Source organism: Trachypithecus francoisi, unplaced genomic scaffold (assembly GCF_009764315.1).
Source record: "Trachypithecus francoisi isolate TF-2019V2 unplaced genomic scaffold, Tfra_2.0 Lachesis_group17, whole genome shotgun sequence".
NCBI classification, from domain to species: Eukaryota; Metazoa; Chordata; class Mammalia; order Primates; family Cercopithecidae; genus Trachypithecus; species Trachypithecus francoisi.
In genome coordinates this window covers 76,754,704-76,898,882 of record NW_022681462.1, presented here as the reverse complement: position 1 = coordinate 76,898,882, position 144,179 = coordinate 76,754,704, and the positions used below count along the sequence as shown (strand labels likewise).

Genomic DNA, 144,179 nt, shown 5'->3' with positions numbered 1-144,179 from the left:
TCTGGGGCCTGGGAGGCCTCTGATCCATGGGGCTTTGGCAAAAAAAAAAAAAAAAAGCTGGAAGCAGAGAAGCAGAGGCATCGCTGGAGCCTGTAAGGCCCTGGAAGAAAATTACATAGGAGGCCTGTTAATTCTACTCTGAATGAGACTCAACTAAGGCCTGTTGTGTTTTTCGTTGTAGCTGAGACATCTCATAAAATAGAAAGCTGAAAATCTTATTGCCACCACGTGGGAGAGTTGTGTTTTCTTCTCCAATGGCTTTCTCAAGACTCTAATGGCCAGCCCCTTCCTTGCTTTCTCAACACCCTAAGGAATGGCCTGGGTTTGCTCAGGGCAGAGCAACCCCTGGAGAGGGGCTGGGGCTCAAACGGAAGTCTCAACCCGAGGTAGCAGGCTGGGGTCAAATTCTACTCCATTGCTAGTGTGTACGCGTGAGCATGTGCATGTGTGTGTGCGTGTGAGTGTGTGAAAGAGAGAGAGGGAGTGAGTCTGTACAATAGGAAGCCATAGAAGTATGTAGAAAAAGGTGTGAACCATGGAGAAGCTTGCAGCTCAGTGTCACCTGAGCAGGGAGCACACCTGCGCGTTTTCAGAATACAAGATGACTTCAGAATCCTACTTCGGAGAGTCTATTGTGCTCCCAGAGGAACCCGTCCCAAAAGTGTTGTGATACACATGACATGACATTGGTTAAACCATTGCCGCTCCAGTCTTGAATTATGTGTGCAGAATCTCATCTGTGCATTCCCCGTGGGTAGAATATGTGTGTCTAGAAAGCTCCACTTACCATCACTCTCAGTGACCTTCTTGGGGAGCTCTTGCTTCCATTTCTGAAGCACTGAGCTCTGTGTGTTTAGAAGTCCTAGTTCTCTAAAGGGGATGTCCTCCCAGAGATCACAGAGAGTCCCATTGAATTCTAAGTTGCAGCTGCCACCAGGGCACTTTGGGTTTTTTGTGCCAAGGGACAGAAATCAAGAAGTGACTCACTACCCTGGCAGGGGTAAGTGACCCTAATTAGCAGGGAGGAGGTAGAGCTGCTGTCAGTCAGGGGCAGGGAGGAGTATCTTTGGCACCAGGTAATTCACTTGGGTGTCCCTTGGTACCCATTTAATCAATTTTGACAGTAAATGGAAAATGAAGCAATCATGGGGAGAAGCTGCTTCCAGAACCCATAAGAAGTGGATTTGAGTGGCACAAAAGATGAACCATTGTAGATTCTATGATGAGCTGCCCAGATCCCCCTTCAGGACTGAAGGACTTATCCTCTCAGCTACTGCAAGTGCTGCGCACTGATAGCCCTTTTGTTGTTGTTTTTAATCTTATTTCCATAGGGTTTTGGGGACAGGTGGTATTTGGTTACATGAGTAAGTTCTTTAGTAGTAATTTGTGAGATTTTGGTGCACCCCTTAGCCAAGCAGTATATATTGAAACCAATTTGTAGTCTTTTATCCCTCACCCCTTTTCTATCTTTTCCCCCGTGAGTCCCCAAAGTCCATTGTGTCATTCTCATGCCTTCACATCCTTATAGCTTAGCTCCCACCATTTACGAGTGAAAACATATGATGTTCGGTTTTCCATTCCTGAGTTACTTCACTTAGAGTAATAGTCTCCAATCCTATCCAGGTTGCTGCACATACCATTATTGCATTCCTTTTTATGGCTGAGTAGTATTCCATCATATACATACACATACACACACATCATATATATACATCATATACATACACACACATATATATGTGTATGTATACATATATGTATATGTGTGTGTATATATACACCACAGTTTCTTTATCCACTCATTGATTGATGTGATACATATATATACACATATATAACATACATATATATGCACCACAGTTTCTTTAACCACTCATTGATTGATGGGAATTTGGATTAGTTCCATGTTTTTGCAATTGTGAATTGTGCTGCCAAAAACATGCTTGTGCAAATACCTTTTTTATATAACAACTATCTCTGAGTATGTAGCCAGTAGTGGGATTGCTGGATCAAATGGTAGTTCTACTTTTAGTTCTTTAAGGAATCGCCACTGTTTTCCATAGTGTTTGTACTAGTTTACATTCCCACCAGCAGTATGGAAGTGTTCCCTTTTCACCACATCCACACCAATATCTATTATTTTTTGATTTTTTTATTATGGCCATTCTTGCAGGGGTGAGGTGGTATCACATTGTGGTTTTGATTTGCATTTCCCTGATTATTAGTGATGTTGAGTATTTTTTCTTATGCTTATTGACCATTTGCATATCTTTTTTTGAGAATTGTCCTTTAGCCAACTTTTTGATGGGATTTTTTTGTTTTCTTGCTAATTTGTTGAGTTCCCTGTAGATTCTGGATATTAGTCCTTTGTCAGATGTATAGATTGTGAAGATTTCCTCCCACTCTATGGGTTGTCTGTTTACTTTGATGACTGTTCCTTTTGCAATGCAAAAGCTCTTTAGTTTAATTAAATTCCGCCTATTTATCTTTGTTTTTATTGCATTTGCTTTTAGGCTCTTGGTCATAAATCCTTGCCTAAGCAGGTGTCTAGAAGGGTTTTCCAATGTGATCTTCTAGAATTTATAAAACTATAACGTTTCAGGTCTTAGATTTAAGCTTTGTTCCATCTTGAGTTGATTTTTGTATGAAGTAAGAGATGAGGAACTAGTTTCATTCTCCTACATGTGGCTAGCAAATTATTCCAGCACCATTTGTTGAATAGGGTGTCCTTTCCCCACTTTAAGTTTTTTTGTCTGTTTTGTTGAAGATCAGTTGGCTGTAAGTGTTTGGGTTTATTTCTGTGTTCTCAATTCTGTTCCATTGGTCCATGTGCTTATTTTCATATCAGTACCATGCTGTTTTGGTGACTATGGCCTTATACTTTGAAATCAGGTAATGTGATGCCTCCAGATTTGTTCTTTTTGTTTACTCTTGCTGTGGCTATTCAGGCTCTTTTTTGTTTCATACAAATTTTAGGATTGTTCTTTCTAGTTCTGTGAAGAATGATGGTGGTACTTTGATGGGAATTGCATTGAATTTGTAGATTGCTTTTGGCAGTATGGTCATTTTCACAATATTGATTCTACCCATTCAAGAGCATGGGATGTGTTTCCATTTGCTTGTGTCATCTATTATTTCCTTCAACAGTGTTTTGTAGTTTTCCTTGTAGAGGTCTTTCACCTCCTTGGTTAGGTATATTCCTAAGTTTTTTTTTTCAGCTATTGTAAAAGGGGTTCAGTTCTTGATTTGATTCTCAGCATGGTTTCTGTTGGTGTATAGAAGAGTTACTGATTTGGGTACATTAATTTTGTATCCTGAAACTTTGCTGAATTCACTTATCAGTTCTAGAAGCTTTTTGGAGGGGTCTTTAGGGTTTTCTAGGTATACAATCATATTATCAGCAAACAGCAACAGTTTGACTTCCTCCTTCCTGATTTGGATACCTTTTATTTCTTTCTCTTGTCTGATTGCTCTGGCTAGGACTTCCAATACTATGTTCAATAGAAGTGGTGAGAGTGGGCATCCTTGTCATGTTCCAGTTCTGAGAGGGAATGCTTTCAACTTTTCCCCATTTAGTATTATGTTGGCTGTGGGTTTGTCATAGATGGCTTTTATTACATTAAGGTACGTCCCTTGTATGCCAATTTTGCTGAGAGTTTCAATCATAAAGGGTTGCTGGATTTTGTCAAATGCTTTTTATGTGGCTATTGAGATAATCATGAGATTTTTGTTTTTAATTCTGTTTAGGTGATGTATCACATTTATTGACTTACGTATGTTAAAGCATCTCTGGTATGAAACCCACTTGATCATGGTGGATTATCTTTTTGATATGTTGTTGGATTCATTAGCTAATATTTTGTTAAGGATTTTTGCATCTATGTTCATCAGGAGTATTGGTCTGTAATTTTCTTTTTTTGTTATGTCCCTTCCTGGTTTTGGTATTAGGGTGATACTGGCTTCATAGAATGATTTAGGGAGGATTCCCTCTTTATCTTGTGGAATAGCATCAATAGGATTGGTACCAATTCTTCTTTGAATCTCTGGTAGAATTCAACTGAGAATCAGTCTGGTCCTGGACTTTTTTGTTGGTGATTTTTTAAATTACATTTCAATCTTGCTGCTTTTTGTTGGTCTGCTCAGGATATCTAATTCTTACTGATGTAAGCTAGGAAGGTTGTATCTTCCCAGGAATTTATCCATTTCCTCTAGGTTTTCTAGTTTATGCATGTAAAGGTGTTCATAGTAGCCTGGAATGATCTTTTGTATTTCTGTGGTATCAGTTATAGTATCTCCCCTTTTGAGCTTATTTGGATTTTCTCTCTTCTTTTCTTGGTTAATCTTGTTAATGGTCTGTCAATTTTATTTATCTTTTCAAAGAATCATCTTTTTTTTTTTCCATTTGTCTTTTGTATTTTTTTTGTTTGTTTCCATTTCATTTAGTTTTGCTCTGACCTTGGTTATTTCCTTTCTTCTTTTGGGTTTGGGTTTGGTTTGTTCTTGTTTCCCTAGTTCCTCGAGGTGTGACCTCAGATTGTCTATTCATGCTCTTTCAGACTTTTTAAGGTAGGCATTTAGGGCTATGAACTTTTCTCTTAGCACTGCCTTTGCTGTATCCCAGAGGTTTTGATAAATTGTGTCACTATTATTGTTTAGTTTGAAGAATTTAAAAATTTCTATCTTGATTTCATTGTTGACCTAATGATTATTCAGGAGCAGGTTATTTAATTTCTGTGTATTTGCATGGTTTTGAATGTTCCTTTAGAGTTGATTTCCAGTTTTATTCCACTGTGGTCTAAGAGAGTACTTGATATAATTTCTATTTTCTTAAATTTATTAAGACTTGTTTTGTGGCCTATCATATGGTCTATCTTGGAGAAAGTTCCATGAGCTGGTGAATAGAATGTACTATCAGCGGTTGTTCAGTAGAATATTTTGTAAATGTCTGTTAAGTCCATTTGTTCCAGGGTATAGTTTAAATTCATTGTTTCCGTGTTGACTTTCTGTTTTGTTGACTGTTCTAGTGCTGTCAGTGGAGTATTGCAGTCCCTCACTATTATTATGTTGCTGTCTATCTCAACTCTTAGATCTAGTAGTAATTTCATAAATCTGAGTGCTCCAGTGTTAGGTGCATATACATCTAGGGTTGGGATATTTTCCTGTTGGACAAGGCCTTTTATCATTATATAATGTCCTTCTTTGTCTTTTTTAACTATTGTTCCTTTAAAGTTTGTTTTGCCTGATGTAAGAATAGCTATTCCTGCTCACTTTCGGTGTCCACTTGCATAGGATGTCTTTTTCCATCCCTTTATCTCAAGTTTATGTGCGTCTGTATGTGTTAGGTGAGTCTCCTGAAGGCAGCAGAGAGTTGGTTGGAATTCTTAACCATTCTGCAATTCTGTATCTTTTAAGTGAAGCATTTAGTCCATTTACATTCAGCATTAGAACTGAGATGCGAGGTACCATTCCATTCATCATGCTATTTGTTGCCTGTATACCTTGTTTTTTTTTTAATTGTTCTTTTTTTTTTTTGTATTTTGTTTTATAGGTCCTGTGTGATTTATGCTTTAAAGAGATTCTGTTTTGATGTGTTTCCAGGATTTGTTTCAAGATTTATAACTCCTTTTAACAGTTCTTGTAGTGCTGGCTTGGTAGTGGTGAATTCTCTCAGCATTTGTTTATCTGAAAAAGATTGTATCTTTCCTTCATCTATGAAGCTTAGTTTTGCTGGATACAAAATTCTTGACTGCTAATTGTTTTGTTTAAGGAGGCTGAAGACAGGGCCCCAATCCCTTCTAGCTTGTAGGGTTTCTGGTGATAAATCTGCTGTTGATCTGACAGGTTTTCCTTTATAGGTTACCTGGTGCATTTGCCTCACAGCTTTTAAGATTCTTTCCTTTGTCTTGACTTTAGATAACGTGATGAAAATGTCCCTAGGTGATAATCTTGTTGTAATGAATTTCCCAGGTGTTACATGAGCTTCTTGTATTTGGATGTCTAGGTCTCTAGTAAGGCCAAATAAATTTTTCTCAATTATTTCCCCAAATATGTTTTCCAAACTTTTAGATTTCTCTTCTTCCTCAGGAATCTCCGTTATTCTTAAGTTTGGTTGCTTAACATAATCCCAGACTTCTTGGAGGGTTTGTTCATTTTTTTCTCATGCATTTTCTTTGTCTGTGTTTGGGTTAATTTGAAAATGTTGTTCAAGCTCCGAAGTTCTTTCTTCTTGTTTGATTCCATTGCTGAGGCTTTCCAGGACATTTTGCATTTCACTACGTGCATCCTTTATTTCCTGAAGTTGTGATTATTTTCTATTTATGCTATTTATTTCACTGAAGGTTTCTCCCCTCATTTCTTGTATCTTTTTTTTTTTTTTTTTTTTCAATTTCCTTAAATTGGACTTCACCTTTCTCTGGTGCATTTTTGATTAGCTTAAGACTGACCTTCTAAATTCTTTTTCAGGCAAATCGGGGATTTCTTCTTGGTTTGGATCCATTGTTGGTGAGCTAGTGTGATTTTGGCAGGGGTGGGGGGTGGCTGTTAGAGAACCTTGTTTTGTCACATTACCAGAATTGATTTCTGGTTCCTTCTCATTTGGGTGTGCTATGTCAGAAGGAAGATTTAGGGCTCAAGGCTGCTGTTCAGATTATTTTGTCCCACAGGGTGTTCCCTTGATGTAGTACTCTCCCCCTTTTCCTAGGGATGTGACTTTCTGGGAGCCGAGCTGTAGCGATTGTTATGTCTCTTCTGGATCTAGCCACCCAGCAAGTCTACCAGGCTTCAGGCTGGTACTACAGGTTGTCTGCACTGAGTCCTATGATGTGAACTGTCTTTGGGTCTCTCAGCTGTGGGTACCAGCACCTGCTCCGGTGGAGGTGGCAGGGGGGTGAATTGGACTCTGTGAGGGTCCATGGTTTTGGTTGTTTAATGCACTGTTTTTGTGCTGGTTGGCCTCCTGCCAGGAGGTGTTGCTTTCAAGAAAGCATCAGCTGTGGTAGTATAGAGAGGATCAGGTGGTGGGTGGGGGGCCTTTGAACACCCAAGAGTATATGCCCTTTGTCTTCAGCTACCAGGGTGGATAGGGCCATCAGGTGGGGGCAGGGCTCGACATGTCTGAGCTCAGACTCTCCTTGGGTGGGACTTGCTGCAGCTGCTGTGGGGGTTGGGGTGTGGTTCCAAGGTCATTAGAATTGTGTTTCCAGGAGGATTATGGCTACCTCTGCTGTGTCATGCAGGTCATCTAGGAAGTGGGAGAAATCCGAAAGTCACACTCCTCAACCAGCTTCCTCACCACCCAAAAGGCGGGTGTCACTCCCACCGTGCCCCACCCAGCCCTATCAGCAGCGGGTGAACAGGGCTGAGAACTTGCCCCAGGCTGCAAGCCTCCCAGCTGCAAAAGCAAGTAGGGCTTCCGGGCTTCCCCACCTGTGGATTCTGCACAACAGATTCATGCCCTCCCCTGAGTTCTGGCCAGGAAACTTTGTGTTTGGTTGGAATTTTTACAAAGTTCAGCTGGAGAGTTCCTTCTCCCTGTGGTCTTTTCTTAGTTCCTCCCCTCCCCAAGGACCCCTGTGAGACAAGTCTGAAATAGCTTCCCAGGGGACTCAGAGAGCCCACAGGGCTTTTGCCGCTGCTTTCTCTACCACGGTATTTTGCTCGGCTCTCTAAACTGACTTAGTTCCAGGTAAGATTAGAATCTTCTCCCATAATCTAGACCTTCAGGTTCCTCAGTGAGGGTACGTGTTTGGGGGCAGATGATCCCCCTTTCCCACCTCCACAGCTTGGGCACTCACAGTATTTGGGCTGTCTCCCGGGTTTTGCAGGGGCAATCCACTTCCTTCAGAGGGTCTGTGGGTTCTCTTGGCTTTCCTGGTTTATTTCTGCAGTAGTTCTGGAGTGGTTGGTTAACACTGCGGTTTAAAACCCTACACTTTCGCCAAAACTCAAGGAAAACACGGGCAGCTCCCTCCATCTCCTCCTTTCCTAGGAGAGAATAAGGAAAGGCATGTGGCCCAAAAGCAAGGGGAAGAAAGAGGGCCAGAAGGAGAGAGGAGACCAGCACGTGCCCAGGATTAAATTAGGTAAGTTCTCCACTTACAAGGGAAAGAATGACATTGTCAAATTACCTTTAGAGAAAGGACAGAGACAGAAGGGAGGTTTTTGTTGTTGCTGTGTTTGTCTGTTTGTTTGTTTGTTTGTTTTTTGAGATGGAATCTTGCTCTTTCTCCAGGCTTGAGTGCAGTGGCACTATCTCAGCTCACTGCAACCTCCGCCTCCCAGGTTCAAGCAATTCTCCTGCCTCAGCCTCCCGAGCAGCTGGGACTACAGGCACGTGCCACCATGCCCAGTTAATTTTTGTGTTTTTAGTAGAAACAGGGTTTCACCATGTTGGCCAGGATGGTCTCAATCTCTTGACCTTGTGATCTGCCTGCCTCGGCCTCTCAAAGTGCTGGGATTACAGGCGTGAGCCACCATGCCCAGTCGAGAGAAGGGAGTTTTAAATGTTCTTCAGTGTTTCCAAAGGGCCTTCTCCATGACCATTGCTGCTGTAAGCTTTCATCTATAACCAGGAGGTCTGGCTACCCATGGCCCCAAATCCCAAGGCTCAGTGGGTAGAAGAGCTGAGGCTTCTCTGGTGAGAAGTGAGGTGCTGGGCTTGCATCTCAGTTTTTGAGCACCCTAACCCAGTTACCTCCCTCTTTCCTTCTCTCTCCACTTGTCACACAGCCCTGTTTTCTAGGTGTGAACCACTGACAAAGCATTTTTCATGCACCTTGCTTTGGTGAAGATGTAGCCCACATCTACATAGGCTCCATCTACTGCCAGCTGGTGGAATGACTTAAGGTCTAGAAGAAGTCATATGGATAGATCATATGGATAGAGTCATATCGCTATCCCTGGTGATTACTGCAAGTGCGGTAATCAGCTCAGACACCACTGTGTGTGTGTGCTTAGTCAGCTGAGTGTCTGGATGGTGTGTGTTATTTGAGAAGAGCACAGATATTTTAGTAGTTTAGACTAGATTCAAGCTCTGACTCAGCTACTCACCCACCCAATACATGACTTGAGTGAATTAGTTAACTTCTCTATTTCCTTATCTGGAAAATAGAGTTAATGCTGATATCATAGGATCACTGTGAACTAAAGTGATTAATTAAAAACAAAAGCATTTGTGAGGTATGAAAGTCTGCAGTGATATGGGATACCATAAAGGTGAAGAACGTAGTGTCTGAAGTTGAACCCTGCACTTGGGTTCCAGCTACACTGGCCACTAGTGCGGGGACCTTGAACAGATGCTGACGTTTTTATTTTTAATATAGACTTTTTATTTTTCAGACAGGGTCTCCTTCTATCACCCAGGCTGGAGTGCAGTGGCATGAACATGGCTCACTGCAGCCTTGACCTCCTGAGCTCAAGCAGTCCTCCTACCTCAGCCTCCTGAGTAGCTGGGAACACAGGCACATGCCACTATGCCTAGCTAATCTTTCAGTTTTGTAGAGACAGGGTCTTGCTATGTTGTCCAGGCCAGTCTCAAATTCCTGGGCTCAAGCAATCCTCCCACCTCAGCCTCCCAAAGTGCTGGGGTTACAGGCATGAGCGACTGTGCCCGGCTAGACTTTAATTTTTAGAGCAGTATTAGGTTCACAAAAAAATTGAGTTGGAAGTACAGAGATTTCCCATGTACTACCCCCAGCCCCAGCTTCCTCCACTGTCAACATCCCACATTGAAGTGGTGCATTAGTTACAACTGATGAACCTACACGGACCCATCATTATCACCTAAAGTTCATACTTTCCATTAGTGTTCACTCTTGGTGTACATTCTACAGGTTTGGACAAATGTATAATGACAGGCATCCACCATTATAGCATCATGCTGAGTAGTTCCACTGCCCTAAAAATCCTCTGTTCTTCACCTGTTCATCCTTTGCTGCCCCCAGTCCCCTGATAACCACTGATCCTTCTACTGTCTCCATAGTTTTGCCTTTTTCATAATGCCGTGTAGTTGGAATTATACAATATGTAGCCTTTTCAGATTGGCTGTTTCACTTAGTGACATGCATTTAAGCTTCCTCCATGCCTTTTCATGGTTTGATAGCTCATTTTCTTTCAGTAATGAATAATACTCCATTGTCTGGATGTACCAGTTTATTTATCCATTCACCTACTGAAGGAAATCTTGGTTGCTTCCAAGTTTTGGCAATTACAAATACAACTGCTGTAAACATCCATGTGCAGGTCTTTGTGTGGATCTAAGTCTTCAACTCAATTGGGCAAATACCCAGGAGCATGACTGCTATATCATATTCACTTTTCTGAGCCTCATTTTCTTCACTGGTAAAGTGGAGACAACAGTAGTCCCATAGGATGATTGTGAAGTTTAATTGAGATAATGCACATGAAGCCCTTAGCAATGCAACCAGCACATAAGCAGTACTTAACTAACAGTAGCCCATCCTTGTTATCCTATTCAAAAGTAATGACAATACAAATGTGAGAGATGGAAATTCAAGTACTGACTGAGGGATATGACATATGGAGGTATCACAGTCATGCGTCATCTGTCCATGCTCCAAGAGGGCACAGGGCAACAAGAAATACTAGAAGGCAGTCAGGGCACCACTGCTGCCATTGAGGTGGGATCTGGTCATCTCCTAGGGCCTGTGACCCTGAATCCTGCAGTCTTGAGCAGCCAGGGTAGGGGAGGTGGAGATGAACTCATTATCCCAGAGTGAAGTTTGTCCCAGGTTTAGCAAACCGAGGTATCTTCCCACCGTGCATTCCTCTCCTCTCCAAGCCTGCTCCTCCAGCAGCTCCCTTCCTCCCTCCTTTTGACTCATCTGAGCCAAGCCCTTTCCCTAACTAGAAACTCAGAGGTGATGAAAACAAAGTTTTTTCCTCTCTTCACTTACTTCCTGTGAACTCGTTTAATTGTTCCCAGAATTACTAGGTCACCAGGAGGCTTTGGTACCTTGTTTGTTTGTTTGTTTTGTTTTTCTTCTTCTTCCTTATGCTTTCTGGAGACAATTGTCACTTGGGGTCCAGCCTTGTGTGGCAAGGGTATGCTGATGGGATTTCTCTGGAATCCATTTCTGTGGTGTTTCTTGAGTGAGGGGATGGACTGAATGGCCTGGGTGGTGTGTGGCTTTCAGAAAGCAATGCATTCTTTTCTGCAGAAGTAACTAAAGACACGTTCTCTGAGCCTCCAGTGATAGGCCATGTTAGCTGGAAACAATGGTGGTTGTATTTCTGTTGTTTCTATCTCAGCCTTTCTTTTTCAGGCTGCCATGGAATTATTAAATGGTTTGAGTCAGAATCAGGCCTGAGCCTTCCAGAAGCCTTTCCTTAGACAAACATCACTAGTAATGCTTTAGTTCAGCCTTCTGAGAAGTGGGTCTCATTACTCCACCCATGTGGCCTTCCCCTCTGCTCCCATCCCCCTTCTCAGATAAAAGCGTGGGGAGGAGTGAGAACTGCTTTGCCCTGTGCTCTTGGAGAAGGGCCTTTCTCTTAGGATACAAAGCCCTTGGGGAAGCAGGCGTTTCTGCCCATGATGCTTCTGATGCGTTGGGTGGGAAAGGTTGCCACCCGAGAGCCTGGTGTAGGCACCACTCCAGCAACAATCAGCAGTCAGCTGAGTGTCCCCCAGCATGTCACCTCCACAGTGAGGGAGTTGGACCTGATGATCTATTCTAGATACGTTTTTAAACATTTCTCCAAGTGACTTTAGCACTATCCAGTAGAGGTTTCTACGATGATTGGAATGTTTACTAAAGGCTACCCTGTCCAACAATGGCAGCCACTGGTCATGTGTCACCTTTGAGCACTTGAAATGTGAATGGTACAGTGCAGAAATACTTATTTCATTTAATTTTAATTAATTTAAATTTAAGGAGCCACAAGGGACTAACGGCTACCATGTTAGACAACACAGGCCTAGGCTGCTGGATTCTGTATGTTTAAAACTGTGTGTTCCATAGAAAACAAATCATCAATTTGTTTTCTATGGGTGATATGGTTCACCCTACAATATGCAGGCAAGCAGATTGGCATCAATACAAACTGTGGCCTACACATTCCCAATAACTAAAACTTAAGGCATGCAGCTTGCTGTTCAAATATAAATAACCTCAAAGCCAAAGCAGATGTGTGTATATGTAATCCCTTCAAAATCTGCATGAGATTGATATTTCATCATAGTAAGCATCTTCATTTCCCACATGAAATTGTAAAGGCAGTGGGTAGGACAGTGGTGCCAGCATTGACATTTAAACAGCCCTGAGCCAGGCTCTGAGCAGAGCTATTGTCATTTTTCCCTTTTTTTTTTTTTTTTGATTTTGCTTTGGGAAGAAAAAGATATCTTCCCCTGGCACCCTAGGCCCACCTCCTTCAGGCAGAATTGCCAGTTTCCTCTGGCCCCTGCCTCACCCACTTCCAGAGTTCTCTCCACTTAACTCCACCCTCAGGCTCCACCCTGAAAGGGCACAGCCCAGCTGTACTGAGTTGAGGTTTTTCTGACCCTCAGAAATAAGCAGTTAGCAGCATCCCCAGCGCCTATCTTCTTTCTGCTCTTCCCAGGGGGCCCTTGACTCACCACCTACCCACAGGAGAAACCACAGAGCATGGCAGCCCAGCGCCGCTGCACCTCCCTGGAAAAGTTCCTGGAGGTTCAAGAATGACTCCTGTATGTTGACTCCCTGTCTCATCTCAGGTGCCATGCTGGACTTTTATATATGGGGTCTTAACCCCCCACCATAGCACAAGCCAGCAAGGTGGGGCTTCATGCAAATGAGGGGTCTGAGGGTCAAAGCAGTGTGGTGGCCACCCCTCACCAAACAGCCTGTTTCCAATAACGACTCCCTTTACTGTCCCATGCTGGAGGCCAACGCCCAGCCAGCTCCTCTCTGTGCTTCTTTTTTTTTTTTTTTTGGTTTTTATTTCATCCAATCCCATTTATGCGAATGTGCACAAAAACAGCAAGATCTTCCTGGTTTGGAACTATGCCATATTTAATGTTTAAAAATATTGAGGATTATTTATACATAGTGAAATGCATAGCTCTTAAGTGAACCATTCAATGAGCTCTTGGGTGCAGCTGGACCAATTTAATGACAAAGCAGTACACAGGGGTTTAGCTAAGAGGCCGGGATGAAGAAACTAGGAAAGGGGCCACTTACCCTCACAGCTGTACCACCCCAAGTTCCCCTTCGCATTCCCGCTGAGGGCCTGCTGACATCCTGTTTGACATGACCGTCAAAACAACTCTTGTTATGCTATCTCAGCCATGTTTATGATAGCAAAACCACTTGGGAGCAAGCCAAATGTCCATTAAATAAACTATGGTGCCATCCATACAATAGAAAATACCATTAAGAAAGAACATGAATAGACATGGAAAGCTGTCTCTTAAAGGCACCTCACAAAACACCAGTGTTAACAGCTGTTCTGAGTGTCCGGATTATGGGCAATTATTATATTCTTCCTCTGATTTGTTAGTACTTTGTGCAACAAATATGTAATAGTAAATAAATTTTATTTGTTGAAGGTGCTTGGCTCTACATTGTTACATCTGGAGGAACAGGGTGTACACAGGAAGTGTAGAAATGCTACCACAGCAATCTCCTTGGCAGAATTGAGATGAGCAGCAGGGAACGCCTACATGCCCTAGGACAGGAATCTGTGGCTGCCTTTCTCTGGTTCAGAAGGTCTTACTCTGTGCAAAGAGCTTGCACACATATCTCATCATTTGGAGGAAACTAGCTGGGTAGCACCCCAGGCAAGGCTGGCTGTTCCCACTGCCCCATCCATGTGGTTTACTGCCTGTATGGTTTTGTTCTTCCCACTCCCTCTTGCTGAAGAGCCCTCTGGCATGGCTCAGCAGATGTAAAGTCTACCCATCCTTAGTAGGCAGGATAATGGCCCCTCAAAGATGCCCTAATCCCTGTGTCTTGTAAATATGTCATGTTGCATTGCAAAAGGGACTTGGCAAATGTAATTAATGTTACAGAACTTAAAATAGCCAGAGTACAGACAGGCACAGTGGCTCACTCCTATAATCCTAGTACTTTGGGAGGCTGAGGCAGGTGGATCACTTGAGGTCAGGAGTTTGAGATCAACCTGGACAACATGGCAAAACCCTGTCTCTCTACTGAAAATACAAAAATTAGCCAGGCATGATGGTACACACCTGTAATCCCAGCTACATACAGGGAGGCTGAGGCACGAGAACTGCTTGCACCCAGGAGGTGGAGGTTACAGTGAGCTGAGATTGTGTCACTGTACTCCAGCCTCGGTGGCAGAGTGAGACTCTGTCTCAAAAAACAAACAAATAAACAAACAAAAAAAATAGCCAAAGTAGCCCAGATCATCCAGGTGCACCCAGTCTAATCACACGAGCCCTTAAAAGCACAGAACTTTCTCCCGCTGGAGTCAGAAGAGAAGTGGTAGAAGTCAACAGAAAGATTGGAAGCATGAGAGGGACTTGACCCCCATTGCTGAAGCCTACGTGCAAAGCATGAGGAGAAGGTGGGAAGCCCCCAGCTAACAACCAGCAAGGAAGTGAGGGCCTTAGTCCTACAACTGTAAAGAACTGAATCCAGCCAATGTCAAAGAGCTTAGAAGAAGATTCATCCCCAGAACCTCCCAAAAGGAGCATGGCCCTGCCAAAACCTTGATTTTGACCTTGTGGAACTCCACGCAGAGGACTGAGTAGGGCGACATGTACCCACACTTCTCATGTACAGAACTATGGAACGATAAAAATAGGTGTCATTTTAATCCGTTAAGTTTGCGGTAATCTGTTATGGCAGCAATAGAAAACAACACACTGTCCTTCAGAATCAATGCCAATGCCACTTCTGTGAAACTTCCTCCAATTCCTCCCTCCATATACGTGAGCATTCCCTTCTCTGAATTCCCCAAACACTCTTCCCCAGGTCTCTTCATCCACCACTGTGGTCCACCTGGTCTTAGGGTTATTTATGCACATGTTGTATTTCCCCTGCTAGATAGACTGTGAGCTACTTGGGGCAGTATCTAAGGCTGGTTCCTCTTTATTTTCATTTTAGGGCATAGCACAGCACTTCATATATAGCCAGAGGTAGATTTTTGTTGGAAGGATGTCTTCCTACCTGGATGGATGTTTATTATTTAATAAAATGAATCTCTATGGCAATTAGGAATTAAAATATGGACTCCAGAAATATTTGCAAATATAGAAATGAATAGCCAATGATGGATACTGACAGCATAAGAAAAACTAGAATGTGCAAAAGTAGGATATCTAAATCTTTATGATGCTTGGAATCTGACTGCTCTAGCAGTTGGTCCTGAGATGTACCTTAATACAAAAAATAAATAGGATTACAAGTAGGATTCTAAAATACAACCTCTTAAAAGATTCAACTTCTGGCAACATGGAAGTTTAAGGAAATGAATGTTCCTCTCCTGCTTCAAATAGATAGAAATGTTGTAGAAACTGTAATATAATTTTTTAATACCCAGCTGAGCTCAAAAGAAAGAAAAGGAAACTCACATGTTCCAGAAAAGAGAAAACTCCAAGTCAGACTGTCAATAGCAATGGCTGAGCAGTTCAGTGGGCCTTGGAACAAGACATCGGTCCTCATGGCTTGGCTTAGGGATTTAACATGTGCAAGTGAAGATGAGATGTCCTCAGGCTGATGGAGGTAGAAAGCTGAACTTCTATATAAAATAGTACCTATGGCATAATAAGAAACTTCTATTTGGTCTTCATCACTGGTTCCTGGTAGAGAGTTCCTAAATTGCTTGGAACTTGCTAGGTGATAGGAGTATCTTTTGTTCTAATGAGGTGACTCTTGGTGAGCTTCTAGACAGCTTCAAAATGGTGGCTGGTTACCAAAAGGACCAAACCTTGATAAGAAGCCTAGAATTTTCAGCATCACTCTACCCTCCAACACCACCCCATTCTCCCCAGGAGGGAAGAGGGGCGGGAGGTTGAGTTAATAACAAAGTGTGCCTATGTGATCCAACCTCCATAAAAAAGCCTCTAAACGATGGGGTTCAGAGAGCTTCCGGGTGGAACACATCCACTCGGAAGATGGGGTGCACCTCAACTCCACGGAACAGAAGCTCCTGCACTTAGGACCCTTCAGACCTTTCCCTATGTTCCCTATATGCCTTCGTCTGGTTGCTCATTTGCATCCTTTATAATAAGCTGGTAAATGTAAGTAAAGTGCATTCCTGAGTTCTGTGAGCTATCCTGGCAAACTATCAAACATAAGGAGAGAGTCATGGGAACCCCTATTCATAGCTGGTTGACCAGAAGTACAGGAGGCCTGGCACTGAAGCAGGGGCAGTCTTATGAGACTGAGCCATTAGGCTGTGAGGTCTGTGATAACTCCAGGTAGTTAGTGTCAGAATTGATCTGAATTGTTGGACACTCTGGTGTCCAGAGAATCAGAGAATCAGTTGTAGTGTTGGAAAGCACCCTATGTAGAGTACCCTTCAAGAGGGGAGAGAAAAAACTATTCATTAGCCCATGGAAGCAGCAAGAAACCGTTGCATCTACTCAGAGTTCTTGGGAAGAAAATAAAACAAAAAGTTCATATGAAAAATCAAAATCCAGGTGTGGGGTCTATATTTACCTAGCACACATGGTAGAAGCTCACCTATGAACTGATAAAAAGGCAATAAAAGCACAGAAGACACATTTGCTCTATAGGGAATAGTTCCTCAACCCAAGGAGCACAAGTTCCCCATAGGAAACAGAACACTCATTGAGAATAAGCTTATAATGAAAAAAAATGAACTATGTGAATAAATATTCCACATTGAAGGAAAGAATTAGACTATGAGAACTTGTAAAATCTGTTAAAAATAAATGGTGCTTAAAATGTTAGAAAACACTTCTGTGAAGTTCTTACTACATGGCAAGCATTGTTCTAAGCATTTCACTTGTTTCAAAGAGATGAAAGAAGGGAGGGGGCGCCCAAGATGGCTGAATAGGAGCAGCACCAGCCTCCAGCTCCCAGCATGAGCGACTGGAAGATGGGTGATTTCTGCATTTTCAACTGAGGTACCAGGTTCATCTCACTGGGGCGTGTTGGAGAGTCTGTGCTGGTCAGTGGGTGCAGCTCAACCAGCGAGAGCTGAAGCAGGGCAGGACGAGGCATCGACTCACCTGGGAAGCACAAGGGGGAAGGGAATTCCTTTTCCTAGCCGGGGAAACTGAGACACACAACACCTGGAAAATCGGGTAACTCTTACCCTAATACTGCGCTTTACCATGGGTCTTAGCAAACAGCATACCAGGACATGATATGCCATGCCTGGCCCAGAGGGTCCCACACCCACAGAGCCTCTCTCATTGCTAGCACAGCAGTCTGAGATCTAACTGCAAGGCAGCAGTGAGGCTAGGGGAGGGGCGCCCGCCATTGCTGAGGCTTAAGGAGGTAGACAAAGCCGCCAGGAAGCTCAAACTGGGTGGAGCTCACTGCAGCTCAAGGAGGCCTGCCTGCATCTGTAGACTCCACCTCTGGGGACAGGGTATAACTAAACAAAAAGCAGCAGAAACCTCTGCAGGTGTAAATGTCCCTGTCTGACAGCTTTGAAGAGAGCAGTGGTTCTCCCAGCACAGAGCTTGAGATCTGAGAACGGACAGACTGCCTGCTCAAGTGGGTCCCTGACCCCTGAGTAGCCTAACTGAGAGACATCCCCCACTAGATGCAGACTGACACCTCACATCTCACATGGCTGGGTACACCTCTGAGACGAAGCTTCCAGAGGAAGAATCAGACAGCAACACTTGCTGTTCAGCAATATTCTATCTTCTGCAGCCTACGCTGCTGATACCCAGGCAAACTCGAGCGGACCTCAAGCAAACTCCAACAGACCTGCAGCTGAGAGTCCTGACTGTTAGAAAGACAACTAAAAAACAGAAAGGACACCCACACCAAAACCCCATCAGTACATCACCATCATCAAAGACCAAAGGCAGATAAAACCACAAAGATGGGGAAAAAGCAGTGCAGAAAAGCTGGAAATTCAAAAAATCAGAGTGCATCTCCCCCTCCAAAGGAACACAGCTCTTCGCCAGCAAAGGAACAAAGCTGGTTGGATAATGACTTTGACGAGTTGAGAGAAGAAGGCTTCAGTCAATCAAACTTCTCAGAGCTAAAGGAGAAACTTCGTACCCAGTGCAAAGAAACTAAAAACCTTGAAAAAAGAATGGAAGAATGGATAACCAGAATAACCAATTCAGAGAAGTCCATAAACAAACTGGTAGAGATGAAAACCATGACACGAGAACGACGTGACAAATGCACAACCAACTCGATCAACTGGAAGAAAGTATCATTGATTGAAGATCAAATGAATGAAATGAAGCGAAAAGAGAAGTTTAGAGAAAAAAGAGTAAAAAGAAATGAACAAAGCCTCCAAGAAATATGGGATTATGTGAAAAGACCAAATCTATGTCTGATTGGTGTGCCTGAAAGTGACAGGGAGAATGGAAATAAGCTGGAAAACACTCTGCAGGATATTATCCAGGAGAACTTCCCCAACCTAGCAAGGCAGGTCAACATTCAAATTCAGGAAATACAGAGAATGCTACAAAGATACTCCTCGAGAAGAGCAACTCCAAGACACATAATTGTCAGATTCACCAAAGTTGAAATGAAGGAAAAAAAGTTAAGGGCAGCCAGAGAGAAAGGTCAGGTTACCAACAAAGGGAAGCCCATCAGACTAATAGCAGGTCTCTTGGCAGAAACTCTACAAGCCAGAAGAGAGTGGGGGCCAATATTCAACATTCTTTTTTTTTTTTTTTTTTTTTGAGATGGAGTCTGGCTCTGTCACCCAGGCTGGAGTGCTGTGGCCAGATCTCAGCTCACTGCAAGCTCCGCCTCCCGGGTTCACGCCATTCTCCTGCCTCAGCCTCCCAGGTAGCTGGGACTACAGGCGCCCGCCACCACGCCCGGCTAGTTTTTTTTTTTTTTTGTAGTTTTTAGTAGAGACGGGGTTTCACCATGTTAGCCAGGATGGTCTCGATCTCCTGACCTCGTGATCCGCCCGTCTCGGCCTCCCAAAGTGCTGGGATTACAGGTCAACATTCTTAAAGAAAAGAATTTTCAACCCAGAATTTCATATCCAGCCAAACTAAATTTCATAAGTGAAGGAGAAATAAAATCCTTTACAGACAAGCAAATGCTTAGAGATTTTGTCACCACCAGGCCTGCCCTACAAGAGATCCTGAAGGAAGCACTAAACATGGAAAGGAACAACCGGTACCAGCCATTGCAAAAACATGCCAAAATGTAAAGACCATCAATGCTAGGAAGAAACTGCATCAACTAATGAGCAAAATAACCAGTTAATATCATAATGACAGGATCAAGTTCACACATAACAATATTAACCTTAAATGTCAATGGACTAAATGTTCCAATTAAAAGACACAGACTGGCAAATTGGATAAACAGTCACGATCCATCAGTTTGCTATATTCAGAAGACCCATCTTACATGCAGAGGCACACATAGGCTCAAAATAAAGGGATAGAGGAAGATCTACCAAGCAAATGGGAAACAAAAAAAGGCAGAGGTTGCAATCCTAGTCTCTGATAAAACAGACTTTTAACCAACAAAGATCAAAAGAGACAAAGAAGGACACTAAATAATGGTAAAGGGATCAATTCAACAAGAAGAGCTAACTATTCTAAATATATATGCACCCAATACAAGAGCACCCAGATACATAAAGCAAGTCCTTAGAGACTTACAAAGAGACTTAGACTCACATACAATAATAATGGGAGACTTTAACACCCCACTGTCAACATTATACAGATCAATGAGACAGAAAGTTAACAAGAATATCCAGGAACTGAACTCAGCTCTGCACCAAGCGGATGTAATAGACATCTACAGAACTCTCCACCCCAAATCAACAGAATATACATTCTTCTCAGCACCACATCGCACTTATTCCAAAATTGACCACATAGTTGGAAGTAAAGCACTCCTCAACAAATGTAAAAGAACAGAAATTATAACAAACTGTCTCTCAGACCACAATGCAATCAAACTAGAACTCAGGACTAAAAAACTCAATCAAAACCACTCAACTACATGGAAACTGAACAACCTGCTCCTGAATGACTACTGGGTACATAATAAAATGAAGGCAGAAATAAAGATGTTCTTTGAAACCAATGAGAACAAAGATACAACATACCAGAATCTCCGGGACACATTTAAAGAAGTGTGTAGAGGGAAATTTATAGCACTAAATGCTCACAAGAGAAAGCAGGAAAGATCTAAAATTGACACCCTAACATCACAATTAAAAGAACTAAAGAAGCAAGAGCAAACATGTTCAAAAGCTAGCAGAAGGCAAGACACAACTAAGATCAGAGTAGAACTGAAGGAGACAGAGACACAAAAATCCCTTCAAAAAATCAATGAATCCAGGAGCTGGTTTTTTGAAAAGATCAACAAAATTGATAGACCACTGGCAAGACTAGTAAAGAAGAAAAGAGAGAAGAATCAAATAGATGCAATAAAAACTGATAAAGGGGATATCACCACCGACCCCACAGAAATGCAAACTACCATCAGAGAATACTATAAACAACTCTATGCAAATAAACTAGAAAATGTAGAAGAAACGGATAAATTCCTGGACACATACACTCTCCCAAAACTAAACCAGGAAGAGGTTGAATCCCTGAATAGACCAAGAGCAGGCTCTGAAATTGAGGCAATAATTAATGCCCAGGACCAGACGGATTCACAGGTGAATTCTACCAGAGGTACAAGGAGGAGCTGGTACCATCCCTTCTGAAACTATTCCAATCAATAGAAAAAGAGGGAATCCTCCATAACTCATTTTATGAGGCCAACATCATCCTGATACCAAAGCCTGGCACAGACACAACAAAAAAAGAGAATTTTAGACCAATATCCCTGATGAACATTGATGCAAAAATCCTCAATAAAATACTGGCAAACCAAATCCAGCAGCACATCAAAAAGCTTATCCACCATGATCAAGTGGACTTCATCCCTGGGATGCAAGGCTGTTTCAATATACACAAATCAATAAACATAATCCAGCATATAAACAGAACCAAAGACAAAAACCACTTGATTGTTTCAATAGATGCAGAAAAGGCCTTTGACAAAATTCAATAACCCTTCATGCTAAAAACTCTCAATGAATTCGGTATTGATGGAATGTATCTCAAAATAATAAGAGCTATTTATGACAAACCCACAGCCAATATCATATTGAATGGGCAAAAACTGGAAGCATTCCCTTTGAAATCTGGCACAAGACAGGGATGCCCTCTCTCACCACTCCTATTCAACATAGTGTTGGAAGTTCTGGCTAGGGCAATCAGGCAAGAAAAAGAAATAACGGGTATTCAATTAGGAAAAGAAGAAGTCAAATTGTCCCTGTTTGCAGATGACATGATTGTATATTTAGAAAACTCCGTCCTCTCAGCCCAAAATCTCCTTAAGCTGATAAGCAAATTCAGCAAATTCTCAGGATACAAAATCAATGTGCAAAAATCACAAGCATTCCTATACACCAATAACAGACAAACAGAGAGCTAAATCACGAATGACCTCCCATTCACAATTGCTTCAAAGAGAATAAAATACCTAGGAATCCAACTTACAAGGGATGTGAAGGACCTCTTCAAGGAGAACTACAAACCATTGCTCAGTGAAATAAAAGAGGACACAAACAAATGGAAGAACATACCATGCTCATGGATAGGAAGAATCAATATTGTGAAAATGGCCATACTGCCCAAAGTAATTTATAGATTCAATGCCATCCCCATTAAGCTATCAATGACTTTCTTCACAGAATTGGAAAAACCTGCTTTAAAGTTCATATGGAACCAAAAAAGAGCCCGCATTGACAAGACAATCCTAATTCAAAAGAACAAAGCTGGAGGCATCATGCTACCTAACTTCAAACTATACTACAAGGCTACAGTAACCAAAACAGCATGGTACTGATACCAAAACAGAGATATAGACCAATGGAACAGAACAGAGTCCTCAGAAATAATACCACACATCTACAACCATCTGATCTTTGACAAACCTGACAAAAACAACAAATGGGGAAAGGATTCCCTATTTAATAAATGGTGCTGGGAAAATTGGCTAGCCATAAGTGAAAGCTGAAACTGGATCCTTTCCTTACTCCTTATATGAAAATGAATTCAAGATGGATTAGAGACTTAAATGTTAGACCTAAAACCCTAAAAACCCTAAAAGAAAACCTAGGTAATACCATTCAGGACACAGGCATGGTCAAGGACTTCACATCTAAAACACCAAAAGCAATGGCAACAAAAGCCAAAATTGACAAATGGGATCTAATTAAACCAAAGAGCTTCTGCACAGCAAAAGAAACCACCATCAGAGTGAACAGGCAACCTACAGAATGGGAGAAAATTTTTGCAATCTACTCATCTGACAAAGGACAAATATCCAGAACTGACAAAGAACTCAAACAAATTTACAAGAAAAAAACAACCCCATCAAAAAGTGGGCAAAGGATATGAACAGACATTTCTCAAAAGAAGACATTTATACAGCCAACAGACACATGAAAAAATGCTCATCATCACTCGCCATCAGAGAAATGCAAATCAAAATCACAATGAGATACCATCTCACACCAGTTAGAATGGCAATCATTAAAAAGTCAGGAAACAACAGGTGCTGGAGAGGATGTAGAGAAATTGGAACACTTTTACACTGTTGGTGGGACTCTAAACTAGTTCAACCATTGTGGAAAACAGTGTGGCGATTCCTCAAGGATCTAGAACCAGAAACACCATTTGACCCAGCCATCCCACTACTGGGTATATACCCAAAGGATTATAAATCATGCTGCTATAAAGACACATGCACACATATGTTTATTGTGGCACTTTTCACAATAGCAAAGACTTGGAATCAACCCAAATGTCCATCAGTGACAGACTGGATTAAGAAAATGTGGCACATATACACCATGGAATACTATGCAGCCATAAAAAAGGATGAGTTCGTGTCCTTTGTAGGGACATGGATACAGCTGGAAACCATCATTCTAAGCAAACTATTGCAAGAACAGAAAACCAAACACTGCATGTTCTCACTCATAGGTGGGAATTGAACAATGAGATCACTTGGACACAGAAAGGGGAACATCACACACCGGAGCCTATTGTGGGGAGCGGGGAGGGAGGAGGGATAGCATTAGGAGATATGCCTAATGTAAATGACGAGTTAATGGGTACAGCACACCAACATGGCACATGTATACATATGTAACAAACCTGCACGTTGTGCACATGTACCCTAGAACTTAAAGTATAATAAAAATAACATAAAATAAAATAAAAATAGAAAAAGTCATGCAATAGCCAGAGAGTAGGGAGGGAAGAATGATTTGTTAGTAAGTTATGCAAGTAGAAAATGGTATATATCCTGTCATAGGGTGGTTCCCAAGAGGCAAAGCCTTAAAAGGTGGTATAAACTCCCAGCTGAGGGGACTTCTGTTTTAGCTGAGGGCAATTCTCAAGATGATAGGCAGATGTGTACTGTCAGCAGCCAACATTTAGAGGAACTAGTAACTCCCAGCCAAGGAAGAGGATTTGCAATAGTGTCTACTACAAGTGTACAGTATAAATATGTTTGGACACTAAATTTACAAAATTGTTGTACATAGACTTGGAGGATCTTGGAACAGCAAGCAATTGACATTTATTGAGAACCTAACAACAGGTGTCAGATGCTGTGCTGTCTTTGTTTTATTTTCTTTCTTCCTTTTGAGACAGTCTCTCTCCGTTATCCAGGCTGAAGTGCAGTGGTCCGATTTGAGGTGCACTGCAGCCTCAAATATCTGGGCTCAAGAAATCCTCCCACTTCAGCCTCTGAAGTAGCTAGGACTACAGGTGCATGCCACCAAACATGGCTAATTTAATTTTTTTTTTTTTTTTTTTTTTTCTTTTGAGATGGAGTGTTGGTCTTTTGCCCAGGCTGGAGTGCAGTGGTGTGATCTCAGCTCACTGCAAGCTCCACCTCCTGGGTTCACGTCATTCTCCTGCCTCAGCCTCCCGAGTAGCTGGAACTACAGGTGCCCATCACTACACCTGGCTAACTTTTTGTATTTTTAGTACAGATGGGGTTTCACCCTGTTAACCAGGGTGGTCTTGATCTCCTGACGTTGTGATCCACCTGCCTTGGCCTCCCAAAGTGCTGGGATTACAGGCGTGAGTCACCGCACCTGGCATTAAAAACATTTTTTTTAGGGACGAGGGCTCACTATGTTGCCACAGCTGTGCTGGGTATCTTTCATTGACTACCCCATTTAACTTCACCACACTGACAACAGGTCTCCTCCACTTATAAATGAGGAAACTGAGGCTCAGAGGGTGAGTAATGTTCCCAAGGGAAGAGAACTTATTAAAATACTGGAGCCGAGTAGAGTGTTTGCTGGCAGCCCTTGCTCTTTCCACTTGAGCCCTGAGCTTTGCCCAGCAGCTGGGCTTTTTAAAGGAGCACGTGGCATATATAGTTGAGGAAGGAGAAAACCTGGTTTTGGGACTTAGGAACATGAATATCGAGTGCCTTGCAAGCCAATCTCCTCATCAGCTGAAGGCCACAAATTACCAACAACTTTCCTATAGCCACATCTGCCAGAGGGGCAGCACTCCTGGCCCCTAGGGGTGGGGATGGAGAATGGGGGGTGTTGCCAGATTAAAGTAGTGCATAGGAGAGCCCAGAGCTCCACGCTCCTCTAGAACCACCATGGGACCATTGTCACCAATCCACAAGGGCCTATAAAGTACATAGGGTCCTGGCAGGAAGCCCTTGGCCCACTCCAAGAGGACAAAGAATACTTTCACTTGATTTTCCTAAGACTGATCGCTCTCAGGAGGATAGAGAAAGGGTCCAAGACCCCACACGTTCTGCCATACATTCTGTACCCTGGGAAAGGCTCATCATTAAGCAACAATCAGGACTCCCTGGGGTGTGGAGGAAATGACCTTTGGGCCATTCTCAACAATGCCTCCCAAACCCCTCACCTTCTAGAGCTGCCCTCCCACTCTGAAGTGGCTGTTCTAGGTATAGAAAGAGATGCAGGGAGTCTGATTCCTAAGGCAGGTGCTTTCCTACTGATGATGAGCCAGGCCTGTCCTTTCCCCTGGATTCTGAGACCAAGATGGAGGGATGGAAGAGAGTGAACAGATAGATGGGTGTGATGGGTGTGTGAGTGTGTATGTGTGTGTGTGTGTGTGTTTTCTCCAGGGCTAGAAGCCAGCTGAAGTCTGTAATGCAAAAAATTAAGAGCCAGCACCACCCCATTGAAAGAGCTCAAGCTTTGGCATCTGGAGTCTTAGGTCTAAGTCACTGCTGTCAGAAAGAAAATCCAAATGGAGATGGTTATGTCAGAAGTATCAAAAAAGCCAGGAAGGCATGAAGAGTTGGACCCCAGTCACGTACACGCCCAGCTGAAATGTGACCTATTAAACTGGGCCAAATTGTATAACCAGCTGCATTTGATCTAAGCTGTTTATATTGGACCTGATCATTAACCTCCTGGAGAAACAGCTGTGCCAAACTGGATTGGTCATCAGAGACATCCTAAGCTTTGACCAGCCATCACCAATTAAAGACTCTGCTAAAACCTTCCAGATAGGTAAACTTACAGTAAACCTGTATAAGCCCCTACCCAACCTCATCTGGATGGTATACAACTTAGCTCCTTGCTCATTACAATTCCCAAGACCCCAATTAAAACACCGTCTCTTTTGTTTGCTGCTGTGCAGTGTTGGTTTTCTTATTAGTTGACACTCCTCAGGTACTCGCTGTATGACAGTAGAAGTTTCCTTGCCAGGCACTAGCTTTTGTGCTTTCCCTGCATTTTCGGATGCCATCCTCTCCACAACCCCATGAAAGTACCACCGTTATCTCATTCACAGACAAGGAAGGAGAAGTATAAAGATTTAAGCAACTTGCCTGAGATCACACAGCAGCTGAGTGGGAGACAAAGACTGAAACACATCAGTTGATTTCAAAGCTAGTGCTCGTGTCTGCGCCACCATCTTCTCCCCGAGCCTCAGTTTCCTTGTTTGTAAAGTGGGTATGATTGTAATACATACCTCATAGGTTTATTTCAAGAGTTACAGAAAGCAATGCAAGGCGGAGTGCCTTTCAAATTGCTATACAAATGCCAGTTGTTGTCATTGTCAGACAAAACTAAATAGCATGAATAACAGAAGAGACTGACTTCTCCCTTCTGCACTTCTGATAAAGGCTCGTGAAGATAGCCAGGTGAGGCTGATGAGGTCTTTATTCCATCTCACCTGTGCCGCTTAGTCAGCTATAGGGAGCTGAGAGCTGGCCCTCCTACCCAGCCCAGTGTGCTGGGAAAATCACATTCATGTGAGAAGCTGAGACATGCTAATCAATCATTTGTGCCAACAGGAGCAGGTGAGCTTCTCTTACCTGGCCTAAGATCACAGCTAATCCATGTACCCATCACCCTACACCTCATCATGGTCGAGATGCATTCCTGCATCTTCCCTTCCATCCAAGTTTTGGAAAGCTTACTCATGATTTCCCAGTGCTCTTCCCCTTTTAAGGCATGGTCAAAGACCTGGAAATGACAACTCTATACTCCACAAAGTGCTTTTTAACCCCACTAATTCTTTCAATCTTCACAACAACCCAGTGAGGTGGATAAGATTATCCACACCTATTTTACAGATGAAAAGATTGAGGTCAGAGGAGCTAAGCAACCTGCCCGAGAGAGAAGAGGGAAGCAGAGGAGAAGCAGAGGAGCTTGAGCAGTCCACGCGCACTTTCATGCTCAGCTCCGAACACCCAAGAGTGGGCAGAGGCATGCTGTGTGTCACCACCCTGGGGCAGGTGCTCAGTCTAGCCTTGGTGGAAAGCAAGGAAAGGTAGTGAGTGCCCCACAAGAATGTCAGCAACCACGAGGACCCCTGGGAATACTCCATCTAGTGAGAGGAAGAACAGAGAGCACATGCATGGACCAGAATGACATTTGTTGTCGGCCCACAGAGAAGGACAATTGGCTGAACAGGGGATGGGATCTGCTAGGATGTAATGGAGACAGAAAGATAGGAAGAGGGGAGCAAATGACATGCCACTCAGACTCTATGCTCCCAGGGCTGATGCACAGATATATCAGTACAATGTGAGCAGTCTGTGGATCCATTCCTAAGCTCCCTCCCCCTAACACTCAGGGCTCAAAGAAAAGGGACCCTTGGTCTCACTCTTGGGTGCTCACCTTCTTCCCAGCTGAAAGGTATCGGGAGAGGGGCAAATTTAAACTGGAACAAAGGAGCCAGGGCAAGGATGTGTGGGCACTCCTCATGGGCCACACTGGAATGAGCCAGCCTGAGGCTATTTTGATCCTGAGGCATCAGATGGTCCACTGTTTGTTGGGGTTCCATGACACCCTCCAGGAAGTCCTCCTGGGTGGTGGCTTCCTCCAGTGTGGCCACACTGGTATCGTTTCCCTGTGGCTCTCATCCCCTTCCTCTCACTGCCTTAATGCCTCAGTCTAATCCAACCACAGCTTCTCAAGCAGATCTCATTCACCATGAGACCCCCCTTTTCTTGCACACACACGCACACACACGCACACACACACTCTCTCCTGTTTGGCAGGGAGAATGCACGGCTTGCTCTCTCCAAAGAAGACCTTTCTTCCCAGTCTCTCAAATTCTGTACTTCAATCTTTTAAACTCTTGAGGTAGATGATGAGTTAATGGTGGCAAAATTAGTGTCCAGCCATCTCTCCACAAGCCTTGCATAGATGATTTAGATTCAGCATCTCTCTTTGAAATGAGGGGATGTTTTTACATTCATTGTTTTGTTTCCCATCTGTGGGACTGAGGAAAGAATCTCATTTTAGCATGCTGGCACAGAAGCACAGGCAGATAGGCATATATAGGCATACAGACATATTACCCTCCTTGCCACAGGGTTTATCTTGGGCCTTAAGCTCACTCTCCCTGTCTTCTTCCCATCCAGTGTAACTAGATTTCTATCATATACCCTGGCTCCCTGATCTACAGGTTTCCTAATAGAAGGCTCAGTTGACTAACAGTGTATGGTTAAGTTTTAAAAAGCCTGGACCAGAAACCAGGCAGCCTTGCTGTCAGTCTGACTGTGCCACTAAAGGACCATAGGACCCCGAGCAAGTCACTTTCTCTCTGTGGGCTTCTGTTTCTCCTCTCTAAAATACAGAGATTGAGCTTGATGGTCTTTTCAGCTCTGGGATGCTGAGTTGGCCTGGGGGTTGTGCAAGCCAGAGCAGGGCAGTTCAAGGACAGAGATGACGCCAGAATCCCTTTGGGCAGTGCCTGACATTTCTACTTCCATCAATGGGTTGATTTGTTTCAGGTGACAAGATTGTCACAGGCTCTGTCTCCTGCCTTAGGAACACGTACTCCCCCACTTCAGGATAGAAACAAAACAAAAGGTCAGGCTCCTGGGCCTGGGGGGCACCAGGGTGACCTCATGCTTCACCAGTTGAAGGAAGCTGCCTGTCAGGAATCGTCTTGTCCCACGATCCAAAATCGGCAGCAAATGGACAGGTTTCCAGGCTCCCCCTCCGCCAAAGACAAAAATATCATGGGCTCGGGGATGTTCTCAGTCATAAATCAATCAGCTAAGACTATTTCTGTCCTTATCCCTTGCCCAGAGTTCCTCCTACAACCTCTGTCCTGCCCTCCTGTCCCGGCCTCCCAGCCGCCTAGCTCTGGAGTAGGAGGAGTCCCATCAGCTGCCCTGACGATAGCTCAGCAGCTTGGCCGTGCCAGCAGGAGAATCCTCACCCTGCCTATAAATGAAACGGTGAGCATTCTGGTGCCTCCGTCCACCTCCATGAGCCTGGCTAGCAACTGTCCACTCTGACAGGCAGGTGACTCCCAGGACACACCAGGTTTCCTGGCCTATAAGGGAGCTGCCAACTGGTTGTGGTGGGCACTTAGGAGTAAATGTCTCTGAGTAAGCCCTCACCATGGCCAGGGGTAGGGCTTCTCCTTCATGTGGTTACAGGGGTTAAAGGACCTACCTCATAAAACCACTGGGAGGATTAAATGAGACCCTATAGGTAAAGCATTCACCTGGCAAGTTGCAGATACTCTGAAAATAAGAATTGCCTTCCCCTTGCTAGCCATTCATCCGGAGTTCCGACTCCCACGGCTGACCCATGTCTTTGGCGAGCTCCTTTGAGACTTTTGTCAATCTAAAACCCTAAGTCAGCTTTGAATCCAGCTCTTGGGGAAGCCTCCGAGGACATCTGGTCTACGCAGAGATCCTAAATCAGTACCTAGTGGTTAACAGATGCAACGCAGCTGGGCCAGCTGGCCAATATTGCCCCTTGTTCAATCTTCTACTGCCCTCTGCAGGCTTCAGGCCATACTGCAGGCAGTGTAGACTGCATTCCTTGTGCAACCCCAAAAAGACCAAGACATCTCACTGCATAGACTCGAGGCACTTTAAGACAACAGGGCAAGGCAAAGTGTCTGAGGTGGACGATGCCGCTGAATAGCACAGTGATTTCTAGTTGACAGAGCACTTGCTTGTTGGATTTTCATGACCAGTCTACTCTCACCTTGGTACCTGAGCACAGAAGGGAATTCTGTGTCACTGCTTTGCCCCAACAGCTTCACTAATAACAAGTGACAGGTCTCAGGCCCTGCCCCAGAACACCCCAGAAAATCATCTGAAACGGGCCTGGATCTTAGTGTAAATACTCGTTTAGTTTTTAAAGCTCTTCTACCTTGACCATGCTGTAAAACAGCCAGCATATCTAGGATACTCTGGAGAAGGGAATTTTGTAAGGAAGTGTGTGTGTGTGTGTGTGTGTGTGTGTGTGTTTTCAAGAAATGAAGGCTGGCCAAGATACTGAAGATATTAGCATTTGGTGTGATGATAATTAATAAGCATTTTTCACACGCCAACCAGCTGACAGTTTCATTTATTAGTGACATCAAGCACCAGTCCAACTATATCATTTCCATTATCCTCCCTCCATGGACAACACCACAGATTCTGTCTGGCAGAAGGTTGGATTTATACAGTGAAGGCATGCGACAGTGACACATTGTCCACCCAGCACCATGTAGGGATTAAATCATCTGTTGGAGCAATAAAAGGGATGTTTGTTCTTCCCTTGTTGTCTTTACCAACCGCAGAAACTTGAGGGGATCTAAGCAGAGTTCATCAGGCCCAGGTATCACATGACAGTAAGAAAACCAAGCCTTAGATAGCAGCAGATCCCTTACGTAACTGGAGTTTTCAGGTCATATATTTATAAGCTTTTGAAGCAGAAGACAGGAGACAACCCTTTACTGCAACCCTTATGTTTGCAGTAAAATGGATCACAGGAAGGGGAAATGACAGTCCAAGATCACAAAGATAGAGACAGAAGAGACAGAGCTGGGATGAGAACCCAGGCTTCTTGGCTCTTCTACCTCTGGTTGAGCTTGATTTTGATAGCAGCATTTTTATTTCATTTTTTTTTTTTTCTTCAGAGACAAGATCTTGCTCAGTCGCTCAGGCAGGAGTGCAGGGGCGCAGTCACAGCTCACTGCAGCCTCAACCTCCTGAACTCAAATGATCTCTCCACCTCAGCCTTTCTAGTAGTTGGGACTACAGGCATGCACTATCAAGACCAATTAATTAAAAAAAAATTTAAAGACAGGAGCTCTCTATGTTGCCCACGCTGGTCTCAAACTGCTGGGCTCAAGCAATTCTCCTGCCTCAGCCTCCCAAAGTGCTGGGATGACAGGTGTGAGCCACCATGCCAGGCCTGCTAGCATCATTTCTAGGTGGAAATTACTTTGGCTTCAAATGTAAAGATTAAACATAATCTTTTTTTGTAAATACTCAAAGAGGAAGGGAAAGAAATGTAGAACATTGTAGGTGCTCAATAATTGAGTTGGTTGGGTTTTTGTGTTATAGAGTAATCTTGCTTTATGCAGCTTAACAAAATTAGATTCAATTAACCTTGAATTGTTTCATTCTTTATTCTTTCCAATGATTCAAAGATGGTTAGAGGATTTAATCTTACCCCACCGCCTCACTGCGAAATTTGAGTATGGATTCAGGGTTATGCTTTGCTGTTCATTGGTTTGAAGGCAAGGCTTTCAGAGGAAGGCACACAATTTAAAGTAACTTTGGTTTAAGCTTCGAGAGGTTTGTGGGAGTCCCTTTTGAAGGACAGACACCATCAGAACTTGAGGTTATACAGGCTGTCCAGTAAGTGGGGAATAGCACAAACCCTTCCTGACCCTATTCCAAATACATGATTAGAACAGACAGAAAATGATCCTAATTGCATATTCACCATTCAGGCCTAACAGTTTTGAATTTGCTTATCATTCTGTTTATAAATTACATTTTTATCAAAGTCTCCCAATGCATTCACTTGTCTTCCAAATGCCATCCTGATGAATTATGATGAAAAAGTCACAGAATTAGTCACTGCCATTCTGTGACTTTAATAGATCCATGTTCTGTGGTATGTTCCTCCTGCTCCATGGAAGCCCAAATGCAGCACAAGAAGACTCTGCTGAGGACTCTCTCTTCAGACCCTCACAGACCAGGGTTTGCAGTTTTCTGGTACACCAGTGACACACTAGGAAGGAATGATAGTGTTCTCATTGCCAGGGTCTGCTGATCATGCTCCTCCCACCCTCTTGCATACCTCACCTCCCACCACTGCCAACCACCATTCCAAGGCCAAGCACCACTCTGCAGGCCCAGCTGTTAAGAGTGCCCCAGGGCAAGACTCCTAAATTTCCGAAGCCATTCATTTATTTTCATTGAGCACTTTCCATGTGGCAGGCATTCTATTAGGCTTTGGAGATATGGTGATAAACAATACAGATGCAATCCCTTTTGAAACTCGCGGTCCTTAAAAAGTTCATAGAATCAGCTGCTCATGCAAATCCATGGCAAGAAGTTTTAAATGGCTGGCATGTTGTAACATAGAAACGAATCTTTGTTTCAGGTCTGGGACCATGGAGAGCTTACTAAAATGACTGAGTTCTGCATCAGACTGTTTGCAAAGAGCTCACCTTGCAACCTGTGGGAGCTTATTGGCAGCCTACTCCTCTCAGGGAAATGGGTTTGGGTGATTGTCAGCATTGGGAACCATAGTGGGAAGGTTCTGGGCTGTGGGTAGATTGCTGCACAGCTGTGGGCATCTTCACTGCCTGGGAGTGCCACGCGGTCTGTGTAGTTCTCACTCCATAGCTAAAGCTCTTGGTAGACCCAAGGAAGACCTGAATGGGGACCCACATGCCTCCTTCACCCGCTGTGTTGAGGTCTGGGGATGGCAGATTTGTCTGCCCCTGGGGCTCTCCTGTGCCCTCCCACTTGGGACCACGTGTACCCACTTTACCTCTAAATCCAAAAGGCTTATTGAATTTTAAAAAGAGGAAGCCCAACCTGAGTATCAGGAACAACCCAGTCCTGCTAACTCCACACAGGTTGCAGTTGCAAAGGCAATTAAAGCCACAGTGCAGAGCCCACTTCAGCACCACTCAGAGGCTGGGCTGGTTCTGAGATCCTTACGGTGGAAGCAAACATCCTAGCAAAGTCTTCTTTTGTTAGGCATTGCCAACGACAAGTATCACATAGGTGCTTGTTAAAGTGATTCCAATGACTACGGAATTCTTCTACTACTTTCTGCCACATACACCTTCAAAGCAGTCATCAATCACACTATAATGGAATCATCTGGTTTCCCAAGGTTGCAAAGTCCTCAAGGACACCTATGTGTCCCCAGTATCAGAATGGTACATGATAATCACAGGACAAATATGGCTGATCTAATTAATTATTTCCTCTTTTTCCCTCTATCCCCCCAATATTCATACAGAGTCCTTCACATACATTAAAACAAAAATGCTGGCGACTGACTGATACTAAAGATTAGGCTCTCTGGAGTTTCATCCATCACCCTTATCTAGATGGAAAATAATAAAATCTGTGAGTTATGACTGTGCACCACACATTCCTCCCATCTCTAAAGAGGCCCAGCTACAAGCTACAGCTTTAAGGAAGTTTCTCGTTATTCTCTTGCAAGTTCGAATGTGTGTGCTGCATACCGTGCACAATGAATGGTGGCCATTGATGCAAGGCTGCCCAGTTAAGAGAGAGCCCAACACCTCTCCTCTGTGCAGAACCTTCCCTGCAGTTTGCCAGCCTATCCCTGGCCTCCCCTGGACTGAGTGGACGCTTGAAGGGCATCATACCAGAGTGGTGAACCTGTCCACGCAGGCGTTGCGGATCTTCTCTGGGGTGGCAGGGCTGTCTAGCCGGAATAGTTCCTTCACGTTATTACCTGTGTGCTGAGCTCGAGCTGCACGGATGGCATCTTTGATGGCAAAGAAGATAGAAGCAGCCAGGAAGAGGGGTGGCTCTCCAACAGCCTGAACACAGACAGGGCACAGGGCAGGGGCTCAGGCAGTTGGTCCCGCCTCCACATCATCAAGTGGACCTAGGAGGTCAAACTCTGCACAAGGAGGGCTGGTGGCGCCAGGAAAGCACTGACGGGGGCCACACCAAATACAGCGGGAAGGCACAGTCAAAATTGATCAGGGGCTAAGAACAATCAAGCTAGTACATGACCGGACCTCATGGACATATTTCTTTGAACACTCATTGTGTAATTTTCTCTGATGACATCATGCAAATATAATGTACCATTTAAAGTTATAGTCGGTAATTGTATTTTACAGAGCACAAAATCTGATATGAATTTTAACCTTTTCCTCAGTCACTAGCCGAGGACCTGCAACTCAGCAGCCAACATTTACAGGCACCATAGTCATATTACAGCATTTGCAGGAATTATGGGGATAAGAACAAACAAGAATTAAAACACTTTCTAGCATAGGTTGGTTTTTCTCCCCCCAAAGTATAGATCAGAGACCACCTATATCAGAATCACTAAAGATAACTTGCTGAAAATGCAGGTTCCAGGGCCCTAAGACACACCCATTGGAGCAAAATTTCTGGGCGTCGGCACAGAGCCAGAGCAATGGTACCTTCGATGCATAGATGGCCTTCTTGTTGGGGCAGTCGCGGAGCAGGGACACCCTGAACTCAATGGGGATGCTGCCAAATGCCGGGATCTTGTAGGTGCTAGGGCCGCGGGTGTGCAGGCTCCCCTCGGGGGAGTAGTGTAGCTCCTCTAGGGTGAAAAGGCCAAGTCCCTGGACAAATGCCCCTTCCACCTACAGGATGGATAGAGAGCATAGTTAGCTTGCCTCCCTCTTCCCTGAGGACAGATACCATTTGCCACAATGGACACAAAGCCCCACCTGCAGTGCAGCCTGGAATGTAGCTAAAACAGTCCTCTATTGCTTCCCTGGATCCTGCCCCAGCCCTGGGATAACCTATCTGGACTTCTGCCAGGCTTTGGCTCAGACAGAGCAAAGACATTAACACGGAAGGTCAGTGATTCTAGGAAGGTCATGCTGGTGGGCGTGTTTCCCATTAACACCTGCCGCAGTGCAGATGGAGATGTTCCTTCCATGTTGCTGCTGGGGAAATGGTGAGCCAAAGCTGAGAAGCAAGCTCACAGGAGGATTTATCGATAGTAGATTCTTTGAGACTTACCTCCAGCCTTTGTGAATGCCCACCCCTGCCTGTCCTCTGAGAGAAAGTGCCCTCACTGCAGTTCAGCTTACAGGTCTCTCCTAGGGTAACTGCCATGCTAGACAGGCCCACACATCTGCCCTCTCAGCCCCCTGCTCAGAAGCGTGACATGCGGCACTACCGTACCTCAATGAGCATTCAGAAAAGAAACCAGCTGGCAATCACCTTTGGGTCTACAGTGCCTGGCTTGGTGCCTGGCCACAGTAGGGGACCATAAATGGTTGTTCAATGAATTAATGAACAGATTGACTAATGGCCAGATTTTCGTATACTCAGTAGTTATCCATTTTTGAGAAGTACAATTTGTATTTTCTACCAGATGCTCAGTCTTGAATTCTTGATTCCTCCTCTGTTTTCTCCTATTTCATCTATTCTTTATTTTATTTTATTTTTTTGAGACTAAGTCTTGCTCTATCACCCAGGCTGGAGTGCAGTGGTGTGATATTGGCTCACTGCAACCTCCGCCTCCCAGGTTCAAGCAATTCTCCTACCTCAGCCTCCTGAGTAGCTCGGATTACAGGTGCATGCCACCACACCCAGCTAATTTTTGTATTTTTAGTAGAGACGGAGTTTTGCCATGTTGTCCAAGCTGGTCTCGAACTCCTGACCTCAGGTGATCTGCCTGCCTTGGCCTCCCAAAGTGCTGGGATTACAGGTGTGAGCCACAGGGCCCAGCCCTATTTCACCTATTCTTCCCAGTAATCCAATATTCTCCTAAAGCAGTTTTCTCTGGGACCTCCCTTTACTACTTCTGCTTAAGCCTTTGTGTTTTGCTCCCAGGAGCCTTCCACCACTCCATGTTTGGCAGCATCTGCTTCCTGGGGTACAAAAGCTGTTCTGGGTGGAGGAGGAATGAGAAGACAGAAAACTCCTCTGACCTCAGACCCGCTGTCTGGGCATTGATCCCAAAGTCAATCTCCATTCTACGCTGTGATTGCACTCAAATTGGGTGTGTGTGCATGTCCACATGTGCATGCCATGTTCCCCATTCCTCATCTTGTTCTTTGAGTTGTGAGTGCCCTTCCCAAGTTAATCTATATTAATTTGTTTTCTGTCTTGAGAGTTGGTTGGGCTATCACCAATCTAAATTCTACTTTGGGGAGAACTCCCTAGGTTCCATGTTTCAGCCTATTTGAAGACAACCTTGGACAACATGCTGTGGCTGGTGGTCCCAGGAGGGGAATGGGGCACATCGGTGGCCAAGTCTGTCACCATCCTGGTCTCCCAAGCCTCACCTGTCCAATATCAATGGCAGGGTTTAGACTGGAGCCAACATCCATGACAATGTCTGTGCGGAGGTTCTAGAGGAGACAGCAAAATTACAAGCAGTTAGAGAAGAAAAAGATGTTTGGAATATGATAGATGACTCAAGGTGACCCTCAGACTACAAATGCCAACCAAAGGGTACGTTCCCAAGCAGAAAGCCCTGGGTGTACTCAGGCAGAAGTGTGAATATTCCCACCAAATCTCTGCTGCCACCATCACTGCTGGAGTCTGGGTTTGTAGGAGTAGGGGATGGGGAGCAGCAATGATCTCTCAGTAACTGGAAATAACACACACTCATACGTGAGTAGTCAGATGGGGTCCCAGCCTGGGGCTTTGAATCTGAGTCTGGGTAGATCAGGTACAAAAGAGTCAATATATTATGTTCCATGGGCTGAATCCAACTCGACCCTATTTTTGTGGGGTCTGTTGTAATAATAATTACATTATTAAATAGCTGGAAAAAATAAAAAGAAGAATACTTTGTGACAAGTAAAAATCGTATGAGATTCCATTCAAATTCAAATTTCAGTGTCTATAAATCATATTTTATTGGAACAGAGTCGGTTTACAAGCTGTCTGTGACTGCCATTACACTTCAATGGTAGAGTTCAGTAGCTCAAGCAGAGACTGCATGGCCCACAGAGCCTAAAATACTTATTCTGTGGCCCTTCATAGGATGTTTGCCTATCCTTAATGTAAGGCATTATTTTTCCAACCAGAAAGTTTGTCTCTATCAACTTTTGGTATTACAACTCAGTTGTTTCTCTTTCTTTCCCACTAAGTACTAAAGTTTTGCAAACTTCTTACCTTATGATCTCCTGTTAAGCAGTCAATCTCTACTTCAGAGCAAGCCACCCCATAGGTGAAGTAGTGAAAAGGGTTCCCCGAATTAGTCTCAAAGCTGTAGCCCAGATTGGGTGTTCTGGGAAAGGAAAGAGAAGATACTGCGCGCGTATTAACATGAACACACCCCCTTCCCTATGCACGCACAGCTTGACACACAACATCTTTAAACCCCACAAGTTTTTGCATTCAGCTGTTCTCCAAAAAAGTCCATGTGTTTTGAACAGTTTGAACCTGTTAATGAAACCCAGTTATTCCAGAACATTTTGTCTCTGGGCTCTCCTCTAGTTTGCCAGTAACCCTTCCATACTCTTTCTGTATAGCCTAGCAGTGTTTGATATCATGCTGGCTTCTCCACAGTAGAAACAGAGGTAATAGATCTGTCTGGGCTCATGAAGGACGTGAAAATCACACTCCAAAGGATGTACTAAATTAAAATCCAAGGTCTTCAGGACAGAAGGTTCTGCCTGTGGTGGCTCTTAGACTGTTCACACAAGTTCACCTGCTTACCTTCTCAAGATGAAAGTTAATAGGATCAGTATCTCATGCTAACCTGGGTGCATCTTTAAGCAGCCACTCCCCACCTGCTGGTCCCTTTGAAAGTTCAACAAATGATTTGAGGGAAATGACACTAATAGAAACAAATGCTTCCTTATACATTTAAAAAATTTTCAATCTGGAGTACCTTATACAATTCCACTTTTGCCTGAGTCATATAAATATATGTGTATATCTATGCATTTGCACATGTGTATTCACACACGTAGAGTTTACAGTACACTGACTCTGTTATTCCATATACTACACAGGGATAACCTGAGCTGATATGGGCACATCTGCACAAAAACAAAACCAGTATGGGGCTGAGGGAAAAGCCTTCTCCCAGAATAAAACACCACCAACTCCCAGAAAAAAACACCACCAATCCCTTTGACCTCTGTTTTTCCAACTGTCACCATGCTCATCTGGTTTCACCTTTATAAAACCTTAGTTTCATGAACTCCAGAAAAGTAATAGGAATTTATGAGAAAATGAGTTTATGTATGTGTAGGTCAGATATTAATAACCTAGAAAGCATTGGCAAAACATTTCTTCACCACACATATATATACATGTTTATACATATATATGCCTTATACATATATATGTATAATACTTTTATATGCCATATACATATATGTATAATACATATATAGTGTAATACTTATACACATATATATGAGCCATATATAGTTCATATATATGGCATAGAAATGTTTTTGTGTATATATGTTTACACATATATATGCCTCATACATATATGTATAATACATATATATATTCAGTGTAATATCTATACACATATATTAGCCTTATATATGTTCATATACATGGCATAGATATGTTTTGTGTGTGAATATATGTTTATACATATATATGCCTTATGCATACATGTATATAGGCATATACATATATGTATAAAGCATATATATCAGTGTAATATGTATACGCATGTATTAGCCATATATATGTTCATATATAGGGCATATAAATGTTTTTTGTGTATATATATTTATACATATCTATGCCCTATATGTGTATAAACATATATATGCCTAACATATATATGCTTATATATATATTCATATACACATGAAAATAAATGTTTCATACATTTATATATATTTATGCTTATATATGTATAAGAAATGTTTATACATATATATATTTATGCATCTATATATCCATACATTCAGACAAGATATTTTAAAGAAACATTGAATTATTTTCCAAATATATTGAAAGAAAATAGTCCAAATATCTGTGAAAGAAAAGGTCCTAGTTAAAATTGCCAGAGATGGCTAAAACATGATGACTGACAGTACATATGATCATATCTTTTTACAGCTGCTAAGTCAGATGGGCAGGGTCTCTAGCTATTCATGCTGCTACTACATTTAAAGTTGCAGAAGACATACACTCTCTTGAAAATCTCCCTGTATTAATAAGGTTCCACTGTATTCTGCATTTTGTAACAAGACCATGTGCTCTAAATCCTCCTCTCATTCTATAAAAAAATCCCACACACAGTACAAAGAAGCACGCATAGCTAACAGCAATGCCTAACTCATAACACTACACACCCTGGTTTCTGCAGGAGAACACTGAGGGAGGAATGGTTAGGTGACTGGCCCTAAAATGTCTTCAGTAAGGAAACAGGGGAACAGGTTCAGTAGGACCACTGACTTCCTCAGGCAAAATGGTGCACCCTGAGATCAGAATTAGAAGTCAGGTCTTCTGACACACAACTGGTGCTTTTGCCCCTTGGCACACAGCGTGGCTATTCCACATATTTTAGAGCATCTTTAGACTGAAATTAGTGGAAGTCTGTTGAAGAGATAAGAGCTTCAGTGGGGCTGCTCTCTCCTGACCACAGCCTGGCAGGATTTGGTGCTGGAGCAGACCAGTGAGGTTAAGATGACATCACACTACGAGCTGGGCAAGGACAGCACCATACTTACCTATAAAACCCAGTGGCAGACAAGCTCACTGTGTCCATGTAGGCAGCTGTGACCTGAGGAGCGGAGATGGCCATCAGGCAGGGGAAGTGGGGTTTTCAGGAACCCTGACCTGCCACTAAGCTTTCACCCAACTACCAAAGCCAAGCTACATTCATGTGCTTGGTACACGTGGTATGGAGAGATCAAAGAAGGCATAGTAAGATGAGTGAGTCTGAGAAAAATGGCATGTTTTCTTTCAATCTATTGAGGAAGATTTGTACTGAGCTGGTTTACGTGGGGTCACATTTGATGTGCTACTCTTCTGCCCAGTTCTACCCCTCCAATACTGGGGAAGGATGCAGGGCTGCCATTGATATTTCCCCCTACTGGAGGAGCCACAGCCTCCCACCTGCGAGAGACTCCCTTGCAGCCTCCCTCTGAGATTTCTGACATTCAGGCCACTGATCTAGAAGTCAGAGAATTGGGCTCATTCTTATTATAAGTACTTGTTCTGTCATTCCCCAAATCACAGGAATGATAGAAGTTCTTGGGTGATGTTTTCTCCCCACGCTCTCACAGAGGGAATCTCAGTAGACCCAGACTCAAGAGATGGAGATTTGAGGAAAACCAGGTTCATCTGGGACAAAGGGGGTGTGAGAGCAGACTCGGTGAGTCAGTACAATCCGATGAGGCATGTCCAGCAGACACCCATCCTCTCAGGCTCAGGTAGCCAAAACCCTGATTCCCACAAGGCTGTCAAGATCCTGGATCAAAAACTTCCCTCAAATGACCTCCCTCAGTGACGAAAGCTACAGAGAAAGCAACCCAGCCAGGATAAGCATGTATTCGTCCTGTAAAATCACACAAACCACCTCAACTTCTGTCTGCTGTTCTGACTAGAATATTGTCTCCTATTGCTTGTTCGGGGTCGGAACGGAGACCTTGCTGTCGATTTCCCTCTCCTCTGCAAAAGGGACTTGGATCCGCTCAGACTCACCCAGTCTTCCCAGGAGCCACTGGGATTCTTCTTCTTGTAGGGTTCCAGCCTTTTCAAGATGGTCTGACAAGCCGCCTAAAGTAAACACCCCCAGCACCCCAGACACATCACTCCTCTGCATTCAATAGCCCAGGCAAAACCCGAGGGCCCCAGCAAGGCCACCTCCAAGCAATGCTGTGCCCAGAGTGCCACTCAAACAGCCTGACCACCCACTCCAGAATGACCGAGGTCCAGGATAGAATCCACAGGACCTGGCCAATAGGGCCACCACTAGTCCCTGCTTGGAGAGCACTTCCTGACCCAATTCTTAGACTGACAGAGGGTGCAATGTTTGAGGGATCCCAAGGGAGCTGTCTTCTTCCCTCAAACTCCTTGTTTGATTACATCCCCCATATGGGAGAGGAGCAAGTGTGGCCAACTTGACTCTACAATCAAATTTCAGCTTCAGCCCATTGTCCTATTGCCAGCTCCAGAACCAGGGAGTATTTCCAGAAGCCTCTGCTTTCCCTCAGTATCCTCACTTCCCCATCCTGCACTCATCCTTCCCAGCTTTGAGGGCAGTGATTATGATTCTTGGGCCTCTCTTTTAGCTTGAGGTTTGGAGAAACAGCATCCTCCTGGATAAGGGAGCCAGAGGCCTGGCCAGAGCCAAAGAGCCTGCAAGGAACCCTTCTAGCTCCCACCCAGGGAGACTCTCCAGGCCCACAGCTCTGGGCTGGCCCTCTGCTCTGCGGGCTCCCACGGGCTCCTTACGTAGATGGCCTGTCCATTGAGGTCAGCGCTGGCAGAGGCAGCCGTGGGAGAGGTGTTGGGCACAGTGTTAGTGCTTGTCTCACTGATATAAATCTTAGAGGTGGGGATTTTCAGAGCTCTGCTGGCCACCTGCGAAAAGAGAAGACATTGCCCTCTAGGGAAGGGGTTATCATGGGGCTTGGCTGCCTTCTCTCCAAGACAGGATTCACATTCACTGTTACAGGCAAGAAAACAATTTTGTAAGCTCTAATCCCATTGTCTAGGATGTCCTCACATCTGGCTGAATTTGAAGGAGCACTTGTTGGAGTGGTTTGGTTGGGTAAAAGCATTCATAAACTGACAGTGCCTTTTTACACTAACACTCACTTTTCACAAGATCCAATCTGGCCAGTCTCCATGCGCCAAGCAGATGTGCTGACTCTAATCCAGCTCATTGTCCTCACCCCACTCCGAGGAGTCTTTTGGAATGTGGGAAACCTTTACACACACAGTATGCCCACCTCACACACTGAGAATGTTGGTAATAGCAATGTCCTCAGAAGTCACCTGGCCAACTCCTTTGCACAGTTGAGGAAACTGAGTTCAAGTGCAGGAAAAGACTTGCCCGAGGTGACACGGACATAAGCGACAGGGCCGGGGCCAGACCCCGGGCCTGCTTCTGCTCTGGTAGGTCCCACTGCTCAATTTCTTATACCACTTCCCCTAACAACAGACACCACGGTGCTAGAGAGGGCTGCTCACCTGGACCATTTTGGTATGAAGGCCTTGGCCCATCTCGGTCCCCCCATGGGTCAGCAGCACAGAGCCATCTGTGTACACATGAAGCAGGGCTCCTGCCTAGGGAAAGAGAAGGATGCCAGACACAAAAGTCAGTAAATTCCAATTCAGTAAAGTTTGGGACCAAAGGTATGGAGCCCAGGAACAAGAGAACCAGCAGCATTTTGGATGTAAATCTCAGACAAAAATTATGGCAGTATGAATCTCATGATTTAATTATATAGCACATCAGTAGTTTGCAGAAGGTTTTCATATGTTTCTCTCTGTTTCTCTTGTTCTCAAAGGGAAATAGGTCAAATATCTGTCCTCACCCTGTAAGTGAAGAAACAGAACAAGAAAAATAGAGTAGCTCTCACCAGTCCGATAGTAAGGAAAGGTAAGAACTAGAGGTTGATCCCAGATCTCTGAGTCTCACTGCCCATGACTTACTGGACAAATAGGACTGTGCAAGTTCAACTTTCATTTAAATAGCAAAGAGTTCCTCCAGTAAGCCCTGTTACCAGTGACAATGAAATTTCCCTTGCAATGCTGTAAACAAGGGGGAAATGGGGTCCCAGTCCAGCGGAGATAGACACAATTCTATAAAGCAATTACCTGATTCAGAAAAGGAACTGTGAAGCTTATTCCAAACTTGGTGGGAATTATGCACAATCCTCTCTTTTTCCAACAATTCTCCCTAGAGAAAAAGGAACATTCTTATAGAAACTTCTCTACCATGTTGAAGTCATGAACATCTTTGGATCAAGCCAAAACAGGACATCCTTGGGGTTTCCCATACAGTCTTGTAATAATGGAACTATGCCCCAAAAAAGACAAAGATGAGAACGGTCAGCTGGTGCACAGCCCACTCCAGGCGGTCTTGACTTTAGTGTCAACACTCGTCTTCCTTGAGTGCAACTTGTACTGGGTCAGAGTGCCCTGGTGGTCTTGGGCTGTTATCTCCAGGAGGCACTGTGCTTTGCTGACAATAATAAAGCCTTCTCTGTGCTTTATATTTAATTGTCTGAATAACTCTGTGAGGAGGACAGAGCCAGTCCAATTATGTCCACTTTTCAGATGATGAAACTGAGGCCCAGGGAGATGGAGTGACTCCAAAATTCATATTTATAGATTGGTGTCAGAGGCAGGTGTATAACTGTGACATGTTGGTCCTGGGCCAGTGTTCTTTACAATATGGTGTGCCCAGGTTTACAAATGCTTAAAGATGAACCACAACTGACAGACTATGACACTGATTGCAGGCTGTGAGCCCACCTGCCCCAGGCTGAAGATCATTATAAGATCTCAAAGAGATGGCTATGAATGAGTTGGCAAACTCAGCAGTCTCATAAGTTATCCACTAAATTACTAGCTTCCTATTTTGGGGTCAGCAGAAAGGCTGTAGGATATGAAACCCAGGAAAGCAACTGGACCCCTACTCCCAGTGCTTACTTGTTGAACTTGTCAACCTCACTCTTCCGAGCATGATACTGAGAGCTTGCTAGGCATTCTTCCCAGCACCTGGGCAAGGTGAAACCTTCAAGCTTCTGGTTGAAGTGTGTCAGGTCCCCTTCTCCATACAGGTTTTTCCTCCGCACCTTCCCAAGGAGAGAGACAAAGAGGCCTTGTTGGTGGCAAGAGACTGTGGGGGTGGGGGCGGCCCCCATGGGAGATGCCCAAGATACAAAGCCACTCTCCTCCTAAGTAGTCCAAACCACTTTGACTTGTGCTACCAAATACTCCGCTTACCTCCTCTGCAGGCATCCCACAGGTCACTGCAACTTCACTCATCCAATACTCGGCAATGAGCATCCCCTGGGGACCCCCAAAGCCCCGGAAGGCCGTGTTGGAGGGAAGGTTGGTTTTGCACAGCCGCCCAGTGCCCCGGATGTTGGGGATTTTATAGCAGTTGTCCATGTGGAATAGAGCTCGTTCCATAATCTGAAGCAGAGGAAACAAAAATGGGAGAGAACAGTGTGCTGATTTCACTGGCTCCTCAAAGTAGGAACTCTGAGGGCCATATCCATTGCCTGCCTTTCCCCTCTGCACTACAGCTGCTCTTCTTCAGCCCAAGTTATTTCTCCCCCAGGATATTGCAGCAGCATTTTTTTTTTTTTTTTTTTTTTTGACAGAGTCTCGCTTTGTTGCCAGGCTGGAGTGCAGTGGCGTGATCTTGGCTCACTGCAAGCTCCTACTCCCTGGTTCAAGCGATTCTCCTGCCTCAGCCTCCTGAGTAACTGGGATTACAGGCACACACCACCATGCCCAGCTAATTTTTGTATTTTTAGTCGAGACAGGGTTTCACCATGTTGGCCAGGATGGTCTTGATCTCCTGACCTCGTGATCCACCCACCTTGGCCTCCCAAAGTGCTGGGATTGCAGGGATGAGCCCAGCCTGCAGCAGCAACTTTACTGCACCTTATCCACCTACTAGTCCCCTCATTCAGCTCCTCTGTGGAGAAGCCTTTCCCAGAGCCTCTAGTTGGAACTTGCCTCTTTTTGAAAACAGTTAACTTTTAAAAATTCATTGTAAATTAATTAATAAAAACTAATGAAACCACCATGAAAGTTGTACTGCAAATAGTTTGAAGTGTCGCAGACTTCTGTAAGTCATGGTATGAAAAACAGTAGCCTCTTCCACTTTCCTTCCTTCCAGTCTCCAGAAGCAACTACTTGCAATTCTCATAGCTTATCATTTATAAGTTATTTAGATAAACTTACACATCTCTAGATAATGTGGCTACATTGCTATGTCTTGACTTTTTCAGTTTTGGACTTTTAGGTTGCCTTTCTTTTACGGAAAAGGAGAATTTAGTTTTGGCTTAGCCCCCTCCCTCCAGCCCTCACCCCTACCAGCTTCCTATTTCCCAGTATAGTAGTATTTTGATCAGATCAATAGTCAATTTAATATTATAACTCTGTAAACATTACTTACTGCTGAACCATGTAGTTACATTACAATTTCTTCTCCCTTGATAATACTTTTTTCATCCTGGGGTTAATAATTGTCTTTATTTTTTCATCTGCTTCATTTGGTATGTACTTATTACTAAGCCAACTTAAAGTTTTCCCCAATTCTAAAAATCTGCTTCTAATGTGTTCTCTTTTCCCTCGTGAGCCCTGCTTCCAACATTTTCAAGCACATTAGATTTTCTATCCTAGAGCCATCTGGCCTACTCTGATTTAAATTGGCTGCCCACTAGACCTGCTATTCAGCTGTTACCTAAGGATTTAAATCTGAAATCCCCCAGTGGGATCCAAAGGGGTAAACGGATTCATCCCAGGGATTCCCTTCATCTCTCTCCATATTGAATCTCCTGTTCCTGGATTCCATGCCTTTCCCTTTTTAAATTTTACTCCCTCATTTTGTTGGAGTACATCCTTTAATATCTTCATAAGAAAGGGTACACAAAGAGGAACATCTTTGACACCTTGCATGTCTGAAATGTCTTTATTCTACTTTCACCTTTAATTAATGATTCTGCTGTATATAGAATCCTAATTTGGAAGTAGGCTTTCCAGTTTTTCTCAGCAATTTGAAGGCATTTTACCAGTACATTCTAGCTTCCTGCTATTGAGAAGTCCAATCAATGGCTTTCTAACTCTTGGAAAGGGTTGTTTTTTTCCTGAAAATTGTGAAATCTTCTCTTTGTCCTCAGGTTTCTAAATTTCATAATGTTATAACTTGGCATAGGTCTATTTTCTTTCATTGTGCTGGTTATTGAATGTGCTGTTTTAATCCCAAAATGTATGTCCATCAGTTTTGGAAAATTTTTTGAATTATTGATAGCTCCCCCGTCTCTGTTTTTTCCATTCTTTCTTTCTGAAATGTTTATGATTTGAACCTCTTGAACTAATCCTCAATTTTTTTTTGTATTTTCTCTATTTTTTCACATTATTTTCCATTTTTGGGAAATTTGTCAAGTTCCTTTCAACCCTTCTGCTTTCATAGTATCAATTCATGAGAGCTCTTTTTTATTCTTTGATTGCTCCATTTTAGTAACATTCTGTTCCTTCTTTAAGTTGTAATATCTCATCTCTCTGGAAAGATCAATGGCAGTTTTCATGTTTTTGTTGTTTGTTTTATTTTGGTTTTATTTTCCTATGTGTACTCTCTCTCTCCCACAAGTTGCTTTATGTGTCTTTGATCATTTCAGTCTTACTCATCCTAGATGATTTTTCTATGTCGCAATTAATTCTACTTTTGCTTTCCCTAGTACTTTATCAACTTGTATTTCTGTTTCTTTTATCATCTATTTCCCCAGCCATATTGTGAATTTCTTGAAGGCAGAAACAATGTCATATCCTTCTTCATGTGGCCACCCTAGGCACTTAATAAATATTTGCTGGATTGAATTAAAAATCTTGTAAAGTGTCTAGGGACAAAGACTGTACGTTTTTCAATGTGATTTTTTCCCATGCCAAAAAGCATGTCTTATACGTGGTGAGAACATGAAATAATAATACCTCTTTTTTTGAACAATTTTAACCCTAGAACTGAAGAGTGAAGTTTTCTAACTGAGCCCAGTAGGCAGCACCTAGCAGAGAAGAGTGGGATCCAAAGAGGTAAAGGGGAATGTCAGCTTTTCCTGAAAACTTTAACTTTTTTGTTTTTTTTTTTTTTTAAAGAGACGGACTTTTGCCATGTTGGCCAGGCTGGTCTTGAGCTCCTGACCTCAAGTGATCTGTCTACCTCGGCTTCCAAACCAAAGTACTGGGATTATAGGCATGAGTCACCGCATCCAGCCACCTCTTTTTTTTTTTTTTTTTTTTTTTTTTTTAACAAGAATCTATACATATGTAACTACTATGGTTACAAAATTAAGATTTAAAAAACTGTAAAAAGTGGTACCACCAAAATAAATTTGTTAATTCTCACAATTGACCTTATTTCATCCAAACCCTCTAGTTATTTTTCTAAACAACTCAATACTCCAAGTTCATCTGCTAAAGCTGTGACCACAATAATGAGGAGTGTGTAGCTCCCACTTCTGGTCTTACCCTGGTCATTTATAATGTGACTGGAGGAGCATCAACTGAGACTAAACATGAAAGCACACGATAATTACTGATGACATCACTCAGGATTCTATCTTGTGAGAAACTCAGCATTGATGTATAATATAGAGACTTCCACTTACATACTCCCACTAAATACCACTAAAAACTCTGGAATTCTATACATTTATTTAAAATCAACCACAACAACAATGTAAGAATACTCTGAAAAGTGGAGGAAAAAAAAGGCAGTCCCAGGAGGGATTTTGCAACCCAAGGAATGACATGATGGTGAGTTCCAGGGGTTTCCTTTTTGCCTCATCTATATATCCCAGACTTGGGGCAGGAGCTGGCAATCCAGAAATGCCAATGATGACAGAGACCAAAAAGCTCACTCTATATCCCAAATCCTTTTATCTCTAGTCAAAAGACCAGGAATAGGGCAATCAAGCAAAACTAAACACTTTTAGACAATAAGTACCCCAGTCAAACATCACACACACAAAAATGTAGTCTCATTCCTACTCACACCTACAAAAGCTCAGTGGGAGCCTAGACTTTCACATTCACGAGGCTGTTATGAGATACCCCAACACTCCTGCTGGGATGGTGCCAGAGGAGACCAGGTAGGGAGTCAAGACTTTCACTGCTGATGGCCAGTCATAAGGCTGTACCTACACCTCATGATTGAGTCACTGGAGAACACATTGACTTCCCCACCCACCTAACAAAGACACATCACTCTTCCCTTCCATTCTGGTGGTGTCAGAAAAAGTCTAGGGAAGAGTCAAGACTTTTAGCACAAGCCAGTGGTAAAGAGACCACCTGCACCATGATGTCCATGGACAGCACATGGAATGTAGATCTCCCACCTCTGCCCAGAAGTAAGTAGTTGTTCCTACCCTGAGTATCAACAAAGGCCAAGTGGAAGATCAAGATTTCTACCCCCACCTAGCAGTGATGAGGTGGCATCCACCACTGCTAAAGCAAGGTCAGAAAGAGCCAATTAAAATAGAAGGCTTAAATAAGATCCAAGCTCTCAGAACATCATTATCACCATCATCATCACCGCCATCATCTGTACATTAGTGGTGGGTTTCTCCAAGTTTCAGTGAAAAATCACTTGTCATACCAAGTGACAGGAAGATCTCAAACTTCCTGAATAATAAAAGATAACCAAGAGACGCCATCACTGAGGTGACAAAGATGTTAAAATTATCTGACTATAGTTTTAATGCAGCCATGAAAAAAAAAATGCCTCCAAGATCAATTGTGAACACACTTGACACAAATAAAAGGCTTCCACAAATAACCAATGGGCCTTTTAGAATTGAAAATGCAACAACTAAAATAAATAACTTATTGGGTGGATTCAACAGCAGAAGAGAGGGGGCATAGAAGAGAATCAGTGAAATGAAGAATAGAATAAGGTATTTTATCCAGTCTGAACTATATTGGGAATATGGAATGAAAAAAAAACAAACAGTTTCAAGGACCTTTGGTACTATAACAAAAGACCTAACATTGAAGCCATTGGAGATCTGGAAGAAAAGGAGAAAAAGAGAAGAGCATAAAAGTACTCAAAGCAATAATAACTGAAAAGTTTTCAAGGTTTCAAGACATATAAACCTACAGATTCAAGATGCTTAGTGATCTTGAAACAGGATAAGCCTGAAGAAATCTGTGATAAGTCCTATCATGATTAAACTTCTGAAAACTAAAGACAAAGGAAAAAGTCTTGAAAGCACCCAGAGAATATGACAACTTACCTATAGGGGAAGCCTAATTAGAATGAGAAAGGATTTCTCATCAGAAGCCACAGAGACCAGAACGAAGTGGCAGTTTCTCAGGTGCTGAAAGAAATGAACTGTTAACTCAAAATTTAACACCCAGTAAAGTTATCCTTCAGGAACAAGGAAAAAAATCAAGACATTCTCAGATGGAAAACTAAGAAAATGTGTCCCCAGCAGACCCACAATAAAATAATGACTAAAGGAAGTTCTAAACAGAAAGAAAAGGATAAAAGAAGGAAGCCTGGAAAATTAGAAGGAAAAACACTATAAGCAAAATCTTGGGTACAAGCAGTAAGCTTTTCTTTTCAGTTTTTAAAATTGTCTGATAGTTGCACAAAAATTAAAACACTGTCTTGATATGGTTCTAAATGAATGTAAAGAAAGTGTTTAAAATAAAAATAATGTAAATGGGAAAGGGCAGAGTCATAAAGGGAGGTAAGTCTTCTATACTTCACCAAAACTAGTAAAACGAGACCTTCCGTAGGCTGCGATAAGTTGTATATATATAACATAATACCTTGAGCAATACTAAAAAAGCTATGTAAGAGATACTTTTAATCAAAATGAAATTCTAAAAAAATGTCCAAGTAACCCAGCCACAGCAAGGCACACAAAAGAATACAGAGAAATGAAAAGCTGATAGAACAGACAGAAAACAAAAAATAAAGTGGCAGACTTCTGCCTCAACACATCAGTAATTATATTACCTATAAATAGTGTAAATACAATTAAAAGAGATTAGCAGGATGGATTTAAAAACATGACCCAATTACATACTATCTTCAAGAAAATCACTTCAAATATAATAATGTAGGCAAGTTGAAAGTAAAAGGATGGAAAAAGATATACCATGCAAACATTAATCAAAAGAAAGCAAGAGTGACTTTATTAACATGAGATAAAATAGACTTCAGAGCAAATACAATTACCAGAGACAGAGAGAAGGAGATTATATAATGAAAAAAGTGTCAATCCTCCCAAAAGACAGCAATACTAATTGTGTCTGCACCAAATAACAGAGCTGAAAAATCTATGAAGTAAAGACTGGTAGAACTAAAATGAGAAATAGAAAAATCCACAATTACAGTTGGAGATTTCAATGCTCCTCTCTCAAAATTGATAGAAAAAAATAGACAGAAAATCAGGAAGGGTATAGAAGAACTCAACACCACCATCAGGATCTAGTGGATATTTACACCTGTGGTAGGAAAAAGAAATGCCTCCCCAAAGATATATTCACTTTCTAATCATGGAACCTGTAAATACTACCTTATATGGCAAAATATGTGATAAAGTTAAGGATGTGGAGAGAAGTAGCTTATCCTGAACTATTGGAGTGGACCCTAAATGCAATCAAATGTCTCTGTAAAAGAGAATTATGTGTAGGTAGACAAGAACAGACACACAGGAGAAGGTGATGGGAAGACAAGGACAGAGACTGGAGTGATGCAGCCGCAAGTCAAGGAGTGCCACCAGCCACCAGAAACTAGAAAAGGCCAGGAACGGATCCTTCCCTAGAGCTTCCAGAGGATGTGCGGTCCTGCCAACACCTTGATTTCAGACTTCTGGCCTCCAGAACTGTGAGAAAATAAATGTTCATTATTTTAAGCCACCCAATTTGTGGTGATTTGTTATAACAGCCACAGGAAGCTAATACACAGTCCATCAACAGCAAAATACACATTCTGGTTAGGTGCTCATGGAACTTGTATCAAAACTGACTATGTCCTGGGCCATGATATGACCCTCAACACACTTGAAAGAATTGAAATCCTGTAGAATGTGTTCTTCAACTAAAATGGAATGAAACTAGAAATCAATAGAAAGCCTCAGGATAGAAAGATAACAGGAATATCTATAAACATTTGGAAACGAAACAGCATGCTCCTAAATAATTAGGGATCAAAGAGAAAGTGTCAGAGAAACAAACAAGCAGACCAAAAATACAAGAAAAAAATGAAATACACATACCAAAACTTATGGGACCTGTCTAAAGTAGTGCTTAGGGGAAACTTTATAGCACTCAATTGAATACATTAAAAAAGAGGAAAACATTCTCAGATAGTTATTCAAGCTTTCAACTCAATAACCTAGAAAAAGAGAAGCAAAATAAATCCAAAGCAAACGAAGTGAAGGAAATAATAAGGATAACAGCAGAAATCAGTGAAATCAAAAATAGACACAATAGAGAAAATCAATGAAACAAAAACCTGGGTCTTTAAAAAGAGCAATAAAATTGACAAACCTCTGGCAAGATAGAAAAACAAAGTGAAGCCACAAATTACTCATATCAGGATTGAAACAGGGGATGCCACTACAGACCCTGAAGACATCAAAAGAGAAATAAGAACACACTATGAACTATTTTACACACATAAATTTTTTAATAACTTAGACAAAATTAAATTGAATTCATGGAGATAAAGAGTAGAACGATGTTTACCAGAGGCTGGGGAAGGTAGGGGGGACGGGGGATAAAGTGGGGATGGTTAATGCATATAAAATTATAGCTAGATAGAATGAGTAATACCTAGTATACAGTAGCACAATATGGGGACTATAATATTTAAAAATATACAATAATTTATCGTTTGTTTGTTTGTTTATTTATTTATTTATTTTGAGATGGAGTCTGGCTCTGTGACCCAGACTGGAGTGCAGTGGCGCCATCTCGGCTCACTGCAAGCTCCGCCTCCTGGGTTCACACCATTCTCCTGCCTCAGCCTCCCCAGTAGCTGGGACTACAGGCGCCTGCCACCACGACTGGCTAATTTTTTGTATTTTTAGCAGAGACGGGGTTTCACCATGTTAGCCAGGATGGCCTCGATCTCCTGACCTCGTGATCCACCCGCCTCGGCCTCCCAAAGGGCTGGGATTGCAGGCGGGAGCCACCGTGCCTGACCTATCATATATTTAAAAATAAATAAGAGTAGAATTGAAATGTTCCCTAACACAGAAAAATGATAAATTCTTGAGGTAATGGAAACTTACATTACCCTGATTTGTTTATCCTGACACACTGTACGCCTGCATCAAAACATCATATGTACCCTATAAATGTATACAACTACTGTGTACCCATAACAATTAAAAACAAAACATTTTAAAATGAATGTCTCAAAATACAAAACTACCGCTTCATTATGAGATAGATAATTTGAATAGTCCTAGAACGATTAAGGAAATTTAACCAATAGTTTTAAGGCTGTCAGAAAAGAAGTTTCCAGTTCCAAATGATTTCACTGGAAAATTCTACCAAACATTTTAAGAAGAATTAACACCAATTCTGCACAATCTCTTCTAGAATTAGAAGAGGAATTCTAACTCATTTTATGAAGGTAATGTTATCCTGACACCAAACCCTGACCAAGATGGTATAATTTTAAAACAAAAAACTACAGAGCAATATTTCTCATGAATATGGATCCAAAAATCTTTAACAAATTTTAGCAAATACAATTTGGCAATGTATTAATTATATCATGACCAAGCCGATTTATTCCAAGGACAGTGGCTGGTTCAGTGTTTAAAAAAATCAATGAACACAATCCACCATATTAATAAGCTAAAGAAGAAAATATCACATGATCATATCAGTCAATGCAGAAAAAGCATTTGACAAAATTCAACACCCATTCGTTATAAAGATGTCCAGAAAACACAAATGGAAGGAAACTTCCTAATCTGATCATAAGTATCTACAAAAAACAAACAAACAAACAAAACCCTACCAATAACATATTTAATGATGAAAGACTAAATGCCTTCCCCTTAAGAGTAAAAACAAGGCAAGGATATATGACCTATAGTTCTGCAAGGTCTGGCTAGCCATCACAGTATGTAAAGAAAAAGAGATTAAAACTTGCAGATTGGAAAGGAAGAACAGAAACTGTCCCTATTTGCAGATGATAATGATTGCCTGCAGAGAAAATCCCAAGGAATCTGCAGAAGAAATTCTAGAACTAATAAATGAGTTCTGCAAGGTCACAGCATATAAGAAACACAAACTGAAATCACAATGAGCTATCACTTCACACCCACTAATTCTAGTGGGTAAAGACACACATACCAAGTGTTACTGTGGATGTGGAACCCCTAAAGGTTGTTGATTGGAATATGAAATGGCGTAGTCACTCTGGAATATAATTTGATCATTTCTTTTTTTAAAAAAATCAATAAAAATTAGGTAGATCCATTTATTTTTTAAATACAAGAATAATTTTAGAAGGGCTATTTGACAAATTTAGCATTAACCAACTCTATAGACATGTTTAACAAAACAAAACAAAACAAACACCAAAAAAAAAAGAGGCATTTACTCTTGGCCCTTTTAGTACAGGCACAGTGTCCTTTTGCATCACAAGTGCTAGTGATGCAGTAACAGATCCAAGGGCAAATATTAAAGATGTTTTTTTCCAACTGTGATTTAGTTGAAAAATAATGTAATACAAACATGTATGAATGGCTGTCAAGACCACCAGTGAGCTGCAGAATACCTAGAGGCCTACCTACTTAGATGGCTGAAACTAGTAAAGCAGTATTAAAATCAGTGCTTTTATTCTTAGATTAACAATGACAGAGTGAGATTTCTTTGATTCCAATTTTATGAGGTGTGGTGGGGAATTAAGAGGAGATCCTGGGGAAGACTGGCAGTGTGTGCTGAGATAGAGGTGGGAATGTGGCTCAAATTAGTCATTATTCAGATTAGGATATTGTTTTAGGAAATTTTAAAAGTGTCCTAAATTGTGGCATATTGAAAAGGATATTAAGGAACAATGATTCATTCACTCTGAACACAATTTAATGAGTGCCATCAATGGGTTTAAGAAATAAGCAGAGATGGGGGATGGTGAGGCAAAATGAGGTGAAAGAGAAAATGGTAAGTGAAAAATATGCTTGAACATTGAAGAATGTGAAAAGGCCACCAGAGAAACTCCTTTACTTATCACTCAGAAGTGCTCTTTCCATTGGCTACCTGCTCCTGATCACCCAAACATCAATTTCAGAGCAAAGGAGCAGTAACCCCCTTTATCTGTAATTTCACTTTCCATAGTTTGTTAACCAAAGCAACCTTGGTCCAAACATATTACGTGAAAAATTCCAGAAATAAACAATTCATGTTTTAAATCACAAGTCGGCCGGGCACGGTGGCTCATGCCTATAATCCCAGCACTTTGGGAGGCTGAGGTGGGTGGATCACCCAAGGTCAGGAGTTCCAGACCAGCCTGGCCAACATGGTGAAACCCAGTCTCTATTAAAGATACAAAAATTAGCTGGGCATGTTGGGGTGGGGCGCCTATAATCCCAGTTACTTGGGAGGCTGAGGCAGGAGAATCGCTTGAACCTAGGAGACAGAGGTTGCAGTGAGTCGAGATCGCACCACTTCACTCCAGCCTAGGTGACAGAGCAAGACTCCATCTCAAAACAAAAAATAAATAAATAAAATAAATCACAAGCTGTCCCGAGTGATGAAATCTGATGACCTCCTGCTCTGTCCTGCCTGGGATGTGAATCATCCCTTTGTCCTGCTTATCCACACTGTATACTGCCTGCCCCTTAGCGCTTAGTAGCTGCCTTGGTTGTCAGATTGAAAAACCTTAGTGTATAAAGGGTTCAGCACTATCTGAGGTTTCAGGCATCCACTAGGGTTCTTGGAATGTATCTCCTGCAGATAAGGGGAGACTACTGTATTACATTTCAGCTTCCATAAAACTTTACTAATTTGGATTAAGAACACAAGCCTGATTAGTAAAAAGCATCCATAAATATTCAGAGGTATAGTTTTGTTTCATCAAGTAAAAAGTGCAACTAATTCCAACTGTTGAAATAGTAACAAGTAAAGGCTTCACCAGGCTTGCCTCGATGAAGAGTTAAGACATATTTTTAGGTCAATAGCACAAGATGATTGAACAACTTGTATGCTACAAACATGCTGCTTCCACTCATCAAAACAACCCCACCATCTTTACTATTCCAACTTGCTGAGAACCATGTCAGATGTTGCCTTCAAGAATGAAATGTTTCTCAAAATTGTTCTATCAAATGTAGTAGCTATTGGACATAAAACAGGTAATTTATTTCAGACTTTAGCCAGTTTTCATGAAGTATTTATTTCCAGCTTCAGTTTATTCCAACATTAATTTATGATAGGACAGTTACTAAAATTAGCCATTTCTCAGACTATAACTTGGAAATCATAAGAAATGGACAATTTAGCTCACTAGTCAAAATCTTGATTCAAGTGATGATCCAATAGCTTATAAATGTCTTCAATAAACTGAGCTTTGAGGCAGAACAAAAAACAGAAAAATCTAAAACCTCTCTATCCCAAGCACCAATAATGGAGGCTAAGCAATTACACCTACAAATCCTTAATGACAGGTCTCTCCTAATGAAAAAATCCTGAGATTTAAGCACTGTGACTTAGAGAAGGCAGATTGACTTAATGAGGAAATTTACTTTCAATAAAAAGACAATCGGCAATATTTTATTTTGGGAACTTAGCATTTCACAGATCCTCAATATGTTTTGAGGTAGGTCCAATATTAATAATGTATTTTGCAAACAAAACTCAAGCAGATGTTTTGTTACTTGTCCCAAACCACAGGAGCAGTTCTATCACGGCCAGGAATAACATAGTCTCTCTGATCTTTCAGATTAATCTGTCATGTGTGAATTTAATGGTAATCACTTGCAAATATTCACGAAAAAAACAAAAGACTAGATATAGAAATTCTACTTTGGGATATTTTAAACTTCTTAAATTTGTCCTATAATGACTATATACTTGCTCTCATTACAAATACATATATAACTGATCTTTACAATTACAAATGAGCACAGGACTGACTATGTTGTTTTTCTGCCTTTTGGGGTGAGTAGAGCAGGAAGATAATCAGCAAGCTTTCCTCAGAGCACTAGGCAGCCTTTAGCTGAAGGTGCTATGTTCGAGGCACCATTGACTATGATTTGGGATCACAGGAGAGCAGGTATACTAGTGGAACCAGGATTCAGAAAAGATGTCTGGATCCAAAAAGGGGAGGCTCTTTGCAAGTCAAAGATGAAGAGAAAAACAATAACATCTCAAGCTACTGATCCTGAGTTATACTACGGCATTACAACTACTTGTGAGAGGAGCTCCCACAAGAGCAGTAAGCTTGTCCCAATAAAGCCTATTAAAGTTATTACTAACCTGACAAGTCACAAGTAAAACTAAATTGGTATTTTATTAAAGTGACACCTATAGAAGCAAATATCTAAACATTTTTAATATAAGTTTTACTTGTTATGTAAATTCCTCTCATTGTCACCAGCCTAATTCAATTAGCTCATCATAATTCCTAAAATAATTTACTAAAATTCAGCTCATCTTGACATAGGTTCTTGAGCCAGTATTCTGAACTGTTTCATTATAAAGTTCCTTCTATTTAAACAATTGTAGAATATTAGTAATAATAAAGCCCAGCTCTCCCAGTGCCTGCCAGGCTGCCTCTGCCCATGAAAATGCAATTATTTCTTAAAATGTTAAGCTCACCACAGATTCAGCAATTCTATTCCTAGGAATTCCTAGGAATTTACTCAAGACAAATAAAAATATATGTCTACATAAAACTAGTATGAGAGCAGTATTATGCATAAAAGCAGAAAACTGGAAACAACACAAATGTCCATCAAGCGGTGAATGGTGAACAACATATGGTATATCCTTATGATGGAATATTATTCATCAATTAACAGGAGTGAAGTACTAAATCATGCTATAACAAAGATGGGCCGGACATGGTGGCTCACGCCTGTAACCCCAGCACTTTGGGAGGCTGAGGCGGGCCGATCACTTGAAGTCAGGAATTCGAGACCAGCCTGGTCAACATGGTGAAACCCTGTCTCTACTAAAAATACAAAAATTAGCCAGGCATAGGGGTGCATGTCTGTAATCCCAGTTACTTGGGAGGTTGAGGCAGGAGAATCGCTTGAACCCGGGGGCAGTGGTTGCAGTGAGCCAAGATAGTGCCACTGCACTCCAGCCTGGGTGACAGAGCGAGACTGTCTCAAAAGAAAGAATAATAACAAAAACATAGATGAACCTACAAAACATTATTCTGAGAGAAAGACACCAAACAGAAAAAACTACATAGTGAATGGTTCTATTAAATGACTTAACTGACCTGGGCTTATGGAATGGTAATGGGAGTGACTACAAATGGATGCAAGAGATCATTCTGGGGTGATGGGAGTTCAAACACTGAATTGTGATAGTGGTCTAACAACTCTTGAATTTTACTAACAACCATTAAGTTATATAATTCAAATGGATTAACTTTACGTATGTAAATTATACTTCAATGAAATAATTTTTTAAAAAGCAATTAGACTGGCCGGGCGCGGTGGCTCAAGCCTGTAATCCCAGCACTTTGGGAGGCCGAGACGGGCGGATCACGAGGTCAGGAGATCGAGACCATCCTGGCTAACACGGTGAAACCCCGTCTCTACAGAAAAATACAAAAAACTAGCCGGGCGAGGTGGCAGGCGCCTGTAGTCCCAGCTACTTGGGAGGCTGAGGCAGGAGAATGGCGTAAACCCGGGAGGCGGAGCTTGCAGTGAGCTGAGATCTGGCCACTGCACTCCAGCCTGGGCGACAGAGCGAGACTCTGTCTCAACAAAAAAAAAAAAAAAAAAAGCAATTAGACTTACTTAAAATTAAAACATCTCAGAAACGTGTAACATAGAAAATGACAGTGTGTACCCCTCTCAATACCATTCCAATCATTGTTAATAATTTGATCATCACTGTTAACAGTTTGGTATATGTTCCTTCAGACACTTTTCCATGCATGTTATATATAGTAATATATATTAGTATTAGTTTAAGTATATATATTACTATTCCATGCATATACACACACACAATGCTACCACACTGTACATAAAACATTGTAACTAACTTTGCTAGCTTGGCAAATTATCTTAAACAGGAAGGATGGGTTTTTAACCAGAGAAATAATACGATCATCATTGTGCTATAGAGATTAATCAAGGATGGGAAACCTGAAGGTGAGGACCCACTAGGAGACTACTGCAACAGTAGCAGGCTGGGATTGGGGAGGCTCGAGCCTGTGTGGGAACAGGCTGATCTTGAAGTCAGCTCTGGGTGCAGGGGCGGCTGCAGGTCCTACTCACACCCTGAGAGAGATCCTGGGTGTTCCCCACGTTGCTGAAGTGATCCACCTCCAGAGCCACGACCTTCCCAGTCTTCATGAAGCCAACCTGATAAAAGGAGAAAGGAGAGTGATTTATCCGAAGTCCCCTTTCCCCCACCTCTCTGTGTCTCTCTGATCCTCCCTCCCACTTATGACACCTGGAGGAAATAAACAGAACACCACATCATCCCATGAGAAAAGAGTGACCTTCAAAAGTCAGCAGAAGGTAACAAGTGAAGAAGAGAGGACCTGACCTCTCCCCAGTGGCATACACTTGGCTCCCCACCCCTGGACACCCTTGTCCCCACACCCCTTCTTCCTGCTACTGGCACCTGGCTTCTGGTCTAGGAGGGGAGTAAGGAGGTTGGAAAGAGAAAGTTGGTCATGATAGGGCAGGGAGGGGAGCACAGGGAAGAGAAACTAGGAAAGATACTGGACTGTCCCCTCACAGATTTTGGTCAGAAGACAAAAAAAGTTGTATTTCACAGGAGCACGCACACCCTTGACCTTATGTACACTGTTAAAATACCCTTCACAGGCTGTCTTACACACACAGAAACTGGGACCCTGAAAGATCAAGGAACTCTCTTCAGGCCCACAAGAATTTGGGGCTAAGAGAACTATAATCCCTTGCTGGGAGTTAAATCATGAAACAAACTCAGAATAGGTCAAAGGCCATGTTCAAGGCCAGTTCATGGAGAGAGGGCTCCCAGGTTTCTAGAGCTAGGCAGAACCCTGTGAAGGCTCTGCTGATGTGTACAGGAAAAGGGTGCATAGGTCATCCACAGAACCCCAAAAAAGGGACTGTCCCAGAGAGAAGTGTGGACAGTCTCCAACCATGATCTGGGAAAGCAGGTGCTTATCCGAACATCTTGGGGCTAACCAGGCTCCTGGAAAGTTCTATTTCTCACAGTAAATTACTAAGCTGTCATTCCAATGTTTACGTCAGGCCTGTGATCATGTTAATGTTGGGCTACCAAGCACGATGGGTTGACCCTGAGTCTGCTGGTGAATCATGTTTCTGAGCCTGACCAGACTCAGAACACAGGAAATCCACAGAAGTCACGAATGCCACCCTTGGGAGATGAGGTACCAGCCTCCCTCAGCACTACCTTTCTATGTTGCTGTTAGCCTACTTGAATTTCTCTTCTGGCTATATCTTATTTGAACTTCTACAGATAGGCAAAAAGTAAGAGTGCAGCTCAAGGAGGCCTGGACATTTGGTCCAGGTTTCCTCACAAAATGGCACTTCCCGTCCCAGCACAGCCCCAACATCTACAACCTTGTATCTGGCCAGGAAGGGATGTCTGCCACCAGTTATCAGCATGTCCTCATCACGGTCCAGCATGCAGCGCACAGGGCAGCCAGTCCTGGGGGGTACCGAAAAGATTAGAAGCCTGTGAGCCTTCAACAGCAACTCAGCCCTGCGAGTCTCAGAACAAAAACAGCCAGGAAGCCACCTTTTCCACCGGCATGCTGAGCAGACCTGTACTGGGCTGCTTTGCCATCTAGGCACAGTGCTACACAAGGTGGAGAATATAAGGACGCGAGGTATGTGTTTTCCTTCAGAGAGGTCACAGCCAGGTAGGGGAGATCAGATGTGGACACCTGTGCCAGACCACAATGGAACAGGCGATGTTACCCTCCTACTATGCCCAAGGGTTCTAAAAACAGAGGGCTGTAAGAATTCAAAGCAGGAGGAAACTAATTCTAACGGGGAAGTCGAGAAATCCTTCCTGGCAGAAGTAGCCTTAGTCTTCTTCCCAGAGCCAGATAGGAGAAACAGGCTTTGGAACTCACTTATATGCGGCCAAGGCCACCGCCGTGGACACCACAGTGCTCCGGGTCTCCTTCCCTCCAAAGCCTCCTCCCATTCTCTTCACTCGAACCACAATCCGGTTTGCTGGAACTCCCAACATTTTTGCAACAAAGCTCTATGGGTAAAAGACAGAACATTCACATTGAATGCATTATCTGAACTTATTTCAGGCCTGATGCAGAGCCTGTCCAATATGCATGGACCTAATTACTACTGTGAATTCTGAAATTCCTTAATTCAAAATCCCCATGCAGCCTTGTGGTTAGTGATGCTGGGGCCTGCCAGACTGAATTCAGGCACTGGTTTTTAACCAGAGGGCAAGCAGTTGGTCATAGAATACTTTTAGAAACTTATTCCGTCTGACCAGGTGACCAGGGACTGGGAGATCATGAGAGTACGACCAGCTGCCAAAAACACTGGCAACCGCTGTCACATTACAGGCAGTAGAGAAATGAGGACTATTTGAGCTGCTGTAGATAATTTAGTGGGCCCTGTGGCTATGACTTAATCCAATACCTTCATTTTACATATGAGGAAACTGAGGCAGGATATGACTTGACCAAGGCCATAGGCACTGAAATGATAACAGCCAACATGTACCAAACTCTAGTCTAAATATTAAAACTCATCTAATAATTACGACGACCCACCCAAGCCCCATTTTATAGACGAGAAAACTGAGGCTGAGAAAAGTTACGGAACAAGGTCAGTGATACCAGCTTGTTGGTGACAGAGTCTGACTCCAGGACTGTGACACTCGAGTACCCTCTGGACCAGCCCACATCTCCCTCTTTCCATTTCCCACATGGCCCTCCTGGTTTGCTAGGAGCTCCCCGCTGCCCTGTCAGCCCCTTATGCTGACCCAAAGGCACCTACCTGGGTCTTCATGGTGTTCTGGGTAGACACAAAGAGCTCCATCTCTCCTGCCTCGCCTTTTGGAACAGCAATGGTGCAGTGAGTCTCCAGGTAGAAGTGCTCCTGGCCACCGATGTATAACTCCCCTGGGGAAGCAGTGAGATCCCTCACAGTGAGCTCGATTCTGCAGAAGGGGCCAGCTTGCCTAAGGAGAGAGTACACTCTGCCAAGTGGCCTGGGCAGGAAGCAACTGATCGCACGGTTACCTGAGGGGTAACCTCAAGGTTTCCCACTTGGGGTGGAAAAGGATCCCAAAGTCTTAGCCATTTGGAAGCTGAGTGCTCTACCCTCACCCCCACCCCCTGAACAAAGAAACCAGAATGACACCGAAATGCATCCAGTCCAAAGTTCTCTTCTCACTGCAGCTTATGGAAATCAAGGATTTTGAAAACTGTCATTGTACAGTTTTGGAAAAGGTAAAGCAGGGATTAATAGATGTGATTGAAATGCTGAAAACCAGAGCATCTTCCAGAACCTAAGCTACCAGGCCTGGTGGAGAGTTAGCTTCATAGTGACTTTGCAAAACACAACAGCCAATGTAAAAAACAGTTCCAAAAGAGATAGTCAGCTGCGTTGTCCTGGGGTGAGAGCAATGGATGTGATTTCACAGTGTCAGAGACAGAGGTGGAGGGAGAGCAGGGCAAAGGGAAGAGGAGGGAGAATGCTAGTTGAATATGAGTAAGGACTGCCTCCAGGTAGGGGGATGATGAGAGTTTATGCAGTTAGAGGCCTGGCAGACCTAAGGCTGTCAGGCATCTGTGGCTGTTATCTTCCCTAGATGGTCTTCCAGATCAGAATACTCTAGAATCTCTCTAGAATCATTAGGTCCAGCCTAGAGACAGGAGAGTAGAGATTAAGATGACTGAAGCTCTTTCCCAGCCAACTGTCCACGATTTTGCTACAAATGTAAGAGGGAATTTTCTGTTAGGAAATGTCTGGAAATCACTTCCCTGTTTCAGGGTTCAATGCATATCTCTTGAATTTAATTTGCAAACCAGGGCCACCCCATTCCCACTGCGGCATGGAACAGCTCTACCTGACACAACATTATCTGCTTCGGAAAACCCCTTCTTAAGGTCCCCTTTCTCGATCTTCAGCTCAGGTCCATAAAAGGAGTTGTTATTTATAGCATCCTGGGGATCACAAAGAAGTTTCAGAAATGTGACTTTTAGCAGGGAGGGAAAGATGGGTTCTGATTAGGGAAAGAGAAGCTCTCTGAATTGTTGACTCTCTTCCCATAAATGAATCTCTATACGCTTCACATACAGACTTGAAGTAAGCTCTACCGTAGCCCAGGGAATCATCTTCCTCCATTTCCTCAGCTGTAGGTGGACAACCCTGGACCTCAAGGAAAAGCAAAGAATACCACAAGGACCAGATGGAGGTAAAATTTTGGGAAGGAGGAACTCAGTTTGGCTGTTGTTAGTGGACTGGGCCTAAGATCGTAAAGGGGAAGATTTCATGGGACCCCAAATCCCAGGGTTGAAAGGGATTTTAAAACTCATCTAGCCAAATTCCTACCTGCTGCTCAAATTCCCTCTAGGGAATCATAATAAATGCACATCCAGGGACACGGAGCTCATTCCTCTACACAGGCAGCCCATTCTCAGTTACCTCAATTGTGATAATGGCTGGTAGTTCTTCATAGGTGATTTTCACCCCTTGGGCAGCTCTCTGTGTGTGTTCTGGGGTGTCAGCAACCACAGCACCAATGATATGCCCAACACAAGTAACCTAGTAGCAGAGACAGACTGTTAAAGAACGCAACCCGCAACCCGGCTCATAGTGAAACAAATTATTTTTGGATTGTTCAAAAAGCCAAAAGAAGTCCCTGGCCTCACAATCAAAGCACATTTTAGGAATGCCCCGGGGCCTCTTAATTTCCTTATCCTACTGACTGAGGATCATTAGGATCAAGATGCCAAACACATTTCATCTCAAGGGCCAATTCTGAGTATTTAGTACTGGCAGACTATTGAGAAGCTGAACCAGATAGAATGTGGCAATTGATTACTCGTTTGCCATGAGCACAAAGGGGGATATGGCACCAGGAAGTGTGTTTGTCAATTCAGATTCACTCCAACACCATTGGTCTTCCTACGGAGACTCAGAAGGCAAGGCCACATTTGGCTAGTCACTATTAATAGATCATGACTAATCTTAGACCCTGACCCCCAGTTTTATTTTCTTTTCACTACACCACTCTCTTCTATGTTCTATTTCCCAGATTTATATCAAAAGCTTCTCAAAGGCTGTAAAGGCTGTAAGCATCAGTATAAGGCAAGTAAGACATATGCTTACAAGACGTGATACTTTTTTTTAAGTATCGTGTCCCATACTTCATCTAATACCCAAAAGCAGTAGCTCTCAAATGCTGGTTCTTAGACTTGATGACCCATAAAAAGATTTTTAAAAATTTATATGATAATGATTGTTGTTTTCTTTTCTTCAATAATTCAGTTTCATAAAAGCTTAATGGATCTCCTTCAGAGATAATTTTCATCCAACATCCCCAAAAAAGTAAACAACAAAAAATTTTTGTCCAACACATCACTTTAGAAGATGAGGTTTCTGACAATAGGAACCAACAATTAGCATGCATGTCTCTGATAATTATCTTTGTGGCCCAAATAAGCTATTGACTTAGTTGGTTAGTGCTATGGTGGTTAAATCTGGCTGTTGGTTAGTGCAATGGTGGTTAAATGTGGCTGACTCTCACTAGCCATAATGCTAGCACTGCCCTGAGAAGCTCTTGAAGTATGTAAAGCAATTTGTTCTTCTATGAAATGCTTTCCTCATGGAGTCCTTGTTCTCACATTTTTAGTTTTTTGTTCGCTCCTTCACTTTTACATGAATAATAAGATGAACTCACTCTTCAGAAATACCCACTCATGTCTAATTTGCAAGATTTGATGTCTACTGGAATTACAAAATGACTGTCGAGAATTATATGAGTAAAATATAAGGACTTCTGTAGCAGCTGTCTTAAACATTTAAAGAATTTTGTTTGTTGTTGCAGAATTCCATATAGTTGAAATCAATAGATCAACTTTCGTGTAAGTGAATTATCAATTCACATAGTGGTGGTATTGTGATTTCTAGTTAGTTTGTTAAATGTATTCTTATTTTATTTTAATTAAGGAGTTTACTATTGTACCTTAAGAACCCAATTGTTAGTTCAAATGTAATCACCAGCCTTGTTTTACTGCCACTTTGGCATAGAGACATCCTACTATGTACAAACAGCAGGCATCAATTAAATAAACAAGTAACATATTCTATCCCTTTGTGGACTGTGCTGAATATGGGCCAACTGGATGATGGCCACAGTCCATGCAAATGTATAACCTTTCCAGATCAGGAGTTTGGAGCAATGTACACAAATTAAAACTTCAATACTTATTCAATTTACTTCATATAAAAAAATCCAAGACCTACCTTATCCTTTGCAAAGACTGTCTCATCATTACAAATTCCAGTTATGTTACTCCCAGGAATATCATCAGCGGAAATGAAACAAACAAACCCTGGCACCTTCTTAGCTTCTGATATATCTATGGACCTGCAAGAATGAGTGGTGTGAGGGGCCAGGCCAGCAAGCTGGAGCAGGGAACCCATCACCTAGTTGGACAACCCTGTTTTTATTTTGATTGGCTTGGCTCCATCCTGATTCCTCGTTTCTCTGCTTCTTTTCTATTAGATTCTAATTCAATTATACTCTATTCTGCAAATGTCGATTAAATCCTCACCATGTTCAGGCCACTATGCTGAATGTTGCTGGGGATATACAGTGAATAAGCCAGCCAGGCAGAGTTGCTCATGCCTGTAATCCCAGCACCTTGTCAGGTCAAGGTGGGCGGATCACTTGAGCCCAGGAGTTTCAGACCAGCCTGGGCAGCATAGCACGATGCTGTCTCCATTTAAAAATAAATAATGTGAATAAGGCAGGCCAGGCCTCTTTATACCTTACATGGTGCCCTGTCTAGTCTCCAAGTACAAGCGAGCCATATCAGAATGAACAGCATTTACTCTAGAGAGCTCTGGCTAACTCACGCATCACACCTAGCTCCCTTCCAAAAGCAGCACATAGGGCCCTGCTGTGCCACTGATCCAATGGCCCTGAACAGCTTCATAGAGCTGCATTTCTCTCCCTGCATTCATGGTGCTATCCCAGCATGACAGGGCATCCTACCATAATGAGGAAACATGAACCTCAAAAGGAGAATGCCTGAATATAATATCAAGGAAACAGTCTCAACTATGTACTGATCATACTGGCACATGCCCCCATAGGGAAATAGGGCAACACATTTCAGGGAAAGGTATGGAAACTGCCCTGAAGTACTACTAACCATCTTCCAAATGCTTAACCCTCACAAGAAACTCTGAAAGTGCTTATCCTAATTCCCATTTTATGTTTGGGGAAACTCAAACTCAAGGAAGTTAGGTAGCTTGTCCAAAGTCACTAAGCCAGAAAGCAGCGTGACTGGTATTATCGGAACTGAGGTTAAGTTAGGAGGGTTAAGCTCTGTCCTGCCACACCCACCTCCAAGTGTATGCAGCCCGGGAAGGCCCCAGTTGTTGCAGTTACGACAATGTCAACCCCCTCATCCTCCTCCATCCATTCACACATTGCTTGGATGGAGGTGGTTTGAGTGTAGATAATGTGGGTTATGGTATTGTCAATATGGGCTCAAGACAAGGAAAAAAAGGGAAAGAATGTATCCTATAGCTAGCAACCATAGGAACATAAACCCTTTTTTTTTTTTTTTAGGGACCTGGACAAGTTTATTTATCTGTTAGATTTCAGCCGTGCCTGGTTCACCATTCCTGGAGGGAGTCCATCTCCAAACTAGGAGCAGCAGCAGAGAAAAGACCAATGACAAGGAAACCTGATTCCTAGTCCATGCAGTGGGCCCAAGGAAGGGCTTTTCCTAGCTGCTCTACTCAGCAGGCTATGTGTCTAACGCCCACCAGGAAGTGAAGTTCACGCTGTCTGGCTTGAACATGCAGAGGCAACAACACAACACAGTTGCTCAGTTGCTTGGCTTCAAACTCCAACTCTGCCACTTGCCAACTGTGCGGCCTGGGGCAAGTAACATACCCTACTTGTGCCTTAGTTTCCTCATCTGGAACACAGAGATAATAATAGGAGCTGTCTAGAAGGTCTTCCCCTCTCTCTAGCCTGGGAGGTCCTGGAGGCACGTCATTATCTTTGCATCTCCATGGCCTGGCAGGATGAGAGAAATCTCCTGGGTGCTCCCAGCAGCTCCCTCACAGCATTCCACCAACTCCTCCTGGTGGTGACACTCACTTGATCTTGGCGTGGGCCCGGGTGCTGGTGACCAGCCGGAGCGACAGCTCATTCTCATAGCGAGGGATGTCGTCACAGTACACGGCCTCACCAGAGGCCTGCATGTTCGCTGCCAGGTGGGGCAGGGGCCGGCCCACCATGTCCTCCTCCGACTGGCCCTTGGGCACCTCCTGGAATGACAGGGTCATCAATCAGGCTGAGCTGTCAAGGACACTGCCCCTCTACATGGCAAAGCACACCGAGGGGTAAGAATAAAGAATGCAGGGGGTGAGGGGCAAAGGGAACAGGAAGGTGGATAAGTGATGGCAAGGGTGGTCGTAGTATTGTTTTATAAAAGAACAACAAGAAAAGAAGAACTTACATTTCCACTATTTGGGGATTGAGCAAATAAATTATGCAGCCCCATCTAACACAATAGTATGCAACCATTAAAACATACTTTTGAAGGACTTTAACTAGAAGGATTGTTCATGCAAGCATAAAAACAGGACATAAAACATTTGTGTTTGTGTTTGACAATAATTCAAATTCTGTAGGAAAAGATAATATATGCTATAAATATAGTATATACATGTCCATATACGCATAGGAAATAATGAAAAGAATTAAACAAAAATATAATAATAATTTGCTCTTGGAGGTGGAATTTTTCATGATTTTTATTTTCTTCTTTATACTTTTCCATATTTTCTAAAATGTTTTAAATTATTGATTTTATAATAAAGTTGTTTTTGTTTTACAAAGTAATCATAACAATGGCTAATGTTTATTGAAAGTTTCACCGTATCCCAGGGACCATCTAAGCAATTTACTTTTATTAACACGTTTAATCCTCAAAACCATCTCATGAAACAGGTATGTGATTATCCACATTTGCAGGTGGGTATAATTAACTTGCTTAAGAGGCACACAAGAGGATAAATAAGTTGTTCAAGGTTGCACAATTATGAAATGGCAGAGTGTGGATACAAATTCAAGCAGTCAGGCCCCAGAGTCCATGCTTGGGCCAACCACACTCCAGTGTGCAGGGGGCAGTAAATTGTGGCCTGGGGGCTGACACAGGCCCATTGCCTGTTTTTGTAAATAAAGCTTTATTGGAAGACAACACACTCATTCATTCATGTTTTGCCTGTGGCTGCTTTTGTGCTACAATGACAGAGTTGAGAAGTTGCAATAGAAACCATCTGGCCCACAAAATCTAAAATGTTTTACGGAAAAGTTTGCTGACCCTTTACCTAGCACCTCTCAAAAAGCTGGAGTAGATAGATGGTTTGTCTGTTTGTTTGTTTTAGCATGCTCAAGAAGACATCTGGCTTTGCACATTATCCTTCATGTTAAAAAAAAAAATCTGTAAGAAAGAGGTGCAACTAAGAGTCTAATCTCAAAGAGAGAAATTTAGGCACACAAGGGAGAAATAGTGACTAGTGACATTAACATCTATACGATTCCCATTTTCTTCACTGGATATTTACGCACAAGCGTAAGGAGCTTTATGCACCTACATACAATTCAAGTTAGTCACTAGCTGATGGTCAGCCACTAGCCAACTTATGTGGCCTGCAAAGTACCCTGATCTTAGCCATACACTGACTGTACTCACTTGGAAGAGATGGACATTGGCTGGGGGGTCTTTCTGAAAGAGTAAAGTTGCACTGGCGAAAGTGGGGTCCAGTTTACCACACTTCTGTGGAGACAAGATAACAGAGGTGATCAGGATTATGTTTCAATCATTGATCCCTTCCTTAGTTGTCCCCAAATAACCAAAGTGACAACTGATCCCCTTATCTCTTCATTTCATGCCCCTTTGAGTGCTGCCTGGATCTCTCAGCATCCAAACATGGGCTCTGAGAACCCAGCATTTAAGAGCAGCCTCAGCTTCACTGCTAGCCCCCCGCTGTACCCTGTAGACTGAATGGTCTGTACTTCCTCCAACACCCCAAACTCTTTCCCTCCTTCTTGTATTTATGCCTGCTGCTGTCTCTGTTGGGAATATCCTTCTCCTCCAGCCTTCCTGGAAAAGTCTTCCTTGCCCTCCTCAATTCCATGGGAAGCATTTAATGATATGGAAACTATTCACGATATAATCCCAATGGAAGCAAAGGGGAATTTAAAGCTCTATATGCAGTGTGGTCCCAAGTCTATTTAGAAAATAATATATCCACATCAAAAGACAGGAAGATGATAGGTGTTGATAGATGGATGGAAGGACAGCTAGAAACAGAGAGAGAGAGATGGAGCAGACAAACAGTATAACAGATAGATGGACAGATAAATGCTGGAAAAAAGATCAGAGGAAATAACCAAAATATTTAGCAGTGGTTTTCTCTGGGATTTGAGAGTAAGGTAATTTTAGGTTTTCTTTATCCAATCCTGTATTTTTAAAGTTGTTTTTTTTTTTAAAGAGGGATTTATCTCTGCTGTCCCTGCATCAGTGACATCCTCTCCACTTTGGGCTCCCTCCACACTCCATCTCCGCAGTTGTCTCCCAAGTGTGGCCTTTATTGTCCATGTTCTCCCCCACACTGAGCTGCCCCCTAGCACCTCATGCAACCTGACATAGGATAGATGCAAAAGAAATTCCTGGTGAACAAATCTCAGGAGCTGGGCCCCATCTTAGCCTGCACGCTCTCTTGAGGGCACATCCTATGCATTCCATGGCCTCCTGGCTATTGCAGCCCCACCTGACATTCCCATTCCACCCTACGTACTTATCACACTCTGTATTCCCTTTCTTTTGTTCTCTTTCTTTCTTTCTTTTCTTTTTTCTTTTCTTTTCTTTTTCTTTTCTCTTTTTTTTTTTTTTTTTTTTTTTTTTTTTGAGACAGTTTCTCTCTCATAGTCCAGGCTGGAGTGCAATGGCACAATCTTGGCTCATTGCAACCTCTGCCTCCCGAGTTCAAGCGATTCTCCTGCCTCAGCTTCCCGAGTAGCTGAGATTACAGAGCAAGAACCTTTGTCCCCAAAGCCCAGCCCAGCACTCTGCCTCTAAGCCAGCTGGTCACTCCCATTTCCATGATTCTTGTGCTGTGACCCTGGTCCCTGCTATTCTGCCCTCAGATGTCTGGAGGAGAGGAGTAAGTTTACTACCCAGACCAACTTCTTATATCCCCAAACATGCTACAGAGAGCCAGTGCCTGGCCAGGCCCCACTCACGTCTTCCGGGTTCTCTTGGCCCAGCTTCCGAAGGACTGTCAGGTAGAACTTGAAGAAGAAGCTGAGGGTGAGGGTGCGCCGGAAGTCCACCATGCCACCGGGGGCGTCGGGAGGCAGATGCAGCTCCTCCGCCAGGGCTGCACACACGTCCTGCAGCAGCTCCTCCTTCCAGAGCCTGCCAGAGTGCAGGGCATCGGACAGCACTACTGCCCAGCCCTCCACATCCCTTTGTGTAGAGCTGTGTGCCCAGAGCCTCAGAGCTGTATAAAGCTTGGTTCAAAATTCAGCTTGGATACTTAGAGTTGGGTGACTTTAGGCAACTTAAATTAACCTCATTGAGCTTCTGTTTCCTCATCTTTAAAAATAGATGCAATTTTAAAAGACCACCAAAGTAATAACAGTTAAAAATCTATCAAATCCTCACAATGTGCCAGGCAATGTCTTAAGTGTTTTACGTGAATTCTCACTTTTAATTTAAATTTTAAAATGTAGTAGGAAAAATTCGTATACCCATTTACCAAGGAGAAAACTGAGGCACAGGGAGGCCAAGTAACTTGACTTACGTTACCTATTTGGTAAATGACAAAGCCAGGAATTTTGGAACCAAGGAACCAAAATCCAAGTTAAGCTTTATTGATCTTATGTGGGTGCTGTAAGGATTTCCTAGGATAATGTTAGTGAAGTGCTTGGTACAAGTGCTTGTACAATTATATAATAACCATAGTAATAGTAATAGTAGTAGCAGCAGTACTAATCACAGCCATAGTGGTAGCAATAGTAATAATTACAGAGCAGTGGTAGTAGCATCAGCATCAATACTACTAGTAATAACACTATCAACAGCAATAATAGTTGCAGTAGTTGTAGCAATATAGATAGTAGCAGTAGAAGTAGTAAAAGTCATAGAAGTTGTAATAGAATCAACAGCAACAGTAGTAATAATAGTAGTAACAGAAGCAATGCCAAAAAGTAGCAGTCATAGCACCAGCAGCATCAATAACAGCAGTAATACTACTGTTAGTAGTAATAGTAGTAGCAGCAATACTAGTAGCAATAGTAATAGTCATAGTAGCAGTAACAGTAGTAGTAGTAGTAATTTCAGTAGCAATAATAGTAGCAGCAGTAATGGTGTTAGTAAAATACTAGTATAACACCAGTAATAGTAGTAGTAGTAGTACTAACAGAACAAGTAGTAGAAGAGGCAGCAGTAGTAGTAATAGTAATAACAGCAATAATACTAATCATAATAGTGACAGTAGGAATTGCAGCAATGATTGTAGCTGTAGTGATAGTAGTAGCAACAGTAGTCATAGTGATAGCAATAATGAGTAACAGCAGTAATTCTAGTAGTAGAAGCAGCTGGAGTAGCAGCAATCATAATATTAATTATACTTGCAGTAACAGTAACAATAGTATTAATAATAGTAGTAGCAGCAATGGTAATAGCATAGCAGTGGCAATACTCCTAGCAGTAATACTAGTAGTAGTATTAGTAATAGTAGTAGTAGCAACTGTGGTTATAGTAGAAGTAGAAGTGGTAGCAATAGTAGCAGCAGTAGCAGTAGTTATGGTAGTAGTAGCAGCAATAGTAATACTATTGGTAGTCATAGTAGTAGCAGCAGTAACAATGATACTATTAGTAGCAGCAACAGTAGCAGCAGTTTTATTCTGCTGTTAGCTCTTACTTGGAAAGCTGCCTCTGAGTGGTCTTGAGGGCCGAGATGGTTCTGTTGGCCATTCCACCATAGCAAAGGGCCAGCTCCTCTACCTCTGTGGTTCCTGGCTTGAATAAAACTCTCATGCCACTGGTTACCTTGGCAATGTCATCTTCTCTCCGGGAGGCCTGCTTGAATGCTGAGAAATACTCCCCCTAAAAGAGAACAGGAAGGTGCCTGTTTTCCACCTTGCTTTGCAGGGGCTGCAAATGGCAGACCCAAACCACAGGGCTATGAGGTGAGGTGAGGGGATAACACCATCACACATCAGTGTGTGAGCTGGCCCCAGGAATCAAAGGTCAAATGTAACTGATTACCACCTGTTTAGGAGAGGTTCCAAGTAGCATTCCCAGAAGCTGGAAAAAAACCAGGATTTCTCCCTGCTAGTCACAAAAGCTGAGGGTCAGGGACAAAGGAGAACTGGGTGGTCTCCATTGAACAACAGCTGCAGGGGAGGAAATGTGCTTTCACAAAGGCTCCTCAGAGACCCCTCATGCCCCTTACCTTCCCCACCCTGGTGCCCACTATCAGTGTCCCCCCAGGCTCTCTGGGGACTGAGACTGTTTGGCCCTTGGCATCCTCTGCTTGTGGCCTTCACAGTGCCCTCTCCAACCTGCCCCTCCCACCAGTCTATTGGCATCATTCAGAAATCTTGGTGAAAGAACCCCAGGCACAGTGGCTCACGTCTGTAATCCCAGAGGCCTCGGCAGGAGGAGTGCTTGAAGCCAAGTGTTCAACCAGCCTAGGCAATATAGTGAGGCCCTATATCTACAAAAAAAGAAAAAAATTGCCAGGTGTGGTGGCGCACTCCTGTGGTCTCAGCTACTTGGGAGGGTGAAGTGGGAGTATCACTTGAGCCTGGGAGGTTGAGGCCGCAGTGAGCCATGATCATGCCACTGCACTCCAGCCTGGGCCAGCAGGCAGGGTGAGATTCTGTCTCAAAAAAAATAAAAAGAAAAGAAAAAGAAAGAAAGACAGAAAGAAGTCTTGCTAAAAGAAAATATCACTATAACACTATGCAATAATCACTGCCCTTGCACTTTAAACACATTTTCCTTCCTGGGTTTGAGCTAGGATCTGTCTTTAAGGATAGGAGGAGAGCATGAGTTATTTTCCAGGTAAGAGCCACCTGACTTCAAGCTCTTCCTGTGTCAGGTTCCTTTTGAGGTCTGTACTTACTCTGGCACCGCAAATTCTGATGAACAATAAAATTAGCATGTTTAGGGAGAGGAGATCTATTGGAAAAAGCACAGTGAGGCCCACAGTTGAGGCCCCCAAATGGCCACAGGCTTTTCTCTGAAGAAGCCATGGAGCCCCCTCCTGATGACAAAGCTAGCTCCGCTTGGATGTTAAGCGTGGCTCTGGGGCACTGAGCCCAGAGTTTGACCTTTGTTCTGGAACAGAGGTCCCAGGTGCTCACTCCCAGGACTGTGCCCATCCATGGGGACATTCTTGCTGGGGTACAGTGAACTGTCAGTGGCAGGTTGACAATATCCTTTCTTGAGAGTTTCCTAATTCTGGGTATTAAAATCTCCTTTCTTTTATGGAAGGATGTATTTTGTTAATGACCATGCCTGGCAAATAAAAACTGAATAGAGCTACACCTGTTTCCTCCCCCTTTCATCGCTCATAATTAAAAAAAAGAATTACTGAACTCTGAAATTCAAAACTCTGGGAATCACTGCTCAAAATGGTCTATACAGACAAGCTAGAAAACCATTAAGAAACCACCTCAGGGATATAATTGCTCTAATTAAATAGCATTCTCATTAAGGAGGTCAAAATTACCAAGGGCAGAACATGCCTTAGATCACTCACTAAAGCGCTGGCTGTGGGAAACTTCACATTCTCCCTGACAGCGGCTCCCCAAGCCTCTCCCAGTTGCCTTTTGGAATGTGTTGTGAGCTGGTAGCTGCTAGGAGAGGAAAGACCCACAGCAGGTCAAGACATCACAGGCCCCAGGGAACAAAGAGTAAGGCAGCCAGTGGTGCCCAGACCTGCCCCAACAGGCCAGAAGAGCCACTCATGAAGCACGAATCCATCCGCACCAATCCACAGTGAGGTCAGTGAAGCAACACCTCATCAAGTCTAAGATCAGCATATGGTCTGAGCCACAGGCAGCTTCTTCATGCAGCACATGAACCCCACATTCTTCACCACGGGAAAGCAAATTTCCTCTGACATGGGCAGGAAGCCTTGACAGCAACATGTGTTCTTGGAATTCTGTTGTTAGCTGCTGGTCATCTCCACTGGCTTCTAGGCATCACCAGGAACCTTATGAATTATTTATTTTCAGTCCTCACAATAACCCGTAGAGTAAGTGACATGGTGCCCATTTTACGGATGAGGGAATTAGGGCTCAGAAAGGTGAAATGACTCACTCAGGACCAAGTTTCTAGCTATCTGGTTCCACAGTCCATGCCACGTGGACTCCTATCCTGCAACTTCTCGTTGTCCAGAAAGGAATATGGTTGGTTCAATAGAGGCAAAGTTCAGAGAGAAAAATCATCAATGTAAAGATTGAGAGAGGCTCACATTGGTCCCTGAGGCAGATTCTGATCTCTTTGTCTAGAGCCTGGCAGTCGGACTCATTTGAGCAGAGCCTGGAACCAATGCCAACATCTCACCTCCCTGCTGTAGGGGATCTCTATGGAGAGCAGTATCTCCTCCGGGCTCAGCAGGGTCCTTCTGTAGCCAGGGAAGAATGTGTGGTCCATTGGAACAGTTCTCCTGGTGCCTATACAGAAGCAAGATGAAGAGGAGCCAACGTGAGGGAAAGGCTGGGAACCCCATGGGGAGCAAAGGACAACCATCAGTGGGATTCTTCATGCTGGTCTCCAATGCCCACAGTCAGAGGGAATGACTGGCACAACTGGGGCCAAATCCTCCATTTGAAATCCTTAAGCATCCTTAAGCAATGGTGTGCTGGTGAATCTTTAATGACCAGTTCCGTGTTGGGGGGAAAAGCCCTGGTTTATAGCATTTGCCAATTTGTGTGGTGTAAATACTTTCGATAGCCAATTTCAGGCCGCCAAAGTTGCATCACTGCATGTGAAACTGGGAAGAAGGCGGGAAAGAGCACAGCAACCCGGACAGCTCTCCTCTGTAGGGGTTGCTTACAAGGCTGGCCCTTGGGAACTTGTACTTCAGAAGGGTTCCCAGTGCTCCATGATAGAGCAGCTCACTGCGCCTAAATTATCTGTACAAACAATAGTTTATGCTGAACCCCTGCTTTCCTTCTGGGAGTCTAGACTTTGGGCACCTGCTAGTAGAGGCTGCCTATGTGACAAGCTCCCAAGAACACCCCAGGCGCTGAGCCTCTAACAAGCTTCCCTGGTAGGCAAGGCATCAGTTGTGTTGTCACAACTTATTGCTAGAGGAATTAAGCATACACTGTGTGACTCCACTGGGAGAAGTCTCTGGAAAATTGGGCCTGGTTCCTCCAGACTTTGCTCCCATGTATCTTTTCCCTTTGCTGATTTTGCATCCTCCTGCTATAGTAAGTCATAGCCAGGAATATGACGGCATGCTGAATCCTCTCAGTGAATATCAGAGCTGGGGTGGTCTCGGGAACCCTCTGACAAGGCAGCGATGCACAGGAGCACATAATTGTAGAGCATGTCCACTGTACAGACAGACAGATGCAAATAACTCCAAGAGCACTGATAACAGCAAAATGAAGTAATTAGGAAGTGATAAATTTTGAGTATTTATTCCTTTTGTTTTGAATATAATTTATTTCATTGTAATTTTACACAACTTTATTTTTATTTTTATTTTTGGAGACAGGGTCTCACTCTGTCACCCAGGCTGGAGTGCCGTGGTGAGATCTTGGCTCACTGCAACCTCCACTTCCCAGGTTCAAGTGATTCTCCTGACTCAGCTCTCAAGCAGCTGGGACTAAAGGCGCACACCACCACACCTGGCTAATTTTAGTGTTTTTAGTAGACATGGGGTTTCACTATGTTGGCCAGGCTGGTCTTGAACTCCTGACCTCAAGTAATCCTCCCACCTCGGCATCTTAAAGTGCTGGGATTGCAGGCATAAGCCACCACACCTGGCCTGATTTTTATTAGTAACTGTTTCACAGATGGCTCACAGAATTCCTGAAGGTCCAACAGCAGGCTGTGGTGAGCCAGTGCATCCCAGCCCCAGTACCCCACTAGATAAGGCATGCAGGTAGCAATACCTGCTGTGAATTCTCTACAAAGAAAAGGTCCAGCTTTCCTGTCCCCCAAACCAGGTACATTTTCCTTGCTTCCCTGGATCCAAACCTTAGGGAAAGCTGGGTCACTGAACTTTGAACTCTGTTTCTCCAGAAAATGACCTATCTGGTGAGACTTTTCTCCCCCAAGTCCTTCTTCCTGGACCTCTGCTTCAGGCAGCTCACCTCTGGACACAAGTGTCAGCTTGGCCCCACTGGCCATGAACACAGGGTTGAGGTCGGAGATGGGGCTGGCAGTGATGATGTTCCCTCCAACGGACTAAAACAAGCAGAGAGCATGCAGTGAGAGCCCACCCCAGGAAACCCCTGCTCACGCAGCAGGCTTCTGAACCCAGGGCAGCCAGGTGACCCTTGCTGCAGGCAGACCCCTGAGGACCTGTGTCTACTGTAGTCACAGTAACAGCACAGTGAGAACTTAGGCATTCTGAAAAATGCGCAAAATTTGAAATCAGAACACTTGAGATTGGATCCCAACTCTAAAATTTTAGCAGGCAAGCCCCTTTACGTGTGTTCGTTTGTTTGATTGATGATTTCACCCAACCTTTTCCCGAAAGGATTGAGGTGATTTATCACAGAGGCCATAAAATAGAAGATAAAGTTAATAAAATAGAAGATAAAGATCAAGGAAAGAGAGGAGAAAGACTTAAGGTTGAACAATTTGCTCTATTTGGATCTGAACTTCCTGGTAACTTGGCAAAAAAATGTAAGAAGAATCAGATACAGGGTTTTCATTATTAGAAAACAGGAAGAAAATCAGTTGCACAATGACAACAAAATTCTTCCTGGAAGTAGATTTTAGCAGAACTAGGGAACTCGGTAGAGTTTCTGAGTTTATATCTCCTAATCTATAATCAGAAGTGACAGGTACTTGGGGTGGGGGCTGGGAGGAACAGGCATAGGCTGTTTTGTTTTAATTTAAAAAAACAATTTAAAAATGGCAGGGATAGCTTTTCTTCCAACAGCATGAGCTGTTGTGAAGAGCTTCCACTGGCATAGGGTGTTTGAATGCCACCATTTGCAAACTGGGAATGTGTGGACTCATCTGAAAGCTGACTGAATAATCAACAGGTGGATTCCTCCCTCTGTCGGAGGGTTCTGTCTCTGGTTCTCCCCATAGCTCTGAAAGGAAATTCCCCTCCCAATTCTGGCTTCTCCCTAGCATATCTCTTATTCACCTACTGTTTGGCTCAGCCAAGCTCAGGAAAGGGGAGGGAGGCAGGAAGCCTCATCTCTGCAACCACAGCATGAAGCCCATGAGTCGTGGGGTATGGTTCCCAGGGTGCCCCACAGACCACCTTCATCAGAAGCACCTGAAGAGCTGGGCTATATCCCAGACTCACGTATCAGAATCTCTGAGGGTGGGGCCCAGGAATCTGCACTTTAACAAGCACTGCTCCTCCCAGGCAACTCTAAGCACTAAAGTTTGAGGCCCACTGCACTGACACAAGTGAGAGTCTGGCCGCCCTGCTTTCAGATGAAAACTCCGTCCTATGGGCCTCGCTTGCTTCTGACAGCGACTTACCGCCACAGACTTGACCTGCTTCCCAGCAAACCAGCGCAGCTGCTCCAGGACCCCTCTGAACACCTCTGTCTTTTGGGCAGGAAGCTTAGCAACGGCATCAACCAGGGTCTTTTCCACAATGCTCAGGGGGCAAGCAGCTCCGAAGGAGATACCTGGGAACACACAATCGGAATCCCAGCAATTCTTCCCACAGTTCAGAAGAGGCTTTCATGCACAGCTCCTCTGAAGCTTTCCAGCAACCCGAGCAAGGCTGAATCAGGACTCACAGCTTTACATGGATGAGGAAATTAGGGCCCAGAGCGATTGAGTGACTTAACCAATGCTACGCAGCTAATAAAAGAGCCAGTACTCAAGCTTAGGCCTCTTGATCCTACAACCGATGCTCTTTCCTCTAAACCAGTAGTTCTCAACTCATTAAAATCAGAATCTCTGAAGGTGAAGTTCTAGCATGCTTTTCAAAAGCACTCAAGCACAACCCCCACCTCCCCACCACCGGATGAATGATTCTAATGTGTAGCCAGAATTGAGAAAATGATTGAAGATCCCGCAGCCTCTTGCCCTTTGGCACCCTACCATGGATGTTTGGTGGTGAAAAGGCAGTGAATGGGGTCTCTCCCACTTTTCTCTGTGCAAGGTGAGCCCCAGGAGAAGCAGGGGGCAGCCAGAGCCAATGGGGAGGCCACCCTGACACCTGTCACCCATCGTGTAACATATCCCCAGCCTCATAGCCCCTCCACGAGCTTGGAGTGAACCTCCCCTTACCCTCGGGTCCATGTTCTACTGAATTCAGCTCAGGGATCCAGGCTGGGCAGATGATCATAGGAAACAGCATATTCTTGAACTTCATCTCAATGCCTAGGGAGAAACGAGAAGCTGAAGTTGTAGGCCCATTGTTGTATCACCAGGGCAGGACTTAGCAGCTTTTCTCACCATTACACAGAGGATATATGACATATTCACAATCATAATATGCTCCCTGGTGACTGTAGGTGTCTGGGAATAGGAAACTCAGTAGACCAGGGGTGGGAATAGATGTAGTCTTTGGACTGTCTGCCCAAAACTAGGTCTTTCTTTCCCTCTTAGAAAACCTATCTGAATTCAAATGAAATGAGTTTCAATTCACTCGTGTGTGTGTGTGGACAACATTAGAAAACACAGGAAATTAAGGTATGTCAGGAACCCTTCCAAGCACTTTCCCTATTTTAACTTATTTAATCCTTACAACAACCCTACGAGGTACCGTGATTTTTCTGTTTATAGATGAAGCTGAGGCACAGAAAGGTTAAGTTTCTTGCCCAAATCACACAGCTAAGAATAACCAAATTTCAGTACTGGAATGGTTATTCATGTTGGGGTATAATCGTAATAAAAACATGAAAGTTTAACATTAAAACAAAAAAGGAAAATGAGAGAAAAAACTTCAAATCTGTCCTCTAGGTCCCAGCAACTTTTCTGAGGTCACACATCCAGCAAGGGGCTGAGCCAGGCCTGTGGGACTCCACAGCCAGGGGCCTTTGCAGGAACTGGAGTGTACAGGGCTTTCTGGTGGGCTCTAGGTAGTCAGTGGGGCAGAGGGGTAGGGTGCAGAGGCAAAGTAAGGTCAGGGGGAGGTGAGGAAGGGCAAGAAGACCTAGAAACACCCCTAGGCCTCCTGGCAGCCCCAGGGCAGCCTCCCTGGCCCTTACCAATCTCCGTGTTCCCCACCACCAGCTTGGCATCGGGATGCTGAGCCTTGAGGTCCAGCAGCTCCTTGAGGGTTGAGGCCTGTATCCACGTCACACGCTCCCCTTCAAATCGCAGCTGCTTCCGAGGAGTATCTTTCAGCCTCTGGGAAATGTAGTTTTCTTACTACACTGTATCCCTATTAAATATATGCTTAGTCTTTACAAGACCTCCATGAAGGAGGCAGTATGAGCCTCATTTTCACTGGTGAAAGAAGATCCTGAGGTCCCCAACAGACCTGGCTGAAAGCCCAGATTCCTTGCAGTTCCCCTTACTGTCTCCAGGGGACACCACGGACAAGGCATGAAAAGGGAAGGAAGGAAAGGAAGGAAGGAAGGAAGGAAGGAAGGAAGGAAGGAAGGAAGAGAGGGAGGGAGGGAGGGAAAAGGAAAGGAAGGAAGGAAGGAAGGAAGGAAGGAAGGAAGGAAGGAAGGAAGGAAGGAAGGAAGGAAGGAAGGGTTTGTTATAGTGAAGGAAGAAAGGAAGGAAGGAAGGAAGGAAGGAAGGGTTTGTTATAAGGGGATGCCTAGGAAGGCTGGCTTTAGTGCTTTCAGGGTGACACTGGGCTGAGAACGAAGCCCTCAAATAAAACTGCCGGTATTTTCAAAGTTTCACAGTCCAGAAAAAGATCTGCTGGTGGCCTACTGCAAAGCCATTTTCTCTGGCCTGCTGAAGCTACAAGGCAGTTTTCATGAGCTCAACACCCTGAGAAGCATGCACTTCAAAAACTCCGAGTGGCTTGATTCTTTTGTTGCCATAAATATTAGAGTGATGGTGATCAAGTGGGTGTGAGGGGGTTTCCTTAAGACAGAACTGTGAGCTGCAGATCATGTCCTTTGAAGAGACCTCTCTTTTTTGTTGTTTTGTTTTGTTTTTTCTTAAATAAATGGATTGCTTATAGAGGGAATAGGTTTCTTGGGGTGCTTATGTATTAGATATAGGCAGGAGATCAACAAATGGTTATAGTGCACCTGCTATGCTACACAGTGTGCCCAGAGAGCCAGTCCCTATCGTCATGGGGCTTGTCATTTAACAAGGAACACAGACATCAAGTTAGTAACTGTAAGTGTGACACACATGAACAGAAGTGCAGGGACTGTGGGCACACATAGCAGAGACTCAACCTAGGGGGTTTCAGAAAGTGGAAGGGAAATTTAAGCTGAAACCTAAAGGACAAGAAAGACACAAAGTTCTTAGTGGGTATGAAAATAAAGCAGGTCTCCAGGGACTCACAGTACAGCCTCGGCTGGACCTGTCCCTGAGGCATCACCTACCAGCAACTCTGGGGGAAAAATGGGCTCCTGGGTGGGATCCAGGGGTGTGAACTCCTCTGGTTTGAATAAAGATGGTGAGAGACTGACCTACGGGGAAAGAGAACAGGTAGATGGGGCAGTATCCCCTCCTTTCAAACACCCAAGAGGACCAATTCAGCCTTTCCTTCCAGCCAGCTCATTCCCAGCCCCCTGCAGGTCGCAAGAGGAGCAGGTAATCCCTGGGAGGCAGGAATGAGAGGGTCTCAGTTAGAGGACCTAGGGCTAATGTGCACCATCGCCATCCCCATCTAGGAGGGCAGACTACGTAGTAATCTACGTAGACTCATCTACGATGAGTCTGCCATCACTGACTAACCGTAGGTTCCTTTTCCAGCCCCCACTGCCAGGGACATGGAGCTTGTGCACCGACTCCTCTAAGTCTCAGATTACCCCCAGGCTTCCAGGGGGAGAAGAACTCACTTACCGAGTGGTCTTTCTTCTGGCTCATGCAGCAGTTTGGATTGTTCCCATCTCCTCCGCAGCATCCACCACCCTAGAGAGATGATGAACATCTGCACAAGGGTATTTACAAAGAGTATTCACAGAAGCTAAGGAACCTAGATTATTAATATCCAGAACACTCCAGCTCTGATGCCTGTCCCAGCATGAACAGCAGGGGCATCCTACCTGCCTGTCGTGCGGAGTGGAGGCCTCAGCTACATTCCCTCTTGCTTGGCTAACGTAGATTAAACAAATAGGAGCAACAAGGTCACTGAATTTCAGGAAATTTTCTCCATAAAAACTAGGTCCTACTTTATCAAAACCCATCCCTTATGCCCATTTCTCTTCTTCAGTGCTGCTTCCTCAGGAAGTGCCTATGAGGGATATTCCCATTGGCTCTCTCAAGACTCAAGAGGCTCAACTTCCAGACCAGCGAGGTTCCATGGAGCGTGGCTGGTGTCTCCCAGGCTGGACTCTCTGTGGGACCCTGCCAAGGATGTCCAAGATGGGTGCTGGGCCCAGCACTGTGTCCAGCCAGAGTGCCCAATGGCCTCCCTATTGTTTATTAGGCACTTCTTCCCAGAAAGGTAAACGCTCTTCATTGCTCGCTGTGGGCCTGTTCTGGAGAAAGTATGCAGGTCAGACCACCCAGCATCTCTGGGGAAAGACTTGTTCAGGATCTCTTGGGATACCAGTGGCAGAGCACACACAGACTCTAGAATCACTACCTCCCAGCACGGAAGCATTGCAGGGTGGTGGAGGGGCATGCTCAACTGACCGATCTGCAGCTCAGGGCTTCAGAAGACAGAGTCCTGGAGTTGTGCTAAGATGAAAAAGTAGGGAAAACTCATAGGCTCTGTCCCAGGCACTGGGGTAGTCAATTCCTGAAAAAGTAGGCCGGGAGCAGTCCTTCTGCATGTCAGCCACAGGATACACTATACCGTGCTGGCATTTCCCAGAGGCTGTTTCACAACTCATTGGCTTCCCCAAGAAAGCGCTCACGGGACGCTGGAGGTGTGACCTTGGAGAATTTGTAAGCAGGCAGGCGGTGGCATCAGGAGAGAAACCGCCCATTCACCCCACCACCTGCACATGCTGCTCCGTGCACAGACTCTTCCTGCATTCACAGCTCCGGCACTGGATGCCAGACCTGCTCGGTCCATTCTGAGCCTCCCCCCAGCCAGCCAGCTTGCACTTCCCCTCTTTATTTAGACAGAAAGAAAGGAAAGGAAGGAAGAAAGAGAGGTTTCTTAGTGCCTCTTCTCACATTTCTTCTTGGAGAAAGAGTGAGGCAGGGAAATTTCCTGCCCTGCCTGAAGTGAGAGTCCTGAACCCCACTCACTTGGCCCTCCTGAGGAAGGCTGTATTTCACAGAAGTGCCTTTTCCAGACAAAGTGCCAGCACATTATTATTTAGATCTATTTTCTTGATAATTCATTGGTGTGTTAACAACATAAATTACTGTGATGTGCAGTGATGCGTCACTGCCCTCAAGGTCTATTGAGGTTGGATAAGACTACATTTTCTCATCCCCACCCTCCTGAGATTACTAAATAGGTTAAGACTTCTGTGCTGGTGCCTTTTTTTTTAATTTAAAAAAAAAAAAAAAAGCTTTATTTTTTTAGAGTGGTTTAAGGTTCACAGAAAAAACTGAGTGGAACATGTAGAGAATTCCCAAATATCCCCTATCCCAATATATACGCACAACCTTCCTCACTGCAGCATCCTCAAAAGTGGTACATTTGTTACAATTGATGGACCCACATTGACACATCATTATCACTCAAAGCCCATAATTTATATGAAGGTTCACTCTTGCATTGTACGTTCCATTGGTTTTGACAAATACATGATTACATGTGTCCACCCTTATGATATCTTACCCTTATGATAAGAGAGTTATACTGCCCTAAAATACCTCTGTGCCCTGATTATTCATCCATCTCTTTCCCCTAATCACTGGCAACCACTAGTCTTTTTACTGCCTCCATAGTTTTGTCTTTTCTAGAATTTCATAGAATTGATCTCATACAATGTGTATCTTTTTAAGATTGACTTCTTTCACTTAGTGGTAGCAATTAAGGTTTGTCTATGTCTTTTCGTAGCTCGATAGCTCCCTTCATTTTGGTACTGAATTAACATTCCATTGTTTGGATGTTCTACAGTTTATTCACCTACTGAAGGACATCTTGGTTGCATCTAAGTTTTGGCAATTATGAGTAAGGTTGTTGTAAGCGTTCCTGTGCAGGTTTTCGTGTGGCAATAAGTTTTAAACTCATTTGCATCATTTCCAAGGTGTGTGATTACTGAGGTGCATGGTAAAACATGTTTAGTTTTGTAAGAAACTGCCAAATTGTCTTCCACAGTGGTTGTGCAATTTGCATGCTCACCATCAATGAATGAGAGTTCATGTTGCCCCACATCCTCACCAGAATCTGACGCTGTCAGTGTTTTGGATTTGACTATTCTAATAGACGTGTGGTGGTATTTCACTGCTCTTTCAATTTGCAATTCCCTAATGACATGTGATGTTGAACTTACATGCTTACTGGCCATCCATATATCTTCTTTGGTGAGTTAGCTGTGCAGGTCTTTTACCCATTTTTTAATTTAGTTGTTCATTTCCGTATTGCTGAGTTTTATCAGTTCTTTGTATATTTGGATAAGTACTTTACAAGATGTGTCTTTTGCAAATATTTTTCTCCCAGTGTATGGCTTGACTCCTCACTCTTCTGTTATTAACTTTTAATGAAGTCCAGCTTATAATTATTTCTTTTATGGATCATGCCTTTGGTGTTGCATCTAAAAGGTCATCATCATTCCAAGGTCATCTAGGTTTTCTCCTATGTTATCTTCTAGGAGTTTTATTGTTTTACATTTAGTTTTATGATTCATTTTGAGAAGGGTATAATGTCTGTGTCTAGATTCATTTTTTTGTATGTGAATGTCCAGTTGTTGCAGCACCATTTGTTAAAAAGATCATCTTTGCTCCATCGTATCGCCTTTTCTTCTTTGTGAAAGATCATTTGACTCTATTTATGTTGGTCCATTTCTGGGCTCTCTATTCTGTTCCATTGAGCTCTTTGTCCATTCTTTTTTCCATTCTTTTTGTAGTATGGACTGTGTCCATACTACACTGTCTTGATTACTGCAGCTTTCTAGTAAATCTTGAAATTGGGTAGTGTCAGTCCTCTGACTTTGTTCTCTATTCTCCTTCAATATTGAGTTGGCTATTCTGGATCTTTTTCTTCTCCATATAAACCTTAGGATCAATTTGTTGATAGCCAAAAAATAATTTACTGGGATTTTGTTTGGGATTGCATTGAGTCTGAGTTGGGAACAACAGACATCTTGACATGTTCAGTCTCCTTATTCATGAAAAAGAAATCTCTCTCCATTTATTTAGTTCTTTGATTTTGTTCATCAGAGTTTTGTAGTTTTTCTCACACAAATCTTGTACATACTTTTTAGATTCATACCTAAGTATTTCATTTGTTGGGGAGTACTAATGTAAAATGTAAATGATAATGTGTTTTGAATTTCAAGTTCCACTTATTCATTGCTGTTATATAGGAAAGTGATTAACTTTTGTATTACCTCTGATTCTATCTTCTGGAAGAGATCGTAGAGAATTGACATAATTTCTTTTTTAAATGTTTGATAGGATTTACCAGTGAATCTATCTGGGCCTGGTGCTTTCTGTGTTGGGTTATTAATTAATGATTCAATTTCTTCAATAGTTATAGGCCTATTCAGATTATCTACTTGTATGAGTTTTGGTAGCTTACATCTTTCAAGGAATTGCTTTATTTCATCTAGGTTATCAAGTGTATGAGCATAGAGTTGTTCTTAATATTTCTTCATTATCCATTTAATGTACATGAGATCTATAGTAAGATCTTTTTATTTTGATATTAATAATTTGTATCTTCTCTTTTTTTTCTTAGTTAGCCTGGTCAAAGACTTATTAATTTTATTGGTCTTTTTAAGGAACCAAATTTCAGTTATGTTGATTTTCTCTATTGATTGTCTGTTTTCAATGAAATTTATTTTTGCTCCAAATTTTATTTTTCTTCAGCTTACTTTGAATTTAATCTGTCTTTTTTTTCTAGTTTTCTAAAGTGGGAGCCCAGATTACTGATTTTATTTGTATTTTATTTTTATTACTTTATTTATTTATTTATTTGAGATGGAATCTTGCTCTGTCACCCAGGCTGGAGTGCAATGGCGCAATCTTGGCTCGCTGCAACCTCTGCTTCCCGGGTTCAAGTGATTCTCCTGCCTGAGCCTCCTGAGTAGCTGGGATTACAGGTGCGTGCCACCATGCCTGGCTAATTTTTGTATTTTTAGTAGAAACGGGGTTTCACCATGTCGGTCAGGCTGGTCTTGAACTCCTGACCTCATGGTCTGCCCACCTCAGCCTCCCAAAGTGCTGGGATTACAGGAGTGAGCCACCGTGCCTGGTGGATTACTGATTTTTAATCTTCGTTTCTAATATATGCATTCAATATTATAAATTTCCCTCTCAGCATTGTTTTCACTGCATCTTACAAATTTCGATAAGCTATATTTTCAATTTCATTTAATTCAAAATATTTTAAAATTTCTCTTGAGATTATCTTTTTGAACCTCTGTTCTTTTGAATTGTGTTGTTTAATCATCAAGCATTTGGGGGTTTTCCAGCTATCTTTCTGTTATTGATGTCTAGTTTAATTTCATTTCGGTTTGAAAGCAGACATTGTATGATCTCTATTCATGCAAATTAAATTTGTAAAAGTGTGTTTCATAGCACAGAATGTGGTCCATCTAGGTGAATATTCCACATGAGCTTGAGAAAAATGTCTTCTCTGCTGTTTTTGGCTAAAGTAGTCTATAAATGTCATTATATCCAATTAATTGATGGTGCCGTTGAGTCCAACTATGTCCTTACTGATTTTTCGCCTGGTGCTGTCCATTTCTGACACAAGGGTGTTGAAGTCTTCACATATAATAATGGATTCATCTATTTGTCTCTGCAGTTCCATCAGATTTGCCTCATGTATTTTGAAGCTCATGTGTTGTTAGGTGCATACACATTAAGGACTGTTATGTCTTCTTGGAGTATTGATTCCTTTATTATTTTTAGTGCCCATCTTTTTCTCTGGTAACTATTCTTGATCTGAAGTTTGCTGTGTACAGAATTAATATGCTACATCTTCCTATCCTGGCAAAGTTTCCTGCAGAGGTTTTTGCTCCTGGGTTTCTGCTCTGATGTGCCATGTCTGCCTGCCTGTCTCCAATTTTTTAGACAGTGAGTTGTCCTGTGACCTCATTCCTCTGATGGATCTAAAAGCAATTGTTGATTCTTCAGTTTGTTCAGCTTTTTTCTTCTTGTTTAGATGAAATAAAGACTCCTAAGCTGCTTACATGCCAGACCAGAAACTGGAAGTCTTGCTTGTACCTGTTTAATGGTTTCTCCATTTCTTTCCTTGTCGCCAGATAGGTGTGGTCACTTCTTGCTGTGAGCAGTGTGCCCACCTCTACCTGACCCTCCACACACTTTCTAGTGTGTGCTGTGGACAGGAAAACTAGATAACCACATTTGTTAGAGCTGTGTGTAAAATAAAAGTAAAAAGGCTCTGAAGAAACATCTTGGGGACCTCCGATGAGGAACATGCATTAGCTTCTGAACACCTTTTGTGTGTCAGTCATTTTGGCTTCTCAGAGCTCTCGGTCTTGCTCTGCTCTGTGCTGTAGGTAGCTGAATTGAGGGAGGTTAGTGCTGCATGGTGAATTCAGGAGCTGAATTCAACTTCCAGGAGGGAAGGCAATTGATATACTAAAAAAATCCTTCTCTTTTGAAAAATTAAGAGGACTGGTTACATTTTATCACTTTGAGCAAGTTCTAATGAAGTAAATAGAGGCAAGATGAACAATCCCTGGTTCTCAGGAAACACTGAGTAACTTGGGAAGATTATATAGCGGCTAATGGAAGAAATGTACCAGCATTATAATTTATAGTTCCCATTTATTGAATAACTGAAATGTGCCAGGCATTGTTCTAAAAGCTTTTCAAGAAGTACCTAGTTTTTATGAATACAGTAAGGTAGATATTCTAATGAAATCACCTAATAAAATCACCATTTTATTAGGTTGGTGCAAAAAAAATTACAGTTTTTTCCATACTTTTAGTGGCAAAACCACAGTTACTTTTGCACCAACCTGATAGAAACAAGGAGACTTGCCCAAGTTCGGGCATCAATTAAGTGCATCAAATTGAACACAGGTCTGCAGAATCTGAATTTGTGCTTTTAGGCATTTTCATTTAATTCCACACTTGCTAATTCTTCATCAGCAGCAGCATTAATCAGAGTGTGGTGTTTTCCATCCTTATAAGGTCCTGTCTCCATGTCTACCCACCCCTTCTTGGATTACATGCACACAGCACTCTTTTTCATGATGTGCCAACCCTAAAGGTGAGTGGAAAGCATAGGAGTCTGTAACTCCCCTGGACCCAGGATCAAATTGAAATGAGATGGTTTGATTTGGAGTCAAGATTAACTTGGCCCAATTGAGAAGTCAGGTACAACCTGGGGGAAGATTAAGCCAAGAAAGGAGATGCCAGCTCTCTTGCCTTCCTTGCCAGATGGCAGGTGTGTGTATGTGTTTATATAATCAATGCCCACACACCCAGCTGTGACTTCTCACTCAGAGTTATATGAACACTGCAGGGGTTCACAAACTGTCTGGAGATCTAATTACCAGTTTCATAAGCCCAACAGAGTGCCAGCCACAGAAAGCAGCCAGGAGAGGAAAGGAGGAGGGGTACAAGTGCTGAGCAAGGCCAGGTTGTTATTAAATGCTACATTCAGCACCTGTGCCATGGGCTGAGCCTGCCAGTCTCCAAGGGAAAGCTGCCAAACCCAAAGGCACTAGAGGAAGCTAACTCTTAGGCAGTGAGCCTCTTCCAGGAAGCCGGTCTCCAGACCATCACTGGCAGAAATTCCCATGCTATTCATAAGAACCCTTCCCTGAATAAAAATAGCAGACTCTACTCCCCATGCCAGATGTCCCCAGAGGGAAGACTCACTAACTGGTCATCTTATCATCCTTGTTTGTAGATCAGAGGCCCTTGGTTTCCCTCCCAACAGTGATTTCTGAGCGTTGCTGTTTTAGGAGCAGAGACACTGATGTTCTGGGGTCCACACTTACCCTGGCGAAGGTCCGGAAGCCCTGGAGGATGGGTCTGTAGCCTGTGCAGCGGCACAGATTTCCTGTGGGCCAAGGAAAAACTGCAATGTCAGTGTAGGTCCCTGGAATGGGTGAGGAGTTTGTGACTCTGCTTGCAGCTAAGTTGGGTGCTCTCTTTACCAGGCTGCATATTCTGTTACCTCTGTCTGGAAGGCCTCTTGGCCTTCTCCTATCCTGACTTCAGAATATCTGTCATGACTTCAATAAGTCTTTCCTAGAATGGAAGCCTTCCTAGAATGCCCAGACTGAGTCAGGTGCCTCTCCTAAGTGCTCCCACAGTGGCTGATCATAGATAGCTTCATCAGTTAGCCTATCAGACTACATTATAAAGTCTCTTCTTCAGAGTATGAACTTTTTGAGAGTAGAGGCTGTGTCTTTTATCCCTGTGGCATAGGATGTGACTCAAAATAACTGAATAGATGATGGATAGAAATGGTGAATAGATGGGGAGGCTTCTCTATTTAATTCAGAGAAACAGACACATAGGTGGTCTTTGCCCTGCAGAATTCTGTTCTGGTGAAATCTGAGAGGGAAGGAAATCATATCACTAGTCCCTGTGGAGTTTTCCTGCACCAGCCACGCACTGCCAAAGCCACTCCAATACTGGTGGAAGGCAGACAGATACCTCAGGAAGGTGAACCCAAAGGCAGGAGACCCCAGGAGGTCTCCACACCAACCAGGAGTTCTTCCAACTAAGAGAGGGTTGGCTTTCTAGCAGATCTTAGTCACCGCATTGTGGGGGTGTGGGGGGCCTGAGCCCTTCCTCCAAAGGGTAGTCCCTCATGTTCCTTGCCCTGGCACTTGCCCTCACCTCTTCAGGGCCTCGTTTGCCATTCCACCTCCTAGGCTGTGCCTGAAGGCCCGTACCTTGGAAGGCATTCTCAATCTCCTCGATGGTGGGCTCAGGCTGATTCCGGAGCAGCGTGTACATACTCATGACGATGCCGGGGGTGCAGAACCCGCACTGGGAGCCGTGGCTTTTGGCAATTCTCTCCTAAAAGGAACAGATGACGTAGACACCTGGGATAGCAGAACCCTCCCTGGCTCCCCAAAGGACTCGACTGGAGCCAGCCCATGTTGAGAGACAGTGGGGGGTAGCAGTCACTGCACAAAGTCAAGCCCCAGTGCCACCATTTACCAACTGTGACCTTGGCCAGGTTCCAAGCCCTCTGAGTCATAGGTTCTTCATCTGTATGATGAGGACCATCCTTGTAGTTACCTCTAGAGCTGTGATGAGGATTAACTGCGATAATTCATGTAAAACCCTTAACACTGTACCTGCATATAGCGGGCAGTCAGCCAATGTTAGCTATGACTAGCAAGGTCTTTTCCAAGAACAGTGACTATCATAACCAGAAGGCAGCTTCTGAATGGATTGGGTGTGGCATATGAGAGAAACAGTCAAAGGTGATGTCTAGATTTTTGTCTTAAGCAGTTGGGTGGATGGCTTTGCTATTGATTTAGATGGGAGAAGACTGGGGAAGGAAACCATTAGGAGAAAAGTAGGGTTTTCTTAAGTTTGAGATTAGACATCCGTATTGAGATGTCAAGTAGGCAATGGGAAATGTAAGTCTAACTTCTGAGGAGAGGTCAAAACTGAAGTTGTAAATGTAAGTGCCGATGGCATGTGGACAACATCAAACTCATGTAGGGAGAGTGTAGGGCTGAGGAAGGGGATCAGCCTAGGTCAGGGCTCAGGACACTGCAGCAATTAGAGACTGAGCAGAAGAGGAGCTAGCGTGGAGAGAGAAGGAAAAGGCAGAACCACAGTCACAGAAACCAAGAGAAAACAAATAAATGGACAAGAAGTGGAATCTGGCTCTGTAGCCTATATGTAACCAAAATAAGTGCATTAGGAATAAGAACCTGTACCATTGGACAGGGAGGATTTTAGGTTGATTATACGGATATGACCTGATATGGTTTGGCTGTGTCCCCACCCAAATCTCATCTTGAATTGTAGCTCCCATAATTCCCACGTGTTGTGAGAGGGACACTGTGGGAGATAACTGAATCATGGGGTGAGTCCTCCATCCTGTTCTCATGGTAGTGAATAAAATCTCGCGAGATCTGATGAGTTTCTGTTTTCACTTAGGTCTCATTTCTCTCATCTGCCACCATGTAAGATGTGCTTTTCATCTTCTGTCATGATTGTGGGGCCTCCCCAGCCACGTGGAAGTGAGTCAATTAAACTTCTTTTTCTTTATAAATTACCCAGTCTTGGTATGTTTTTATCAGCAGTGTGTGAATGGACTAATACTTGACTCCTGTGTTTAAACTATTTATTCTTTCTTTCATCTATTTGTTTCAAAGAAAATAACAAGTCTTAATTAACCCTCTCACATCTCCTTCAGGTTGGACAAGTTTAGTAATTTCCCCTCTTCCTGCCTAAGAAACAAATCTACAGATGGAAAGCAATATCACCCCAACCTGTCTGACCTCACCTGACTGGCCCAAGATGCCATTCCAAGGAATAGAACCAGCCACTCTGCAGGAGGCTCCTACTCCATCACCTGAATGACATGTCTCCTCAAATAATCAAGGGAGAATTAAGACCTGGGCCAAGCTCTGGTAACATCTATTATAATCTCCCAAAGACCTCAAGTTTCGTCAAACAAAATGCTTTGGGGACAATGGCCATTCCTTCCAACAGGGCTCTACTCCCCTTTCTTTCCACTTGGCCTAAGAGCATCCTGATTGTCTCCCCAAACCCCCCTCAGATTATCACTGCCCACTCACCCCAGAAGTGTTTCGGATTTCAATGCATTTTCGGGTGGCCTGACACCATCAAGGAGTAAGTCTTGCTCAGGCACTAAATCTCTGTCATCTTATTTAGCACTTGCTAACCTCCATTCTAATGAAGGTGAAGGCCTAGCAGTTTACATTTGTACTATCTGTGGGTGGGAGGTAAGGGGTGCAGAATTACCATTGCAGAGAGTAGGTGGACTTATAAACAGGGGGCACAGATAATCAAAATTCAAATCTGGGAAGGCTGGGAGTTTCCTAAACACACTCCAGAACAAAGTGAGGAAGGTTCCCTGCATCTCTTCCTCCAAATTCTGGTGCAGCTGGACTGGCCTAGCCACCAGATTCAGTTGACCTCTTGGGTTCCTTGAGATCATGCAATGTTATAACCAACCAGCTCACAGGAAGGAGATTCAGCCTTGGGCGTTTCTTCTTTTCACCTCATGGTACCCAGAGGAGATGGGGAGGTGGCCAGGGTGCAGTTGCCTCCTTAGATTAAGCAGTGAAACTCTGCCCAGCAACCCAAAGCAAGTCTGCACATTTGGCATGAGCCTCCCTGCAGAGGAAACAGCATGATCTCAAGAGCACAGCTCCCTTTCCTCTGTTTACCTGCACAGGATGCAGCCTCGTCTTGGTGCTTCCTATTCCTTCCACAGTTGTCACTGCAACATGGTGCAAGGAGCAGATGGGGGCCAGGCAGGCATTGGCAGAAAAGTGGCTAGAACCCCAGATTAAGGTCATTCCATTTATTGTCCACTCAAGTCATCAGAATGGGCCTGACTGTGGGCTCTGGAGGACTTTGTGAGGCTTTACATTATGTCTCTCTGCTCCCATTTGTGTTCTTGTATCTTCTACCAGTGTCCTCACCTCTCCACTGAAGACTCTGGGCGAGGAACAAAGGAAGCCCTTCTTGTAGGTAAAGCTGAGCCCTTCCAGAATCCTGTGGGATCAGGCATCAGAGCATCCTCAGCCTCGGAGCAGAAGCCAGGGAGCAAGGGTCACTTTCAGTTGCCTGTTACTCAGCCTGACCCTGGAGGCTGAGTCAAGGGGAAGTTTCTCTGGCAGGCTGCAGCCTTGAAGCATGCTTCTGCCTGCAGGGCTCTTCCTTAGCCTCGGTGCCAGAACCTCCAATCACTTTGCTTCCCTGCATTTCCTCACCTCTATTGCTTTCATTCCTCTGTGGGGAAAGGGAGAGGGAACCTCCTGGCAACGTGAGACACCAAGCCCTTAGCTAGAACTTCCTTGCATTCTTCTGTTATTCATCACTCATTCACTTGCAATCAGCATCAGTTATTGAGTGCCAAACATGTCAGGCACTCTGCTGAGGGCTGGGGAAATAAAGATGAGTAAGATGAAAGCTCTGCCCTTCAACAGCCTGCAGTCAACCGGGAAAGCGGAAGCCCATGTGAAGGTGCAATTTAAATCTTGTTAAAGTAAATTTAAAAGGAGACCAGGCCTGAAGACTCAGCAGACAAAACCAATTAAGCCTCATAAGTGACCTAAACTCTGCTTGATTTGCAGGAGAGTTTTAACTTGAGTTACTTCTTATGAATATCTTTATTTAAAAAAAAATCTTAAGATCAACCAATCAGAAGTAGTCAATGAACTTATAATTATAGAACTAGGGACTTTCCAATGGGATAGACCAAATAAAGCAATTGTATAATTGTAACCAGTCAAATAACTTCTTTGCTTTTTGCCTGTGTCCATCCTACAAAAACCTCCTGCTTGCATTTCCCTGGTGGAGCGCCTGAACTGCTTCTAATTTGGAGCTGCTTGAACTCTTGAACTGTTGTTTTCTCAAACTGTAAAAAAATTGTATCATGCCTTAGTTTACCTTGGGAAGGCTGTGCACAGGGCACTATGGGACCAGCACAGTCAAGGGGCACCTAACCTGGTCTTGAGAGATCCAGGATGGTTTCCTGGAGGTGGTGATATTTTCGTCCAGTTCTAAAGAGCTAGTAAGAGTTAGCCAGGTAGGGAAATCCTAGGAGAATGTCCCAGCTTAAACAAAGACCAAGCAATTAGTGGGCCTGTGTCACTGATATCTCACAATTATCTCTGCTTGAATGGAGTGCTGGGCCCGTGGTGAGAAAGAAAGCTGGAGAAGAAACCTGGGGCCTACTGTGCAGGGCCTTGCCCACTAAGCAAAGAGATTTTGTCCTGGGGACAATGAAGAGTTATTGACGGGTTTTATGGAATGCGATATAAACCTGGATTTTAGAAAAGTCATTTTATCAGCAGTTCGGAGCCTGGTCAATATTATAAGCCTAGAACATACTTGCTAAGAGATCATTCTACAGTTTTCCTGTGCACAGATTCTCCTTAAAAACAGGGGTTCACACACGTGCACATGCACACACATACACTCATGCACTCCCTCACAAGTTGGTACTGCATCACAGCCCCTACGTGGGTGGTGCCAGCAGGCAAAGGATACACGATCTTGTTCTGCAGACGATCATACTTGGAGAGCATCACTGTGCAAGCCCCACAGCCTCCCTCTCCACAGCCGAGCTTGGTTCCACTCAGCCCCACTGGGTGGTCAAGAGTTAAGGAGAATGAACTCAGGGAGAGGAGTCTGCTGGGTTGCTAGGAAATGCATGGGCAGAGCCGTGGGCAGAGCCATTCATTCCCATATGTGCTCAGGCCCCTTAACCCAGGAGGGCAGCAGGCCCACTGGCCTCCTTATTCAGAGAGACTGCACTGCACCCCAGGGAGGCAGGGAACAGGGCCATCTCCACTGCACAGAAGAGCAAAGGCATCAGGACCCCATGGACAGCATCCAAGTAGTATCTCTTGGGACATGAGTTCTAGGACTGGTCGGTCCTAGAGCCTTCTCTTGGGTTGAAGTCTTCTATATGTGAGGAGGTAAATCATACACCTGAGCATACGGGGCAGTTCTCACATCACTCCCAGCTGGGCACACCATGAAGCCGCTTGGGTCAGAATGAGACATTGATCTGTTCTGGGACCTCTGAGTCCTCGCTTTTCACTCTGAACTTTTGGGCTGATAAATCCCCAAGAATCAAAATTAGGGCTAGACCAGAGGCTTTTGAATATTTGGCCCACAAGATATGTGAATGGAAATTAAAATAGAGTGGTTTCTGTTTAGGTCAGGGTCCAATACTGGGCCACACTCTTATATATACTTGCAGAAAGATCATTGGCTACTTTGAGTTTTAAAAGTGCCTAACTAGTAAGCTATGCTAGAGAACAGCTATTGCGGAGGTCACTTTCCCTGAGTCACATTGCTGCTTCTCCCTCAGACCTGCAGGCCTCTAAGCCACCCACCACCTACTGAAGATGGAGGAAACTGAGGGGATTATCGCCTGGTCACTTCTCTCATTTTCAAGACAAAATTTAAAAACAATGATATAACATCTTATTTTGGAAGAGCACTTACACCTAGATACCTGATTGACCTTCAGAATGATTTGGTTAGCAGGCAGGAAAGAAACTTCCTCACAGATTTGAAAAACAACAAACTGAGACCCAAGAGGTAACGTGGGTCACACAAGGTGACACAGGAACTCATGTTGCCCTGCCGGTGTGGCCCCATCACAGCCATCTGACTCCAGACTGGGTGAGCTCCCTTCATCGCGCTCCTTCCTCCCCAGCACATCTGTGAAGGTTTGCTGTGTCCTAGTCAGGGTATACACAGCTATCAGTGGGTCATACAACTCCGGGGGCACCTGAAGATGAATAGTGGTAGTCTAAAGTCTAGCAAGGTCTTCTCCCAGCCTGGAGACCTCTCTGGAAGCTAGAGTAAAAGTCAAGGCTGGAGTTTTCTCCCCAGTCTGGAACTCCCGTAAATTGTCTCTGAGCACAGACAGCCATAAGCTGCAAGGTCATCCTATTTATGTGCCAGCTTTCAATTTTGCATTTCATTTAAGATGTGACACAGCCAATTGCTGTGATAAGGAATTTCTGAGGCTTCTGGGGCTTCAAAACTACAATGGAAATGATTAAAAAACTAAAATTAGTTTTATTATTAGAAAGCTAAAATTGATCTCAATAATCTCTGAGAATGAGCTTCTCTTCCCAGACCTCCCAGGTAGATGGGCTGTAAATGGAGTTCCATGCAATCACCTGATCCGATCCAGTGACACTTTCACTCCCCAACACCACCAGGTTTATCTTCTGTGAACCTCCAGATACACCCACTTAAGGTAAAAAGTCCAGAACAAAGTACACCAAAGCCAACCACTGTACTGTATGATAGGAGAGGAGCAAACCAGAGTGAAATCATGGGCTCCAAGCTCACTTCTGTGGGGGTTGAAATAATCCTTGCTGTCCCCATATATGTCATTGGAAAGATCCACTAGACACCCCACCCTGGGAGAAGGAGGGTTTTGTTGACAGAGGTCAGGATGAGCACAGTCCTGCTGACAGGCCCCCTGGAGAGTTGCCAGTGTGGGTGAGAGGTTGGGAACATAGCTCTAGGCTTTGGTGCAGTCTCCATCACTATTTCCCCAGAACACACTAGCAAAAGGCAGGTCACTTCACATATCAAGGCTTAGTTCCTCCTCTGTGAAAAGGGAGTGTTACGCTTCCATGGGATTCCTGGGAAGATTGAGCTGAGCTGCACAAATCACTTTGAATCCTGCCTGTATATAGGAAGTGCTCATTAAATGTTAACTCTAATTATTATTCTTGTTTTAGTTCCAGGGTCTCAGAATACTTCTGATACTCAGAACTAAAGATTTAGGGGCTCTTCCAGAAGCTCCCCGACACTGAGTGAGGAGCAGCACCCCAGTCTCTCTAAAGAGTCCCCCCGCCCTCCAGGGCTCCCTGTTTGCTGTTTCTACAATGAATGCTACCTGTATAGGATTCCTACCTCAAGCATCCTTTTCCCAATAGACACAACTTCCCTTGCTTCCCTCCACCTAGGCAGAGCTGGAAACATTCCCCAGGAACTGCATTTATGTATTAAGCAAATGTCACCTAAGGAAGGCCCCCTCTTCCCACAGAGGAATGACCATGAAGCTCACCAAGGCTAATGAGGGCCTTTCTACAGGCCCTGGATTAAACCTTGGCATTACTAGAGTCTTAGCTGGGAGACACCTCAAAGATCACCAGAAACAATCCTCTCATTCAGTAGCTGAGAATCTCAGATTACAGGGGCAACTAAAATGCAGGTGTCCCAAGTCCTAATCCAGCACTCTTTCCTCCACACCTCATGGCCACCCCACCAGTCACTAGGAAACAATGTAAGGCCCAGAGAATCAGTCACCATTGCCCCCTTTCTCCATCACTCCCACTCCAAAGTCAGGATACACCTTCTTCTCAGGTAGGCCAAAAGGGTTGTCTCTGGATCTGCATTTTTCTCCACCACCTATTAAAAGAAATGAAAGAAAAATATATCATAGGTATACTTAGTCATCCTTCTGCAATTAATTTCTTCCTTCAGTGTCTCACTCAAGAATTTGTAGAGTTAGTGGGAAGTGTGATATAGTTTGGACGTTGCCCCTCTAAAGCTCATGTTTAATTGTAATCCCCAGTGTTGAAGGGGGGCCTAGTGGGAAGCAATATGATCATGGGGGCAGATTTCTCATGAATGGCTTAGTGCTACCCCCTTAGTCGTGAATTAGTTCTCATGAGATATTTAAAAGCGCGTGGCATCGCCTTCTTCTCTCTCTCTCTTACTCTTACTCTGGCCATGGGATATGCCTGCTCCCGCTTTGCCTTCTGCCATGAGTAAAAACTCCCTGAGGCCTCCCCAGAAGCCGAGCACAAGCCGGTGTCATGCTTATACAGCCTGCAGAACTGTGAGCCAATTAAATCTCTTTTCTTATAAATGACCCAGCCTCGGGTGTTTCTTTATAGCAAAGCATGAAAGGCCTAATACAATGTGCTAAATAGATCGTAAAAACCTAGGTATTTTTATTGACAATTCCTTAAGAATGAACCTATAAACTACAGCCAGACTATGTATATGCTCAAATCCTTAAATTCTAAAATTGTACCTCAGTGCTCAACTTGGGACCCACAACAGAACATGCAGGCATTGCACCTTCCACATTGGTTCGACCAAGGCAAAGTCCCCTTCAAATCAAACCTGTCATCTCATTTCAACGGCTAGATCACACCTGTGAATTCCAGGGGCCTCTGAGAGCATGGCATGCAGACCTTGGACTTTGCCGCTTTGAGTATACACTCTCAGACCCTGCGTGTGACTGTGGAAAGCCAGTCTGTTGGCCTGTGCTCAGAGCAGAGCATTGCATGTGATGGGTATTAGTCAACACTAACACATGTCAGAAATGGAAGAGAAATCTCAAACTAAAGATCCCTCACTAGGTTCAATAAGGTGGAAAAAGTGGTCTAGAAAGTGCGATGTCAGTTTCCACTGTGAATTGTCAAAGGAAATCTATGAAAACCCGTTTCAGTACTTCTCACACATTACCAAAGCTTAAAAGGATGTGGATTATTGAAATAATAAAGAGAAAGAATTCATGATGAGGTTTTTGTTAGAGGGAACTATACTTCCCACACCTTCCTAAAGGAGAAGGGGAGGAGTATTTGCCTCCCACCTCAAACTTAGTGAGGGGGCTTGCTTCGTGCTACAAAGAAATCTAACATGCTACCTTTGCAGCATAGGGGAAGAGATAGGCTTAACAAGAAATTAGTGCTGACAATGACAAGTTTAAACTCCTCTTTAAACTTAAGTTGGAGATGTGGCTGTGCTGGGGTTGGTACATACTCCCAGAGCTTGGCAGAGCAAAGGATGCAGAAGTGTTGGCTATGGATGTAGTGCAAGCCATTCATGAGATAAAAAGAGTTGGCTTGGAGGTCTTTAAATCATTTCCCAAAATACAGGATAGAGCCTTCAAGAAAGAGAGACTGTGTGGAGTGGACTTCCCCAAACTGGAGGCTGATGGAGAACAGCAGTCTGAGAAAAGTGCGTCACTTGTGTCATGACACATGCATGCAAATATTTCCTGTGGTGGCCCTTGAAGATCCTTGAAAGCCATCACAAGAAGAATGAAAGAGTCAGCTCCAAACACCTAAAAGGCTCAGAAAGCCGGAAGCCATCTTACAACAGTACCGATTAAAGGAGAGCTTTCTTGCTATCCTCACCACACCGTCCTGAATTGAGACTGGCAACTTAAAAATAACCATAGGATTCTTTGTTGACTAAGAGTAATAAAAAGTTCATGAAACTTCCAGAATTTGTCCTTTGAATGAAGTTTAAAGGAAAGTAGATGAAATTAACATGAGTCCAGCTTACTCAATATCCTAGTTACAAATCATAGAAGAAATCATAAATGCCCAAAATAGCAATCTTTATCACCTTTCTTGTAGACGACAGTAAGAGCCTCTTAGCTTAGTACCACATTGTTCATTTCTCCTGTACTGCAGTTCTGCTTTTATCACATCACATCAGTTCCCTGCTCAATGCCTTTCATGACCACCCACATATTCAAGGTAACATCCAAGTTCCTTAGGTTGTCTTTCAAGGCCCTTTTCAATATATTCCCAATCTTCATTTTCAGCCTTTCTCCCTTCTACTTCCCTGCCAAGCTGGTCATCTTACTGCACTAAAAATACATTTTATATCTTCTAACTCCTGTGCCTTTGACTATGCTATTCCTCTTCCACCTGCATTTTGCCTTATCAGAAGACTTCAAACAATTTCTTCATAAAGGCTTTCCATACCACTCCAGCCACAAGTGGATTGCTATAGAGAATGGCTGTGCCACTCTCAAGGTGTGGCAGCAGGATTACCACGGTGCACTCCACTGAACACTCTCAACAGGATACCAGTGGGTATCCCCAAGGAAAAACATTTTGTAGGGAAGTGAGTTAAGGAAATGTTGGGTTAAGCAGATTGCTCTGGTAAAACTCGAGCATCAAAAGAAATAACAGCCATAATGGGCTATAACACATTAAATACCATTAAAATCTATGAGTCCAAATTGATAGTCAACAAACAAACAAATGGAAAATATGGAAAAGCGCTTCCTGACAGAAGAATGTCATCTAATAAATATGACTGGCCATCTTGTAATCAGCACAATAACTGATCCAGTTAAGAATCATCAGTGGAAATTAGTACAACCACTACGGTTATACAGAACAGTTTGAAGGTTCCCCAAAAAATTAAGAATAGAGCTACCATATGATCCAGCAATCCCACTGCTGGTATATACACAAAAGAAAGGAAGTCAGTATATAAAACAGATATCTGCACACCTATGTTTTTGCAGCATTATTCACAACAACCAACATTTGGAAGCAACCTAAGTGTTCATGAACAGATGAATGGAAAAGAAAATGTGGTCCATATACACACTGGAGTGCTATTTAGCCATAAAAAAGAATGAGATCCTGTCATTTGCAACAACATGGAGGGATGGAGCCGGAGGTCATTATGTTAAGTGAAATAAGTCAGGCACAGAAAGACAAACTTCACATGTTCTCACTTATTTGTGGGAGCTAAAAATCAAAACAATTGAACTCATGGAGATAGAGTAGAAGGATGGTATCAGAGGCTGGGAAAGGTAGTAGTGAGTAGGAGGAAAGTAGGGATAGCTAATAGGTACAAAAATTAGAAAGAATGAATAAGATACAGTGTTGGATAACACAACAGAGTAATTACAATCAATAATAATTTAATTGTATATTTAAAAATAGCAAAAAAGTACAATTGGGTCATTTGTAACACAAAGGATAAATGCTTGAGGAGCTGAATGCCACATTTTCTGTCATGTAATTATTACACATTGCATGCCTACATCAAAGTATCTCATGTACCCCATAAATATGTAGATCTACTATGTACCCCCCAAAATTAAAAATTAAAAGGCTTTCCATCTCCCCTTCTTTCTCTTTCCTTCTGGTTTTTATGTAAATATTGCAATGAGCCATCAGTCACTATTAGATCAAGTGTAATACAGAACTCCTAAAACTCAACGACTATAAAACCCAATTCAGAAATGGGCAAAGGACTTGAATAGACATTTCTCCAAAGAAGATCTACAAATGGCCAACAAGTAAATGAAAAGATGCTGAACATCACTAACCAGAACTATAATGAGATTTCACCTCATACCCATTAGAATGGCTACGATCAACAAACAAACAAACAGAAAATAAGTGTTGGTAAGGATATGGAGAAACTGGAACACCTGTCCACAGTTGGTGGGAATACAAAATGACACAGTCACTGTGGAAAAATAGTAGAACGGTTCCCCAAAGAAGTAAAAATAGAACTAGCATATGATCCAGCAATTCCACTTCTGGATTTATACACAAAGTAATTGAAATCAGGGTCTCAGATATTCGTACACCTGAGCTAATGGCAACGTTATTCACAGTAGCCAAAATGTGAAAGCAACCAAAGTGTCCATCAATAGATGAACGGATAAGCAAAATGTGGTACATCCAAACAATGGAATATTATTCAGCTTTAGAAAGGAAGGAATTTTTGATATATGCTACAACATAGATGAACATTATGCTAAATGAAATAAGCCAGTCACAAAAAGACATACTGTCTGATTCCCCTTAAGTGAAATACTTTAGTCAAATTCATAGAGACAGAAAAAATGATGGTTTCCAGGGACTGGGGGAAAGGTAGAATATGGAGTTATTGTTTAGTAAATTTATAGAGTTTGTCTTAAAAAATGAAAGAAGTTATGGAGGTGGAAGGTGATGATGGTTGCCCAATATTATAAATGTATCATCAAAATGATTAAGATGGTAAATTTTATGTATTTTACTACAATAAAAATTATTTTTAAAAAGACGATCAATGGATACTCAAACTAGTGGGTGAAAATTTGATGAACAAGAATTTGTATCATTCCAAAGTATCTTCTCACATAGCCTCTATTAATTATAAAGGTAAAGCAAAGTTATCGGACAGTGAAGAAACTTGGTGGATAACACCTTAGCCAAGTCATCAAAGTTCGCATCACAAAGAAGACCCAAAAACTGACGTTAAAAAAATAAACCTGGCCGGGCGCGGTGGCTCAAGCCAGCACTTTGGGAGGCCGAGAGGGGTGGATCACGAGGTCAGGAGATGGAGACCATCCTGGTTAACGCGGTGAAACCCCGTCTCTACTAAAAAAACACAAAAACTAGCCGGCGAGGTGGCGGCGCCTGTAGTCCCAGCTACTCGGGAGGCTGAGGCAGGAGAATGGCGTGAACCCGGGAGGCGGAGCTTGCAGTGAGCCGAGATCCCGCCACTGCACTCCAGCCTGGGCGACAGAGCGAGACTCCGTCTCAAAACAAAACAAAACAAAAAAACCCAATAACCTAATGATAGAATGCAGTGAGAAAAACACATTACTTCTGTGGTATTCCTGCCTCCCAAATGCAGACTCTGAATCTAATTATAAGAAAGCATAATACAACTCACTATGAGGAACATTCTAAAAAATAACTGGCCTGTTCTTTTCAGAAACACCAATGTCATGAAAGACAAAGGAAAGCTGAGGAGCTGTTCTAGATTAGAGAAGACTAAAGACATGGCAACCAGCTGCAAGGCATAATCCTGGATTCCAAGCTGGGGCTGGAGAGTTATAAATGCCAGTATTGGGAAAATCGGAATACATTTGCATAAAGTTTATAGTATCACACCAAAGCTAAGGTTCCTGATTTATATAAATGGACTATAGTTTTGTAAGAATATATTTATTCTGGCTGGGTGCAGTGGCTCGCGCCTGTAATCCCAGTACTTTGGGTGGCCGAGGTGGGTGGATCACAAGGTCATGAGTTCAAGATCAGCCTGGCCAAGATGGTGAAACTCCGTCTCTACTAAAAATGCAAAAAATTAGCTGGGTGTGGTGGTGGTTGCCTATAATCCCAGCTACTCTGTAGGCTGAGGCAGTGAATCGCTTGAACCTGGGAGGCAGAGGTTGCAGTGAGCCGAGATCATGCCACTGTACTCCAGCCTGGTGACAGAGCGAAACTCCGTCACAAAAAAAAAGAAGAAAAGAATATATTTATTCATAGGATAAGAGGTAAAGGAACATGATGTCTGAAACTTACTGTCAAATGGTTCAGAAATCTATCTTATACTATATATTCATTTATATAATTATGTACATTTATATATAATTATTTATGTACTCATAATGTATACTTGTGTATATGTGTGTGTGTCCAGAGCAAGAAAGAGAGAATGATGAAGCAAATGTGGCAAAATGTTAACAGTTGGTAAAGTACATAAAGGGTATTTAATACCTCCTTGTGTTCTTCTTGCAATTTTTCTTTAAACATAAAATAATTGTAAAATACAAAGTTAGAGAAGTAATTTATTTAGTACAGGATTTCTCAAAATTTTAAAAATTCATCCACTTATTCCATCCACACTAGTTGGACACCTAGTATATACCATACACTGTGATAAGTGGTTTAAGAATATCCAAGAAGAGCATCTCATGCTGCTAGTTTTCTGTGAAATACATTTCAGAATGTATTACTTTGTCTAATTATAATCCATCTCTCCAACGAATCTATAGGCTCCAAAATGGCAAATGCCTGATCTTAGAGATCTTATTCCTCCAGTGCATATCCCACTGTCTGAGGCCTCAGAAGGAGCTTGATAAATGTTGACTATATGGGGTGTGAGCAAGTGAATGATGAGTGAGTGAGTGAGTGAGTGAAAGTTACCATGAGCATCTCTGTAGCCAACACTCACTTGTTGTAGGGATCACTTGTAGACACCTTTGGCTGCACCCTACCTGCCAAATCCTCCCATATTGGGGCCCGTGCCGGGGGTGGTGGAGAAGGAACAGACACAAGAGACAAAGACAAACAGAGAACATGGCGGCCGCGCCTAGAGCCTCCGCCTCACTTTATTTATGCTCCATAAATCCCACGTCAGCAAAAATAACACAATGCAAAACAAACTTTCTGCACCCAGATATAACCTTCTGCTTAGTTCCTTGTCTCTTAAGTTCTTTCTTCTTTTGTCTGCCTTCTTGGCGCCTACTAGAGTTCATTAAAAGTTCAACTAGAGATACTGTCCTTGACTACTGGAGTTCATTGAAAGTGCAACTAGCTAGAGATATTGTCCTTGAGCCTTATCTATTCTTAGCATATTATTTTCAATGGCCCCTGCACTCCCAGATTCTTCCAGGTGCCACAGTCTCCCCTAGACAGAGTGACTACTCAGAAAAAGCTAGAATGCTGCCTTGCAAAAAGGCTGTCATTACAATTAAAAAAAAAAAAAAAAAAAACTGGACAGTTCCTTCCCTTTGACTCTGACTCTAGAACAAAAGAAGATGTGAAAACAATAGTCATCAAGGCTCATCACCACCACAGAAGGCCCTAGAGGTATTCGACTTTTTGCATCTAACACCTTCTGCAGGACCCCATTTAGTGAAGACAGAGTCCTGGACAGTGGTACAAAACAAGGAGAGGAGTAGGGGCTCACATTTAAGAATGAGTCACTAAGTTCTTACAGCTTCTTTGGTAACTACTTTGCACAATTCCTGTAACAAAAGGTCTAGAATATCTTCCGAATAAAAATGAGAATAACATTCTCACAGCTGTCATTGTTTGCCCAGGAATTCCCTTGCTTGGCCTTGTTTTTACAGCACTGCTTTCACGTAATTACTTTCTGCATTGCCCTTCTACCTTTCTTGAAGTTTCTGAACATGCTACACCATTATAAATTACAAACATGGATAGTCATCACAGAAACTGGCAGTAGTAGAAGCTTCTAGAAATAATAGGGTTTGATATGATGGTACCACTTAAAAATTTAAAATTACTTTCCTAAAGTGAAAGTAAAATGCAAGGGAAAATAATTTTCCCCAAACCAGATTTACCTTGAAATGCTTCTTTCTAGATTTAGTGCATAACAGCAAGCCATCCCTGAAGAAGAGCAGAAACGTACACTTTCACACGTTAACCAGTGGTTTGGTTTAATAAACAATAAAACCTTAGAGTAAGACATGACCTTGGAATTCATTGAATCTAGCTGTTTACCCAATGTAAAAATTACTAATAAAAATTCCAGAGATGTCTTTGTGTAAGTAGGTCTCCTAGAAAGCCAGTTGCACAATGGTTTCCTAAATTTCTGCACTGTAATTGCTGAATGAAAGAAGTTGTTTGAAATGTTGGATGCAAAATCTTACTACCATCAACTTGAAAGCTTTGCCCTATTTCTTGGGTTGGTGCCAGGCAGCTCAGAGAGGAAACTCTGAACCCAGAAGAACATGGCTGTCCCCATTCCCCAGCACCTCCCAAAGGCACCACTCAAAGAAATCCATCAATCTTTGGAGCACCGATGCTGAAACAGCTCATGAAATATATTTTACGGTCACCCACACACATCTTGGAAATTTAAGACCTAGGAGTCCTGTGAAGCACATTATTATTCTTGAAAATTACATCAAAAGTCACTCAAAATTACATCAAAAGTTTCTCAACTCAATGCAAAAGTGCCAATATAGCAAGACAAATAAAATTGCCCTTATTTGGGGGACACATTGGGCACATTCATCACACACTGTCCACACAGTTAGTTACAAGGTGCAACTATGGGACTCTTTTACTATCCTTTTCATTCCCAAGTGGGGAGTTGAACAGGTGTGAGCATCTCAGCAGTGTTGTAGGGGGGCAAATGGAGGCTGGGGACCATGTAATATGCTTGCCCCCTGTCTCCCTGCACCACATTAAAATTTGCAAAGATTCTCACTCTTGTCCAAGGGCTGCTACCCATGTCACCTTCCCTAAGTCCCTGTGCACCAATAAGGTAAATTCAAGTAGGTAAGAGATTTGCAACTTACATGTAGAACTAAGTGTGTGGGGGTGGGGAGTGCAGAGAATGCGGGAGATGCCCTTTATGGAAAAAAAAAAAAAATTGTGGTTTACCACAAGGTGTCAGTATATGTCACCACACAGTGAATCAGGACTGGCTGTTAAACCTATATATATATAATATATTAGATTCAAAGGCTGAGTACATCTTATATCCTGATAAAAGCAAGAAAACACATTCCTGTTACTTCTCTCTGTAAAGAGAACAACGTACATTTTAGGGTATATTTGATTAAACCCAGAAATAGAAGTGTAGTGATGACCTCAAATTTCACCTAGAACTCAACTCCCCTTTCTCATTCTGTGCCAATCTCCACTACTGCAGAGAGTTGGCAGCTAGTTCACAGATGCCTCTCTGCTTGCCTCTCTCTCCCTCATTCCTTCGCCTTCTGAGTGTCTTGTCTGTGCTCTAGCCCTGAGAAGGTCTTCTTCCCCAGTGTTACCAAAATGCAGCAACACCTTTAAAGGGAGAGAGGGAAAGACAGGATAACAATTAAGAGGGAACAGGAAAGACAGAGAACAAGATATGGCTCTTCCAGACGACAGATGTCCCCTCCCAGGGAGCAGGGACACCAAACCAGAGGTCAGCTCCTACTTACCTTTCTGCCGTTCACAAAGAAAACCAACTCGTCTGCTGTCATTGCCACAGGTTGGGGTCCCTCAACTCCAGGTACCTCACTCCTAAGAGACACTGGCAGGTAATTATCACTGCTCTGTAACTTGAAAGTTATGCCTCCCAATAAAATGAAATAAGGTCCACCAATAGGAGGGAACCAGCTCAGAGCTTCAGGGCACGAAGAGTTCTTGGCAAAAGCCACTGGTTTACATAATCAAGGAAAGCGCAAACAATCATGCACAGCAAATTACAATCTCCACACCTGTGTCAAAGAGCACAGGAAAATGCATCCAGATATCAGTAGGGTTGTTGCCTTGGCGCTAGATGACTGTGGGTCTTGGGCACTGCTCTCATGAAACCTGCTTTGTCCTCCCACTTGCTGCAAGACAGAGAAGGGGAAGACAGAAGAGGGGAAGGACCATTGTCAGAGTCACTGCTAATAGAGCTGATTCACGCCCTCCATCATTTTACCATTCAGGTTTACAGAAACACAGACTGAGTACATGAATGCAAGAGTCATTCTTTCGCAGCCTGGTGGAGTAGGGAGGTCACAGGAAATGGAGCCCCATGAACCTGACTCAAATTCTGGCATTTCACCTCAGCATGTTACTTACCACCTTCAGAACTCAGATTGTTTTCATCATGTACAGGATCATAGAATGACATCAAGAATAGAAGTATGAGGGACAAATGACATTTTGGAAGTGCTTTGTGAATTTGCAAAGAACCAAAACATTTATCACTGTTGAAAAGACATCTTCAACATCTCAACAAATAAAATCCTAATAGCAAACTATTTTTGAGATTTGTCTTTTATTTGTTTCTCTCAGGAAAATATCCTTGACAAGTTGTCAGAGTAACTGATAAAAGTATTTCAAAACACCAAAGATATTAAAATGCTCATACCACATAGTCATAGGCTGCAGTAACACATAGCTGAAAAAAACCTTTCCCCATCCGATATCCATTAACTGTCAGTGTAAACACAGATGTGCACATCCACTGGAGCAGCACTAATGGGCTCTCTGCAGTCCAGCACCCTCCCAACTGCCCCTACCAGTTCTCTAGTTCAACACACACACACACACCACACACACACACACTCTCTCTCTCTCTCTCTCTCTCACACACACTCTCTCTCTCACACACACACACACACACATTCTCTCTCTCTCACACACACACACTCTCTCTCTCTCTCACACACACACATTCTCTCTCTCTCTCTCTCACACACACACACATTCTCTCTCTCTCTCACACACACACACACACACACACACACACACACAGAGGCCAGCATTCACTCTGGTCTTCTTCTGTCCTGTAATGACCCATAGAGTGGCTCAGCCAGCCTTCCTTAGGTAGGACGCCTCCCCTACAACCCTAGCAGGCTACCTGAGGGGGAAGAAAGGAGTATTAGGCAGATGTACTTGATATAGCAACAGCTTAGAGAAACTGAAGGCTGCCAGGACAACCACACAATCAACACAATGCCCTCTCCCACCACAGCCTTAATTTAACCAGGAGAAGAAACTTTCCTTGTTGGTTGACCAAATATCCCAGTTTGCCCTGGACTATCCTAGTTTCAGCCTTGAATCCCTGACAAATGCCTCTGAGATCCTAGTAAATCCTTCAGTTCAGGGCAAACTGGGATGGTTGGTCACTATAAAACTGGTTGTTGGCTAGGCACAGTGGCTCACACCTATAAGCCCAGCACTTTGGGAGGCCAAGGTGGGTGGATCACCTGAGGTCAGGAGTTCATGACCTGCCTGGCCAACATGGTGAAACCCTATCTTTACTAAAAATACAAATATAATCCGGGAGCAGTGGCCCACCTGTAATCCCAGCTACTCTGGAGGCTGAGGCAGGAGAATCACTTGAACCTGGGAGGCAGAGGTTGCAGTGAGCCAAGATCGTGCCACTGCACTCCAGCCTGGGAGACAGAGTGAGGCTCCATCTCAAAAACAAAGACAAAACCAAAACCGATTGTTAAATCTGGGAGATTCCCTATCCCAGATGCCATTTGGCAATGTCTAGGGATATATTTTATTGTCACAAATGGGGAGGGATGCTACTGGCATTTAATGGATGGAGGCCAGTAAAGCCACTAAACATCCTATAAACCACAAGACAGTCCCACCCCAATAAAATGAACAACAATGAATGTCAATAGAGCCAAGCTGGAGAAATTCTGCCTTGAAAGAAAGAAGGAAGGAGCTGGGGAGAAAGGGACTGAGGCTAGGTCATGTTTTGTAATTAGTCAATTCTTCCAAACCCTCATACCTCTTTGATTGAGAGGCTTTTCCTCTATGCACTACTCTACCCAGTTTAACAAGCCCTCCCCCTGGGCATTCCCCAGCCGATGTTCCAGGAAAAGCTAAAGGGATGGGCTGAGGAAAGAGCTCAGACTTTGGAGTTCCATAGGCTGGCTTGAATTTTAGCTCCACCACTTCTGTGTGACCTTTGGCAAAAATCTCTCTCTTGGCATTAATATTCTCATTTACAAAATGGAGTTGACCATACTTGCTTTGTAAGGACCAACTCTTTTTTTTTTTTTTTTTAATTGAGACACCCGGCTAATTTTTTTGTGTTTTCAGTAGAGACCAGGTTTCACCGTGTTAGTCAGGATGGTCTTGATCTCCTGACCTCGTGATCCTCCTGCCTTGGCCTCCCAAAGTGCTGGGATTGCAGGCGTAAGCCACCACGCCCAGCCTGTAAGGGTTAACTCTTAGCAGAATGAAATAAAACATAGATTAAATCTGTTGTCCACAAGAGAAACTAATGTTGGTGTGCTTCTCCCCACTCAGCAAATCTTCAACCCCTCTTTTATCTACAGGTGAAATTCCTCTCTATTACTATGGAGCATTGAAAGATAAAAGTGGAATAAATTTTCAAAAGGGTTTGTGTTGTCATGCAGAATTTTCAGCTCTGTAATAACTAGTTGAAACCCCAAATACTGACATTTGACAAAAACTTGAATTAGTATGATTGCTTATTATTTAGCAAAATATTTGCCATCATTTTATTTCTCTGTGACTTGATTTTATTTCTTTAATTAACAAATTAAAATCATACACATTTATCATGTATAATATGATGTTTTTAAATACATATACATTGTTAAATAGCTCCATTGAGCTGAATAACATACACGTTACCTCACATATTTATCATTTCTTCTGGTGAGTACAGTTAAATTGTCTTAGAGATTTTCAAATTACACATCATTATTAAGTTACAGTGACCATGTTGTACAACAGATCTCTTGAATTTATTCCTTCTGTGTAACTGAAATTCTTTATTATTTGACAAAAATTTCCCCAAAACCCTCCCCCTCCCAGCCCTTGGAAACCACCATTCTGCTCACAACTTTTATGAATTCCACCTTTTTAGATTCCACACATAAGTGAAATCATTAAGTATTTGTCTTTCTGTATGTGACGTCTTTCATATAAATAACGTCCTCCAGGAACATCCATGTTATGGCAAATGACAAGATTTTCTTCTTCTATAGAGATGAATAGTATTTATTGTGTATGTATGCCACATTTTTTATCCATTTATTTATTGATTAACAGCTTAATTATGTATCTTAGTTATTGTGCATAATGCTGCAGTGAACATAGAAATACAGATATCTCTTTGACATTCTGATTTCATTTCCTTTGGTAGACACCCTATAATAGGATTGCTGGATCATATGGAAGCTCTATTTTTACTTTTTTGAGGACTATTCATACTGTTTTCCATAATGGTTGTACTAATTTACATTCCCACCAGCAGCATGCAAGGGTTCCCTTTTCTCTATATCCTTGCTAAAACTTGTTATCTTTCATCTTTTTGGTAATAGCCACTCCAGCAGGTGTGAGATGATATCTCATTGCACTTTTTTTTTTTTTTTTGATGAAGTCTTGCTCTATCGTCCAGGCTGGAGTGTAGTGGCATGATCTCGGCTCACTGCAACCTCCGACTCCCTGGTTCAAGTAATTCTCCTGCTTCAGCCTCCCGAGCAGCTGGGATTACAGGTACATGCCACCCTCCCAGGTAATTTTTGTATTTTTAGTAGAGACAGGGTTTCACTATGTTGGCAAGGCTGGTCGTGAACTCCTGACCTCAGGTGATCTGCCCACCTTCGCCTCTCAAAGTGTTGGGATTAGACCTATATTTAGCTGTCTCAGTGTTGGGTGCATATATATTTATAATTGTTATATCCTCTTGATAAATTGAGCCCCTTTTCTATATAATAATTTTTTGCCTTAGTTTAGTTTCTGACTTAAAGTTTATCTGATATACGAATAGCCAACCTGCTCTTTTTTGGTTTTTATTTGCATGGATATTTTTTCCCATCCCTTCACTTGAAGTCTATGTGTGTCCTAAATGTGAGATGAGTCTCTTGTATGCAGCATATAGTTGGGTCTCGTTTTTTAAAATTTTTTTTCCATTCAGCCTCTCTATGTCCTTTGATTTAAAAATTTAATCTATTTATTTTCAAAGCAATTATTGATAGGTAAGGACTTACTACTGCCATTTTATTGTTTTCTGGTTGTTTTATAGATCGTTTGTTGCTTTTCGCCTATTTTGTTTCCTTACTTTATGATTAAGTGATGTTCTCTAGTGTTATGCTGTGATTGCTTACTTTTTGTCTTACGTGTATCTACTGTAGGTTTTTCCCTTATGGTTACCATGAAGCTTACATAAAACATCTTAAAGTTATAAAAGTTATAACATTTAAAGCTGATAACAACCTAATTTTGGTTGCATACAAAACCCTAAACTTTTGCTCCATCCTTCCTCACATTTTATGTTTTTGATGCTGAAATTTACATCTTTTTATATTGTATATCTCTTAAAAATTATTGTAGTCATTATTTTAATAGTTTTGTCTCTTAACCTTCATACTAAATATATAAGCAATTTACATACCACCATTACAGAATCAGAATTTGACTGTGTGTTTACTTTTACCAGTGAGTTTTACACTTTCATATGTTTTTGTATTACTAATTAGTGTTCTTGTCTTTCAGTTTGAAGAACTTCCTTTAGCATTTCTTGTAAGACAAGCTTAGCAATATAAACATCCTTCCCAGTTTTTGTCTGGGAAAGTCTTTATCTCTCCTTCATTTCTCCTTTATTTCAACTTTTGAGGTAAAATATTTTTGGTTGGCAGAGTTTTCTCTTCAGCATCCTGAATATATCATCCTACTATCCCTGGCCTTTAAGGTCTCTGCTGATAAATGTGTTGCTAACCTCATTGGAACTCTATGATATGTTATTTGCTTCTTTTTTCTTGCTACTTTCAGGATTCTCTCTTTGGTTTGTAATGGTTGGATTATAATGTGCCTTGGTATAATTTTGTTTAATTGAAACATATTGGAGACATTTGACCCTCTTTACCTGTATATTTATATCTTTCCCCATATTTGTAAAGTTTTCTGCTATTATTTCTTTAAATAAGCTTTATATCCCCATTGTCTCCGTCTTGAGATTTTATGACTCAAAATTTGCACTTTTGAGGTTGTCCCATAAGACCCATAAGCTTTTTAAAAATTCCTTTTTATCATTTGTTTTCTCCTTTGGCTGTACGTTTTCAAATAACCTGTCTTCTAGTTCACAGATTCTTTCAACTGTTTAATGAATATTGCTTTTGATACTATCTATTGCATTTTCATTTTATTCATTATATTTTTCAGCTCTAGAATTTCTGTCTTTTTAAATAATTTCAATATCACTGTTACATTTCTCATTTTGGTAGTGCATTGTTTTCCTGATTTCTTTGAATTTCTTTATATTTTCTTGAAGTTGGCTGAACTTCCTTAAAACGATTATTTTGAAATCCTTGTCAAGCAGTTTTTATATCTCTATTTCCTTGAGGTCAGCTACTGGGAGATTATTCTTTTGGTGGTGTTCTATCAACTTGCTTTTTCATGTTTCTTTCTTCCTTCTATTGATATCTGAGCATTTAAAGAAGTAGTGACTTATTCCAGTATTTGCAAACTGGCTTTGTCTAGGAAAGTTTTTCACCAGCCAGCCCATCCAGAGATTTGGGACAGGTTGTCTGGTATAATCTGAGGGTGGACTTTCTGCTGCAGTCTTCAGAAAGACTGGCCTGATGCCTAGGTCAGCAGGTGAGTGGGCCTGGGGTCAGGATCACTGGGGTAGACCTGTTGATTGAATCCAAGGGCAGTAGGCCTAAAGTCTGAGTTGGTGAGGGCAAGCCTGGAGCCTATTTCCACTGACATTTGATGTCTGGGTCTGTAGGCATTGACCTGGTGCTGGGATAAGTTTTGAACCTGAGTGTGCAGGAGCTGGCTCAGGATGCTAAGGTGGAACCTGAAGCTGTGGGGTCACACTTGGCATCAGAGTGGGTTTGGAGGTTTAATCCCCAAGTAGATTGGGTCCAAGGCAAAGTTTAGTGCTCACTTCCTCTCTCTGGATATCTCCTTGGGTATCTTGGAGAGATATCCAAGTGAAGGATATCTCTCTCCACTGTTCCGCCTAGGGTTGGGGAAGTGGTAACACAGATAATGTAAAACTATTCTTCCTACCCTCTTCAGTGCATCTTTTCTCATTTCTATGCTGTACCCAGGTGCTATAGTCTCTCTACTGGTATTCTTAGCTCTTGTGAAGGCATTTTTTTGCATAGATATTTGTTTAAATTGATGTTTCAGCAAAAGGATGAGTGCTGAAAAATCTTATTCCACCATCTTGCTGACATCAGTCTCTTTGATACTTTTCCATATAGTATAAATGAAGGGAAAAAAAACTAAAGTCAGAACTTTTTCCATACTGAATATCTACTGAATATGCTTTTCACATTAGGATGAATTCTGAAATTTTGACTGAAGTAATGGAATTTTACCACCTGGGAATAGATCAACTGTGACGTACATTGTATTACATTAACTTACCTTATTCTCCGAAGAAATGTTTTGGCTTTTAATATACACTGCATTGACATGTGAGGTTTTAAGATTCACAGAAAATCCAGATAAGCTCCGAGGCCTTCTGGACACAGACCTCTTCCCAATGGGAGCTACACTTTCAGGAAATCACAAAAGATAAGAAAAGTAAAAATGTTGCCAAGAGTCATAACTTATTTTTTGAAGCGTGAGCTCCCTCAGGGCCAAGTACTTTCTGGAGGAAGATGATTCAAGAAAGACTATGGAGTGTTCTCTGAAAGGTTGTTCAGAGCTAGACCAGCAGCTGTGGAGACTTCAGTGCTTTTGAATTCATGCCCTGGCCCTGTGTGCCCTGGCTGTGTCTCTGGCTCTCTTTAGAAGTCACTGCTGGCCTTTATCCTGCCTCTGCAGCAGCTTCTTCCCAGTCTGCTCTGTCCTTTTCAACCAGATGTACATTCTTGTCTGTAACCTAAGGGCATTCTTATCCATTTTCTTTCTTTACAACAAAGTTTACTTTAAAATAAAGAAACTGTTTTTTCAATATATTCCATTGTTCAGATTTTTTTAACCAAGACTGGTTTCACTCCTACGTATATTCACTCTGGATGAAAGATTTTTGCCATATTCTCAGAGCATCACTAGTCAACACCCAATACTCCTTTGTTCTCTCAGACTTCTATATTATTAACTAATCCTAATAATAGTACTTAACATATGAATAACATTTCTTTCACACATCTTGATTTCATTTGATCCTTATGATACCCCTGTGAGGTAAGCAAGGAAGTTATTATTACCTTCCTTTTTCAGACAAAAGCAAGTGAGAGTCAGAGAGGTTGACTTGCCAACTGTCACATGACAAGCAAATGCCAGTTTCTACAACCATCAGCCATTTCCCAACAGAAAAATTATCTCTTCAATGGTTCTTCACTAGTAAAACCAGGATTGTTAGCATAGCACTTATGACCCTTCTTAGTGTGGCTGAAATTCAGCCTTCTGGTCAGTAAAGTGTCTTTGTCTCATGCCTAGACAGTGGGCCTCTGAGATTAGGAGCAAAACTGTGTTTACCACTATTTCACTGGTGCCTAGCATATAGCCAGATCTATAGAAGTATCAAAAAATGTTTCTTGAATTGTGTCCACAATGCAAGGGATGAGTTATGTTTTCACAAATATCTAAGCATCTGCCTTTTACTAAACACAGAAGTTTCTTCCATCATTTCATATATTCTTAGCATCATTTAACTTCCTTTACTAGTTCCTTTCTAACTAAACTTTTGTTAGTTAACCAGCTAGTGTTCCTTAAGATAAAGGTCACATTACTTTATTACTACTGAGAAATCAATCAATCAAGCAAATGCACATCTGGGAGAATCCTCTTATAATCAGGAAGCTGAGATTATGAAAAAAATGGACACAGAGTCAAAACTAAAAGCATGTAAACTTCAGCCTGGGTCTTCACTGAAAATACACAAAGGCTGGGGGAATAGAAAAGGCCCAGAAGCAAATGTAAACCCATTTTAATCCGTCTGCATAATCCTTATGTTTTTTATAATGTATTTTTTACCCAAAAAACTCTGTCACCACAGAGTCGTGGTGGCAACCACCATGTGGGTTTGGTGGCTAGCTAGACACAAAGTAAAGTTTCTCCTTCCAATCTGAGCTGCTCTTGCACAATTCAGGAAGGAAAATCCTTACCTCTTCACTTATTCAAGGTTCAACTCACATATGATCTGCAGTCAATATAGACCAATGAATAGCCATTGGAGAAAATTATTATTACAACTATTTGCACCCTTAATTCCCATCCCCTGATTTATTTTTCCTATTAGCATCTGAAATGCTACATAGTGTACTCACTTATATGTTTATTGTCTGTCTTCCTGCACCCAACAGAATGTGAATGTGGCAGAAATGTCAATCTTCCCACCAAATATTCATGCTCTCCTTCTCTAATGAAGAGTTTCTGCTGGGAAGTCACTACCCAGCCAGGAGCTACATTTTGCAGCTCCCTTATATATGGCTAAAGCCACATAATTGAATATTGATGGATGTAATATGGGAAAAAGTGATGTGCCCAATGTCCAGGCTCCCATTCTGTCTTTTCTACTGTCTGACAACGGATGTCAATGAGCAGGGTGACGTTGGAAGTCACAAATTAAGGACAGCAGAGCTTTCAATAAACTCAAGTGCTTAAATGAATACAATGAGCTGAACATTTCTCTCTACCCTTGTTGCTTATTGACTTTACAGGAACAAAAAATAAATTTCTATTGTGCTTGCTCACTGAGATTTCTGGGTTTATCTATTATAGCCTCTAGTATTACATTCACTAATACAATAAATTCCACAAAGGTAGAGATATTATCTGTTTTATTCAATGCTAAACTCTACCTGTATATGGTTGGCACACTATTATATTCAAGAAGTATTTGCTGAACAAAAAATGAATGAATGAAAACGATATTAGAACCAGGTTTAAAAAAAGAACCATGTTTTAGTTAAAGGCAAAGGAGCATAGCTTGAATGTCTGGCTTGGCACACATGGAAAGCTGTGTGTGCGAATGGGATCACTGGGGTTCACAGGCTCCTCAGGAGAACTTATTTTTCATCCCCAGGTCTTCAACCTTAAGTGTCCCCACTCCCATACTATGTTTTAAGGATGGATTCCAGAGCAACTTCTACACTAGGCAATATTTACACATCCATTTATTGATCAACCATAACGACACTCTGTCATATGTCAGGCACTATGCTGGGCATTGAGTAAACTCTAGGGCCAGCATTGCAAAAACTGAACCCAAGCTTTTTACTCATCTTCCTAAAATTCACCACTCCACAGAGCGAGGATGCTATTATGATTTAGATAATTATCCCACCCAAATCTCATGTTGAAATGTAATCTTCAGTGTTGAAGGTGGGGCCTGGTGAGAGGTGTTTAGGTCATGGGGGCAGATCTCTCACGGCTTGGTGCTCTCTTCATGATAGCGAGTGAGTTATGAGATCAGCTTTTTAAAAGTGTGTGGAGACTCCCTCTCTCTCTGTTGCTCCCGCTCTCACCATGTGTTGTGCCTGCTCCCCTTAGCCTTCTGCCATCATTAAAAGCTTCCTGAGGCCTCTCTAGAAGCTGAGCACATGCTCTCACCATGCTTCCTGTACAGCCTGCAGAAACATGAGCCAATTAAGCCTCTTTTCTTTATAATTACCCAGTCTCGGGTACTTCTTTGTAGCCATGCAAGAATGGCCTAATACAGATGCAAAATGCAGGCTGATATATTGATATATTTGAAATAGGTATAATATGAAAACTTGAGCACTTCCTCCAGATCTCTTGGGCCAACTTCCTAGTTTTATTACAATGGCCTCTAAGAAGTCAATTCAGAGCACAAAAGGCTACAGGAAGATCACCTGCTGTTCCTGTTCTAAATTTGTTCTTGTACTGGAACTCTCCACAGGAACTCAGTATTGCTAATGCTGTTATTTTCTTTATTTTACTTTTAAAAAGAAAAGAACCCCTTTTCTCCTGCAAAAGGAAGTTCATTAAACTACTGTTTGCATCCCTAGGCATATAACCCCCAAAAGGAGCATATTCCCCAAAGCAATCAGGGACAGAGAGCAAGCTGACAACCTCAGATCTGTTCTCCTCTCCAGAGTAAGTTTAGTTTTCCCAACACGCAGGGAGAGGAAATGAAAACTGGACTGACATTCTCCACAGAGTCTTCCCTACTGCAGGAATCACTTGCTGGTGGTTTGATCCATGCCTGGCCAATATTGTCTTCTGATGGGACCTTTCCTTCCACCCTTTTTCACACTTTTGGAAAATATCTGCCCCTCTCTCCAGAGCTTTGAAAGTAAGTTGATGTTTGGCATTTGTGGGTTAATATTTGAGATTTTGGCTATTCGTGAGTAATTTTGAAAGTTCATGACACAATATTTAGCATTTTCTGAAACATAAATTTTATCTCATGAGCTACAATAATACAGTTGCCTCTCAGCATACTGAGCAGGCCTTGTTGAAAATTTTAAGGGGATTTCTTGTATCATTAGCTTTATTTTGGTGCGTTTTATGAGGATTGGGTAAATTAAGACATTCGTATCTCTTTATTGATCTAGCAAGTAACGTAAATTTCTTTTAGGAGATATAATTTCTTGCTTTCAATGCTTCCCCAGGAGGCCTCCAGCCTGCTGGCCAAGGCAAAATCACCTCCATAGTGAGAGACAGTTTGAGGAGGACAAAAGTTTATGAAGATGGTAATATGTGCCAGGCATTCCATATTCATCTCATTTACTTTTCAAAAAATCCCTATGAGAGAGATACATTTTTTAATAAACAAGAAAGCTGGCTGGACTCAGAGTTGTCATAAAAAGTCACATGGCTGGTAAGGTATAATCAAGATTCGAACCCAAGCCCCTGTGATTCTAGAATCTTCTGACAGCAATAGAGATCAGATGGGCTTTCCTAGCTGGACACCACCCAGGGTGGCCCCTTTACACTGTATAGGCATGGGGGGCAGAGGAAAAACCATCTCACTGAGTCTCACTAACACAGGGTTGGCAGCAGCAGTGAGAAAGTTTGGCCTTAAAGGAATCAGAATGAGGAGAGTAGAGGATGAAACAGCGTGTAGTGTGACACAGCAGGCTCCAAGGCTTTCAGGCCTGTATTAAGAAAACACAGGGAGGTGGTTTGTTTCTCTGTTTTCAATGTTACAATCACAATAAAGTGTTTTGAGGAAGGAAATCGAACAAGAATCTTGTGAAATTCTGCAAACCCAAATTAAAATGCACAGTGTAAAAATGTCACAGGGAAAGAAAAGAATCAGACAGTGGGAAGTCGATAGAATCTTAGCTGTCATTCATTTGATAGTTTGGCTCTGGGGGACCTAGAGAAGGGCCCCAGGTTCCAGGTCCACTCTGCCAGAAGGAGCAGATGGAATAGAACTTGTTAGCCACTGCCAACTCCCCCCGGGTCCCTAAGCCCAGGATATGCAGAGAAGGGTGAAGGTGCGGCACTCTTACAGGGTCTGCCCAGTGCTTGGATTTGCTCCTCGTTCTCTCATGAGGACCACAGGCTTCTGGACATTAGTGGCCCCTGGTGGCTTGGAAGCTCCCTGGAACCTGGAAGGAACATGGAGTTGGATGGGGAAGGTTTTGACCCTCCATATGTCATGTCTGTGGATCTGAGCAGAGAAATCTGTAGACTTAGCACATAAGCAGAGGAGAGGGAAGGCAGAAGACCCAAAGGAGGAGCAGCAGAGGAGGGGCAGGCACAAAGAATGGTAAACGTAGAATGGCAACCACAGTCACCTCAGGGATCAGCTCCCGGCCTCCTGGTCAAGCTTTCTCTCCCTGTGATTCTTGGCTATCTTCCATCTGCAACTAAGCAGCCAGACCAGAATAGTCAATCATTCTAGTGATCTGGCAACTATAATTTTCTAGTCTTGATCAGTGTCAGTATTGTCACTATGTTAAACTTCCCCTATTCATCATGTCTATCTGATCATCATTACTATTCTCAGAATCCCACGTGGAAGTAGGAACTGTGGTCACAAGAATCTAGGTGCTGGCTGCTCCTTGAATGCATTCCATGGCCCCATAGCCATGACTTGGGTGCCAGTGAAGCAGCAGTTCCCAGGAAATACATGGAGTGCCTTGCCTGGGGCTAAATGGGAGGGCTTCAATGGTGGGCCTGTGAGCAAAGATTGTGAACTTGTTCAGGACAAAAGAGAAAAAGAGTACTTTTTCCTGGGAAAAATCTCATCAGCCTCTCCATGCCTTTGTTATAAACAGACAGAGGCCCCATTTAACTGGTCTAGAGAATTTTGGAACCAAACATGAGGTTGTGATGAAACCATGGAAAGAGTCCCAGTCTAGGAAAAGAGACTCAGGTGAAACCCAAGGATCTGCTCCTCTCTCTGTCACTTTTGGCAAGCTCCTTTCCCATCTGTAAAATGTCAAGGACCTTTCCAGCTCTAACATTTATGGGTATTATGGCATGAGATAATACTTGTGTGTGTATATTTTTGCATCCTCCTTTCTGGTGGCCTGTTTATTCACATCATCTGAGCTTCACCACTTCTGAGCCGGTTGGGTCCATGCTACAGGATATCCCACTTGTCCAGCATTGAAATAGCTGGAATGCTAAGGAAAAGAGTATAATACCAGATTATGAAAGTTCTGCAGTCCATATTGTGCTTGTCTTTTTTTTTTTTTTTTTTTTGAGATGGAGTCTCGCTCTGTCACCCCGGCTGGAGTGCAGTGGTGCAATCTTGGCTCACTGCAACCTCCATCTCCCGGGTTCAAGTGGTTATCCTACCTCAGCCTCCTGAGTAGCTGGGATTACAGGCATGCACCACTACACCTGGCTAATTTTTGTATTTTTGATAGAGCCTGTGTTTCACCATGTTGGCCAGGCTAGTCTCAAACTCCTGGCCTCAAGTGATCCACCCGCCTCAGCCTCCCAAAGTGCTGGGCCTACAGGCATGAACCACCACGCCTGGACTACGCTTGTCATTTTCATGTAACTGTTTGAACCGGTATTTCCTAATATAGAATATCCTTGAGCAATCCTCCTTTCCGTAAGCCTCTGAAATTTTCTTGATATTCTGGTAGCATGACAAAATATACTGTCATGCTAAGACTCTTGTCCACCAAGCGATATAGTGCATTCTCTATCTACTGGGAAATGGAGGTGGTAAGAACACTACCTGCTGACAAAGTCTGATGCTTCTACCAACTCAGCCCAGTAACCCGGAAAGTGGACTCACCGAAGATAGAAGTGGCTCATCACAGCCCCACCCTGAGGCCTAGACAAGAGGTGGCTCTGCTCTGGGTCTGCCCTTTAGAGGGCTCTACTTTGGCATGCCTGTGGCTGTGCCTCTCCTGGCTGAGTGAGAAGTTCATTGGGCCTATGGAATGTGACCATTCAGAGCCTATGTCACTTTCTATTTACAGCATGCCCCGTGGATCAGGGCCCCTGCCCAGTGACCTCCAGCTCACTCCCATGGCCCAGTCTGGCCATTTCTCTTGGCCTCTCCCCGCAGAGGGGCCCTGTGCTTCTGGTATGTCCACCACTTGACTCCCAAGATGAGTATCTCTAGGTGCCCTGGCGTGACGACTGGGGCAGTGGGCATAGCTTAGATATGTGGACCGTATTATCTACCCATGTGCTTGAGAAAGGATTCTCACAGAATGGGGCAAAGCTAGGGATGGGAAGTCAAGTTAGGGAGGGGAGATAGTATGGTGAGGACAGGGAAAACCAGTTTTCTGAAGAGTCTGAAAATGATCAATTATAACCTGATCTTCAGGGTGATTATGAAAGTATACTTGTCAAGTGAGGAGCATAGAACATTCTGATTTAACATTTTTTAAAGTTAGTTTACAACTGTTAAGAATGAAAACATCTAGCAGATAAGCCTCCATTTGTACCTTGAGCCCTGCAAATGTGGGAGTGGGCCTGGAAAGTGGTACTGTTCCCACAGCTTGAATATATATAATCAAGGAGGACGGAAAGACGTTGAACAGTTGCAAAAATGCACAGTTGAGGGGGAAATCCCTCCTAAAACTCAAAGCAATGCAAACAGAAGGACTCCAAGGGCACTGAGGACTCACAGAGCCCAGCACAACCCCCCTTGGCCTCAGCACACAAGCTTGTGCCATCTGGACCCATCTGGACCCAGCCCACCTTCCAGCCTCAGTTCCCACTACCTCACCCACTACCTCATCCACACAAACCATCTTTGGTCACAATAGACTACTCTTTGCTCCCTGAACTTACTGCCAGTTTTACACCTCAATGCTTTTGCCCAGGTTATTTGCTCAGCCTAGAACTCCCTTTCACCTAATAAAATCATGTAAAGCTCAGCTTAAATGCAACCAGCTCTCCAAAGCCTATGGCCTTGGACTCCCCACATAATCACACCTAGGGAAACTTACTGGTCTCTCGTTCATGTCCATTGTTATTTTATACCTGTGTCTATTATGGCATATCACACAGAAACCAGATCTTACTTGCTTTTGAATCCACACTAACATGTAGTAGTGATCAGTAAATACTTGCTCAATGACTTCTGCTCAATAAAGAAAAGCCACTGATTCTTCTCAAACAGTCTACCTAAGGTTGCTTCCCTCCCACCCGGAAGAGAAAGTCATCTTGTGCTTATTCTCCTCATCACTCTTCTTTTTTCTTCCTGTTTGCCATTATTATGATCATGCACAATGGTTTAATATAGTATTCTGGTTTATTTATAGACATCACTTCATGGCAGCTTCATATATATGATATTGTAAGTCTCATTTTCTCCTGAAGAAATAGGTTCTGAGAGTGACCAAGCAGCAGAACTTGCACTTGAAGCCCACTTTTTAGTTCTAGAATCAGCACTCCTTCTAGTCCACTAGATCCCTGAGGTTCAGACCTGAGCACCCAGGTGGGTCTCATGGCTGAGCAGCTTACACGGCCTGGAAGGATCCACACAGATATTTAATCAGCAGTGGATTGGGGCCAAGAAGGAAGAGTCAGGAAGGAAATCCCCAATGTGTGAAAAACAAAACCACAACAATCAACAATGAAAATCCAGGGACAGGGAAGTGAGTTCCACCTAAATAAACCTCAATCATTGGACATGCTGGCTTCAGTGAACTAGGACTTTCCAGAAAATGGGAGGTCTCATGGGAGTGACTCAAGATTTTGACCTCTGACTTAAGAAATGATTGCTGGAAACTATCTCACAAGGAACACTTCCTAAGGGATTTGGAAAGAATGCTTGCTAAAGGAAGGAAGCAGTCCAGAAATGGACAAATGAATCCATAAGGAAGGGCTGAGAAAGGGACAGGTGGGAAAAGTGGACTGGGTGAGGATGAGGGAAGAAGTCAGAAAGTAGTTCAAAAAAGCCAGTTCTAGGCAGAGGGAGGGTGAGCCACGCACTCTTGCCCACCTCTGTGGCCTTGTGGTTTCCTGTGGCGTGATACCAACTTAATTCTACACCAAACCAGGTGAGTCAGTGCTGGCAAGAAGTCACTAAGAATGGGCCAGACCATGGGCTTGCCTTCTCCAACTCCACCAAAAGCCCTGGAAAGTGAGACACTGTCTCTCACTTCCCGCCGAGAAAGGAGAAGCCCCTCTGCTTGCTGCTTTTCCCCTCTCAAAGCTCTTCCCAGGTTTCCTTTCTGCCCCTTCAGTAAGCAAAGGCCTCACACTCAAGTCCCTTGCTGCTTAGACGTGCGGTGGGGCAGCTGTGATTCACTTTTATATTGTGTAAGAAGCATGGTGCTGCATCAGCATTTGTAGAACCAGATAAGGAACACCTACATTCATGCCAACTTGTGTCTGTGAAGGTCAGTTTTCCAGAGCTAAAGAATAAGGCATGAGAATCAGACATCAACTGCAAAAATCAGTCATTTGTCTGACTTAAATTAAAGACTCATCTTCACATGCACAGAACCCACCTTCTCCCTCAATTAGGGCCTGGAGATCCTTTCCTTTCCTGCCAGCACCTACTGAAAAGAGAGGAAACAGCAAGGAAGGGGTGGGAAGACACTGCTTCTGTACAAAGCTTAGCAGAACTCAGATGTGCCATTCAAATTTCCACCAGGAGCTTCCTCAAGGCCCAACTACGACAAGCCCTGAAACACCCAGCAAAAGCACAAGCTGACAATTAGTCACCATCAAGAGCCAGTAGATCAGCTTGAGAACAGACATGGCAGCAGCCAGCAGGCACAGTGGGTGGCACCATCTAAGATGTGGGTGCCTGTGGCCGCCTCAGCATGTCCCCCTAATTATGGTGTGCTCTTTGACTCAGGAGACATCACCCACAATTAGTTCTGGGACATGTTCTGGAGAGAGGGGCCTACAGCAGGCGTTTTCTCTTCTGCAGCACCTGTAGTACACAGATGGACACTGGGTGATACCTAAGAAGGTCTTGGGCCAGCAGCTCCAACAGAGCCCTATGCCTCTCTGGTTTCCTATGTGGGCCCGAAGCTTATTTTTGCTGGTACAACCTATGCCGGAGTAACCGACAGGAATTGGGAAAGAAGGTTCTGCTGTTTTGATTCCAAAAGCTTGCCTCTCAGAGCTCTTCCATTACACTTGTAAGAACTAATTTTTGTCACAAAGGAACTGTTTTCAGGAGACTGAAAAATATTCTTCAATACGAGACCAGAAAGAAGAGTTTTCAAAGAAAAAGATCCTAGGGATGAGATTTAGAGAAGGAGCTATTAGAGAGTATTAGCGGTCTGTGCAGTTTCAGTAACACAGAATGGAAGGGATAGAGAGAGAGAGAGACAAAAAGAAGAAGCAAGAATTCAAATATTTGTAAATCTCAGGTTCCCAACTCACTAGCTCTGCATCCTTTGGCAAGATCTTTATACTCTCTGACCCTATGTCCCCATTATTTAATGGAGACAGTAATAATTTCCTTACCTGGTGGTTGTAAGAAGATAATGTTTGTTAATGCCAGGATTAGAGCAAGTATCAAGAAGTGTTTCTGAAAGCAGAAGATGGAGCTTGGCAGTATTTTATACGTATTTTATGCCACTCTCCCAAAGACTTTCTGGCCATGTGCACCTACCAATAAAGTAATGATGTTCTTTCGGCACCTTCTAGGGAAAAGGTTCTGAATCCCACACTGAGACACGCCAATGACCACCAGTAGGCAGAGAAAGAGAGAGCATGAACTCCTCCTGTGAGGTCTGTCTTGGGCCAAACTGTGGAAGTAAGTACTCCTTCATATCATTTGTGGACTAAGTGGTCTCAGAGATCGGACTAAGTGGTCTCAGATATCCAGGGATCCGGCCGGGCACGGTGGCTCATGCCTGTGATCCCAGCACTTTGGGAGGCTGAGGCCGGCGGATCACAAGATCAGGAGACTGAGATCATCCTAGCTAACACAGTGAAACTCTTTCTCTACTAAAAATACAAAAAATTAGCCAGGCGTGGTGGCAGGTGCCTGTAGTCCCAGCTTCTCGGGAGGCTGAGGCAGGAGAATGGCATGAACCCATGAGGCAGAGCTTGCAGTGAGTGGAGATTGTGCTGCTGCACTCCAGCCTGGGCGACAGAGCGAGATTCCGTCTCAAAATTAAAAAAAAAAAAAAAAAAAAAAAAAAGAAAGATAGCCAGGGATTCAGGACCCTTACAGATCAGGTCCTATTCAATAAAAATGCTTACTGGCCCAAAGGCCAGCAGCATGGATTTGGGTTAGAGGATCAAAGTACAGCTGTATTCTCATTCTCTCTCCTTACTAAGACATACATATCTAATATGCTTAATGTTTTGTTCCTGATTCTTTACTGTCTTACTGCATTTGGGCCCAGAGGCTCTGACTTCTCAAGCCTGGCAAGATTCAACCAAGCTGAACCTGCCTGGAAGTGATACACATGACTTCTCATATTTTGTTGGCAGAACCAGTTGCAGATAACTTTAAGGACGTAAGTCGATCATTCAGCTTAGATTGTGTTAAACTGTGGGAATGATCAACCCCCAAGTCTCAAGGTTTACAGAAATAGTGATTTTTTTCTCTCTCATACATCCTGTGGTCATCTAATGCCCTGGGCTCCAGGCCGAAGGAGCAGCCTCTATGTAGGACAATGTCATTCTCATTATAGATAGAAAAGAAAGTCTGCGGACTGATGTAATAGCTCTAATGCTTCTGCTCGGGAGTAGCATTCTTCATTTCTACTTGTGGACCAAAATGAGTTTCATGGTCAATATCTGATATCAGAGAAGCATAATCTTCCTATGTGGAGGAGCACCACCTCTCACGTAGCCAAGGCTGATGGCAAAGGTGGGGAAGTAGAGTAATCTTATCACACAGAGGCAGCAGATACTGGGGGCAAAACTTAATCTAACACGGCAAGAAGGTACAATCCTATCTATAACTCAAAGTGGAGGGACATGGGATATTAGTGAATATTAATGATATCTCTCATTACTAGCACTGTAAATGTAAACACAGAGGGCTATCGAATAGAATTTTGTCGGAGTAAACCATTCACCCTGCCTGGAGGGGATTTGGGACAGTTACGCAGACAGTTGATCCAGGCCCGAGGTTGGAGAATTTGTCATTATCTACCTCATATTCACTCAACAAATAATTATTGAGCATCTACTAGGGGCCAGGAAGTACAACCACTGATATACAATGGTAAACAAAACAGGCCTTGTGGAGATTAAATATCTCTAGAGAAAGCTAGCATTAAATAAATATATATTTATTATAATAAACACATATTTATTGTAATCAACACAAATAAATATATATTTATTAATACAAACTGGTCTACAGGTTACAGTAGGAAAGACGGGGCTCTCAGAACTCTTTCAGAGACAGAATAGCAGAGAGGCCACTTTGAGGAAGTATTGTTGGAACTGAGAGCTGACTCAGTGTTAGCCAGGCAAAGAGTGGTGGAAAGAATGTTCCAGGCAGAGCGAACAGGTTGTACAGACTCGCTGAGATGAAAAGAGTTTGGTATACCTGAGGGACCAATGAGAGGAGGGAAATTATTGTAGCGAATGAGTAGAAAAGCAATTCAAGGGGAAGTTGGTGAGGAGAGCTAAAGCATGCCTGAGATCATGTTAAGAGTTTTAGATTGCGTTTTACATGAAATAAGACACTGATAGTGTTCGGTGGCTGGGGGAGTTTGTGTGTGAGCATGAGACATTATCCTATATCCATTTGTTTAATTACTCTGTCTACCACACGGAGAGTGGATTGAAGAGAGGCAGGAGTTATTCAGGCAAGAGTCAGTCAAAAGATGATGTGACTTGGGTTGGACCTGCGGAGATGGACATGGACATGTGCATAATAATTTTAAGGCACGTTGTAGGGGCAGAATTGATAGCAATTTGTAATGAATTAGAATATGTTGGGAGGACCAGTGAGTCAGAAAAAGGTAGCAAGAAAGAGGGGTTGGTTCTTCCTAAGTCCAATTCACCCAGAAGAGAAAGAACGATGAAGGGGTGGGAATAAGGGAACCAAAATTTTTCTTGGGACATGTTCATTTTGAGATTTCTGTGAGCCCTCCAAGTTACAAATGCGGAATAAGTCATTGAAAATGAGAGTCTGGGGCCTGGAATAAAGATCTGAGCTACAATTATTTGTTTAAGAGTCACAGTGTATATAGTAAAATCCAAAGTTATGGGATTGGGTGGAATGCAAATTTAAAGTAAGAAGAGAAGATGATTGTGGACTGCTTGCTTCCTAGAGAACTCAAACATTAGAGTTTAGATGGGATAGGGGGAAGAGAGGGCTGCTGGCAAAAGAGTCTGAGAAGACCAGAAAGCTGGGAGAAAACTTGGGGGTCTGGTGTCATGGAAGCCAAGAGATAAAGCATGTTTCAGGAAAGAAGTATTTAACAGCCTAGACTACCACAGAAAAGTCCAGTAAGATGAGGACAGAGAAACTACCACTGGCTTTGGCAGCACGAAGTGCCCTTCGCAAAATCCATTTCTATGAAATGGAAGAGGCAGAAACTAAAATTGAGTACAGTGAGGACTAAATGAGAGGTGAGGACGAGACTGCAGACAACTCTTGCAAGAAGTGCAGTTAAGGGAGACAGAGCATTGGGGCAATAGCTGGGGATGATTAGGATAAAAAGGGTAGTGTACAAATGTCGGAATAATTATTGGATAAATCCAATAGAGAGTAAAGACGGAAATGTTAACGATGGAACAAAACCGCCTGATATGGCATAAAGGACATGGGATCAGAGCACAAATGTGGTGTCTGACTTTGCAGAGGAAATGAAATCTCTTCCCAGAAACAGTAAAGAAGGAGAAAAATTGGGTGGTGATGCCACCAGGTGTTTGAATTTGGTAGTGGAGAGAAACAGAGTTTCTGTATTGTACATTGTGGGATTTGGGGTGAGGATGAGGTGGTGTTTGTGTGTTTTGTTTTTAATTAATAGGAGACAAGGTCATTAGCTGAGAGGAATACAGGGTAGGATGAATACAGCTGGAAAACTGGAGAATGTACAAATATTCCTTGAGGAGAGTCAAAGAATGGGCTTATCTCAGCTGTGTGGTGACTGGCAGTGCCAATTTCCCATTTGAGGTTGGAGACCATGAGCCTAGAGTAATAGAAGTGAAAAATCATGTCTATCTACCCAATTGTGGGATTTTTTTGCCCAGTTTCAACTGCATGGAGGCAGGCATGGAAAAGGCAGTGAATAGGTTTATGCAGAATTGAGTTGCAACAGGCACATGTAATAGAAGGAAAGAGGTGAGAGAGTTGAAGGTATCTGCAAGGGAGGGCCTATAGTAATGGTCCATGGACTTGCACCTGAACAAGAGGGAAGTGAAGGCAAAAAAAAAAAAAAAAAAAAAAAGGTGGTAGATACAGGAAAAGTGTAAGGTCATCAAAATGGAGTGCTTCATGAGGCCAAAGAGAATGTAATCGGACAATAAGATATTTGAGTTTGTGATTTAAGCATTGGTAAAATTATAAATGGCTACCTTGTAGAGTTATTTCCTTCTTTTAAATTTATATACCATTAAATGCACAAATCTTAAGTATACAGTTCAATGATTTTTGGCAAATAAGTACACTTATTTTACCCCCACCATTTGTGTCATTCTAGAGAGTTCTTTCATCCCCTTTCCAATCAATTCCCACTCCCTGTCCCCAACAGTAGCAGCTACTGTTCTTATTTCTATCACTATAAATTACCTTTGTCTGTTATAGAACTTCATATAAATGGAATCATATTTATTCTTTTGTATTTGGTTTCTTTCACTCAGCATGTTTTTGAGAATTCATTTATTTAGTAATTCAATTTTTTATGGCTGAATGGTATTGTATTGTAAGAATACACCACAATTTACTTATCCATTCTTCTGTTATGCTGGGTAACAGAATAGGTGTATGTTTAATGTCATAAGAAACTTCTAGGTAGTCTTTCAAGGTGGACATAACATTTTATATTCTCACTGGCAATGTATAAGAATTTTTGCTACTCCACTTCCTGTCCAATATTTATTGTCATCAATCTCTCCTTTTAACCATTTGAGTAGGTGTCAAGTGGTATCTTGTGGTTTTCATCACTTCCCTGATTTTGAACATGTTTTCATGTGCTTATTAACCACTTCTATATCTTTTTTTGCACAGTATCTGTTTTAAATTGAGGTTTTTGTCTTTGCATTATTGAGCTGTACAAATTCTGTATATATTCTGAATTCAAGTACCTGCTTGAGGTATACATTAATCTTAAGCATCTTTTCCCAGTCTGTTGCTTGCCTATTCACTTGCTTAATGATGTTTCTTGATGAGAAGTTTCCAATTTTGTTTAGCACAACTTATCAATTCTTTTATGGTTAATGGTTATTCTATTTAAGAAATTTTTTCTACTCTAGGATAATGAAAATATTCTGTTTTCTTATAAATCTTGAAGTTAGAAAGCAAAGGTTCTTCAACCCTGTTCTTTTTCAAGATTGTTTTGGATATTCTAGGTCTTTTGAATTTTTATGTCAGTGTTAAAATCAGCTTCCAAATTTCAACTGGGATTTTGTTTGGTACTGTATTTCTATAGACCAATTTGGGGAGAAGTAACATCTTAACAACAGTGGGCCTTCTAATTCATGAACATGGTATATCTCTTCATTTACTTAGGTCTTTAATATCTCCACAATGCCATGTAATCTTCAATGTAAAGGACTTGAAGATCTTCAGTTAAATTTATTCCTAAGTACTTTATATTTTTGATGTTATTATAAGTGGCATTGCTTTGAAAATTTTGTTTCCCAATGCTTCATTGCTAATATATAGAAATACAATTGACTTTTGCATACTGACCTCATACCCTATGACACTGATAAATTCACTTGTCCTAGTAGTTTTTGTCTGAGAATAAAGAGTTTTAACTATTTATCTCCAATATTTATGCCTTCTATTTCTCTGTAATGTCCACCATATTACACTGGTTAGAATTTTTGGAACAGTGTTGAGAAGAAGTGGTGAGAGTAGACATCCTTGCTTTGTTCTTGCTCTTAGAAGGAGCAGAGTTATTTTTTATACCTGCCTGATTCCTCCCCCTAAACAGTAAGATTCTCCAGAGTAGGAATCACAACTTATTCATAGTTGTATTCTCAACCATTTCTGAAATAAAAAAGAGTGTGACATTTCAGAAGCATTTAGTAAATATTTACTGGTATATTAAAGGAATTATACATGACAAAAATGCACTAAAGTCTTTGTTTTGATTCCTGGCCATATTTGGTGCTGATCCCTTAAAATGAAGTAGGAGCTCATAACCAGGCAGCCACTGATAAAAGAATGGTTTTTTAAGTTAGTAGTTTCCTATTCTGAGTTTTATGCAAACATAATGTTAGAATGTCTAGTCATGTGGAGGGGGGTGGGAAGTGGCCATTTTGACCAGGATGCTAAGTAAGACACATGCGTAATCTGATTCTTAGGTTCTGAGTACACAAAGAACTGTCAAAAGCAACCATAGGCAGGGCGCGGTGGCTCACACCTGTATTCCTAGCACTTGGGGAGGCCAAGGTGGGTGGATCACTTGAGGTCTGGAATACAAAACCAGCCTAGCCAATATGGTGAAACCCCATCTCTACTAAAAATACAAAAAAATTAGCCGAGTGTGGTGGCAGGTGCCTGTAATCCCAGCTACTCAGGAGGCTGAGGCAGAGGAATCACTTGAACCTGGGAGGCAGAGGTTGCAGTGAGCCGAGATTGTGTCACTGCACTCCAGCCTAGGCGACAGAGTAAGATTCCATCTAGGAAAAAAAAAAAAAAAAAAGCAACCATAGCATTCAGTTTCACCAACCACAAGTCCCAAATATGCAAAACTATGAAGTTGGCTAAAAAGAATAAAAAACTGGAAACTTAGGATTCGTGGGAAAATAGATTCATTCAATACTCATCCACAAAGTACCATTACTTACCAATCAGGGTGTTATTAAAGCCTGCCCATCTGGTTCAGCAGCAACTGTTGATTCAAAGCTTTTAGCAAAATGACAGGTAATGATACATGTGATCAATTACTGAGAGTTTATGCCAAGCATTGTGCTAAGAGCTTCAAATACCCTATATAGTATTATTCACCAGCACTTGGAGATAGGCATTGCATCTGCTTTATACATGAGTAGACAGAGATTAAATGATCGTCCAAACCATGCAATTCCTGTGTGCTAGAGACAAGCCCCAAAAAGATCTCCATTCAAAGTGTGCAAACTTAACCACTAAACTATACCTCCAAATTCCATGTCATGGTGAGGGGGTGTCGTGAACATCCTTCTCCATCAGCCCTAGGACCTGGACTGTCAGTCCCATGAGATCAGGGATCATATCTGTATCTCTGGAATAGTGCCTAGCACTAAATAGGCATTCTATCAAATTAAAAAGCTAAATGACTCACATTATCAGTTTATCATAACCACACCCTAATATTTGTCTGTTTCACCTCTCAATAATTGAACTTTTTAAAAATTAAAATCCTCCATTCTGATGCTGAATTTGCGCATTTCTCATGGTAATTCTAGGTACCTTATCAATTTTTGCTATATATTTTTGAAATATTTTAAGGTAGCTTTTAGGTATTAAAGTTTTTTAAACATTACATAGAGACTTATTTATTCCTAAAGATGTTTTATGTCTTAAAGTCTATTTTATCTGAGATTAATATCTTGTTGTCAGCTTTTTTGTTTAGGATGTAGGTATTTTATCTTTTTCTAGCCTTTTTACTTTTCACCTTTTCAGGCCTTTAAGCTTCAGGCATGTTTTCATAAAAGCACAGGGAAGAATTTTGTATTACTGTTTTCAAATCCAATCTAAGTTTATTTTAACTGGCATGTTTGACTCATTTTCATTTTACTGATTATTAAAATATTTGGTCTGGTTTCTACCATTCTACTTTGGGTTTTTTTTCCTATGATTTTTCTTTTCTCATTTTTGAAAATATTCCATTCGTGGCATGTTTGGTCTGGAAGTTTTACACTCTTCTTCAATTATTTTATTGTTTATCTTTGAATGTTACCACCTACAGGTGTTTTTGAAATTTCACTTTGTTTCATTTAAATGTTCTGTTCACTTCTGAAATAGCTGAGCTTTTAACATTTTTGCCTTTTCTAAGAGCAATTTGTCAAAAACCAGTGACAAAAGTGTGGCAAAAGAACAACATAACTGTTGTTGGGTTAAGAAAAGTGTTCTGTGAGTATGAGAGATATAAACACTGTATGCAACCACATAATAGCAAAAGGGTCAATTCAGCAAGAGGATATAACAACTTTAAATACATATGCAGCCAACACTGCAGTACACAGATGTATAAAGCAAATATTATTAGAGCTAAAGAGATAGGCCTTTTTAATATCATAATAGCTGGAAACAACAACACCCCACTTTAAGCACCGGAAGAAGTTTCCAAGCAGAAAATCAACAAAGAAATATCAGATTTAATCTGCACTGCAGATAAAATAGCCCTGTAGATATTTACAGAACATTTCATCCAAAAGCTGCAGAATGCACATTCTTTTCCTCGGCACACGGATAGAACACATGTTAGGTCACAAAACAAATCTTAAAACATTCAACAAAATTGAAACAATATCAAGCACATTCTCTGACCACAGTGGAATTAAACTAGAAATTAGTAACAAGAGCAATTTTGGAAACTATACAAACACATGGAAATTAAACAATATGCTCCTGAATGACCAGTGGTTCAATGGAGAAATTAAGAAGGAAATTGATAATTTTCTTGAAACAAATGATAATGGAAATATAACATACAAAAGCCTATCAGATATAGCAAAAGCAGTACCAAGAGGGAATTTTATAGCTATAAGTGTCTACACCAAAAAAAGAGGAAAATCTTCATATGAATAATCTAATGATGCATCTTAAAGAACTAGAAAAACACAAGCAAACCAAAAAAATTAGAAAAAGAACGATAATAATAAAGATTGGAGCATAAATAAATGAAATTAAAATGAAAAAAAGAATACAAAAGATCAACAAAACAAAAAGTTGTATTTTTTTTCTTTTTCTTTTTTTCTTTTTTCTTTTTTTGTAGAGGTTTAGCCTCTTTTTTTTTTATTATTATACTTTAAGTTCTAGGGTACATGTGCATAACGCGCAGGTTTGTTACATATGTATACTTGTGCCATGTTGGTGTGCTGCACCCATCAACTCGTCAGCACCCATCAATTCGTCATTTATATCAGGTATAACTCCCAATGCAATCCCTCCCCCCTCCACTTCCCCATGATAGGCCCCGGTGTGTGATGTTACCTTCCTGAGTCCAAGTGATCGCATTGTTCAGTTCCCACCTATGAGTGAGAACATGCGGTGTTTGGTTTTCTGTTCTTGTGATAGTTTGCTAAGAATGAAGGTTTTAGCCGGGCGCGGTGGCTCAAGCCTGTAATCCCAGCACTTTGGGAGGCTGAGACGGGCGGATCACGAGGTCAGGAGATCGAGACCATCCTGGCTAGCACGGTGAAACCCCGTCTCTACTAAAAATACAAAAAATTAGCCGTGCGAGGTGGCGGGCGCCTGTAGTCCCAGCTACTCCGGAGGCTGAGGCAGGAGAATGGCGTAAACCCGGGAGGCGGAGCTTGAAGTGAGCTGAGATCCGGCCACTGCACTCCAGCCCGGGCGACAGAGCAAGACTCCGTCTCAAAAAAAAAAAAAAAAAAAAAAAGAATGATGGTTTCCAGCTGCATCCATGTCCCTACAAAGGATGCAAACTCATCCTTTTTTTGGCTGCATAGTATTCCATGGTGTATATGTGCCACATTTTCTTAATCCAGTCTGTCACAGATGGACATTTGGGTTGATTCCGAGTCTTTGCTATTGTGAATAGTGCCGCAATAAACATACGTGTGCATGTGTCTTTAGAGCAGCATGATTTATAATCCTTTGGGTATATATCCAGTAATGGGATGGCTGGGTCATATGGTACATCTAGTTCTAGATCCTTGAGGAATTGCCATACTGTTTTCCATAATGGTTGAACTAGTTTACAATCCCACCAACAGTGTAAAAGTGTTCCTATTTCTCCACAACCTCTCCAACACCTGTTGTTTCCTGATTTTTTAATGATTGCCATTCTAATTGGTGTGAGATGGTATCTCATTGTGGTTTTGATTTGCATTTCTCTGATGGCGAGTGATGATGAGCATTTTTTCATGTGTCTGTTGGCTGTATGAATGTCTTCTTTGGAGAAATATCTGTTCATATCCTTTGCCCACTTTTTGATGGGGTTGTTTGTTTTTTTCTTGTACATTTGTTTGAGTTCTTTGTAGGTTCTGGATATCAGCCCTTTGTCAGATGGGTAGATTGCAAAAATTTTCTCCCATTCTGTAGGTTGCCTGTTCACTCTGATGGTAGTTTCTTTTGCTGTGCAGAAGCTCTTTAGTTTAATGAGATCCCATTTGTCAATTTTGGCTTTCGCTGCCGTTGCTTTTGGTGTTTTAGACATGAAGTCCTTGCCCGTGCCTATGTCCTGAATGGTACTACCTAGATTTTCTTCTAGGGTTTTTATGGTATTAGGTCTAACATTTAAGTCTCTAATCCATCTTGAATTAATCTTCGTATAAGGAGTAAGGAAAGGATCCAGTTTCAGCTTTCTACTTATGGCTAGCCAATTTTCCCAGCACCATTTATTAAATAGGGAATCTTTCCCCATTTCTTGTTTCTCTCAGGTTTGTCAAAGATCAGATGGCTGTAGATGTGTGGTACCATTTCCGAGGACTCTGTTCTGTTCCATTGGTCTATATCTCTGTTTTGGTACCAGTACCATGCTGTTTTGGTTACTATAGCCTTGTAGTATAGTTTGAAGTCAGGTAGCGTGATGCCTCCAGCTTTGTCCTTTTGACTTCGGATTGTCTTGGCAATGCGGGCTCTTTTTTGGTTCCATATGAACTTTAAAGCAGTTTTTTCCAATTCTGTGAAGAAAGTCATTGGTAGCTTGATGGGGATGGCATTGAATCTATAAATAACCTTGGGCAGTATGGCCATTTTCACGATATTGATTCTTCCTATCCATGAGCATGGTATGTTCTTCCATAAGATCAGAGCAGAACTGAAGGAGATAGAGACACAAAAAACCCTCCAAAAAATCAATGAATCCAGGAGTTGGTTTTTTGAAAAGATCAACAAAATTGACAGACCGCTAGCAAGACTAATAAAGAAGAAAAGAGAGAGGAATCAAATAGACGCAATAAAAAATGATAAAGGGAATATCACCACCGACCCCACAGAAATACAAACTACCATCAGAGAATACTATAAACACCTCTATGCAAATCAACTAGAAAATCTAGAAGAAATGGATAATTTCCTGGACACTTACATTCTCCCAAGACTAAACCAGGAAGAAGTTGAATCCCTGAATAGACCAATAGCAGGCTCTGAAATTGAGGCAATAATTAATAGCCTACCCACCAAAAAAAGTCCAGGACCAGATGGATTCACAGCTGAATTCTACCAGAGGTACAAGGAGGAGCTGGTACCATTCCTTCTGAAACTATTCCAATCAATAGAAAAAGAGGGAATCCTCCCTAACTCATTTTATGAGGCCAACATCATCCTGATACCAAAGCCTGGCAGAGACACAAGAAAAAAAGAGAATTTTAGACCAATATCCCTGATGAACATCGATGCAAAAATTCTCAATAAAATACTGGCAAACCAGATTCAGCAGCACATCAAAAAGCTTATCCACCATGATCAAGTGGGCTTCATCCCTGGGATGCAAGGCTGGTTCAACATTCGCAAATCAATAAACGTAATCCAGCATATAAACAGAACCAAAGACAAGAACCACATGATTATCTCAATAGATGCAGAAAAGGCTTTTGACAAAATTCAACAGCCCTTCATGCTAAAAACGCTCAATAAATTCGGTATTGATGGAACGTACCTCAAAATAATAAGAGCTATTTATGACAAACCCACAGCTAATATCATACTGAATGGGCAAAAACTGGAAAAATTCCCTTTGAAAACTGGCACAAGACAGGGATGCCCTCTCTCACCACTCCTATTCAACATAGTGTTGGAAGTTCTGGCTAGGGCAATCAGGCAAGAGAAAGAAATCAAGGGTATCCAGTTAGGAAAAGAAGAAGTCAAATTGTCCCTGTTTGCAGATGACATGATTGTATATTTAGAAAACCCCATTGTCTCAGCCCAAAATCTCCTTAAGCTGATAAGCAACTTCAGCAAAGTCTCAGGATACAAAATTAATGTGCAAAAATCACAAGCATTCTTATACACCAGTAACAGACAAGCAGAGAGCCAAATCAGGAATGAACTTCCATTCACAATTGCTTCAAAGAGAATCAAATACCTAGGAATCCAACTTACAAGGGATGGAAAGGACCTCTTCAAGGAGAACTACAAACCACTGCTCAGTGAAATCAAAGAGGACACAAACAAATGGAAGAACATACCATGCTCATGGATAGGAAGAATCAATATCGTGAAAATGGCCATACTGCCCAAGGTTATTTATAGATTCAATGCCATCCCCATCAAGCTACCAATGACTTTCTTCACAGAATTGGAAAAAACGGCTTTAAAGTTCATATGGAACCAAAAAAGAGCCCGCATTGCCAAGACAATCCGAAGTCAAAAGGACAAAGCTGGAGGCGTCACGCTACCTGACTTCAAACTATACTACAAGGCTATAGTAACCAAAACAGCATGGTACTGGTACCAAAACAGAGATATAGACCAATGGAACAGAACAGAGTCCTCGGAAATGGTACCACACATCTACAGCCATCTGATCTTTGACAAACCTGAGAGAAACAAGAAATGGGGAAAGATTCCCTATTTAATAAATGGTGCTGGGAAAATTGGCTAGCCGTAAGTAGAAAGCTGAAACTGGATCCTTTCCTTACTCCTTATATGAAGATTAATTCAAGATGGATTAGAGACTTAAATGTTAGACCTAATACCATAAAAACCCTAGAAGAAAATCTAGGTAGTACCATTCAGGACATAGGCATGGGCAAGGACTTCATGTCTAAAACACCAAAAGCAACGGCAGCGAAAGCCAAAATTGACAAATGGGATCTCATTAAACTAAAGAGCTTCTGCACAGCAAAAGAAACTACCATCAGAGTGAACAGGCAACCTACAGAATGGGAGAAAATTTTTGCAATCTACCCATCTGACAAAGGGCTGATATCCAGAACCTACAAAGAACTCAAACAAATGTACAAGAAAAAAACAAACAACCCCATCAAAAAGTGGGGAAAGGATATGGACAGACATTTCTCAAAAGAAGACATTCATACAGCCAACAGACACATGAAAAAATGCTCATCATCACTCGCCATCAGAGAAATGCAAATCAAAACCACAATGAGATACCATCTCACACCAATTAGAATGGCAATCATTAAAAAATCAGGAAACAACAGGTGTTGGAGAGGATGTGGAGAAATAGGAACACTTTTACACTGTTGGTGGGATTGTAAACTAGTTCAACCATTATGGAAAACAGTATGGCAATTCCTCAAGGATCTAGAACTAGATGTACCATATGACCCAGCCATCCCACTACTGGGTATATACCCAAAGGATTATAAATTATTCTACTACAAAGACACATGCACACGTATGTTTATTGCGGCACTATTCACAATAGCAAAGACTTGGAATCAACCCAAATGTCCATCTGTGACAGACTGAATTAAGAAAATGTGGCACATATACACCATGGAATATTATGCAGCCATAAAAAAGGATGAGTTTGCATCCATTGTAGGGACATGGATGCAGCTGGAAACCACCATTCTTAGCAAACTATCACAAGAACAGAAAACCAAACACCGCATGTTCTCACTCATAGATGGGAACTGAACAAGGAGGAAACTTGGACTCAGGAAAGGGAACATCACACACTGGGGCCTATCATGGGGAGGGTGGAGGGGGGAGGGATTGCATTGGGGAGTTATCATCAAGAATTGACTCTTGATGATAGCAAGATGGAATGGAGATGGTGGAGGACAGAGCAGGAAGTGAAGATGTGGAGAAATAAAGCATAGACAAGCCTTTCTAGGAGAGTTGCTTTTAAGGAAGACACAGACATGGAACACAAACTAGAATTGGTGTAGCGCCAAGGAGGGTTTCTAACAGGAGCGATCCTTGTATGGAAGCAGGGGTTGCTCACCCTGGGGCAGAAAGGAGGCTCCTGCAGGTTGGTTGGTGGATCTGGTAGTGATAAGATGAGGCCGTTCTCTTTGTATTGCTTCTATTTTCTCACTGAAATAAGGGGTGATATCATCAGTGGATATTGGGCAGAGGGTTAGGGGTAGAGGTTTGCCAAGGGGGAGATGAGGACAAGTTGACTCTGAGTAGGAGAGCAATCGATGAGGGAAATGCAGTAGAGTGAATGGGGGCCTATTTGAAATGTGTGAACATCAATTTAGAGCAAGACCAGTCTGCAAGGTAGTGTAAACACTCAGAGAAAGCCAAATGTCAGATTTACCCAGGGCTGAGGGTTTGCCAGATATGTAAATGGGGTGAGGGGGACATAGCAAGAGAATTACCAGTGTGAGCAAGGAACTATTATATTTACAGTGTTATTGACAGTTCATGGAACCATGTGGGATGAGGAGGGAAGTGAGTCCATGAGGGGAGAGGGAGGATGAAAAGTGGAAAAGTGGTGGAGTCAGTGGATCTTGATATGGTCAGAGAATTATGCTAGTGGGGTTTCTGAGGTAGGTCAGAGGTAAGTTTTTGGAAGAAAATTAATTTTTGTGATGATAGATTTTGTTTGATTTAGGGTATTCTAGGACAAGGGTCAACAAACCACAGCGTACAAGCCAAATCTTGACCTCCACCTGTTTTTGTAAATAAAGTTTTATTGGAATATGGAGACATGCCCATTAATTAATGTATTGTCTATGCATACTTTAGTGATACAGAGACAGAGATGAATATCTCCCACTTTTGGGCAGTAAAGTCCAAAAAATTTGCTATCTGACCCTTTGCAGAAAATGTTTCATGATGCAGTGGCCCTTCCCACCCATGTTCCTATAAATTAAATCAGCCCTGAGCCTTCCTTACCACCCCCACCATACCAGGGGTTTTGGTGTGCCTACTTTGCAGGTGCCTCAAGCATGTGTTTTATCTGCCTGTTGGAGTAACCCATCCAGGTGTTCTGCTAACATCAGCGGGCAAGCCCTCTGCTCCCTCTGATGTAGAACACAGCACTGCCTGTAATCCCAGCTACTTTGGGAGGATCGCTTGAGGTCAGGAGTTCAAGACCAGCATGGGAAACACAGCAAGACCCTGTAACTAAAAATAATAATAAAAAAAATAAAACGCAAGCATAGCTTTGTCAGTGCCAGGATAAGGATGAAGTAGGAGAAACGCTTGCCTTGGGCCTAAAATCTGAGGGGGTGCCCCCAAAATTCAGTAATTAAGATAAAAATTATTTTAATGCAATTTTTTTTAGAAAAACAAAATCAATGGAAAAAATCCAGGATAAACAAAATATGAGAATTTAAAAATAAAGACAGGATCCAACAGGGCCATGCCAAGCCTTACTTTTTTAATGATTGTATTTTTCCAGAAGTAAATTTTAGGGATACTATTGATGTTTTGGCTTCCATCAGAGGCAGGAAAGTCAAATTATAATAGATTCTTTTTGGAATACAAATACAATATTTAAATTTGCAGCAATGTTGTAAGTTTTAATATATTTGTCTGTCAACTTTTCAATATTTTTCAACTTCTTTAGTATTCTAAAATAAAATATCATCAAAGACAGATGAGAATATGTTGATGGGATGCACATTTTTTCTTTAGCTCCAGGCACCCATATGTCTCTGCATGGTGCTGGCTTTGGTATACGGGAATTAACGCAACTCAACTTCAGCAGGGGTGGCAGAGATGGAGCGGACAGGTTCAAAGGCTCCAGAAGCCATGACTGTGGCTTTTCAAAGCCCTTAGGCAAAGGAAGCTCCAGCCGCAGAAAGCAGTGAGTGAAATCAGATGAGGAAAAGAAGAAACAGGAGGATATTAGAGTCACGGAAAGGACAGGCAAGAAACCTACAGGGCTGGGTGGGTGCTTTTCAGGAGGCTGATGATCCAGTGTTGGGAAGTGAGAACAAGAGCCAGCAAAACAGGTTTAATGTCACTAAGCAATTTGCTGTGGTAGGACAGCAATTAGAACAGCCCACACATACCCAGTCTGGGTCTGATTTCCTGTCAAGGGTAGGTGGTGTGATTCCTTCAAACCAGTCATTTTCTTCTCTAATGCCCTGCTCTTCAGGTGGAATAGGATCAGGATGGCTTAAGTTTCAGGAGCTTTTCTCCCTACCCTTTCTCCATCACTTTCCCTTTCTACAAATTCCCACCACTCCAGGATTTCTTCTCTCCTTTCATTGTAACCCGTCTCTAGTCTCCATATCTACATCCTTTCTTCTGTCTGTGGGAAAAATGGCAATAGTGTGGGGACCAATGTATGACTTTAACTAATGTACCAATAAATTGGATCCTTACGTTTAATTCTTTAACAGATTTTCCATTCTCTAGGCTTAGAAAAGCATTTGGAAATGGGAGGTGGAGATTATTGTAGAAATTTAAGAATAAGACTCTTATTTACACAAACTGCTTTACAGGAAGGAAGATGATACGTGTTTACCAGCTTTGGGCATTGACTACTGATATGGTTTCGCTGTGCCCCCACCCAAATCTCATCTTGAATTGTAGCACCCACAATTGCCAGAGATTAGGGTGATAGGACACAACTCTACTGTCGTGACAAGCTGACAACATCAATGCCTGTTGTCTAGATCGCAAATATTTCTGATTGTTAGTACTACTCCAACTGGTTGCCCATCTATGGATCCTAAAGACACTGACCAAATAGCCACATTGGGTCACAGCATTCTGATTCCTGCTTCACCATTCTAACCATTTCAGTAACTGAGCCAATGTTGTCCCCGGTACTTAAGTGCTGCCACAAGGTCTCAGCCACTCTGGGGTGTCCTATAATAGTGGCATATATCACTTTCACTTGCAGTTGGCAGGAGACGGACACTACAGAGCTTTATGGAATGATTATGTTTCTCTTATCAATGCATTTCTTTTTCTTTCCCTTTTTTTTTTGAGACAGAGTTTCACTCTGTTGCCCAGGCTGGAGTGCAGTGGCGCGATCTCGGCTCACTGCAACTTCTGCTTCTGCCTCCTGGGTTCAAATGATTCCACTGCCTCAGGTTCCTACGTAGTTGGGATTACAGGTACACACCACCACACTCAGCTAATTTTTGTATTTTTAGTAGAGATGGAGTTTCTCCATGTTGGCCCAACTGGTCTCAAACTCTTGGTCTCAGGTGAATCACCTGCCTCGGCCTTCCAAAGTGCTGGGATTACAGGCATGAGCCAGTGCACCCAGCTGCATTTCTTAAGACTCTAGGCCTTCCTGCAGACACGATGAAGGAAATTTCACTTGAGAAATTTATTTCAACATTCTTCTCCCAAAGCCTTTGGATTATTTCCTTTCCATTATACCAGAAAAGTTATGGCACCTTAACTTCATGGAATTAGGCTACTGTCAGCTCCAGATTTCAGTCAACTAAACAAACAAACTGACAGTAACCACTTCAGCTGCTCAAAATAATGCATAGATTTCAAAAGTTCTGGCAATTGAATCAATTTCAATAAATGTGGTTTGATCCAGCATTATGTGCTATTATCCTTGGTAGCTAGTACTGTATCAGTCAGGGTTTAGGCAGGAGAAGAAAACCATCTTAGGTATTCTAAGCACAAAGTAATTTAATACCATGGATATTGTTTTAAAGTGTAAAAAGAAGACTAGAGAAACAAAATGAAAAGAAAGAAAGAGAAGTACCACCACCCAGAGAGCAGGTGCTGCAAGAAGCCACTACCAACTGTGGTTTCCTAAGGCGACCATAACATAGCACCACAGGCTGGGTGGCTTAAACAACAGAAATTTATTTTCTCTCAGTCTTGATAGCCAGGAGTCTGAGATCAAGGGTTGGTTTCTCCTGAGGTCTCTCTCCTTGACTCGTAGATGGTCTTTGTATCAGTCTGAGTTCTCCAGGGAAACAGAACCAATAGGATGGATGAAAAGTTTAATAGAGAGAGAGAAAAAGAGATTACAAAGAATAGGCTCACATGGTTGTGGAGGCTGAGAAGCCCTAAGATCTTCAGTCAGCAAGCTAGAGATCCAGAAAAGCAGACGGTCTTGTTTCAGTCCAAGTCCAAAGGTCCGAGAACTTATACAACTGTGTAAGTTCCAGCCCAAGTTTATGCCTGAAGGCGGGGGAAGACTGATGTCCAAGCTCAAAGGCAGTCAAGCCAAGAGTGGATTCTCCTTTACTCCACCTTTTGCTCTACTCAGGCCTTCAGTAGATCAGTAGATTGCGTAAGGCCCACCTACACAAGCAGGGAAATCTGCTTTACTCAGTTTACTGATTCAAATGCTAATTTCTTCCAGAAACACCTTTGTAGATGCACCTAGAATAATGTTTAACCAAATACCTGGGCACCCTATGATCCAGTCAAGTTGACACATGAAATTTATCATCAAGTTGACACATGAAATTTATCATCAAAGCCATCTTTTCCCTGTATCTTCTCTTGGTCTTCCTTCTGTACACATCTGCGACCAAATTTTCTCTTCTTATAAGACACCAGTCATACTGAGGTAGGGTCCACTCTAGCGACCTCGTTTTAACTTAATCACCTCTTTAAAGACTCTGTCTCCAAATACAGTCACATTCTGACAGAGCAGGGGTTACACCGCAATATGTGAACTTTGGCGGACACAATTCAGTCTATAACCCCTGAAGGAGTCCACAGAAATCTGCTTCACAGCTCACTCTTTCTTATGGGAGACTGTACTGGTCTGAGTTCCATCTCCACAGGAGTCTGGAAAGCCATTCAAAGCTCCCTGGAATCCACATTTATCAGAGTCCAGGCTTCTCTCTCTCTCCATGCTGCTATGCTCTTTCTTTTTCTTTTTTCTTTTTTTTTTTTTTGAGACGGAGTCTCGCGCTGTCGCCCAGGCTGGAGTGCAGTGGCGCGATCTCGGCTCACTGCAAGCTCTGCCTCCCGGGTTCATGCGATTCTCCTGCCTCACCCTCCCGAGTAGCTGGGACTACAGGTGCCCGCCACCACACTCGGCTAATTTTGTTTTGCACTTTTTAGTAGAGACGGGGTTTCACAGTGTTAGCCAGGATGGCCTCAATCTCCTGACCTCGTGATCTGCCTGCCTAGGCCCCCCAAAGTGCTGGGATTACAGGCGGGAGCCACTGTGCGCGACTCTTTCTACAGGAATCTATTACTTCCACTAATGCCACCAAGGTACATAGGAGTCAACAGTCAGTGCTATCATAGGTGAGATCACAGCCCATGGCATTCTGGAGCCACCTCCATGGTCACCAAGAGTGACTCTGCTGGAGATGCCATCACTGCCAAAAATGGGGTAGCTTCTTTCTCCTTGCTTATAATCTTGCATAACTCCCTCCCTTGGCAGAATGTAGCTGTAAGTCTGCTGGCAACAGAATCTGACTTGCAGCCCCTGCAACACAGGAGAGAACACAGAAGGGCAGCATGCATCTGAGCACAAACAGGGAGTGTCTGGCACAGAAGTTTTCCCAAAAAACATAACATTAGAGCAGAAACCTGAAGAACAAAGGAGCAAGCTGAGCAAGGCACAAGGCTAGAGCATTTCCAGCAGAGGGGCTAGCAGTTGCAAACCACTGAGGTACAATCAGTCTTCTTAGTTTGAAAAATCCAGAAGACTCAAACTAGTGTACCTGGAATGGAATGGACAAGGAATAGTAGTAAGAGATGAAATCAGAGAGATAGTTAGGGGACCAGACCATGAAAGATCTTGTAACTTGAGTGGCAATATAATTTATCATACAAACCAAAACATTTTGAGAATGAGAATGAAGGAGGTGGTACTACTAATAATTATACTGGGACAACAGGCATACTACAAATTATCCCAGACCAGTCAAGACATAACCACTCTACTTATGAGCCACTGTAAGGATTGCTTTTCTTTTAAGCTGAGTAACAAGGGAAGACATTGGAGGTTTTAACAACAGTGGTTCTTACATTTTTAAAGAACTACTATGGGTTTTATGCTAAGAATGGGCTGTAAAGCGACCAAGGGCCAGAGCAGTTAGAAGCTTACTGCAATCATCAAGGTGAGTGATCATGGTGGCTGGAATCAGGGTGATAGCTGGGGAAGCAGTTAGCAGAGGGATTTGTTGATGAATTAGATATAGGGTACAGGAGGAGCAATTCCTAACACAAAAGCTAGAGTGGCCTGGGTCCATGAACCTCTTCTCTTCTCTCTCTACACTCATACTCATAGAGATATCACCCAATTTCATGGATTTTAATGCCATACATTTCTGTATATTTACCTCTGCTCATGATATCCAATTCATATATAGTATCTCTAGACTTGTAGATCCAACTGTCTTCCCAAATGTTTTACTCAAATAACCATATCAAAGTTATTCTACTTCAAACTGAACTTGTTTCTCTTCTACTTTTTCAAAACTTTCCCTCCTCTGATATTCCTCCATAACAGTAAATTGATAGTCTTTCAACCAATTGCTCAGGTCAAAAAAAGTCTTGACATAATCCTTGACTTCTCTCTTTTTCTCACATATAGTACCCAATCCATCAGCAATAATATTAGCTCTACCTTAAAACATAATCTAAATCCAACCACTTTTTATGCTCTCCATCATTACCACCCTGGTTCTTGCCACTACCCTGCCTCAACTACCACAGCCCTAGCTCTCTGGCTGATTTCCTTAGTTCTACATTTGAGCCCTGATTTTCTATTGTCCACACAACAAGCAGAGTCATTCTTTTAAAACAGAAACAGGTCATGTCTGGTGTCTTTCCACTCCCCCTCCTTACTGTATGGAACATATTGCCTCTCCGTCACTTACCACTGACATCTGGCTAAAGTAAGGAACAACAAAAAAGGCTGCTAAACTCTTCAAAATTATCAAAGCATAAGCCTTGGCCTTCAGAAGGTCTGCAGATGTCCTCGGGCCCCGGGTTTGATTATCAGCCTTTTAAACAGATATTTCTTAGCCTTTCATTTTCTTAGCCCTTTGAACCCCATATCTCCCTTGCACCAGTTTCTCAATAGCCCTGAATTGGTCATAATTCTCAAACTTTATGGCATGAAATACAATAAGATATACAAATATGTGATTATAGTCAGCTCTCCATAAATACTTTCTTGTTTCCTTCCCTACTCCCTTCCCCACTCCCTTCCCCTAATATTTATTTACTTTTTCTTTCTTCTTATTTTATCCCCCTTTCTTCTTGGATCAAAGTCAACTTTGTGTACATTCACACAAAGGAGATCTTTTTTTTTTTTTTTTGAGACGGAGTTTCGCTCTGTCGCCCAGGCTGGAGTGCAGTGGCCGGATCTCAGCTCACTGCAAGCTCCGCCTCCTGGGTTTATGCCATTCTCCTGCCTCAGCCTCCTGAGTAGCTGCGACTACAGGCGCCTGCCACCTCGCCTGGCTAGTTTTCTGTATTTTTTTTTTTTTTTTTTTTTAGTAGAGACGGGGTTTCACCGTGTTAGCCAGGATGGTCTCGATCTCCTGACCTCGTGATCCGCCCGTCTCGGCCTCCCAAAGTGCTGGGATTACAGGCTTGAGTCACCGCGCCCGGCCCACACAAAGGAGATCTTGTCCAAATAAAGTGAAAATTGAAGTGGTTGCCCAAGTTGTTTAGAGACTCTCAAACCTTACTTTTAATGATGTGAATGGGGACTCTCAGCTTAAAGCAGCAAATTGTGCTATTTGAGGCCAGCTTGGTTCTTTGGCTTCTCTTGAGTTAAGCAGACCTGGTTGGTACTCCCCTACCTGTCCAGCCTAAGTTAATATAAGATGACCAATTTCTTCTGTTGCCAAAAGAAATGAGATCTCTAAAATATGGTGGCTCGGAGAGGTGAATTCAGTGTGGAGCTGATTTCATTTGATAAGATACTTAAATTTCAGTGCCTGCAGAGAAACTCTATTTTGTTGAAATAGGAATGTATTTGGCTCACACCATGTATTTATTTCTGTAATATAGTTTAGTATAGTGGAGAAGAGAAAAAAATACTATATGTGAACCTTTTAAAAGAAATATATTCTTAAAATGTGTTCCTCATTTTATGATAGGAAACTGGGGAGCAGTAGGTAAACTTTGGCAAGGGAATGAAGACCTGAAGAAATTAGGTTCCTGGAGACCTTTGTATCTAGCAAATATGATTGTAACTACAACCAGAAAGTTGCAGGCAGACATGGTTGCTGGGATGATTTGTGTCCTAGTTTTATCAAAGTGGAATCCTGATTACAACTGCAAACTGTTATTAGTGAACTGAGAGATTAAACACATCATCTACCATTTAATAGCAATTTTCTTCTTTTATAATCTATTCCTACATGTTATTCATTCCCTGATTTAAAAATATAATAATTTTTTGTTTGGGGTTTTCAAAAACACAGTTTTCTGTTTTTTTCAGGCTCAGATTGTGTAGCCTTGGGGTCCCTGTTATAGGAAAGGCTGAGACTGCCAAATGGTAATCAATGTTTCCAAAGCCTGGCACCATCTCTTCCCTGCAGGCGCAGCTCAGGAAGGTGATGAATCTCCAAGAAAGATGAATGACTGCTCAGTTTTCTCGGGGCTTGACTGTACTCCCACTGGAATAAGTCTGTGGTGTAGAACAGTGACACACAGTTCCTATCAAAACGAATGACCTGCAGAGCTTTACTCAGCAACCACTCATCTGACTCAAACAAATGAGCTGGACCAAGAGAGCAAAAATCACTGTGCGTATATGGGTGACTCAATAATTGAGCACCCATGGGGTTTTTCCATGGTCCTTGAACTAAATATTTTCTAACTAAGCTCACTTTCTAAATACTGTGTAAGTACAAACTAATCAGGCAGCTTATTTTCCACGTTGGTAATTAACAACAGCAGGGGACAGAGAGAGCTAACAGAGATACTAAAAGGAA

General features: G+C 42.5%; 1 protein-coding gene across 2 annotated transcripts; it reads right to left on the bottom strand.

Annotated features, from left to right (window-relative positions):
- Positions 1–29,995: 29,995 nt before the first annotated feature.
- Positions 29,996–104,401, bottom strand: XDH (xanthine dehydrogenase). Of its 2 annotated transcripts, none has more exons than XM_033176128.1 (36): positions 104,282–104,401; positions 95,184–95,241; positions 92,344–92,440; positions 90,513–90,621; positions 88,026–88,152; positions 87,120–87,181; positions 79,912–79,980; positions 79,449–79,535; positions 78,138–78,279; positions 77,215–77,307; positions 76,453–76,604; positions 75,096–75,189; positions 73,333–73,442; positions 70,676–70,860; positions 68,991–69,165; positions 67,438–67,518; positions 65,838–66,007; positions 63,962–64,085; positions 62,138–62,257; positions 61,560–61,656; positions 60,485–60,609; positions 59,590–59,723; positions 59,072–59,159; positions 57,770–57,856; positions 43,551–43,742; positions 43,254–43,399; positions 42,417–42,498; positions 41,787–41,882; positions 41,046–41,174; positions 40,293–40,367; positions 39,317–39,369; positions 36,780–36,894; positions 35,942–36,007; positions 34,094–34,282; positions 33,299–33,475; positions 29,996–31,674 (listed from the first exon to the last, which is right to left on the bottom strand). In XM_033176128.1, exons 1-36 carry the CDS (start codon positions 104,321–104,323, stop codon positions 31,624–31,626), a joined length of 3,999 nt encoding a protein of 1,332 aa, XP_033032019.1. In that variant the 5' UTR covers positions 104,324–104,401; the 3' UTR covers positions 29,996–31,623. The 2 variants fall into 2 exon arrangements, with proteins under 2 accessions (XP_033032019.1, XP_033032017.1); XM_033176126.1 differs by having other exon boundaries at positions 67,438–67,521; positions 104,282–104,400.
- Between the last annotated feature and the right edge of the window lie 39,778 nt (positions 104,402–144,179).

Excerpts from the sequence above, each read along its gene's own strand:
- XDH (XM_033176126.1), bottom strand. The coding sequence starts at position 104,323 with ATGACAGCAGACGAGTTGGTTTTCTTTGTGAACGGCAGAAAG. Across the intron at positions 92,441-95,183 it reads GGCCTACCTGAGAAGAAGGT|TGGGGCTGAGTGGAACCAAG; the intron begins GTATCCTGACTT and ends TTGACCACCCAG. Across the intron at positions 78,280-79,448 it reads TTTTTCCCCCAGAGTTGCTG|AGGCTGAAAGATACTCCTCG; the intron begins GTAGGTGATGCC and ends TACATTTCCCAG.